This window comes from Ceratotherium simum, chromosome 34 (genome assembly GCF_057802395.1).
Source record: "Ceratotherium simum simum isolate JZ-2026a chromosome 34, ASM5780239v1, whole genome shotgun sequence".
Taxonomy (NCBI): Eukaryota; Metazoa; Chordata; class Mammalia; order Perissodactyla; family Rhinocerotidae; genus Ceratotherium; species Ceratotherium simum.
The window spans coordinates 10,550,253-10,673,181 of record NC_141933.1 but is presented as its reverse complement, the minus strand read 5'-3'; the positions used below and the strand labels follow the sequence as shown (position 1 = coordinate 10,673,181).

The 122,929-nt window shown below is 49.5% G+C and overlaps 2 protein-coding genes and 1 long non-coding RNA gene across 5 annotated transcripts; 1 reads left to right on the top strand and 2 right to left on the bottom strand.

Moving 5' to 3' along the window:
* Window positions 1–20,134: 20,134 nt before the first annotated feature.
* SCGB1A1 (secretoglobin family 1A member 1) lies at window positions 20,135–23,188 on the top strand. Its single transcript, XM_014792893.2, has 3 exons — window positions 20,135–20,216; window positions 22,552–22,739; window positions 23,050–23,188. Exons 1-3 carry the CDS (start codon window positions 20,162–20,164, stop codon window positions 23,080–23,082), a joined length of 276 nt encoding a protein of 91 aa, XP_014648379.2. The 5' UTR covers window positions 20,135–20,161; the 3' UTR covers window positions 23,083–23,188.
* An 8,749-nt stretch (window positions 23,189–31,937) lies between these two features.
* LOC147912556 (uncharacterized) lies at window positions 31,938–83,496 on the bottom strand. The gene is made up of 3 exons (XR_015549721.1): window positions 83,307–83,496; window positions 72,815–72,913; window positions 31,938–32,264 (listed from the first exon to the last, which is right to left on the bottom strand). It is a non-coding gene; the product is annotated as an uncharacterized LOC147912556 (long non-coding RNA).
* Window positions 83,497–90,079: 6,583 nt separating this feature from the next.
* Window positions 90,080–120,873, bottom strand: AHNAK (AHNAK nucleoprotein). Of its 3 annotated transcripts, none has more exons than XM_087422784.1 (5): window positions 120,741–120,873; window positions 110,257–110,356; window positions 109,794–109,950; window positions 109,171–109,358; window positions 90,080–108,209 (listed from the first exon to the last, which is right to left on the bottom strand). In XM_087422784.1, the coding sequence occupies exons 3-5, from the start codon at window positions 109,948–109,950 to the stop codon at window positions 90,879–90,881; spliced, it is 17,676 nt and encodes a 5,891-aa protein (XP_087278910.1). In that variant the 5' UTR covers window positions 110,257–110,356; window positions 120,741–120,873; the 3' UTR covers window positions 90,080–90,878. The 3 variants fall into 3 exon arrangements, with proteins under 3 accessions (XP_087278910.1, XP_087278912.1, XP_087278911.1); XM_087422786.1 differs by lacking the exon at window positions 120,741–120,873 and adding an exon at window positions 120,677–120,693; XM_087422785.1 differs by lacking the exon at window positions 120,741–120,873 and adding an exon at window positions 119,774–119,846.
* Between the last annotated feature and the right edge of the window lie 2,056 nt (window positions 120,874–122,929).

Below are 122,929 nucleotides of genomic sequence, written 5' to 3'. Positions count from 1 at the left end.
CAGTCCTCGTCAGTGTCGCTCTCATCAGAAGTGGATGGTGTGTGGGGAAGCTCATGGGCGACACCGTCCCTCTAGCCTGCACCTTCTCTTCTGTAGTCCCCATGTCAGCCCTCACCTTTGCACAAAACTGTCACTGCATTCAGACTTCGTAGCAACTTTGAGGGAGCAAGGAAGTGTCCCCACAGAGCTTATCCAGCTAAGAAGAATACAGATGTCCTTCTCCTCTGCATGGGTATAGGCGTGACCCAGAAAGGAATGGGTGCTGGGCTGGAGGACAGCGGTGAAACCTGGTTTAGGAATGAGGTTGGGAGGAGGTTTGGGCCTGGAACATAGGTAGGGTTGAGACCGGGAGTGGGTGTGGGTGCCCATTAGTGGTTCCATCCCAAGTGTAAATACCATTGAATGGGCAAGCAGCCTTTCTCCTTTACCCCACCCCACATACATACACACAGAGTCGAGCCATAGTCATCTGTTGTGAACTAGTTCATCTGTTGTAAAAAATCAATAGTGTGCGAGGGGAGGCACAGGGGAGATTCTGCCCCTTTGGAAAATGAGAAAAGGCCCAGAGAAACTGGAGTTTATTCCACTCAGGTTAAACGGAGGTTTGTCTCAGCCTATCTGTTCCTAAATCCTGTGTCCCTGATATGACAGTCCTTGTCATATCTCTCATGGCACCCAGCGCCTACCAAGACCAAGGGGCAGTCTCAAGAGCGCTCCAGGTGAGAAGCAGGAAAGAACAGCATGTTTTGACCACTTTATCCTTCAAATTCTGCTTTTTTTTCCAAGCTTATATAAAAATGAAGTTGGATTTTTCAGACAGTGAGAGGTAGGGGCCAGGCATGGACTGGGTTGATAGAGGAAACCAGCTTCAGATCTTTTTTTTTTAACCACTGATCTCAGGGTTAACTGTATGTTTTGCTATGCAGTTATCAGAACTTTCTGGATCCTATGCAGAACATGGATGGGGTTTGGGTTCTAAGCTCTGGCTAGGAGCAGCGGAGCAAAGAGGTTGGTTCTTCCCATCCCGTAGGACTGAGGCTCCACTGCAAGATGCCCTGGTCCAGGCAGCCCCTGGATCGTTATCTTGCAGGTAGCAATTTTTTACTAAACATTTTTAAGTTAAAAATAACCTTTCAATACAATAAAAGGGGCATATGTGCATTGTAAAAGTTGGAAAAAATAAAAATAGCAAAAATTTTTAAATGTATGAGAAAACAGATCAACAAAAATAAGAAGAAAATAGGGGAAAAGATTTCCTATAGCAGTGAATATCAATGTTACCACTTTATCATGATAAAGTGGTATATTTGATATATTCTTCCAGATCTTTTTCTAAGCATGTGGGTGTGTGGGTGTGTGGGTGTGAGTGTGTACTCCAAAATGAGATCATGCCATACATGCTTTTTCAAACTTTTTTTCAGTTAACAATCCACCTTTCCGTGTCAATAAACTCACCCATGTAATACTCAGTATTCAAATTTCTCCAGTCTCCTCAGCATGGGCCCTGATGGCAGGTTTGTCAAACCCTGCCCCTGCCTGGAGTGTAATTGTGCCCTTGGTTTCTTCTAACAAGTCCTATCTCTTTTTTAACAGCTCTGATTTGTTGGATATTAGGGCCGGGTGGCAGGCCGTGTCACACTTTCCCGGATGGTCAGGCTGCCTCCTGTGGGATCAGGTGAGCATTTGGCCAGAACATATCACTGGGCCAGGTGCCAGGTGACCATTCCAAACAGAAATATCCACATCCCTTCTGCAGCAGCAGCCTGCAGTGCTGGGGTGTGGGAACACGACTGGGCTTAAGGTGTGGAAAGGGAAACCTGTGTTGCTTTGTGCTAGAAGCCCAAGGCCCCACCCAGAAGTTTGGCAAAGAGTGACTTGGAGTCGGAGAGCAGGTGGGGAGTGGGTTCACCCTGTGCAGCCACCAGGAAAGGACTGGCCCACCACCCTTCCTGCTCCGGCCTCCTCTGGCCACCTCTTCCGAGGTCACTTCCTTCCCAGCTGAGCTCACCTTCAGCCTTTCCCAAGGCCTGCCAAGAGCTACCCCAAGTGCATCTTGGGCAAAGGGCAGTTTTCAGAAGTATTTACTAATTAGCGAAGGTAGATACCAGTCTCACCCCAAATCCAGGAATCTTTACTGTGCCATGAGAACAAAGGCTGGAGTTCTCTTGCCTTCGAGAACAACATTCCACTGTCTACCCAGTGCCAGATCCCTGGGGGTTTGAACTCCTGAACTCTCTCTCCCAACGTTCTGTTCAAGCACCAAGTATTTAATCATTTAAAAAGTAAGACAGACCAAAGCAAGCTCTTCCCTTCCTCCCTCCATCTGCTCCCCTCCCTTCCCCCGGGCTCGCTCAGCCTGGCAGCTCACTGTGAGCCGCGTGCTTCCCCAGTGACCTCAGCCCGGATCCCCGTGCCTCCCCGATCTTCCCGGCCATCTCTGTCTGTCTTCTCTCGGGCTCTTGCGCAGCTCTCACGCCCCGCACGCCTCACGCCTCACGACTGAAAACTCTGCAGCTTCCCCCAAGCCCTCCCCACCCTGTCCTTATCCTTAGCAGTTCCAGCAGGTTTCAACTGCTCTCAAGCAGAAGTGGTGGGGACACAGGGCGGGGCACCCTGCAGAGCCGAATCTCCCACACGCTCGGCTTTCCCAGCCCCAAGTCCTGACTTGGATGTGCTGCAGAGGACGGCCGGTTCCTGGGAGTGCGACGCGTCTGCCTTTATTTCATTGGAGTGCCCCGCCGGTCTGTTTGCACCCGACTTTTCAGACTGAAGGCCTCCACCATGGCCAACTCTGCGGTGGTGTCCCGGGGAAGCGGCTTCATTTTATTTGAGAGAAAAGGTGCCAGCCCTGCTTCCTGTCTCTGACCACTGGGGCCACTGCCCTATCGTCCCTCCCCTGGGGAGGCCAGCCCCCTGACCAGGTTCTGCAGGGGGCTCACACCAGGAAGGCATTGTTGTCCTGTAGTGTGGGCAGAATGCTCCAGGCTCCTCTAAAACCCTGCAGGCAGGACTGCCCTGCCTTCCCTGAGGTCGGCTCCCAGGATGGGGTGCAGTCTGGCACATGCAGGACCTGCTCCGTCTACTCGGCTACACCACTAGCCTACCCGGTCTCTGAGACCTCCAGCCCCTGTGCGACACACAGCCCAGCTCCTGAGCCCCTCTTGGCGTCAAGGCTTCCCATGGGTGCCGTTTGGGTGGCAGCTGGGCCCATGCTCAAGTATGAAGACAGAAGAATGAGGAACCTGAACCCCCACCTCATTCCTTGGACTCTGCACCCCCACAGCCAGTCCATCACGGCCCCTCCTCCCAAGAGTCCCATCTAGCCCACCCAAGAGCCTCCAAGGATTCTTGCCCCTGACTGTATCAAACCTAAGCCCCTTGGCTGGCTTCCAAGGCCCCACTAGGCCGACTCCTCCAGGCAGCAGGCAGGGCCTCCCACTGCCCCCAGCATGCAAGAGGCTCCCCAGGCCTCTGCACACCCAATGCCCTCTCCTGAAATACCTTTCTGCACTTAAAGATGTTCAAGGGGAATAGTAGTAACCTCCCTCAGGGGTTGCTATGAGGATCAATTAGTTAATACGTGGAAAATTCTTAGAAGTGTGCCTGGCACATAGGAAACCTCAGTAAGTATGAGCTATTAATATTGTGTTACTTTGTTCCCAAGCCATGCCCACCAGAGTACACCCTTCCTTCAGGTCCCCAGCCAGCAGCTCCTAAAATGGGACTCTGTTCCATGGACCCAAAAGTTGCTTCAACCATTGTGCACGTGTGGGCCAGGTGCTCAGCCAGCAGCAGCCTGGCTGTTCCTGTGTGAGGCAAGGTCCCCGGGCGGAGCCCCACCCACAACGATGCCAACACAAAGGAGAACCCCAGCTTCATACTTTATGGCTTACGAAGCACTTTCACATCTGTTTCTACTTTGTGGAGCAGGCAGGGCAGAAATAATTATTCCCATTTTCCAAATGGGGCCCTCGCTGCCCAGAGGCGATGAGTACCTTACCCAGGTCACCAACTAGCAAGTGGCCCAGCTGGGTTTCAAATCCAGCTCTGCCTGATTCCAAGCCCAGCGCTTTTTCCTCTGCACTGAGCTGGGTCACAACCAGTTAAGTGCATCTTACTCCTTCTGAAAAGCAGCTCAGATGCCAAAGGAATTAGAGACAGCCACACGAAGAAAACCAGACGCCCTGCGCCTTGTCTCTGGACAGCCTCCCAGGAAAGGAGAACAATGGATGTGTGGCCCCTGGGCCCGCTCCGCCCTGTGTACTCAGCTCCTGGCAGAAGGGGCCTCGCTAAGGAAGGCTTGTGAGCCCCCTGGGCCAGGAAAGCCTCTCCCCAGAGCTGGGGCCAGACCGCAGGGCTGCTTAACTGCAGGGTCGGAACAAGGAAGGTCCAAGGCCAGCCGTGTCACCACTAACCCTCTCTAACCACCCTGCCAACCAGGTGCTACGCCCGTTTTTCAGATGGGCAAACCGAGGCTTGGAGAGAGGTGACTTTCCAGGCTAGCAAGTGGGGACACCAGGATGTGAGCCCGTGTCTGTGGGGTTCCAGCTGGGGGAGCTTGTCCTCTGGAACACTCAGAAACCACACCTACCGTACTCATAGCTGGTCCCCCAGGCCTACAGCCGTGCCCAGTAAATATTTGTGAAATGAAAGCATGAATTCCCAGGTGCATCCTTCACTTATCCTGAGGAAGGCTGGATTACAGCCCATGCCTCAGCCCTGGTCACAAAGGTGCCTGGCTGGGGCAAACACACCCTGAAACACAGCCAGCCCTGCCCATTAACCTCTCCTAACCCCCCAGCCCAGAGGCAAGTCCCACTAGGATGTCCCAGTGCCCGTAATCCAGTTCACTGGGTCAGAGGTCACCCTGCTGTTGGCGGAGAGGGTCAGCTCCCCATCATGGTGAAGGCTCTCTGGGCAGAGGCTGAGCAGGTCAGGGCCTGGCGGGGAGAGGAGACAGGGCTCCGTGAGATTTCAAGTGGAGCAGAGTGGAGCAGGGATGGGGTGGTGAGGAGCCGAGGACCAGGCAGGCCGAACAGGAGTCCACGTCTGGGAGCCCCAGGTCGCCAGCCCAGCCGCACAAGATCCCTCCTTGGAGGCCATTTCTCTAGCAGACTCTCCCGCTAGATGACCCAAGGGCTCGTGGGGCTGAGGGAAGAAGCAGCCTCAGGCCGAGCAAGGGAGGCAGGGGCGGGTCCCAGGCCTGTGTGGGTGTGTATGTGCGGGCGGCGTCCCTGTCTGAATCCAAGTTCATGAGCCCAGTCAGGGGGATCGTTCACATTCATTTAACAAACATAACAGCCATGACCTCAAAGTAGAAATAACAATGAAACCAAACTCCACCCCAATCCCAACCCGCCCTCCAGTGTAGTGTTTCTAGAAGACTCAGTGAATTGAACTGTGCGAGTGATACACCTCTGCCATCCAACAAACCCAATTCTCCTCAGTCCACCAGTCATGGGTTGTACTTCCTCCCTTCCCGGCTCACTGCCCAACTCCAGGCTCCCTACACACCTTTTGTAGTGTCCTATGACCAAGTTAAACCCAAACGCCCCATGGGCACTCAGGGCTCTGTGTGGATGGGCCCCTGCCGTGAGTTCCCCAGCCTCATCTAGCACATGGGCTTTGGCCATGCTGGCTTCTCTTGGGTGCTCTGCGCCCTCTGGCCACCAAGCTTCACACACCCTCTTCCTTCCCTCCGCCCAAAGACACTTCCTCCAGAACCCCGACCTGGGATCCCTCCAACATGCCTGAATCTCTCCTTCATGGATGCCGTCATGATAGCAGTTAGCATCTGTCTCCCACACTAGACATGTCGCCAGAACCAGCACCCGGCCCGGAGCGTGGCAGGGCCTTAACAAGTGAGTGCTGAATGAGAGGACAGTGATGGAGGTCCCCACCTCTCCAGCTCTGACCTTGCTTCTTCCCAGCAACCCCCCAGACCCAGCTCAAAGACACCTCCTCCAGGAAGCCTCTGCATCCCCTCAGAAGTCATCTCCCCCTCCTCTGAGCAGCTCCCAGGGGACTGCCCATGAGCTACAGTCGCCTTTGTCCGTCTGCCTCCCCTCATGGTCACGAGACCCAGAGGCAGCAGCTTGGCCCAGCCATCCACAGTCCCTTCCCCACACCGATCCCCTCTCACCACTCAAGCCAAGGCCTCTGGAAAGCCTTGACTTCCTCCTGTTACTAACTGAACTCTGACAGCCCCTCTGAGAGGAAGGCTGGTGGCCTCCACAAGCCCCAGTTTACAGATGAGACCTCTGAGGATAAGAGAAAAAAGCTCCAAGTTCTGCCCTGTGCTAAACATCCACACACTTGCACTGTGTAGTCTCTTGAGAGGACGATGGCCCAAAAGTGCCAGCCTCAGGCCATGGACCTTTTCACCAAAGGTCCAACCCTACAGAGGAAAGAGAGGACTTAATTCCTTCAGCCAGGATTGTATTTTAAAACTTAGTCTTTAGCAGTTTGGACCACAGAGAAGTATGTTATTACCCAAAAACATTAACGTGACATTTCCAGTCATTGCTTTCTATTTACCAAAGTTCTGTCAGTCCCTTCCGAGCTCGGAGTCTGCTTTTCCTTCCAAATTTTCATATCTAATTCTATGGAATCAATTATTATTTTTTTTTTTTTTTGGTGAGGAAGATTCACCCTGAGCTAACATCTGTTGCCAATCTTCCTCTTTTTGCTTGAGGAAGATTGGCCCAGAGCTAACATCTGTGCCCATCCTCCTCTATTTTATATGTGGGATGCCACCACAGCATGGCTGACGAGTGGTGTAGGTCTGCACCCAGGATTCGAACCTGCAAACCCAGGCCACCAAAGCGGAGCGTGCCAAACTTAATCACTAGGCCATGGGGCTGGCTGCTATGGAATCAATTTTTATTGTCAAAAATTATTAATAGACTAAAAGATAAAAAAGAGTACCTCTCCACCACCACCCCAGAAAGGGCAGGGGTTTGGGGTGGGGGGGTAGGGCCAGAATTAGGTTCAATCCCACCCAGCAACAGTTGTGGAGACTCACGGCGTGCCAAGGTTCCAGGAACAGCGAGGAGGACGCAGAGCCTCGAGATAGGGATGTCAGTGGGATCTCGGCTCACGCCAGGCAGACCACAGGGACCAGTGCTGCAGGTGAGGGGAGAGGCGAGGTGGGGCCAGAGAGAGGCAAGCCCAGCAGAGGGCGTGCAGATCGTGGATGGGGGACAGCTTCCCTGGGTTTAGATGCTAACTCCTCTACTTGCTGACTACAAGACCTTGGGAGACTTTCTGAGCCTCAGTTTCCCCATCTTTGAAAGGGGGGCAGGAATAGTGCCTACCTCAGAGGATTGTCGTGAGGGTTAAATGAGAGAACGCATCAGCACGGACCCTGGCAGAGGGTAGATGTGTCATTGCTGCTGTTGTCGCTGTCAATGGCATATCCTCCCTGAAAAGGTGAGGGAAGACTTTGTAGGTTGCCTTTGGCCTGGGTCTTGCAGGTAAGGATTTCAGCAGGTGGAGATGGGGCAAGATAGCTGAGTGCATTTCAGGAAATGGAGACATTACTGAGGCCAGGCCCCAGGGGTGGGCCTGGGTGTTATACACATCCTCCCCACGAATGCTGCAGCACACCTGGAAATGAGGCTGGAGCCGGGGCCTAGGGCCGAAGGGTGAAAAGCTCAGAGCCTCGTTCATTCATGCAACAAATATTTAACAAGCACCGACTGTGTGCTGGGCCCCGGAGAATCAAAGGTGAGCATCGAGCTTACATTCCAGGGGGGAGACAGATAATAAACAAGGAAACACGTCAACAAGACCATTCCAGAAGGTGACAAGGGCTCTGAAGGAGAGAAAGCCAGATCCTAGGACCCAAGTGACTGGGGAGGGGGCACACAGTGATCAGGGAAGGCAGAGGCGATGCATGAGGTGACGCTTCTATGACGATGATAGAAGGTACAATCAGGAAATAATCTGGAGTGGAGCGTCCAGGCAGAGGGCATGCCAGAGCAAAGGCCTGGAGGTGGCCCCGGCTCTGTGTACCCTGCAGGTAAGGAGGCCAGTGTGGCCGCAAAGTACTGAGAGGGGAGTGACACAAGATGGGACCTGAGAGGCAGGTGGGGACAGGTCATACCGGGTTGCATGGACCAGGTGAGATTTTGGATTTTATTCTAAGTGTTGTGGTAAACCAAGGGTTACACAGAGAAGTGACATGATCTGATTCACATTTTTAAAACATCACTCAGGCTGCTCTGGGGAGAATGGACCTCAGGGGAGCACTGTGGACCCTAACTTTGGACATGCATCCCATGCTGAGCCAGAGGCCCAAAGAGGCAGCAGCCACACTTTCTGTCCCCTCAGGCCAGGCCACCTGTCCCACACAGGCCTCTCCTGGGCCACAGTTGTCCCTGCCTGACCAGTGCATCTCCATCTCCAGCCTCTGGGACTGAGGGATGCGTGATCTCTAGTTATCATATTTCCTGGCATTCTGAACCCACCCCGAAAAGACCAGTGACTTTAGAGAAAAGTAAGTTAACAGCCAGCAGTGATTGCTTTTCAGCATTTTTACAAGCCCCAAGGGTCCATGAGGTTCAGAGCATAAATGCATTGAACCGTGTTTGCTCATATGATGTTGGGCGTGTTTAGAGCTGAGCGATAAACAGCAGGGGCCGAGCTGTGCTCTGCAGATCAGAACAGCAGGAAGACTTGTGGGGCAGAGCGTCACAGGGCCGTCTTGAAGTGCTGTCTCTGCCCCTAATGTTCTAGGTAATCTCTGATAGCTTACAGCATCTCTCTGGGCCTGAGACCCCTTCTCCAGAACAGAGAGGGTGGAGCCGATGTTCCTTATGGCCCTTCCAGATGATAGAGGTAGAATTCCCCAGAGTTCAGATTTGGGGCAAGCCAGAGGCAGCCACTGAGAACCACCTGGCAATCTCTGAGGCCCGGGCCTGGGCAGCCTGGCCTCTTTTAAGCTGTCTCGGGCTGAAGAGACAGCAAGGACCTCACCTGAGCCTCGCCACCGTGGCGGGATACAGCCCCCCTGTGCCTGCCCAGCTCCCCAGGGGCACAAGTGGAAGAGATTCCTCCCAGGCCGTCCACTTGCGGTGAGACGTTTTTGAAACATTAAGCTACGTTATTTTTCCTCTTATTTTTCTTTCCTCTCTTGGCTCAGCCTCTGATTCAGGTGGCCCCAGGGAAGGGCTGTGACAGTGGAAGGCAGAGAAAGGGGGAGTTTTTTCCTGCCTTTTGCAGTTCAAAAGCCTAGGCCTTCAGAGGAATGGAAAGACCTCCGGGCACTCATTTTGTGTAAGAGCCAGACTTCCAGATCCCCCACCGCACTCCCAGCTAGAAAAGGATTATCAGAGCGGCCAGAAATGTAAAGAGCAAGAATTAATACGAGTTGGTGGTCCCTGCTGAAACCAGTGGCCTGCCACCCACTCCAGGTACAAGCTGTAACAGGATTTAAAAACAACGATTAAGACTCACTAAAAGTCAGTATGCTTCATATTATCGCCATGTGCCAGCAATTGTAAGCATCAGTGATAAAATACTCCTATCTGAAAAACTCCTGTAAGTTTTTAAGTATTTGTTGTGGTTTCTCTTGAATTTTCATAATATATATGTAAGCTCCAAATTAGCACTTGTTTATTGCTTATCTTTTAATAAACATTATATTCTACATGGAAATTATTTCTAAGAACTCCCAGTTACACAGTTGGTCTCTGACGCGTTCGTGTCAAGGATAAGCTCGTGAAGGTGCAGAATCCTCGGAGCTGGCCTCAGATTTGGGGTCTGTATCCAACTCCTGTGAGCTACATGTTCCCGCATTTAAACCGTACATTCAAAGTAAACTACGAAAGCCCTGTGGTTGTAAAGACCAAGAAATAGAACTCACATTACTTCAGTTCTGTCATCCTATGAAACCACTTGGAGGTTTTATTTGAGTTTAAAACAGTAAAAGAATTGGTGGTTACCAGAGGGGAAGGGGGGAGGGAGGAGGGTGAAAGGGATAATTCGGTACATGTGTGTGGTGATGGGTTGTAATTAGTATTTTGGTGGTGAACATGATGTAGTCCATGCAGAAATAGAAGTACAATGATGTACACCTGAAATTTTTACAATGTTATAAACCAATGTTACTGCAATAAACAAAAAATTAAAAGTTGGAAAAAAAAAAAAAAAAAAACAGTAAAAGAGAATAAGGTGTACTATTTTTTTTGGGAAGTGAAAATTTTAGCTCATACATGAAATATTTTACAGAATTTTAATATCTTTGAAGTTGAAATGTGTTTTTTTCAATTGATTGTTTTAGAACTAAAGGATGAATCAAATAAAATAATACATCAGTGGTACAATTTAGTAGTTGCCTAAATTTTACCTTTGGCAGATATTTCGGTTTTATAAAATTCACTTATTGGTGAATTTAATTGGATAATTATTTACATAAAATATTGATAAATCAGACTATAACCAAAGGATCAAAATTCATTAGGTAAATATACAAACTATTAAAAAAATAGTTGTGTTTTAATGTGAGAATGTGTGTACTCTAATATCTATTTATTTTCACTGGCATGATTTTATATATATACGTGTGTGTGTGTGTGTGTGTGTATTTCAATGAAAGAAAATGATCTTAAATAAATAAATGATCACTGTGTGCATTTCTTTTCTGGCCTTTATTCTTATACATTTCATTTCACAGTTATTATTGAGAATAATTTTTGTTGTCTGGAGTAGGGAGGTGTTAAAAAACTATCTTCTCCAGGTATCAAATCCACTGGGTAAGCCACTGGAGAGACCAAGCCTTAGTGAGGTGGCAGAGGACCCAGATGGGTTTGAAGAATCTGGGAGCAGAGGGCAGAACCCCCTAAAGAAGAAATGTGAGGGGCCAGCCCGGTGGCTTAGCGGTTAAGTGCTCGCGCTCTGCTACTGGCGGCCCGGGGCGCGGATCCCTGGCGCACACCGACGCACCGCTTCTCCGGCCATGCTGAGGCCGCATCCCACATACAGCAACTAGAAGGATGTGCAACTATGACATACAACTGTCTACTGGGGCTTTGGGGAAGAAAAAAAGGAGGAGGATTGGCAATGGATGTTAGCTCAGAGCTGGTCTCCCTCAGCAAAAAGAGGAGGATTAGCACGGATGTTAGCTCAGGGCTGATCTCCCTCACAAAAAAAAAAAAAGAAGAAGAAGAAATGGGAGTGTGATACGTCTAGGCAGGCCTTTGGAGGTGTCACAGCAGAATTTCCAGGCCCCGGCGCAGCGCGGGAGCAGCAGCAGGATTCCTGTGCACCCAAGAGAGGCCCCGAGGTGGCAGGGAACTGCAGGCCTGCGGATGGTGCGGAGGGACCGCTCAGGAGCAGCCCACACAGACTGATGGCCAACAAGGGACAGGCTGGTGACAGGTGACATCAAGCACCAGATGCCCTCACCAACACAGATCCCGCCAACTCCCTGGTTCTGCACAAGCGTGCTGGAAGTTAGGCACAACCCTGGAGAGGGGATCCCCAAGATGACCGAGACTAAGTTTCCATCCCCTTAGCAGAATGAAGGCTTGAGACTGAAATTACATTTTATTTTAGTCATAATATAAATATTACATGTAATATATAATGTATGTTTATATATGTTTATGTGACAAATACACATTACATATAAAATATAACTATTTTAGTTATAAAAATGCATAGAAAAAGATAAATAGCTGATAGATAAACAGATCACAGATAGATACATAGATAGATACATAGATAGATAGAGAGATAGATAGATAAAAGAAAGTTCTATTTCATTTCATAAACACCTGTGTTCAAGGACCCTGAATCACAGTGATAGACCAAAAGTGATGTGGTGTTCAGAGGGGACGGCATAGGCCGCTGGGGGAGGACACAGGGCCAGGGCCTCACCAGACTCCTCTGGGTGAGATATCACTGGGCCTCAGACCAAGAGCCAGAAGGAACCCACAGTCGTCTTCTCTCCCTGCTCCCTCTGCATGTAGACAACTGCAGCCCTGCAGAGCCACTCGGCCGGCCAGCAGCAGAGCAGGGCCGTGACCCACATCTGCTGACCATGTCAGCTCGTGTCCCACATGATGGCTGAGAGCTCCGTACAACTCACCCTGAGGGTGCTGGGGCAGAGGGGCCCCAGTGGTGACCTGCCAAGCCTACAGGTGGGAACAAGCACAGGACAGGGAAGGTGGGAGAGGGCAGATGTAGAGGGCAGGGTATGGGTGACTCACCACAGAACAAAGAACCTGCAGAATTAAGCAATAAAGTGAGTGAGCTTCCTGGGAAAGGTCAAGAAGTGAATCGTGTCATGTGCTGTCAACCCCCAAATCTGCTGCCCAAATCCCCAGAGCTGGCCCGTGAAATGGAGGGGAACCAGTTTCCACCCTGCAGAACAGGGACTTCCATCAACTTGATTGTCCCCACCCCTCGGAGGGAGCTTATCCCTGAGCAAAGAACCTGCTGCCGCACCTCCAGGCCTCCCTGAAACCCTCAAAATAGCGAAAGCCAGCTCACTTCATGCCTGGGTACAACTCACAGCTGGGGGGTGGGTGATGTGCCCCAGGATGCTGCTCAGCAGCCCACGTCAGCATCTCTGCCGACTCGCAGTATGCCGGCTACTGTCTCGTCTGTGGGCTGAGGGCCAACTTGCACTGGGAAAATGACCAAGATCCCTGGGTGAAATCAGCACAGTTGACACCCCTACCCCCACCCCTGACACCTTCTCACATCCCAGCCCTGATATTCACCACCAACAGCCCCTCTGTAGTTGGAACGGATGGGCTTCGGCTTGGGAAAGTCAATACCAATGGCAACATGTCTAAATCCAGGGGTCTCTCCCACGGAAAGCACCCCCAGGGCAGAAGGAGGCATGCAGGTCGCTGTGTGGTTTATAATGGCACAAAAACTAGAAACAATTCAGGTGTCTATCAACAAGGTACTGGTTACATTACATTATATTAAATTATGTTACCTCCTGCAAAGGGATATTCTGTAGCACAAAAAAATCAAGTGCATCTACAAGTGCCAGCGTTGCCAGATATCCAAGACATAGTATTAAGTGGGAAAAGCAGGATCCAAGCTGGATATACAGAATGATATTGTTATGTGCTTGTTATTCTATTTTGGACCCACCCATCCATTCTCCACCTTTCTCTGATCTGCTCTGTGCCCCAGGAGGCCGACCTCTAAGGACCACAAACCCCAGGCCCCCTTGCTAGCTGAATGCCAGTTGGTTAGGCCAATAGAAGGTTCTGGCTATAGATCAGAGGATGGGATGAGAGAAAAGCTGGGATATTTCTTCCCTCTGATCCCCTCCTGCCTGTTCTGATGGTTGCTGTGCTCTGCTGTGACCACAGCTGCAGGTATTGGGTGAGCAGGACATGAGGCCCTCTTACTTCTGACGTTCCCACTCCATATCACATCAAACACATTAAAATACACACACTTCTCAGGGCCAGCCCAGTAGCATAGTGGTTGGGTTTGCGCTCTCCACTTTGGCCACCCGGAGTTCGCAGATTCGAATCCCCGGCGCAGACTGATGCACCGTTCATCAAGCCATGCTGTGGCGGCGTCCCACACACAAAAATAGAGGAAGATGGGCACAGATGTTAGCTCAGGGTCAATCTCCCTCACCAAAAAAAAAAATACATATACTTCTCATAATGAGTATAATTTTGACTATAAACTTTTGAAAGGACTAGAATAAGTTTAATAATTCTGATCCTAGGAATATATTATGTATTTTCTTCCTACAATTTAAACGTCATTTCATCTATGTATAACTACACCCTAGTTGAACCGAGTTGCAGTAATCTACTTGAAATAATGTTACCTAGATAAATATTTATTAATTACTATTTTGAGATTTTCTTTTTATATTTTGGAGCCAATAGATCCATGACATTTTTTTAGGTCGTCTAAAAACTCTTAGGCGCTAGGCATCGTGGCCAGTGGACAAAACAGCTGGGGTCCTGGGTCAATGCAGGGGTCAGCCCCAGGGGCCACCAAGGCAGAAGAGAATGGACCAAACCCACAAGGGAGAATCTGCTCTGCTCAGGGGCTGCTTCCTGAGCAGCACAGAGCTGGAAGCCCAGGGTGGAGGGGGGAGGCTGAACTCTACAGTTTGCCCCATGAGCTGACCCCTTGACTGACCTCATGAGCTGGTGGCCTGACCAGCCCCCCGGCAGTGGCCCAGCAGGATGGAAAGAATCAGAATGGCCTGCCCATGGCCTCCAACCTGTTTTCTGGGCCATGCTGGGACTTGCAAATAGCCAGATGCCAGCACAGGCTGCACCCCAGCTTCCTGCTCCTTAGGAGAGCCAAGCGCTAAGCCCAGGAGGCAAACATCTGGTCTCAGTGGATACTTTTTGGCCGGATGGGCCGGGGGCTGTTGCTGGCCCAGCCCCTCCCACCCACCACTGCTACTGGACCTCTGATGGGGACCTGGGCAGGCTCCCAGAGGGGCATTGAACATGGGTCACAACCTGGCACCCGTGTGTCATACACACACTGCATGCATGGAGGAGAGGCCAGCAGACATTATAATCCAAATCCCCAAGCAGGGCTTCTGGATCCCCTGGGTCCCTCCCACCCTTGGGCTCTGGCTGAGGCTTCCTCCTGTTCCTCTCACAGGCCAGAGCCAGGTACAAGGGGCTGACACTCTCCCAGCTGAAGCCAGGGGAAGGCTGGGCCCAGGGCAGGCTCCCTGGCCACTCCCCCAGCTATGGCCAGGCCCTGCCCCTGAAGCTCCAGCCACTCCAGGTCAGGGTTCACCCAGAGCCAGGCACAGCCAACACAGGGTACAGTTTTAGTTGGGGGGCCCGGCAGGAGCTGTGCCAACTCAATGCCATGCCACGATGCTAATAACCAAGTGGCTTGTCTTCCCGCAGACAGTTGGCCTTTGCACAGTGACCAGGCGACTGCCCACAGGTAGCCAGAAATGGTGGCTCCCAGCCCTCACATGTGCTAAGGCAGGCTTGAGGGCTCTGGCCTGGAACTCACAGCGTGTGGGGCTTAAGGATTTGAAGAGCAGGTGTTAGAGTGTAAGAAGCTCTGAGCTCTGAGCCTTGACTAACACTCTTTGCTTAATTGTCCCACAAAGCAAGTCAGAGAAGCAGTTGCTCTGTACCCTCCGGGGCAGGGGAGAGAAACGCCCCTACCACCATTTAAGGCTCTCCGAAGGGCCGGGATGGAAGTGCCTGTCTTGGGACCCTTGGAACCAGAGAAGGAGCATCCAGAGGGAGATGGCAGGAACAAGAACAGGATGTACACAATTCCTATAACACAACCTTGGAGAACAGCACACAGAGTGCCCTGGAGGGAACAGACGTGTTTAGGGTTCTTGACCTGATGAACTGCCTCAATGACACTTGTTGCGCCATTCTCTGCATGGCCTCTGGGGCTGTGTAACTAAGTGGTCATGTCATGTGTCCGGGAGGCCCTCCCTTTCTAAGAGCTGGTTTAGGGGAGGATACATGGAGATGCCCTTGCTCTACGGCTCAAGGATGGAGATGTAAAAATACTCCTGGGTATTCTAAGCCTTTTTGCATGGCTTACCTACAGGTGGAGCTCGGAAGCACTCTGGCTTCACATAACCTCACTTACCAACCCCTGCCCCGGGGTCAGGTCAGGAACACAGGAGTCAACTAAGCCCACAGGTGTATGTGAGGGACACAGCAGGGTGGCAGGCAGAAAGGGAAAGCTCATCCTAATGGCCCAGGTATGAAAGCAGCACGGCTTACCCAAGATCCTCTGCACCCCACCAGAGTCACGCGTGTATAGACTTGAACAAGGAAACTCAGAATTGAAAGGCTTTCCTCTTGCGCCTTCAATGTGGAAACATGCAAACACAATACTCGATAACATTCACTGAATACGTTCTCCATGCCAGGTGCCACTTAAAGTGCATTACATAGATTTCATCCTTTTGGCCAGATGCAATAGATATCCTTGTACAGACAAGGAAATCGAGACAGACAGGAGTGAAGTACTTTGCCCAAGATAATACAGCTAGTAAGCAATGGGTCTGGGATTCAACTCAGATAGCCTCATTCTAGAGCCTGTTCTCTCTCTTTTTATTATTATTTTTTAATTGCGGTAAAATACATATAACCTAAAATTTACAGTCTAACCATTTTTAAGTGTATAGTTCGGTGGTATTAAGTACATTCACATCGTTGTGCGACCATCCCCACCATCCACCCCCAGGACTTTGTTATCATCCCAAACTAAGACTCTGTCTCCATTAAACAAACATAAACTCTCCGTTCTCCTCCCCCCAGCCCCTGGCAACCACCATTGTTCTTTCCAACTCTATCAATCTGACGACTCTAGATACCTCATACAAATGGAATCATACAGCATTTGTCTTTTTGCGACTGGCTTATTTCACTTAGCTCAACCTCAAGGCTCATCCATGTATAGCACGTGTCAGATCTGTTCGTTCTTTTTAAAAATTAGTTTTGAATCGATAATATATTTGTGTGACTCCAAATTCAAAGGGTACCAAAGTGCTTACAGTGAAGTCTTCTCTCAGTGACCCTCCACATGGGTCTTCTTCCTGGAAACAACCAATGCCACCCATTTTCAGAGATTTTTATACATATACAAGCAACCCCCATGTGGATTCTTTTTGCTCTTTTTTATTCTGTTTTTCACTCTGTTCTGCCTTGGCTTTTTTTTTCCATTTGCGGCCTGCCTTGGAGATCATTTCTCTATCCATTCAGAAGGTCTTCCTGTCCTGATTTTTCAGCTACACATTGTACGGACATACGGTAACTTACTCAACAATTCCTCATGGGTGGCTAGTTTTAGAACCTGTGTTCTGAACCACATGAAAGCGCCTCTGAGCCTCCAAATATCACGTGATGCGAAGGCCTCATTCATCAATTCACGCTACACAGGTTCCTGTTTAGCAACCATTACGTAAAAGAGTTGAACAAGTAAACAATTGCAGAGTCAAAACAGCATATGGTGGGCACATAAGAGAGGGGTGTAGAGGCTCATGGTGAGAGAGAATACTGACGGGAACCACAGATGGCAGAAGGCTTCACTCTGTTCCCATCCCCAATCCCATTCCTCCCAAGTCTTCCTTGGTCAGGGAACACCACCCCATGCAGCCAGCTGTCCCAGTTGGAAACCCACAGGGCTCATTCTACGCCCCCCTCTCCCTGATCAGCCTTGTTCTATCCAGCATCCAGCCTGCCCATGTGTCTCACATCCTCACCCCACTGCCATCGGCTGGTCCGAACCCCACCATCTCTTCTGCTGAGCTGCTCTGCCATCTCCCCCCCACCCCCATCCCTTCTCAGAGTAGGCAGCGCCATCTCATCAAAGGAGAAATCAGACACATCACTCCCGATTAAAATCTTCCAGATTGTATGCCCATGTTCATAGCAGCATTATCCACAATAGCTAAAACAGGGACACAACCCCAGTGTCCATCGAGGGACAAATGGATAAACAAAATGTGTTTATACATACAATGGACTCTTATTCAGCCTTAAAAGGGAAAGAAATTCTGCAATATGCTACATGGATGAACCTTGAGAACATTATGCTTAGTGAAATAAGCCAGTCACAAAAAGACAAATGCTGTATGATTCCACTTATATGAGATACTTAAAGTAGTGTAATCATAGAGACGGAAAGTAGAATGGTGGTTTCCAGGGGCTGGAGGAGGGGAGAACGGGGAGTTAATGTTTAATGGGTACAGAGTTTCAATTTTACAAGATGAAAGAGTTATGGGGATGGATGATGGTGACGGTTGCACAGCAATGTGAATGTATTTAATACCACTGACCTGTACACATAAAAATGGTTAAGATGGTAAATTTTACATTATGTGTATTTTGACACAATAAAAAAAAGCATTAAAAAAAACTTCCAGAGTTTTCCGTGACCTTAGTGGGAGGCCCTGTGAGATCTGGTCCCCAACGGTCCTGTACATCTGGTACACTGTGCAAAGGTAGAAAGGCATGACGAAAAACATGGAACATCTTGACTCCACAAGTTCCAATGGCCCCTCTGTGCTCCTCAGGCCCACCCAGGTCCTTCCCACTTGATGCCTCAGTGCTGGCATCCCCTTCGCACAGACCCCCTCCCTCTGCGGGCCTCAGCATCAATCACCTGCTCACAGAGGAGCACCCTGATTCCCCCACCTAAGTGGGTCTCACTCTCCTTTTTGTCCTAGCGCCCTGCTAAGTCCTCCCCTAGCAGTGAGCACACTTGTAAGTATTTCATTTACATCCCTGTTTTCTTGTCCATCTCCCCCACCAGACTGAAGCTCTGCAGCAGCAGGGACCTGGGCCTGCTTCCTTCATCCCTGCATCCCTGTCGTGTGTTGATGCTATCAAGAAAGCAGATGCCGAGATGGAGTCTGGGGTGTAAGATTATCATTAGGGATCAGTAACTGTGAAGGGAAGGGGGCGGACGCTGGACAGGACAGAAAGAAAAGCCAGCCTGCGATGCAGGTCTGGCAAAGTCTCAGCCAACTGGGCAGGGAGCGTTGGAGTAAGGGAGCCAGCAGAGTTGTCCCACATGGTGCAGAACTGCCCTCCTTGCTCTGTCACCAGATGTGAGCAGTCCCAGGAAGGGCATGACCTTGAGTGAGGCAGCTCTCTACAGCTGGGGCAGACCCCCAAGTTCCTGGCAGCTGGCAGCTCTCTGCTGACTGCACTCCTCGCAGCCAGGTGGCAAGCTCTTCTTGAAGGAGCTCCAGGCAGCGCCTCTCTGTGTCCACCCTAATTCCCAGCACAGTGTCTGCTCCGCAGTAGGTGTCAGCATTTATTGAATGAATAAGTGAACAGACGTTTGATTGAATCTTGAAATACAAATAGGATTTGGAAAAGTAAACAAGGCAGGAGATGTGTATTCCAGGCATGAGGCATAGCTTGTGCAAAGGTAGAAAGGCATGACGAAAAACATGGAACATCTTGAAACCACAAATACCAAGATAGGGTTAAATCACCATGCAGAAGTGGAGGAATGAGGCTCAAATGATACACGAAGGCTAGTGGACAAGGGCCTTGTAAACTGCACTTGAATGTTACCCTGTCCACAAAAGGGAGCTTGAAAAGGGTTTCAAGAAGGAGAATGATATGATCAGTGGGTTTTAGAAAGATCATTCTGATGGCCTTTCCGAGGAGGGCTGAGGAGGGCAAGCCAGGAGGCGGGAAGGCCATTTAGGAGTCAACTTTGGCCAGGCCAGGGCCATGTTCCAAGGCACGGGCGTTGGAGAGGGAAGGGAGTGTCGAAGGGAGGCAAGAAGGGGGCTATGGCCAAGGCCTGGAACCACCAACACGGAAGCACAGTCAGCAAAGAACAAACATCTGAAGAACCAGGACGGTTGGGGAGGAGAGAACTGAACCGTGGGAGTGCAGGAGAGAGAACGGTTCAAGAAGGAAACATCAAGAGGGTCAAGGCTATTAAGAGATCAAGCGCGATAAGGACTGGGGCGCCCATACATTTGGCCATCGGGAGGGCCGGACAAGAGAGCAGTTGAAGTGGGAACAGACTTAGCCCAAGCAGTGCCTTCTCCAGCCTGATTTGGGGCTTGGGTTTCTCACGGGCATTCTGGAGAAGTCCTTCATCTGTCAACATGCTTCTCTCCAGGGTCTTCCCCAAGTCTGACCACAGCGATGCTCTGGACCATGTGACCCTTAAGGCTTGAGGTCCAGCTGCCTTCTTGGGAGAGGAGCAAGGGAAGGAGCCAGTGGAATATCAGTTGTCCTGAATCCTAGTCCTGTTGCCACCACTCCGTTTCTCCTGGGGTGAGGGGTCCAGGCGGCCTCTACAATTGTTCCTGTTGCTCTGAACTGCCCCAGTGCTTGGGTTCAAAGAGAGTGGCACAGGCGGCCAGGTCTCCATGCTCTCTGACTCCAGTCCCCTCACTGCCTCCACATAGGACTCTGGGTTCCGCCCCTCCCAAGTGGCCCATTGTGTGAGCTCATTTCCATGGGGTCAGAAACTGGGTTGGGAAAAGAGAATATTTACTTTTTCCACGGAGCCGATGCCCAAGTAAATAGTGTGGTCCCATAATTTGGATCCCACGCCTTGCCCTCCTCTCTCTGGGTGCAGCCTGGAGCGTATAAGAAGGCATCTCAATAGGCACATCTCACACAAGACCACCGGCTACAGAGACAGGGCCAGAGCCTCACTCGCCAGCCTCCCATCCACCATGAAACTCGCTGTCGCCCTCGCCCTGGTCACCCTGGCTCTCTACTGCAGCCCTGGTGAGTGCCCAGAACCCCTCGCCCCCAAGCCAGGCTCAGGAACTCTCCCTGCCACCCCAGTTCTGCTCAGGGGAGGGGGCGGCCGCTGGGAGGGCCTGGGAATGCTGACTCCCAGCCAGAAAGCTGGGTCTGGCGAACAAGCCCATCTTGGGAACTTGAGGAGAGCCCTGAGGCTTTGAGGAAAACTGAAAAGGATCCCATCTTCAGCAGCCAACGACCTCAGGATTCCAGGGAATGCAATAGACTGGAGGGAGGGATGGAGGAGATCCCACACAGATGCGTGTGTCTGACGACCAACAGAATAGGAATAATGAGTTCCTCAAAGCCCGTCTCGGACAGACCCCAAGAGACTTGGTGTAGCCTCCAAGTTTGGGGTCTCCACACCAGTCTGGCAGCCAAAGGGGCTGGAAGGAGCTGCAGGGCCTCATGTCCCCAAAAGAAACTCAAACCAAGGCAAGATCTCCCATTCTGGGCAGAGAGTAATATTCTAGAAAGGGATCTTTCCTTTGGGAAACTGCCAACCCAGAGTGGAGTTTTCTAAACATTTTTGTCCTCTGCAAAAAGGAGATTACGAGTCTCTGAGTGGTTGCAGCTGTCACTAAGAGGAAAGGAATGGGAAAGAGAGAGAGAGAAGAGTCAATCACAGCTCCTTCCAAGCCCCCTGATCTTTTAGGATTTGGGGCACCTAACTGTTTTTTACTCTGTATCAGCCTCTTCTTTTAATAAACAAAAAGTATTTTTTTAACTAATTCCAATGAACTCACTTTGAAAGTTTCATAATACTCAAGGAAATAAGGTTTTTTGTGTGTGTGTGTGTGTGTGTTTTTTTTTTTTGAGGAAGATTAGCCCTGAGCTAACATCTGTTGCCAATCCTCCTCTTTTTTGCTGAGGAAGATTGGCCCTGGGCTAACATCCGTGCCCACCTTCCTCTACTTTATACGTGGGACGCCGCCAGAGCATGGCTTGATAAGCGGTGTGTCGGTCCGTGCCCAGGATCCAAACTTGTGAACCCCAGGCCGCCGAAGCGGAGCGAGCAAACTTAACCGCTATGCCACCAGGCCGCACCCCCCACGCACCCCCCCCACCCCGCAAATAAATAAGTTTGACCCTGGGGTGAAATGGGATGGGAGAAGAGTTAGAAAACAAAAACCAAGAGACAGTGGGAACAACTGTCATGCAGAGACGCTTGTTTTAAAGGGAAATAACATCATTTTGGACTGAAATGTATGTTAATTAGAAGATCTCGGTGCTTTGTACAGAGGGGGTGGCTCAGCAAGATAGGACTGAAATATGTCCTATCCTATTCCGGGGTGCATCTGGGATGCATTTGTGCATAAGTGTGTGCACACAGATAATAACAGCAGTAATAATATCCCATATTTATTTAGTACTTACATGTGTGAATCACTGTTCTGAGCCCCTTTCACAGGTCTCTTTTCAATCTTACAACAACCCTACGAAGTAGGGATATTATCCCCATTTTACAGATGAGAAAGCAGAGCTACAGAAAGATAAAGTAACTTGCCTGATGACATAGTAAGTTGCAAAGCAGGGATCTAGGTTCTGGAGAGGGTTTTTGACTTGGAGCCACTTTGGGTGGGGTCCTGGAGTCCAGGCAGAGAAGCCGAATGTGCACACGAGGCAGAGAACTCAAGGATGGGATCTGAGACTCAGTGGGAAGAAGGGGCAAGCAGGAGTAGGAAATGGTGACTCTTCTGCATATTTCAGGGGGCGGGGACCTGTTTCTGGTGGGAGCTGAAACCCTCAGTGGCCTCTCCCCAGCCCCCACACTGCATAAAAAATCCCATCAGGGGCCAGCCCCATGGCCTAGTGGTTAAGTTCAGCACCCTCTGCTTGGTGGTCCGGGTTCAGATCCCAGGCACCGATCTACACCACTCGTCAGCAGCCATGCTGTGGCAGCAACCCACGTACAAAATAGAGGAAGACTGACAACAGATGTTAGCTCAGGGCCAATCTCCTTCACCAAAAAAAAAAAAAAAAAGGAAATCAGATCAGCAGCTTCTACTATCAATACACTGCTTAGAACTCTAACAGAAAGAACAAATGGCACATTGCCCCACCCAAACCCAGGAAGTGCAAGGAAGGCTCAGGGAAGCCACAAAAAGCTGGCTGCAACCCAGAAGGTATCCACACAGCGCCCAAAAGCCAACTGCTTGGAGCGCCACCATTTCTCACATTCTACGCCATTGACCAAAAGACAAGCTATCTCTTGCTGACAGGCCCGGCTGTTTGCATCTGGGGCGGGCCCAGCCAGGGGGCTGGCCAGCTTGGAAAGGGGCCTAGATTCACGTGCTTTCTCTTTCCTGTGCTCCAGCTTCTGCAGAGACCTGCCCAAGTTTTCTAGGTGTCATTCAAACCCTCTTCCTGGGGACGCCTGCCAGTTACGAGGTCGCAGTGGAACCCTTCAGCCCTGACGCAGACATGAAAGATGCCGGGATCCAGTTGAAGAAACTGGTGGACACCCTCCCCGAGAAGGCCAAGGAGAACGTCATAAAGCTCATGGTACACGGCTTCCTCCGCTCACGCTGCTCAGCACTGGATTCGCCAAGTCCCTGGCTGCAGCGTCTTTTTGGCCCCTTTTGCAATCCAGAGAGGAGAGTCCCAATGCAAATGTCCCCGGGGGAGCAAGGCACAGTCATCTCACCTTTTGTTAAGAGGCTTCCAAGAACTAATCAAAGCCTTTACAAGCTTAGCTCCTCCCAGAGGGACTGAACCTCTTAGCGGACATTGATGTTTCTGTGTATTGTCATCTTGGTCTAACTTTAAGGTTCGTTCACTATTGTATTGGGTTTTATTTGTTTCTTTGCTTTAGGACAAAATAATAAAGAGCCCACAGTGTGCTTAGGATGTAGAAGCTGAAGACTTCCAGCTGCTGAAGCCGCTGCCACTGCCCGGAGGATGAGTCCCCACCAGCCCTGGCTGGCTCCCTTCAATAAAAGACAAGCATCTCACCTTTGTGCCCCTGCCTCTTTTTTAACTCCTGCTAGTGTGAGAAGATCCGCCGCTTCAAGGGCAAGGTCAGCAGGAGCAGAAAGAGAGGCAACGGCCATGCAACCACACCCCCAAGGGGCCCAGGCCCGTTTCTCACTTCCAGTCCACCTGCCAGGCTAGCCACAGGCAGCAACAGCAGCTGCCAGCACACACTCCCCTCCATGGGCAGAGAGTCAACCTGGAAAAGTACCAGGGCCCTGATGAAACTTGACCTGCAGGGGAAGGCGGGGGGTCTGTAGAGCGTAGTGGCTGACCCCCCACAACCCCCATCCATTTAGTGATGAAATTAACTGTTCTGTTTCTTCTAGTCCCTTTGAGATCCTGCTTTAGGGTGGAAAAGGAAATATTTAAGGTGGTTAAACTACCCAGATACGCCTACAAGCAAAGATGGAGCTTTCCAGAGAGTTCTGTCTCCCAAAGATAAATGGTGGACATTTCAAGCATTTTGACAGAGCAGTAGGGAGCTGTTATAGGCTGGGTGGCCCTGTGTCAGAGTCCCTCATGTCACACACAGCACATGACACTGCCCTCCACCTCTGGAAGGAATCGCATTCCTGTCAGACACTTAGGAAACAAAGGCTGGGGGGAGGAATAGACTCGATTCCTTGATTAGGAACCTTAGGGACCCAGGGTGTTTGGGGGTGACTCTGAGGAGTGACAGACCCTGAGGGGAGTCCCCAGAAATGGCGGGTTAAGTTTTTTTTCACTTCATATTTGCTTAATTTACAGGAAATTATTTGTCAAACTCTTTTTTTAAAGAAGGTGGAAAACAGCAAAAACCCCCTGCTTATGCATGTTCTAGATCCTCTATGTGTCACCAGTGTTAGGACATCCCATTTCCAGGCTTACATCACAGAGGCCCACATGTCAAACTGTCCCTTCATGTCAGTCTTGCTTTAAGGACATCTCTGCCCAGAAGAGGCGTGGGGGGGGTGGGGTCATGACCAACTGGTCAGCCCCCGGTTACTGCTGTCCCCCAGGCGATGCTCTTGTTCTGACCCTGACGTGCCTCTCTAACTGGCCCTCATCCCCCATCCCCTGAGTCCCTGTCCAGTCAACTTTCATGCAAAAATAGAATCAGTCACCCCTTTTTCCTTGTGGCAAAGGAGTCTTCAGACATGAAATTAATCCCTAGGTATTTACTGGCACTTTCGATGTGTTCATAGTGGTGCTGGGCACTCTGATGAACTCAGGAGCAGATTTCACAACCCAGCAAATATGTATAAAGCACTTGCTCTGTTCCAGAACCACACTAAGCCCCAAGCAGAGCAGAGTGAATAAAATAGTGGCCTCTGCTAGCAGGGAGGTGGCCATTCAGTAGGGAAGATCGCCAGCTCCCTCAAAAGAAACAAGTAAACAAATAGAACAGATAGATAAAACTGTGATGAAAGCCAAACAATAAATCAACGGAGCGATGTGAGCAAGAGTAGTTTGGACAGGCCAACGTTAGCTCGGGACTCCCCTGTCTAGGATTTGAGCAGAGACGGGAGGGATGGGGGGTGCCAGCCACTGGGGGAGGAGGACAGAGCATTCCAGACAGAGGGTCAAGCAAAAAGGAAGATGAGGCAGATGCACAGAGAACGCATTGTGGAGGATGGCTGGGGCTCCCTCCCGTGCCCCCGGCCTTCCTTGAGGCCCCACTGTGCCCTGCCCTTGGACCCCAGGAGAAAATTCAGAACACTTTTAAAGAACCTTTCCTCCAGGTTTCTGTTATCCGCCATCAAAAGAGCCCGGACCTCCTTCCCTTAAATCCTACCATCTACTCAACATCTCAAACTCCGCTTGCCCAGGACAACTCCTGATCCCTCTCCCTAGTCTGCTTCCAATCTCAGTAAATTCTATCTCCATCCTCCTGGCTGCTCCAGCCAGAAGCTGGAGGGGCATCCCTGACCATTCCATTCCCCCTCCAGCACCGTCACACCCAGTCAAGCAAGCCTACCTCCAAAGCACCTCTGGGAACTCTCCCCGTGTCCACAGGGCCACCCTCGGCCACACCACCCATCCCACCTGCACAACCCTCCCCCGCCCGCCCCGGGGAGGGAGGCCTCCTAACTGGCTCCCAGCTCACACTGCCATCCTTGCAGTCCCTTCTCCACACAACCACCAGAGTAATTCTTATCAAATGAAAACCTCCTTCCACTGCCACACACGCCCCACCCCACCACCACCACTACCAAGTAAAAGCCTTCCAAGTTTCCCAGCACTCTTACAAAAGTCAAAATGTAGAACATGCCCATCACTGGCTGTCATCTCCCACCCTCCATCCCATTGCTCACTCCCTCTGCTCAGTTCGTGACTCCCACCCTCCACTTCCTGGGCCTCCTCCAGTTGTGTTTTTTAAAGAGCCAAGCCCCTTCCCACCCAGGGCCTTTGCACAGGCCACACAGCATCAGCTGCTGAAAAAGTATTGTTGATTGGTTTTAAAAATCGCCTTAGAGAAAATACACAAAGAATAGCAAAGAATAGAAGTGTCATCAAGATGCGTCCCATGTCTATATAAAAACCCCAAAACACCCCGCGCCCCGTGGCAGTCGGTCGCTGGCCAGGCCACACCATCCCCAGCAGCTGAATGAAAGTGCAGGGCGTGCAGAGGGGAGGCAGGAGTGGAAAAGGCATCGGCAGAGGGCAAGGAAGGAGGCGACTGAAGAGAGAGAGAGAAATCTCTTCAGTCCGTATTTCTCCAAGAAGCAACGTGGTCCGGCGGGCACGCGCCTTCCTCGCCCTCCGCGCCCGGTGCTGCCTTGGCCACTAGGGGGCAGTGTCGACCAAGGTGTCTGGGAGCGGACGCGCCGGTGGGGCCCTGGGGCTTCTGAACCCTGCGCACCACCGCCCGGCTCGCTCTGCGGGACAGGTGACGAAACCCAGTTCCTTTCGAGGGATCTTGTATCATCAATACGATTGCTTTAATTTGATTTTTGAGGTTTTTTTTAATCCGAATCTTGAGGAAAAACAGGGGCGGTCACACAGAGTTGCTGCCGGCTTGAACGCTGCCAGTGATGTGTCAGCCTTTCTGGAATTAGTAATAATTCCATTTCCAGACGATTCCAATGGCGAGTCCAACAGAATCTAGAACCTGAGATGGCCCCGAAGGTAGAGACGACCAAAGGGCGCTGGTGGAGCTGACCCTGAACTCCGTCCTCCCCATTTTCAAGTCTGGAAGCAGAAACCACAGCCTAATAATCTTTATCCATTGCTTACTTATTTTGCAATTTTCCGTTTATTCCTCACACAACCCAGATTCCAGAGCCCAGGCCACAACCCGCCCCCTACAGAGAGTGGGATCCCAGAGGCAGGAATCTCCTGAGCCGATAAATCAAGTGAAACTGATGAGAAATATCCACCCACCCCTAAAACACACAGGTGCACACACAAACTGTGAAGCCCCGGCGCCCTGCCCTTCATTGTCTGCCACAAAGGAGGCTCTTTGTGACTGTAAAAATTCCAGAGCAGGTGAGGGGGATTGGCAATTCCAAAAGAGATTCTTGGCCCCTTAAAGGGGGGTGTCCTACTTCCTCACTTCCTCACTGCAAAGGCCCCCGGTTCTTCAGCATCCAGGTCATCATTAATTCATATACCTTTGCCTATGGGAAGACATCCACCTAGATGAGTATTGTTCAAAAGGATAAGGATCCAGGGCCATAAAAGCTTCAGGATTTTAATTACCTATTCACAGCTAGAAAAATATTTACCTAGGGCAAATACAACACAGGTATCTGAGGATAAAAGGAAGAACAATTATGTTGCAGCGAGCCTCACTTCAAGGGGGCTGGAGAGGTAGGTGATCCACAAGAATGTGAGCTGTCAACACAAGAAAGGCACATTCGGTTTCAAAAGAGCAGAATGCAAGATGAACTGATCACAGCCACAGAAAGAGCATGTATGGGTGTGATGCATGCTTCCAGGAAGCAGAAGGAAATAGAGAAATGGAGGAATGTTCATTGGATTCTTTTCTGGTTCCGTGCACTTAATGGTACAGCGCACCATTAAGTACAGCCCGGGTCCGAAAACTACGGCTGGTGGGCTAAATTCAGGCCATGGCTTATTTTTGAACGGACCTCAAGCTAAGAATGTTTTTTACCTTTGGTGAAGGAAGAGGAGAAGGAGAAAAAGTTTATCCACCCTTGTATCATATAAATATATAATTATATAATCAGCCATTTTCACTACAAATATGCCAAACTCTAAAACACAACGACGCCAATGTATGAATATAAATTTCTTGCGTTTAAGAAACATTAAGCACAAACTAACTATGTAAAGAAGAAACTTAAATGTATCTCAACAAAGCAAAAAAAAGATTAAAAACAAGAAATGTATTTTTAGCACTATATTAGTTTCAGCATTCGTAGCTCTGAGGAGCCCAGGGGAAAGACCACGTTTCTTGATCACATTGTCAACTAAACTATGAATCTGGGTGAAAATTTTCTTTGAAAATTATCTGTTACGCCCACAACTTGCAACCAAAAGAACATTTACTCTTGAAGAAAGCTAGTGAGGGATGATAATTGTCAAACGTCACCGTCATGTTAGAAAATCCAAGGGCTTGCCCTGACTCTATGTCAATGTTTAGCCTGAATTGATTGATCAGTAGGAAAGTTGCAGTTTTACACCTTTAACACGAGCGACGGTGGAGGTTAGCCTGGCAGAAAAATCTATAAATGACTCTCACGAGGCAGGAAGAGGAAGTAAAACCAGCCCTCATCAACTTTATCAAGATAAAATTATGTCTAGTTTATGGCTGATGCAAGCCACGCTGTTTACAGATGCCAAGGGATTTGTGGGTCGTAATTCACCATAGGGTGATTGCAGCTCAAAATGGCTTCAGATAGATGATAAAGAAAACCTTGATTGATGATGATGGGGCCACACAAACAAGGCATTCTGAAACATGTAATTAGGGAACGTTCCTTCCAAGCACTTACGGAACACGCCAACAGGCACATGGGAGCAGTGTGAGGATGAATCATCAGTAGTTAGCCACCCAACAGATTTCCATGAGCAAACTAAAATTATAAAACTATAGAATATGCAAAAAAAAAATCTGAAAATAGATTCAGCTAAGCATGCACGGTCACCAGCGTTGGAATGAATAAATAAACCAGGGGTTTGGAACTCAAGACTTGTTCCTCATCAAGTGAGTGGATTCCTGGCCTATCACAAAAGTCTAGTTAACTCATAAAATATCTGAAGCTATGTGCCTGCAGCACTGGACCATCCTGTAATGTGCAAGGCATGTGACTGCAGAGCATCCTTTAGAATTCCCTCTTATGGCCCTGGTAAGAGAAGTAGATACTCCCTCAGCCCCAGGACAGGATGGAGACTTGGGTTGGGGCTCGCCAGGTGAGGTGAGATGAGGAGCCTGCCTCAGGGCTTTGGGGCAGGAGAAAAGATCTACTGACTCTCTGACCCTAGAAGTCCAATCGGTCTCTGAGTCAATCTCCTTCTCAGTTTACCTTGAACTGGTCTCCTTCTTTCCACGCTTATTGCCAGTAGCAGGCCTGCACCATCTCTGGCCTGGATTATTGCAAATAGCCTCTAAATTATTTTTCTATGGCTGCTGTAACAAAGTACTACAAACTTAATGGCTTAAAAGAAGAAAAAAAAAAACCGACAAATTTATCTTACAGATCTGGAAGTCAGAAATCCAAAATGGTTTCTTTGAGCTAAAAATCAAGGTGTCAGCAGGCTGTGTTCCTTCTGGAGGCTCTAGGGGAGAGTCTGTTTCCTTGTTTTTTCAGTTTCTAGAGGCCACCTTCATTCCTTGGCTGGTGGCCCTTTCCCCTAACTTCAAAAGTCAGCGGTGCAGCCTCTTCAGCTCTCTCTCTGACTCTGGCCTCCTCTTCTGCCTCACTCTTCCACATGTAAGGACCCTTATGATTACATTGGGCCCACCCTGGTAATCCAGGATAATCTCCTCATCTCAATGTCAGCTGATTTTCGATCTTAATTCCATCTGCAGCCTTCACTTCCCTTTGCCGTGTAACCTAATATAGTCGCATGTTCTGGGAATTAGGTTGTGGACATCTTTGGGGGACCATTATTCTGCCTCCTAAATGATCTCTAAGATTTCAGTCTTGCCCCCTTCCCATGTTTGCCAAAAACCAAAGAGTAATTTCATGCTTTTGCTTAAAATCCTTCCCTGCTACCTGTCTCCTATAGGATAAAGTCCAGACTCTTCACCCGGTACCAGAGGCCCTCCTTGGAGACTGGCCTTTCCTGTTGCTCTGGCCTCAAATTCTGCTGCTTCCTCCGCCTACCTTGGGGGTGCAGCAGCGGACAAGGCTTGGAAATAAAGCTACCCTCTGAGTTAGGCTGGTAAATTCACGGACAGTGGATGGAGTGAGCCATCTATGAAGATGAACCAAGAGATTGTCTCTAACTAAGAGAAAAGATTTCAGCCACACCCTACGCTCCACCAAGGTGACCAGAGAGTCATGAGGGGGCAGGACTAGAATGTGGGTGTCATTTAGTAAGTGGGAATCTAACCCAATGGGCTGTGCTCCACTGGATGAACAGAAAGGAGCTTCCTCCGCCTACCTTGGGGGTGCAGCAGCGGACAAGGCTTGGAAATAAAGCTACCCTCTGAGTTAGGCTGGTAAATTCACGGACAGTGGATGGAGTGAGCCATCTATGAAGATGAACCAAGAGATTGTCTCTAACTAAGAGAAAAGATTTCAGCCACACCCTATGCTCCACCAAGGTGACCAGAGAGTCATGAGGGGGCAGGACTAGAATGTGGGTGTCATTTAGTAAGTGGGAATCTAACCCAATGGGCTGTGCTCCACTGGATGAACAGAAAGGGTCGGTGTGCCATACGGGAGGGGATGGAAGTAGCTCAAGGGAGACAAATGGGTCCTGAGCAGGAACCGTGCAGCTTCCATTGACGAGGCATCCTTCCTGGGTGTCCCTTCTACAGCCTTCTTGTTCTAAGTCTGTGCTCGCCCCCCAACCCTCATGACACTGGGCCACAGGGGGAGAATATGCTTGTCTAGTCTACTAGACCTTTGCAGTGTTCACAGCAAATCAGTAAATGTGCTTCTGGTTGCAGCTATCGGTCTGGAGGCTTGGTTAGTGTGCAGCCACCTCTGAGAGATGGAACCCTTCTCATTTGTCCCCTCAAGCAGGTTCTGAGGCCACAAAACCATGAGACCAACCCTGGCAGTGCTGTCTAGGACAACCCAGGTCCCATTTCTCATCTGTTCTCCGGTCAGCTCCAAGTGCATTGTCTATGGAAGAGGGAGTGGTGGGAAGAAGGGAGCCAAGGGGAAATCTGATGCCATCAGCCCAGAACAGAGGATCTTCCTAGCAGGCAGATCTCCTTCCTTAGGTGACACCTGCCTTACCAGGAGGCACATGCATTTATGTTTGAAACAGGCAACAAATCCATGCTATTCACACCTCCACACCTTTGCACAGGCAGTTCCCACTGACCAAAGTCACCTGAAGACCCAGATTCCATCCTTCATGACCTATGCAATATTTAGGACATACCTATACTAAAAAAATGATTCATTATTTATCTAAAACTCAAATTTAACCAAGCATCCTGTATCGTATCTGTCAAATCCAGCAAACTTAAGATTCCTTCACGACTCAGCTCTTGGGCTCTTCCCATCCTGCCCCTGATGCCCCAAGGACCAGGGACTCTCTAGCCCCATCACACCTAATCGAGGCTCCATCATGCACTTATCTCACTGTGGCGTGTTTACTTGTATCTGCTTCCGTCTCTAGAACATGAGCCCCATGAGGGTGTGATCCAAAGTTTCGTTCTCTTGCCACTCATTGAAGAAAAATTTGAAAATCCAAATAAGCAAAAAAAAAATAGATCACTGGAATGTGAATCTGTATCATGAGCTCCCACTTTTGAGCCTCTAGTGGAAAAGTTGAAACGAACGTAGAAACTAAGACAGTACATTTAGTATGTTACAGGACAAAAGAGCCTTTTATTTCCATCTCTCTTCTTCCATCTGAGACCCCATTAATAACCAGGTGGTCCCAGAGAGGTAGCCCTGACTCCCAAAGATCTGCCATCACTCTCTGGCCAACCCATTGGAGGAATGCATGCAGTTCATGGGCAGCAGGTTCTAACCAAAGTCAACGCATTCCACAAAGTTTGAAACTCATTGTTTCCCCTTACTCCCTTCTTTCTTATTTCTAATAAAGATGAGATCAGCTTATGAAACTGGATTCTCTTTAACCCACAAATTCATCTGAATTGTATTCATTTCACGCTTGATAAATTTCAAAACCTGATTATTTCACAATTATATCAAGGTTGACAAATGTTAAATATTAACCAGCTAACCAAAAAATTATCTTTTGATGTCTAACACTGTAGAACAAGAATTTCAGATTGTATGTACCCCAGTAACTGGAAACTTTGGAAAACCATATGCCTAAAGAAATATATTGACTGACATGTTAAAAATAACATTTTTATTTTTGCAGACTAATAAAGAAGAAAGAGAAAGGAGGGATGGGGGAGGGAAGAAAGAGGGAGAGGAAGGAGGGAATGTGCTGAGGTTCTCTCTAGCTCCTCATCATTCGGAGGCAGAAGTCCCACACAGACTCTGAACATTGAAAAAAAGTAACCAGAAAGCCACCTGCCAGTAGGAGGTTGGCAGCCACCTGCCAACTCTCCCAGTGGTTTTTAACAACACCAGGGAACGGAGTCACGAAAACCACCAAGGCTGACCCAACATAGATGCTTGATAGATGTTTATTGAGCGAAGGAGTAGAGGACAATCACCAGAGCCCTAAAGTTGCCAAAGCCCACTCTGGTTACAAACATAAGCCCACACCCAATGCCCTTAGAAGTGAAGAAACGCACCAAATGGAATTTCTCTGGCAGCCCTGCGTCCTGAAGTGGCTGGGGCTCTAAAAGCCACCTCGTGGAAGGTCTTCCTCTAACTGCAGGTGCTTGTTTCCTTTGGCACAGGAACATGTAATTTCCCATTTTTAGAACAATGCTCCAAAGAACAGTCACAAAAACAACCTTCAGAGGGGGAGGTTTTCTTCCTGGCCACTGCTGGAGCCCTGTAAAACAACAATAACAAAGGGATTTTTCTTCAAAACACTGTTTGCATCTCTCCCTAAAACCGGGAGGCTGTTCGTTAACTTTGCGCAGGCTGAATATAGGTCTCCCCTACCCCTTGGTAGGACCTCCAAACAAACTCTTGCCTTTGGGAGGGGTAGATTTGGAAACTATTCTGCTGTCAGGTCTGTTTTGGTCTTGACATGCCTCCCTCTGTGCGGTTCCTACGTGGCAAAGGTGGAAAGGAAGCTTGTAGAAAGCCAATGTCTGTCTTTTGGGTGCCTCGTACACGTCTGAAACAGGAAGAGGACGATGTGTTCTTGAGAACGTCCAAATAGCAGACAAAAGAAGGTGAGAACCAGGAAGGGTGAGATGCACCTCCTCTAGTCTTAGCCATTAAGAAATCCCATTCATCATCATCTCCAAACTGACTGTCTCTGTGCGTCTCTCTCTCTGCTTCATAAACTCAAAAAATTGGCTCCAAGACTTCAGGAGTCCTTCACCTCCTTTCTCCATCTACCTACACCTTCCTTTCCACCCCACCACCTCCACATTGAGTCGCACCCCACTCATCTCTACCTGAACCTGCATGTTTGTCTCCTCCTTGACCTCCTGGCCTAGTGGCTTTCACCTGCCATGTGGGTCTGCTCACTCCTGGCTTCATCTTACACCTCCCCTGCTCAAGAATGCTCAGCAACTCCTTTTCCTATAGAAAAAGTCCAGCTTTCTTAGTAGGACCTCATCTGGAGCCAGTCTTCCTTTCCAACTTTATCTCTACTAGTCCCTACATAAATCTAAGGTGCCAACCAAAATGGCCTACCCACAATTCCCAAACTCCACCTTTGCTCTCTAGGTACCACCTCCTCCCCATCCCCCAACTTAGAATGACCTTCCTGGTCCTTTCCTCTCTCTCTGACTAAATCCTACCCATTCCTGAAGGTCCACACAAATACCTTCTTGCTGATCAATCTAGTTGAAAATGACCTCCCTCCCCACTCCCTTACTGAAGCACCAAGATTCTGTCCCATTCCTTCAGTATCTTCACTTTGTGGAGAAACCACTAGCATAACTGTTTTTTCAAATGTGTGTTGAATGGTTTAGAGGAAAAAGACACTAAGCCTCTTTTAGAGGCTTGGAAAGAATTGGGCATCAATTAAGTGAAAGCTTTGACATTTCTGCACTCCCCTTTATAGAGCACTTGCTATGACCCTGATGCTGGGCTGAGCACTTCTTATGTATGACTTCATTTAACCCTCACGATGAAACTATAAGGTAAGTACCACGATCCCTTTTTATAGACAAGGAAACAAAGCCTTTGAGAAATTAAATAACTTCCCAAGAGCCTCACAGTTTAAGAGGAGAAGAGCTGGAGTCCGAACTTGGCTCACGATATTGACTGCTATAGCCGATACTCAGTGTTTCATTCTCAGAGAATTGACAACACAGAACAGTTAGGACGAACAAGGTGGGCAGGAAATCATAGGTTCTTCTCCCGGTTGGAACAAATTCACGGAAAGGGTGTGTAAAGGGGATGAGTTCCCATTCCATCTGTTTTTTGTTTTTTTTTTTAACCAGGTAGAGGGATTCAAATCCCTGGAATATCAGGATGCATGATGAAGTTCTCTTTAAAAAATGGTATCTAAGGCTTCTGTGCTTGGGGGGAGTAGCAGGCGAAACAGAACGCTTTCATGCTACACCAAGAATCACGCTAAGATCCAAAGTCAAGTGGCAAGAGCGTGGATTGTGCCGTTCAAGTCCCGGCTCCTACACTTACCAGCTGTGAGACTCAAATAAGCTATTTAACCTCGCTCAGCCTCAGTTTCCTCATCTGTAAAATGAGAATAATACCTCACTGACAGAGTGGTTTGGGTGGATTAAGTGAAATAGTCTATGCACAGCACCTGGCACGTAATGAGTGTTCAATAAATTACTATTGCTGTGCTATTAATTCCCTTGGACATTAGAATCTGCATTTCTTTTCTTTTTTTTTTTTAATCGAAGTATAACATATATAAAGCACATAAAATGCACTCATCTTAAATGGACAGCTTGATAATCATTTACATAGACATACACTTACATAACCACCACCCCAGTCCAGATATAGAATATTTCTAGCACCTCAAAAGGTTGACTCATGCACCGTCTCAGTCCATGGCCCCCACCAGATGTAACCGTGATTTGACTCATCATATTTTCACTCTCCTTCTTCTTGAACTTCATATTAATGGAATCAGACAATGTGTAATCTTTCATTGTTGTGTAGTACTCCACTGTATGAATATACCACAATTTATTTCTCCAATCTTCTGTTGATGGAATTTGGGGTGTTTCAAGTTTGGAGACAACTCCTTTGAACATTCTCGTACGTAACTTTTTGTGGGCATCAGCACTCATGTCTCTCGGGTATATATACCTGGAGTGGAACTCCTGGGTTATAGAGTAGGTATATCTTCAGCTCTAATAGAATCTGCCAAACAATTTTCCTAAGTGGTTATACCATTTCTACACTCCCCACAGCAATGTATGATAGTTTCAGTTGCTCCATATCTTCAACGGCACTTGCTATCGTCACTCTTTTCATTTTAGCCATGCCGGTGGGTGTGCAGTGGTATCTCCTTGTGGTTTTAATTTGCATTTCCCTGATGAGTAACGATGTTGAGCATCTTTTCATAGTTTATTTGGCCATCTGGATATGCTCTTTTGTGAGTGTCTGTTAAGTCTTTGGCCCAGGTTTTATTGGGTCATTTGTCTTTTTCATATTGATTTATAACGGTTCTTCATATAGTCTGGAAACAAATACTTTGTCAGGTATACGTATTGCAGATATCTTCTTTCAAGTCTGAGGGCTGCCTTCTCATGTTTTTATTGGTGCCTTTTGATGAAGAGAGGCTTTTAATTGTGATAAAATCAAATTTATCGATTTTTCTTCTATGGTTAGTGCTTGTGCTGTTTTGAGAAATTTGCGCCCAGCCCCTAAGGTCAGGAAGACATTCTCTCCATGTTAATTTCTTTTAATCTTGCTTTTGTGGTATCTCCTTCTAGAGTTGGAGATAACTGCTTGGTTGTTATTTCAATAAGGAACAGAGGTCTCATAGAAAAACTAACCAGGACTGGCTCACATGATAATGACTGCCTAAGTCTTTGGACCATCCAGCCTGTTATCCTAAGGCTACCTTGTGGCATCTACAGGCACCATTGCTGACTGCAATGCTGTCACTCCAGAGGAGGAGCCCCTAACAGGGGGTTGGCATCTTCCAAAGTGAACCACGAAGGAGAGGGGAGGGTAGCAATCCCCCAACACTGGTTTATACTCTCAAGTCAGCAGCTTACTCTAACAACTGAAGCTCTGATCACATTGCAAACACCTCCTTCCCCATCCTAGCAACATTTTCTCTCCCCCTTTATAAATTTTTTTCCGGTGTGTTTTCTTTTCTTCCTGAATTTTCCCTTTCATTATCATTTGTTTAACCCTTTGTCATCTGTAGGGCATTTGTTATGCATTTGCCTTTTAAACCTTTTCTTCCTTCTGTCTCTCCTCCCCTAAAGCTGGGTTTCTCAACCTCAGTACTGCTAACATTTTGGACTGGCTAATTCTGTGTTGTGGGGACCTGTCCTATATACTGTAGGACTCACAGCTCTCCCTATTTCTCTCTTTTCCTTCCTGCCTTTCTTCTCACTGTCAACCAAGAGGCCTGAGGGAAAAGTAAGGAGGCAAATCATAGCTTTCTCAAGCTTCAAGGAGCCTTAGATACGATCTAGTGCAGCCCCCTCATTTTACAGATGAGGAAACGGATCCTGAGGTGGGGGGAAGAGGATGTGTCAGCGCCAAATACATGGGGGAACAAGCGCCAGGCCAAACAGGAAGTCAAAATTCCAGTGCCTGAGGCAGAATTTCCAGTCCACCAGAGAACCTGGGATTGCTTCCCACAGCTCCTTTCTTGCTCCAAGCCATGAGTCCCATTCCAGAAACCACCGGGGCTGCTCAGATGGAGCAGCAGACTCAAATCCAACAAGACCCTAACACGTGCATATGAGTATCTGTCCCTCGGCGCCCATTCCAGAGCCTCTGGTGGACAAAGATGATCACCAATTCCACCGGGGATGCTTCGTGATGACTAACGCCATGACTGCAACTTAGTTTAATCCTATAATTATGAGAGAAATAATGGTCACCTGGCCACATCTGTCCCAACGGAGGAGTTACAGAGCAAGAGATCTGTGTAGAGCAGGAGGGAGCCTGGAGACCATGTCTCTGTCTCCAAGCAGGCACACGAGGGGATCCCTAGGGCAGCCGAGAGCCCTCAGCCAGAATCTCCCAAGTTATGGTGGGTGTCAACGTTCAGTGAATGCTTACTATGCACTAGACACTGTTATAAACACCTTATAAATATATGAGCCCAGTCCACCCTCATCCAGCCTCTGAAGGAGATGCTGTCATTCACCCATGTTGGAGATGCTGATGCAGAGCCCAGGGAAGCCTTGGTCAATCACCAGGGGAGCTCTCCCTGGGGCAGCTTTGATGGGATCACAAATCAGCACAGATCACCCTCCTCCTTACTTCTTGCCAACATCAAGCTCACCCCCAACATCACCATCAGACACGTATGGAGACCCCCTTGTGTTTAAAAGCCCTACACCAAGAACTTACACAAAATCCTGGGTAGGGGGCTGGCTCCGTGGCGTAATGGTTAAGTTCACCGTGCTCCACTTGAGCACGGTGAACTTTGGGATTCGCAGGTTCAGATCCTGGGTGCGCACCTATGCACCACTTATCAAGCCCTGCTGTGGCAGGCGTCTCACATATAAAGCAGAGGAAGATGGGCACAGATGTTAGCCCAGGGCCAGTCTTCCTCAGCAAAAAGAGGAGGATTGGCAACAGATGTTAGTTCAGGGCTAATCTTCCTCACAAAAAAAAAAATCCCTGGGTGGCATTCAAGATTTTAGTGGTACAAAATGAATATTTTTATATTAACAATTATGGACTTGTTTCAGTGCTTATTAGAAAAATATCAGGTTTCACTTATGGTAGTGACATAAAGGTTTCCTTTTAATTAAATGTAAAGTTTTAAAAATAAATTTATCTAAAGAGAACTATTAAACAAATAGTATATGGATGGCTTGTGGATGTGGCAGAATTTGTGATGATGGCACTTGGCTGACCTAAGTATGGGAAACCCTGCTTTGGTCCCGTCACATCTGAGAGATGGCTGATCCCTGCCATAGCCCCTTTCAGGGCTGTGTCACCCCCTCACTGATCTTATTTCCACCTGCCATTCTCATAGCATCTTTCTCAATAAAACCCTATAGACTTGAAGATCATAGTCAAATAGCACGTGGGCCTTCTTCTACCCCTTTACACAAGTGGGTCACTCGCTTTTGGAGTCACTCTGCTTTCTGTTGATGAGAGAGAAACCCAGAAAGGCTGACAAATGTACTGAAATCCACAAATAAGAGGCCAAGTATGAAGACAGAAAGGAATGAGGAAACCCCACCCCATTCCTTGGACACAGTCCTGGGCCTTCTGCCCCTAGCTGGCCTTACAAGGCACAGACTGGGGAGATGTCAGCCCTGGGGACTTTTGCTGAGGATCCCTCCCAGGCGCTGGCCTGTGAGCTGGACATGGTGGGGCCGATGTGCTCAAGGACCCAACACTGTCCCCCTCCTGCTGGGGGCACAGTGGTACGGAATGGCCTCTTAGCTCCAGAATCTAGGTCCTACAGGGAGTCCTGTAGGCTCTACAGCCCCCTCGGCCCACCCAGTCTCAGAAGAACCCTGGTGATGCAAGGATTGTCCTTCCTTGGCAAATAGGGAAAGTTTAAAAATAAAGCTCATAAATGAGACTGGGGGAACTTGCTCAAAGCCCTGGGGATATAATAACAAACAATAGGCTGATATTGGAACCAGCCACCAAACGCCACTCTCCCCAGCAATTCTCAGAGGACGAGGGATCAAAGGCCCTCTGCCCTTGGAGTGCCCAGCCATTGTATTCTCTTGGGTGCCGCCTCCCCTACAGCTGGGCGGGTGCCTGGTCAAGGAAGCCTGAGCCTTGTTGAGGGCATTGTTCTCCCTCCGAAGAGGATCTCGAAAGCAGAAGGAAATTAGAAACAACCACACAATGAATACCAGATTCTCCTTTCTCCCTACTTCGGCTGCCAGGAGATTAAGCAGGGCCGGCTGACAGCGCCCCACCCAGCAGCTGCTCACCCTCCAGGACATCCGCACCGTGGGGAAGGGCTGCTCCCGGAGGCCTCGCTTGTTCTCTATTGATTTCCACAGTGTCCATTTCCTTTCTCCAGCTAGATGCTGATTCCTGGAGGGCAGAGATGCATCTGGGGCTTCCTTCCCACAAGACACAACATGGACAAGTTACAGGCACTCTGTGTTTGTCAACTGAGTAACTGATTCCATCCGGGCATTTTCCTAAACACTTCACAAGTGTAAACTCATTGAATCCCCATAGCCATCCCATGAGGGAGAAACTATCATTTGTCCCGTTTTAGAGATGATGAAGTGGAGTCCATGTGACCCAGCTGATGGGCAGGACTGATCTGATTGGGGGCAGCTTTGATGGGACCGAATGATCCCATTCCTCACTCTTACCAACATCAACCTCTCCCAACAATTCCATAAGACATGCGCGGAGCCCTTCTTAGGTCAAAGTCCTACCTCACATGCCGAATAAAGAGGATGACCTAAGAGAAAACGTGTCCCCTCCAGAACACGAACCCCAAGAGACAGCATGTGATATGGATGGACATTGAGGAGCTTTTGAGGAGGAGACACACAGAGCTAGCGTCAATCCTATCAACTTAGCATCTGAACATTCCCGCTAAGAACTTTTTCTTAAAAATGCACTTTTTTTTTCTGTTGGGGCTATTCTTCATTTTAACATAAGGTTGTGTTTTATGCCTCCTACGCAAGTAGACACCAGCTTTAAATGTTGTGGAATATTGAGCTCATATTTCTAGTCGAATTTCTGTTTGCTTTTTGCTGCATCCATAGCTACGATCTGAATAAATAGAGAAGAAAGGTTTGGCTCCCAATCCTACTAGCTGGGCCCTATGCCATCATTCCCCAAAACAAAGGGGGAAAAAAGGCCAGAAGTGAGGGACCGGGGCTGATGATGAAGGAAAACACCGTCCTATTCCAAGGGGTACTGAGCAGGGTCAAAACTCCCCAGAAAGGGGTGGTGGAGGGGGCAAGAAGACATTCACTTAATTCCCTATGAGGAGCCAGCACATTTTATAACTGTGGGCAGAGGAGGGAGGAGACGGGCTGCCACAACCCCTCTGCAGATGAAGTCACAGGCTTGGAAGGTACCAATGAATGAACCCCAGCTTGTAAGTGGTGGACCAGGACCTAGAACCCAAGTCCTCTCTGCCCAGCTCAGGGCTCTCTCCCTCCACCCTGCTGCCCATCCGGCTGCAGGATCTGGTGGCTCCGTGCTGTCTGTTAAGTGATCTGCACCCTCTGGATTGCATCATATAATAGTCACTCCTCTGACCGAGTACTGGGCGGTGCCGTCCATCTGAACAAGAAAACCAAAGGATCAGGCTTTGTCCTCGGACTTTCCAGTGTACAATCACACAAATATGATCTGTTTTTTAGAGTTTATTATATCAGAATGTGAAAACAAAGTTGATGGAAAGGTCCAGATCATGCATTCAATGTCTAAATGAGCCCATTGTCGTGCAAAGGAAAGTGAGAGGAATCTTCATCCTTGCTGGGCATCTTCCCCATCCTACCCTCCTTCCCTCCTGTCTAGAAGGCAACTGAGGCTCCTCAGAAAAGCCTCCACACTTGTTCCAGTTACAGCCACCACCTCTTGTGCACTTGATCCCATGCCCATGCTTCTTTCAGGGCACAGAAATCAACTCTCCCATCTTCCTTCAAAATATTTACCCTAATGAGATATCACCTCACGCCCGTCAGAATGGCTATAATTAACAAGACAGGAAACAACATGTGTTGGAGAGGTTGTGGAGAGAAGGGAACTCTCATACACTGCTGGTGGGAGTGCAAACTGGTGCAGCCACTATGGAAAACAGTATGGAGATTCCTCAAAAAATCAACGATAGAACTACCATATGATCCAGCTATTCCACTGTTGGGTATTTATCCAAAGAACTTGAAAACACCAATTTGCAAAGGTACATGCACCCCTGTGTTCATTGCAGCCTTATTCACGATAGCCAAGACTTGGAAGCAACCTAAGTGCCCATCAAGGGACGAATGGATAAAAAAGCTGTGGTATATATACACAATGGAATACTACTCAGCCATAAGAAACGATGAAATCCAGGCATTTGTGACAACATGGATGGACATTGAGGGCATGATGCAAAGTGAAATAAGTCAGAGGGAGAAGGTCAAATACCGTATGATTTCCTTCATTAAGTAGTAGATAATAACAACAATAAACAAACACATATGGACAGAGATTGGATTGGTGGTTACCAGAGGGGAAGGGGGGAGGGAGGAGGGTGAAAGGGATAATTGGGTTCATGTGTGTGGTGATGGGTTGTAATTAGTATTTTGGTGGTGAACATGATGTAATCTATGCAGAAGTAGAAGTACAATGATGTACACCTGAAATTTTTACAATGTTATAAACCAATGTTACTGCAATAAACAAAAAATTTAAAAAAAAAAAAAAAAAATATTTACCCTCTCTCTCCCGCTGGCTTCTTTTGCTCAGCTTATAAACACCTTCAAGTCTGCCCCAAACTGAAAATTCAGACCTCCTTGTGTCTGCCTCCTGTGCCCAGAGAGTGTCCCATCTCCTCTTACCTCTAACACCAAACTTCCTGGTGGTCTACCTTCATCTTCTGAGCTTCTCCCAGCAAATTCCTAAGCCCCTTGCAGGGTGCAGCCCAGCCCAGCCACTCTATGGGAATTGTCCTCTCAAGGGCCACAAATAGTCTCTAAGCATCAAATCCAGTGGCCCCCTTCTCAATACCCATCCCATTTGACCTCCTTGCATTAATTAACCCAACAGAAAAAAACTCCTCTTTGTGAAACGTGCTTAGGACAAGCACTCTTCATTGTTTACCATTCCCCTTTTCCTTAGCTGGCAGAAGCCCAACTTTGTTAAAGGACAGGAAAGAGATTCTTTTATTTCAGCAAGATGGGCACAGCCCTGGTCTAAGGGCAAGCATGTGTCCTTTCTGACCAGTGGGATATAGGAGGAGACCGGTTGGGGTCTTCTGGGGACAACCCCTGCACCACCCCACCACGCCACCACCAATAAGAGGGAGACACGTGAGGAGAATGTCTGCCCCACGATGCTCCCTGTTTCCTGTCTTTGAACTCAGCCATGTGAGGATGTGATACTTAAAGCTGAGGGAAGGCCAAGAGGACCTCAGTGACACTGGGCAGAGCTTTGCTACTGAACATCCTGACTATGAGAAAAATAATCCCTCTTGTCTACATCACCACTGGACAGTTTTGCTGTTACCTGAAGCCAAAAGCATCACCAACCAACATGTCACTCCTCTCTCGGTTACTGACTCTACCCCCCTGTCCCTCGTTCTCAGGTCTCCTGACAGCCCCTCTGCCCACCCCTTGAATGTCAATGTTCTCCTGGCCCTCTGTGCTACCTAGGTGCATACCTCCATCACCCACCTGTTCATTAATTCAATAAATACCTATTGGCACCTTCTAGGTGCCAGGCTGCTCTCATGGAGTTGACATCCAGTGGGGGAGACAAACAAAAAACAAGATAACAAATAAAAATGTTCAAGTTGTGATCAGCACAAGCTCTCAATGAAATGATTGGCTAAAGAGGACTTGGAGAAGGATGTGGAACCTCCTTAGGTCATGGGCAGTGATCCAAGAGGGAACATTTAGGCTGAAGTTTGAAGGATGAGAAAAAGCCGGCCATGCAAAGAGGAGGCAGAGCATTCCAGACAGTGGGAACGATGGTGAAGCACAGGTGAGAACTTGAGGAAGGAAAGACTTGCTATGGGGACCACAAGGAAGCCAGTGAGGCAAAAGAAGAGTGAGTGAAGGAGGGAAGTCCGATGAAGCTGAGATCCAATGTAGAGCCGGTAAGCCATGGGATGGTGGTGGTTGTTATGCTAAGTGCAGTTGGAAGTCTTTGGGTAAGAGGATTGCAAAGGGTTCCTGAACCCAATTCCAACCTGTGTGTGTGTGTGTGTGTGTGTGTGTGTGTGGAGGCTTCCCCACACCACTAAGCAGTTCTCGGATGCCAGCTTGTCCAAGAATTTACTCAATTCTGACACTATCCACCCAGAGACAGAATCAGATTCCACAGGTAAAGGTCTCAGTCTCACAAGACTGCCCTCCACTTCAGATGCCAGCTACAAGCCCAGGTTACCTGTGCTTTGGACCAATCAGCTACAAACTGGAGGTTCCAATGACCCCCTCCAACTCAGGATGCCAGTCACCAGCCCAGGTTGTTACCTGTACTTCTGACCAACTGGCTATAAATCACAGATCCCCACACAACCCCCTCCTCGGGTTCAATTAATTTGCTAGAATGGCTCACAGAGCTCAAGAAAACCCATTCACTCACTAGATTACCCATTTATTACAAAGGCTATTAAAGGATATGAGTCAACAGCCAGATGAAGAGATACATAGGGCAAAGTCCCGAACAAAGGATCTCTGTCCTCGTGGAGCTTGGGGCTCAGCACGGTGGCACGTTCTGGTTCCCCAACGTGGAAGCTCTCAGAAGAAAAGGCCACGAGCTGCCCTTTTGGGATTTTTATGGAGGCTTCATCACATAGTCATGATTGACTGTTGGCAATTGAGTCAACCTCAAGCCCCACCTTTCCTCCCCAGAAATGGGGCGGTGGGACTGGAAGTTCCAATCCTCTGACCATGTGGCTGGTCCCCACCCTTGGGTGAGGTCCAAAAGTCACCTCATTAATGTAACAAAAGACACCTTCATCACTCTCAACACTTAGGAAACTCCAAAGGTTTTGGGAGCTGTGAGCCAGGAACTGTGGATGAAGACCGAACATATATATGAGAAATGACCAACTATATATTTCTTACAAATCACAACATTACAGGATTAACAATCAAATTTGTGTTCCTAAAAAATCACTGTGGCTGGAATTTGGAGCCAGGGTAGCAGTGGGGAGGCAGTGTGGACTCACAGTCACCCAGGTGAGAGATGAGGGTGGCTTGGCCTAGGATGGTGACAGTGCAGATGGAGAGAAGTGATGTTATTTCCCTTGTGATATATTCCCAAGGTAGACATGATGGGACTTACTGATGAGTGGGATATGAGGGGTGAGGAAGTGGGATGCTGCTCATATTTTCCAGCTTGAACATGAGGGAGAGTTGTACCATTGATTGAGATGGAGAAGCAGGTTTGGGAGTGAGGAAGGCAAATCATTTGTGAAGTTCCATTTTGAAAATGCTGAATTTGAAACGCTGTAGCGACATCCAAGTGAAGAGGGCACCAGGCAGTTAAGTATTCAAGGCCGGAGCTCAGGGAATTGGGAATTTGGAGATTGTCAGCCTAGAATTGGTATTTAAAGCCCTAGGAATGGATAAGATCCACTGGGAGAAGCATAGCAAGGGAATCCAATAGGACCATCAGGTCATTCAAGTTAGAAGTATCATTTATTCTTCACTTCTTCCTCTCTCTTCTCCTCCTGTGTTAGATGGCCACATTGTATCAATTCTAAATTCAAAATACTTTTTCAAGTTGTCCTCTCTCTGCATTCCCATGGCTGGTGCCCTTCTAGCCTTCATGTTGTCTCCCCAGGAGACTTTAAACAGCCTCCTGCTCTTTGATGCCTCCAGTTCATCCTCCATTCTGCCACCTGTGGGGTCTGCCCCTGCTCAGCTGAAGCAAAACTGAAACCACAGACTCAACAACAAAAAAACAAACCACCCAATCGAAAAATGGGCAGAGGATCCGAACAGACATTTTTCCAAAGAAGACATACAAATGGCCAATAGGCACGTGAAAAGATGTTCAACATCACTAATCATCAGGGAAATGCAAATCAAAACTACAAGGAGATATCACCTTACTCCTGTTAGAATGGCTATAATTTCCAAGACAAAAAATAACAAATGTTGGAGAGGATGAGGAGAAAAGGGAATCCTCATACACTGCTGGTGGGAATGCAAACTGGTGCAGCCACTATGGAAAACAGTATGGAGAGTCTTCAAAAAGTTAAAAATAGAAATACCATGCAACCCAGCTATCCCAATACTGGGTATTTATCCAAAGAACTTAAAATCAACAATCCAAAGAGACTTACGCATCCCTATGTTCATTGCAGCATTATTCACAATAGCCGAGATGTGGAAGCAACCCAAGTGCCCAACAACTGATGAATGGATAAAGAAGATGTGGTGTATATATATACAATGGAATACTCCTCAGCCATAGAGAAAGAGAAAACTGTCCCATTTGCAACAACATAGATGGAACTTGAGGGTATTATGTTAAGTGAAATAAGCCAGACAGAGAAAGACAAAGACCACATGATCTCACTCATATGTGGAAGATAAACAAACACATGGACAAAGAGAACAGATTAGTGGTTACCAGAAGGGAAGGGAGTTGAGGGGTGGGCGAAAGGGGTAAAGGGGCACATATATATGATGACTGATAAATAATAACACACACCTGAAATTTCACAATGTTATAAATTATTATGACCTCAATAAAATAATTTAAAAAAAAAAAACCCTGAAACCAGAGAGTGCAGGAGGCAACCTCAGAGAAGCAGTCATGGAATGATGCCAGGGTGGAACAGCGTCACCCAGACCTGAGCTGGAGAGGCACCAGCAACAGAGAGAGAACCAGGTGCCCAGATGGGTAACCATGGCAACCAGGGAGGCGCAGGCAGATGCTGGCCTTGCACCCTATTCAGCAATCTGCTCTGGCGGGAGTGGCTTTATTAGCCCAGCTTACTTGTGCCAGCCCATGTGGTTTCAAAGGTAAAGGCACCACCCACCCACCCACCCAGTGTTCTCTAAAACGGATGATAGCAACAATAACAAAAACAACAAGGACTAACATTTATTGAGCATTACAATGTGCCAAGCGCTTTACATATATTCTCTCATTTAATAAAACAACCCTATGAGGCAGAAATTGTAGATGAGGACACTGAGGTTCAGGGAGGTTGAGGAGCAGTTAACAGCAAGGACTTTGGAGTTGGACGACACGGGTTTGTCCCAGCTACATTGTTGGGCTTTGTGAACTCTCTCAGCCTCATCTGTAACAGGGGATTAAATGAGATAACTCATGTTAAAGCATTTAGCTAATGCCTATCACAAAGAAAGTGCCCAATGTTGATCTTTTTGATTGCTGTTATTTTTATTATGATAAAAACAAAAGTCAGCTCGTGTCATTTCCCTCTATAAAAACCTCCAGTGAGAACAGATTGGTGGTTACCAGAGGGGAAGGGGGGTGGGGAGCACCAAAGAAGTAAAGGGGCACATGTGTACAGTGACAGATGGCAACTCGACTTTTGGTGGTGAACATGATGCAGTCTATAAAGAAGTCAAAATATAATGATGTACACCTGAAATTTATATAATATAAACCAATGTGACCTCAATTTAAAAAAAAAAGACTTCTGCTAATCCTCAAATCAGGTTGTCACTTTGGAAAAAAGGAAAAACCTCCAGGGGTTCCCACTCCCCAAAGATAAGGACTCCCTGGTCTCAATGCCTGACCCACCCACTGCTCCTCTAACCACACTGTGCCACTCACTTCCTGAATGCACCACACACTGTTACACCTCCGAGCCTCTGCTCCTGCTGTCTCCGTGCCAGGAACGCCCTCCTCGCCCTCCTCCACCAGGGAGGAGACAGGAAGTTGTCAGCGGAGAGGTACCAGAATCACCAGCCCTAGGCTTGTTGGACTTACAGACTGAGACATCTCTCATACTTGCATTCTGGGCACATAGCGCAGCAGCAGACACTCAGTAGATGCTACTGAAGTACATATCAAGCTCGTCACATTTTTAAAAGTAGTCATGGAGGGGCTGGCTTGGTGGCGCAAGCGGTTGGGTGTGCGTGCTCTGCTGCGGTGGCCCGGGGTTCGCCGGTTCAGATCCCGGGCACGCAACAACACACCGTTTGTCAAGCCATGCTGTGGCGGCGTCCCATGTAAAGTGAAGGAAGATGGGCATGGATGTTAGCCCAGGGCCAGTCTTCCTCAGCAAAAAAAAGAAAAAGAGGAGGACTGGCAGATGTTAGCTCAGGGCCAATCTTCCTCACAAAAAAAAAAAAAGTAGTCATGGAGAAGGTTGGTGGAGAGATGAGTTCAAAGTTCCAGGAAGATCCAACATCCGAGCCGGCCTCTCTAGCTGTGGATCAGTGGTACCACCTCCACTTGCCAAGGGTGGGCTTCAACTCATCTCTCCTCCACCAAAACTTCAGAACAATCCTGGGGGTGAGACTTCAGTTTAAAGAAAACCAATACAGTAGGCTTTTGAGGAACGAAAACCCAGGGCAAAATGTCAGGTCAGAGAAAGACTGTCCTCGGCCCTGTTATCTCTTCCAGGGCCCTCCCCATCCCCAGACACTCACCTTATGCCCATCCCAGGTCCTTGCCTGGCCAGCTGCCTGGCAGGATAGTCGCTAGATTGCTTGGAGTGGTTGCTTATTAATAAGACTCTCTAGAAGACCAAAAGCCTTTAGTCTCAACAAAAGTTAATCTCACAGGAGGGATGACACTTCAGGGCCTGTGACAGACAATTAGCAATATATCCTTAAGAAGTCTCCAGGCAGATCACAAATCCCACTCCGAAGACAGCAATAACAATAACAGGTAACACTTACTGGGTACTTCCTGCATGCCCAGCATTTCACATTTATAATCTCATCTTATCCTTACAACAATACTATGATACACACAGCTTAATTATTCCCATGTTTAACAAGAGGGAAACTGAGGCTAAGGAAGAACAGCTTGTAAGTGGGGGAGTCGGAACCAGGTGCAGGCAGCCCCACTGTGGAGGCTGAAGTCCTACCCACTGTGCCCCACGGCCTGTTTCATTACATTGTCTAGAGAGAGGGGCTATGACTCCATGCATCAGTGGATTGGGGTGGGGGGGTGTCTGTTGGATTCCTGTAGTTTCTTACTAGCTGCTGTTATTTGGGGAGCAGGGAAGGTAGGAAGGCATTGTCAGAGCAGTCACCCAGTGGCTGCTGCATTAGAGCCTTCACAATCCCTGTCATATTTTTATTTGGCCTTCATCTAAGACTTCCCATGCTGGGGGGGTGACAGAGATTGATGACAGCAGCTGCACCCTGAGTCTGAGCTCTTCCTATGCTCACACAACGGGACACATGAGGTTTTAATCAGCAAATTTTGGAGGAATAATATGAAAGCTCTATGCCCATCCACTGCCCAAAACAAAGTCAGATGTCCCAGGAGCATCCCACCTCCAAACCCCATCCACATCTACATACTGCATTTCCAGAGGGGTAAACAGCATTATCTTGACATGTCAGAAGGAGTACTTAAGATATTTTAAACCTGTCTTCACTTTATCCCACAATTCAGATTGATCTGTCATCAAGCAATGCCTTAAAATTGGCCATTAATGCCCTTGTTCAATTTGTCATTCATCAGCTCCTCTGATGACCATTGTGACCCCAGAGTAATTTCTTCCACCTTATCCTCATTCCAGGGGAAACCACTATATTCAATATCGTGTGGGCTGAGGAAGTTGAATGAATGAAAATAAGAATAAGAATAAAATTAGCCATAATTTATTGATTTATTTTAATGTGTGTCCAGCACACAACAGCTCAGAAATGAGGAAACTGAGGCTTAGAAACACCCCAGGAGACCCAGTTAGTCAACAGCAAGCCAGGATTTGAACCCAGGACTTGAACTTGGCACTATACCACTGCCTTCCAAGAAGGTTACAACCTGGTGTCCACAGGAGCTGAGAGAGTTCTCAACAGTGTCTCAGTCCCTCCAGAGGAGCGTGTGACTTGAGAAGAGCCTGGAAGCAGGAGGTGTAGTTTGAAATCTAGGTCTGGTTTTAGGGGGCTCTGCCCCAGGAACACATCTCAATAAGAGGACTATGTCTAAATATACTCTGCCACGGGCACAGTCAGAAACTCTAAGTTAATTCTGAGGCTACCAAAGAGTTTGAAAAGATACTATCTACAACCCCCAGCACCCTCAGAATGACCATGAACAGAGAGACTATCAAAAACCAAACTATTTAAATAACAACACGAGATGTGACTAAGAAGCTGAAAATGAGACAGCCTTGAGATGAAGCTGAAGGAACTGGAATGTTTCATGGTGGGAGCTAGAATGGCTGACCCTCACTCCAGCAACAATCCCCAGGATGCCATCCTCAGGACCCCTCCTTCAGCCAAAATCAGAACGGGACGATGGGTAAAAAGATGCTGAGTCTGAGAATCCAGGCTTTCAGGGTCTGCAGGGACAGATCTGCCAGAATAATGAGGAGATCCACAAAGTAGCTCAGGAAGACCCTTGTGGAAAAGAAGAAAATAGTGGGAGAGGGAGGAGGAGTGGAGGGGGTGGAGAAAGGAATGAAGGAGGCTTGACAAGTGACCTTCACAAGCTCCTCTTGGGATAGACAGTGAACTGAATGCCTGCCCCCATGCTGGGCTCTGGCCCTGTCCTAAAAAGCCTCCAAGAAGTTGAGGACCCACACCCTGGCTACCTGGATCTCTGCCAAAGGCTCAGATGTGCATTTCATAAGGAAATGCATCAGATGGATCCACTAGAAGGCCCTAGATGGCCTGAAACCTACGCTGGAACACTTATCATGTCTCCTTAAAAGGGTTTCCTGATCCCTGAAGGGAAACAAGAGTCTTGGGAGCCTTAATGGGCTGGGCCAGGGGTTGGTCCAGTCCTGCCTCCCCAACTTTACCTTTTCTTTTGCTCCCCCAATCCACAGGGATGTGACCCTCATGTTCCTTCTAGAGCCACCGTCCGCTCTTCCCCTTCAGTATCTCCCACACTTACCTCCTCACTCCACCCCTGGAGCTAATCTCAACCACACCTGCCAGGCTGGGGCCAAGGCAAACCCAACCATCTGATTGTGATACTAAACACACTGCCTTTGGCACCATGGCCAGGTCCAATGGGCTGGGCTGCGTGGGCAGCCACAGTATCGCCCACTGCCCCCCTAGACATGCTTGGGCCCCACTTTCACTTCTAGCTTCCCTAAGGTAGCCCTTTTCTGTCTGACACTCAGAGATCCTGGCCCTGAGATTGGCCCTTGTTATGGGCTGAACTGTGTCCCCATCAAAATTCATATGTTGAAGCCCTAACCACCATCACCTCAGAATGTGACTGTATGTGCAGACAGGGCCTTTGAAGAGGTGATTAAGTTAAAATGAGGCTGTTAGGGGGGGCCTTGATCCAATCTGAATGGTGTCCTTATAAGAAGAAGAAATTTGGACCCACAAAGAGACCCAAGGGATGCACGTGCACAGAGGAAAGACCATGTGAGGACACAGAGAGATGGAGGCCTTCTGCAAGCCAAGGAGACAGGCATCAGAAGAAACGAGATCTGCCAACACCTTGATCTTGGACTTCCACCCTCCAGAACTGTGAGGAATAAATTTCTGTTGTTTACAAGCCACCCAGTCTATGGTATTCTGTTATAGCAGCCCAGACAGAGCAAGACAGCCCCCCTCAGCCCAGGCTCTCAGACCAGCTTGAGGAGCCTGATGGATAATCCTGGCCAGTTGTGAAGCACGGCCCCATAGCTCCAGGCTCACCATCAAGGCTTGTCTCCCTGGAACCTCAGTGGTGGCATGTCACCCCAGGAGCCCATCAACCTTGCATCCTGCAGCCCCTGCCCTGCCTTGTCTGAAAGCCTGTGGAGCCATCATTCTGTTCCTCTCCCCTCTGAGGGACACCTCTGCCACCTGGTCCTTTGGCAGCCGAGATGAGCAAGCATCCCTGATCCTAGTGAATAAGCCCTTTACAGGCCACCCGACCTCCAGATCCTTTTCACATCATCCCTACAACTAAGTGCCCTTGAGGACTCTTCATCAATTCACCTTGGAAAAAGACAGCTTATAAGCAACATTAATGACAGCTGCCTACCAAGAACAAGAACGGGACTGCTTCATCACCCTCCCATGCCAGAAGGTCAGAGCTGCAATGGGCCTTAGAGATGGTGCTCCTCGGTCTCCTCACTAGAGGGGTTGCACGGTGCAGGGGTGGTTCTGAGACAGGAGACCCTGACGTAAGCTGCAGGGAATGGTCATTTCTTGCAACTAACACCCTCCCTGCAGGCCCTCTGCTGAAAAATGCTAAGTCAACCCTCATAATGAACAAAAACAAGCTTTGTAAGCACTGAATTACTTTGGAGGGTGGGAGGTGGAAAAAAATTGGCTGGTACTCATGTTACTCATGTTACAGCTCTTATTTCATTCTCCTGCAACTCAGAGTTAGTTAGCTTCCAACCTGGCTTCTCCTGCTTGTGTTATAAGCTCCGTGAGGGCAGGAGCTGGCTCTGTTTCCTCCGTTGCCCCCAGCACAGCGTGTGTCTCTCGAGGTATGGTACCCGAACTACCTGCTCCAGACTCACCAGTGACCTTATTAAATGCAAATTCCTGGTCGCCACTCTAGATCTACTGAATCAGACTCTCCAGGGTGGGACCTAGGAATCTCCATCTCTCAAGCACTCTAGCTGATTCTGAGTTTCACTGCCCTGCTGGCTCCCTTATTTAACTATGGCCCAGCCCACTAAGGAAGTCGACCAGGCCCTGATGTGGAACATTGGTAGGGGAACCAACCATCCTGGTGTGGACTGAAGGATTTCCTGGGACATCAGGAGGATGTCCCATGCTAAAACCAGGACAGCCCAGGGCAAACCAGGACGGTTGGTTATCCTAGTCCCCTCAAAACCCCACACAAGGACAAGGAACAGGGTTCCCCAGCTCAGAGGTGAGAGGGCATCTCCAAATCGCTCATACTTGGTGTTGGAATGGTGTTGGAATGTACCACAAATGTACTCAGAGTTGAAAGCGGGTGTGGGTGATGTTCTAGGATTTCACAACACTTCAATGAAAAAATGAAGTCAGACCACGAGGAACTGATTCAGGGGCTCTGGAAAAGGGTCCAGCTTCCCCAGTCTGTCCCCTGCCCAAAACCTACTATCACCAGTCTGTGCCTACCCTGAGCTGACTGTTCCCTCAGGATCAGAGTGGTCACCCCTGGGTAGGAGGAGGTCATGAGAATCACGAGGTGTCAAAACCAGAAAGTCTCCTTGAGATCAAACGGTCCTGGTCCCTCACTTCTCAGATGAGAAAACCAAGGTCCAGAAAGGCCAAGTGATTGGCAGGGTCACACCGCTAGTCACCCAGAAGGTGACTCCAGCGCTCCTGATCTCCGCACCTCCACACAAGCCCTTCTGCTGGGCAATAAGTGACAAGAGCAGAAAAAGAAACCAGAAATATTAATTCAGGGGGAAGAGGCTAGACACGGAGATGGGTCCTCAAGAGTGCTTGAGGGATCATGGTGTCCTAACCTGCCACTTGTTACAGATGAGGAAACGGAGGCATGCAGAGGTCAAATATAATTCCAAGGCTACATACAGGAAACCTCTCTTGCAGGTCACAGTGGCTATAGAAGTGAGTACTGCCAACAAATCTGAAGACTTGCTGTGTCTAAAATGAGCAACTCTGGTGACAATGTGCTGTAGAAAGGTAATACTGGAGTATCAGGAGCTGGAAGTGGAGACCTGAATCCATAGACATCATTCCGGAGCCTTCAGCCTGGGCGAGCTTTCCCAGAGCAAGTGTATACCAGGCCCAGTGAGGGTTACTCCGGGGGGAGCTATGGGCGTGACTCACTTTTCACTTTAAACAGTTTTGAGTTGCATGAAATAATTGATAAGAATTTGGTTTTTGTGATATCTTTAAAAAGTGATTAGGGGGGAAAAAAACTTTCTTTAGTGGATAGTGAGAGAAGAGCAAGAGGCCAAGCTCTGAGCTTCAGAGAGACATGAGGACAGTGGAATTTTAGGGTAGAGTCAGCTGCTAAGATCAAGGAAACAAGAACACAGGACTCCCCCTCACTGGAGGTAAGGTGGTCATGGATTTCCTGGAGGGAAGGGGTCTGTGTTGTGGCAGAATTGGACTCCAATTTGCCTTTTTAAGTACATTTAGAGTAATTAATCAGGAGAGCATACGTTTCCACTTGTCATAGGCAATTGTAGGAGAAGGACAACACCTAAGGATTTTAGAACTAATTTCTAAAGAGTATTTTGAGTTCTCTATAATTGAGAATTCAAAAATATTACTTCCAAGTTATAGTCCAGACAAAATGGGAACAATCTTCCAGGAATTGATGTCTCTGCGGTTGGCCCAGTAAAACCCTGGCTATGCGGAACCCTTAGGGAATGAATGAGTCACTTTATAGAGTAGAATTTCCTGAATCGCTGAAGGTGAAACCTTTAAGTGATGGACGCTTAAATTTTTAAATAGAAGTCTTTCTAAAATGACCTCTTTGCCCTCTGCATTCTAAAACAGAGTGCCCAGGACATTATTTCAGCAATTCCATTTTAAGGCGGCACCTAGGGCTTGCCAACGCCTGGAACTACTCCACTTTCGGTACACCTTCAGAATTCGCCATGTCTTACACAGTTCCCCTGCCCGGCCATCCTCCTGTGCCTCACTCCCACCACCCCTGCCCCCCCATCTCACTTCATCTCTGGTCTCTAGTCCAGCACCTCATCCTCCCTTATTAGTGACGTTATTCAAAGCTCAGTGGCCATGCCCAGTGGATCAGCAGTTTTCTCTGTTCCTATTTATCAAAGCCACAGAACTGGAAACTACTGAAGAGAGTCCCAGAACAACACTGCAAATAATCAGAGCAACAGCCCACATTCGTCTGACACAACACCTTCATTTACAGATTTTATGAAGTGCTTACACCCCCTGAAGCAGCCAGCACAAGTAGTTTTGGCCACATTTTTATGACAAAACTAAATTTTGTAAGTTCGATGAGCTTCATAAGGTCACCTGATCAATATACGGTAGGTGGATAACTTGAATCCAGGTCTTCTAACTCCAAATCCATATACTTTGCTACTTCTCGAATCACCTACTCTGATTAAATATCTGTTATCTAAAATCTGCCAAGAGAGTGGGCTGAATACATGAAAATCGGCCGTCCAGCTGAACTCTTTTAACATGAAGATCAGTGGAATCAAGCCTGGCAATGACTTCTTATTTCCATTCGTGTTAAATTGTTGCTTGTGCAAATTACTGTAATTGCTAATTGCAAAGAAGTGTTCGGCATAAGCAAGCCACTGCAGTGCTTCTGCAGGAGATGAAAGGAAGAGTGACGTGGTTACAAAGCGTTTGGACAACGTGACCAGGTTGCACTATAATTGTGAACAGCCCCTAATGGAAGAAATCAAAGGCAAAGGTGAAGGTGTTCATAATTTACTCTCAGAGAGCTGGCTTCTGTTCTGTTTTCATCTCCAAGTCCTACAGACCAGGAATGTGTTTCTAATGATGTATCCATTTTCACAGTATTCCAGGACAACACAATAGTGTCTTATGTTCCAACAAGTTAATTATAACAGAATGTTAGCCATTTGGATTTTTGCAGAGTATACACCCCACAATCACCCTGACTGATATCACTTTAGATTTATGACCACAGATCTCAAGTTGCCACCCAGCACTGTTGGGAAATGCTAATCCATTTCTTAGCAAGTTTCCTTTCCCCCTCTCCAAGATAGCTATTCCACACCTTCTCCTCTCTCCTCCAGCCCGAATCCTCCCTCCCTGTCTTTGCTCTTAGTTCATGATCTCACCCCTTATGTCACCAAGAAAATAGATACCACCCTCAAAGGCTATTTCATCTTCACTCCATCAAGCCCTCGGCCTCCCTGCATCTGGCTCTCCCTTCCAGCCTGTTGTGTTGGGAGCGTGACCAACTGTCCTGGTTTGCCCAGGACTGGGGGGATTCCTGGGACATGGAACTTTCTGTTTCAAAACTGGGCTTTCCCTGGACATGGAACTTTCAGTGCTAAAACTGGGGACGTCACTTTAAATAAGGATGAGCTCTCCTTGCTCCTTCCCATCTGAGGCCCACCCTCCAGGGTGCACGGGCTCGCAACCCTCTCACCAACTTGAGGGCTCTAGTCCTGTGCATCCTGTCTTCCGAGTCATTTACCCTTCCATCTCCACTGACTCTTCCCTGAGCTTGCAGACAAGGTCTCCTAGCCCCCATCTCAGAGAATAGGAAATATCTCCCTTGGCCTCATTTTTCTCTCCTCTTCCCAACACATTTCTCTGTCCTTCTCAGCAAAGCTCTACCTGTATTCGCTGAATCCTCTCCTCATCTGCCATTCTTGGGCAACAACTTCCACTCAGGCCTCCATCCCTTCATTCCAATAAAAGCTCCGTTGTCAAGACCACTAACATTGCCAAGTCCAAGGTGAATTTCTGAGTCCCCAACTTACTCAACCTGTGGGGAGGGATCAGGATTTTTGAATTTTTATTTCCCATTGATTACAGATCTATACTATTGAGAAAGAGAATGCAGATGACTAGCTAGAAGAATGAGCACATGCTTGGATGATATGGCAATGTCAGATTGCTAGGAAAGTTGCTAAATGCCTACTCTTAATTTCTAGAACGTGTCTCCCCATGGACCAGTAACAGTCTGTGGACAGGTATGTTTAGGGAACCTCTCTTTGAAGAGCACTGCTCTACATCCCACACCATCCTGGTTTTCCTTCTACCACATTCACTTCTCCTTCTCTGTCTCCTTTGCTGCATCCTCTTTTTTTTCCTGGCTCGCAAATGTTGGCATGTCCCAGGTCTCAATCCTTGGTTCTCCTCTTTTCTCCAACTCCATGTTCTTCTTGGTTGATGCCAACCAGTCTCATGGCTGTAAATACCATTTACGTGCTGATGGCCCCTGCAGTGGATAGAATTATGTCCCCCAAAAAGATTTGTTCAAGTCCTAATCCCCAGCACCTGTGAACGTGACCTTATTTGGAAATAGGGCCTTTGCAGATGTAATCAAGTTAAGATGAGGTCATACTGGATAAGAGTGGGCTGTAATCCAATGATTGATGCCCTTATAAGAGGGAAATTTGGACACAAAGACACAGACACGTACAGAGAGAAGACAGCCATGTGAAGAGGCAGAATTTGGAGCAATACAGCTATAAACCAAGGAATGCCAAGGATTGCCAGCAACCACCAGAAGCCAGGAAGAGGCAAGGAAGGATTCTTCCCTAGAACCTTCAGAGGGAACACGGCCCTGGTAAACACCTTGATTTTGGACTTCTAACCTCCAGAACTGTGAGACAATAAATTTCTGTTGTGTAAGCCACGTGAAGAAATCAATAACCTCTAACTTATATCTCCAGCCTGGACTGCTACCCTGAACACCAGATTACTATACACCCAGCTACATACTTGGCATCTCCCCTTGGCTGTCTATTAAGTATCTCAAATTTAGCATATCCAAAACTGAATTTTTGGTTTTTCTTTCCAGACCCTTTTCTCCTCGTTCCTCCCAATTCAGTAAATAGCAAGGCCACTTAGCCAGTTATTCAGGCCAAAAACATGGGAGTCATCCTTGATTTCTCTCTCACTCCCACCCCCACATTTCTGATCCATCAGCGGTTTCCATTGGCTCTACATTCAAGATATTTCCTCCTCTTCTGCCAACCATTATCATGCCTCGTCTCTCTAGAATGCCCCAGGAAGGCAAGGACTTGGTCTTGTTCATTGCTATCCCCAGGGCCTAGAACATAATAGGCATTCCATAAATACTTGTCAGATTGATGAATAAAATAAAACCTTATTAATTCAAACACTCCCCTGATGAGTATTTGCAATCATTGAAACAAAAGCTACTAAGCAAATTAACAGCATAACTAAGATAAAGAAGCACTCTATGTGAGATAATAAATTGTTTACAAACGACATGCCCGTCAATTATGAATTATTTGTATACTCATTACCGTCTTCTAGTTTCTCTTTTAAAAGACCTGGTTTACTTGGTGGTAATGCGAAGCCTAGGTCCTTCCTCTCAGCCTAATTCATTATATTTAAAGTATACACTTGAAAATAATATAATCATGTTTCTTGACAAGAAAATAGATATTCTACAATTCAAACTTTGCAGTGATCTCGTTAGAAAGCATACGTTATAAACACCTTAAATTCTCGATACTTCTAGTCTCCACCACAGCTCGCCCAGCATTCCAAAAATGTATCTTGAAACACTCAAGACTTTTGGCACTGAGGAAAGCATGTTATAAGCTGGAATTGTTTGAAAAAGAGAGATGGATGCACGCTCAAGCAGTTCCCAACATACTCTGCTAAAACTTGAAGCAGAGCCTGTCTTCCATATATATTTGGTGACCCAAATTTGCCATTTGCCCCATCAAATTGTTGGCTAGAGTTCACTCCTTTGAAGTTCAGTTCAGCTCAGCAAACACTTCCTGAAGCCTGATCTCGGGTCAACACAGCGCAGGTGCTAAGAGCTCAAAGAATAGTAAACAACACATGGTCTCCACCCTCCAGAATCTTCTCCCATTGGGGGATAATTATGTGAGTTGTATTAATTACACTGGGACTATATTCATATAACCAGACTATAGTAACAACTGTGGTTGAGGGGTGCATAGGGTGCTGTGTGGGCACAGGTGAAGGAACAGGTAATTCCAGAGGGGGAGAGATGTGAGGGACAGAGAAGGTGACACATGAAACCTTCACAAAGTGGACAACATGGGGAAAGCAGAAAGCACAGTTCATCCAGGTATGAGTGCTGGATCATAAACCAAAAATTACATGGAAAAACCTCATAGAGTTTAAGAGAATAATTCCCATACAGGAGCTCTGGTTTCTAGCCACAAAAACCATGAAAGTTGAGAAGTAAAATTCAGCTAACCAAACGCTTTGTCACACAGCCACAGAGGGAGGCCTGAGTGCCGGTCCAAGGGTCCGATGGGTGGTCATCCCGGATGGACAAGGTCAATAATTTTGTGAATGCCCATTTACATCAGCTCCCGCCAACCTTCATCTCTCATCTCTTTATTCTTTCGGGGATAAACAAAGCTCCTGAACAGCCAAATTGTTCACAGTGATCCCAGGCTTACCCAGCTGGTGAAATCCAATAGAATAAATAGATAACACAAAATTCTGAGTCTGCTGCAATCCCTCCGGACCTAGCCCTCCCTACCAGACAATCTCCTCCAGCTGTGGTCAGCCACTGCAAGTTAAAAGAAGTTCCAATTTTATTTACACCAACACACGAGAAGGATCTGGGAGGAACTTTTGTTGGGCAAGAGCTTCAGCCTCCTGCAGCCGCAGGGATGAGGACAGAGGTGTCGGTACCCTTGCCATGGGGATGCTGGTAGTCCTGAGGGAGTGCTTTCTGACTGCAAACACAGTTCAAGCAAGCCTAGAGTGGAGTTTCTCAACAGCAACACTTTAAATACTTTGCACTGGATAATTCTTTGTTGTGGGAGGCTGTTTTGTGCACTGTAGGACGTTTAGCAGCATCCGTGGTGTCTTAATCAGTTTGGGCTGCTATGACAAAAATACTGGAGACTGGGTTGCTCAAACTGTGGAAAGTTCTGGAAACTGGAAGTCTGAGATCAGAGTGCCAACATGGTGGGGCCCTGGTGACAGCTCTCTTCCTGGTTTGCAGACGGCCACTTTCTGGCTATATCCTCACATGATGGAGAGAGAGAAAGAGGACGCAAGCTCTCTGTGTCTCTTCTTCTAAGGGCACTAAGCCCACCAGGAGGGCTCCACCCTCATGACCTAATTACCTCTCAAAGGCCCCCATATCCAAATAACATCACATTGGGGATTAGGGTTTCAACACATCAGTTTAGGGTGGGACACAAACATTGAGTCCTTAACATCTATTTCTACCCACTAGATGCCAATAGGAAACCACGCCCCCGCCCCAGTTGTGACAACCAAAAGTGTATCCAAACATTGTCAAATGTCCCCGGGGAGGGATATCGCCCCCGATTGAGAACCACTGCCCTTGAGGACAAGGTGGGGACAAAGGTGGGGAGAACCCCAGTGTGAACTGGACACAGGGGTGGGCACAGTGGGGATGGAGGAGCGGGGCCAGGGTGCCTGTGGTCCCACAGAGGCTGGTGGTTACATCATTCAGGGTGCTGGAAAGCTCTGTGATGACCCTGAGGTGGGGGGGGGCTCCTCCAAGCCTCTCCTTTGAGAGAGGGTAAGGGCTTTAATTTAGGTGAGAAGAAACATTAGTAAAATCTAGATATCTAGATGCAGCTCCACACCCACAGGGAAAAAATCAAGGACTTCGTAAAGTTAAAAAGCAGTTTATATCTCACTTTTTGGCAGAGAGAGAAAACTTTTAATTTTCAGTAAGAAAGGGTAACATCTTTTATCAATAAATGCGTAACTTGCGTTTGCCTGGGCCACCCTAGTCTGGGCTTAAGGTTGGGGCCATTTTGACAGTAACAACATGGATGTCATTGACTCTTGCCTCTGACAGCTATGGTGGGGTCCTAACATCCTCCAAAACCTACCCCCTTACACACACACACACACACACACACCATTACTTCCGGAAGATCTCAGATAGCTGCTAGCATGTCCTCCTAAGCAGACCCAATCTGCCCCCATGCAGGGTCTGCCATGATTTCCGCCACAGCATCTCCCTCCGCTGATGGCCACCATCCTCACCCCAGCTGCCAGAAGACCTCACTGCTGCCCCCAGGGCCCCCACACCAGCCACCTTCCTCGGGTGCTGGATCGCTGCCACCAGGCAGGGCCGCACCTGCACTGTCTGTGAGGGCACCACCATTTTGCTGAGCACCGCAGTGTCACCCCAGGAACTGTGCTGCTGTGACCACGCATGAAGGGCCAAAGCCATGCCATATTTCCTGGGTCCTCAGTGCACCAAAGATGCCCCACCCTCCATCTCTTTCTCTGCCTCTGGCAACAAATACAAGAGTATGGTTTCTCGGTCCCATCGTCTTACAAAGACTGTGGTAAAGCCACCCTTCCATACTATGACTCACAGCCCCCTCATCTCCACAGGACTCAAGCGTGAAACACAGGAAGACGTATCTGAGGGTCCCATATCAGACTGCACATAGAACCATCCTCCCCCTGCAATGGCTGAGCCCTGAATCTGTCTTCCCTTAAAGGGACTTATCTACCAGAAAACTCCTCCATCCCTCAAGCAACTAGACTTTCAGTGGCTGCCCCACTCCCCCACAAAACAAGCCTGAAATCCAGCAGAGGGTGCAACGTGGGCTCAAGCTGGCAGGCAACCACCCACCCAGGTGCCCACTCACGCTACCAATGCTGTCTGTACCCGCGGCTGGAAGTCCTCGCCTCCTTTACCGGTCTCATTACTATGAGAAAACAAAGAAGTCGGGGCAAATCACACCTCCTGCAGAAACTTCTGAGTTATAATGGATATTTATTGGCTGCTTTCTCTGTGCCAAGCCCTATTCTCAGCCCTTGACACGAATTCCCTCATTTAATCCTTACAACAGACTTATGTGTTGGGTACCATTACTATAAATGGGGGAAATGAGGTGCAGAGACGGGTGGAGACCTGCGCAGGGCCAGGCAGCCAACGGGAGGCAGAGCGGACGAGTACCGAGGCCCGCTGGGGGGGGGGGGCGGGAGACTGGGGGTGACCGAGTGTGATGTGTGTGCACAGGCCCCATCCACGTGTACCTCAGCTCCATTCAGTGGCAGTTAGGGAAAAGAGAAATTAAGAGGAAAGGGGAGCAGAGAAAAGAAAGAAAAGCATAAATAAAGAGAGAGAGAGATGAGACAGATGAAGGAAGGGTGGAAAGGTAGAGAAGGTCCATCTGATGATGTTCCCTGGGGGGAAAGGGGCTGCCCCTCATGTCACTCCCAGGCCCCATGAAGGCCCTGGACAGCTCCTTCAGAGCCCCACTGCCCATAAACGGGCGCCTCCTCCAGAGGAAGTACACGCAATCTCCTGGTGGAGGCAAAGGGTTGGCTCCATATCCACTCCTGTGCCCACACGTCCGCTTTCCCACATCTGACCCTACTCGCCTGCTCCGACTTCCCAGGCCATCGATACCACTTGCCTCTAGACCAAGAGCGGGATCTGGTCCCTGCTTCTCATGGGTGCCTCCGCTTGGGTTGACACATGTGGCTCTCACCCACCACCCGCTCTGATTTTTCTCACCGTCTATGGCCCCGACATACCCCATCCCACCCCGGGCTCCTTCCCTGCTCTGGCCTTCCCTTGTTGGCTCCTCACCCTGGCCTTTGACCCACAGCTCTCAGACCCTCTCTGAACTAACCAGTCCACACTACTGTCCCTCTCTGTCCTTCCACCCTGAGCTCTTAGGCCTTGGTCAACACTCCGCCCTAAGCAATACCTGCCAGGAACCAGATACGGTCCACCCCAGGGCCTCTCTGTCACCATCACCCTCTCCTCCCGCTTCCTGCCTCTCAGCCCACGCTCCCTGACTCAGGCCAGCCCTCAGCGCCTGTGCCAGGCATTTCCCCTAACCCTCCTCCCAGCCTCTACCAGAACGTCTCAAAGAGTGGTCCAGAGACCTACGTGAGGACTACCAGGGGCCCTCGTTTAAAACGCTATGACAGTGAAATAAGCCAGACACAAGAGGACACATACTATATGAGCCCACTCATACAGGTCCCTAGAGCAGTCAAAATCAGGGACAGAAAATAGAATAGTGGTTGCCGGGGGCTGGGAAGAGGGGGAATGGAGAGTTGTTGTTTAATGGGGACACAGTTTCAGTTTGGGACGATGAGAAAGTTCTAGAGATGGATGGTGGTGCTGTTGGCACAGCAATGTGAATGTACTTAACGCCACTGAACTGTACACCTAACAATGGTTAAAATGGTAAATTTTATATTCTGTGTATTTTACCACAATAAAAAAATTCAATGCAAAATCACAATCTGGGAGCCAGGCAAGGAAACCTACGTTTCTCACCAGCTTCCCAGAGGTTCTTATGCACCTTAAATGTGAAAATCGGGAACTGCTGCCGCTTCTTAGCTGTGGCACCTCGGGCAAGTCGTGGAACCTGCCCAGCCTCAATGTCCTTATCTGGAAATGAACATAATACCTTCCTCACAAGGTTCTTGTGCAGGTTATATGAGATGAGGAATATAAAGTGCCCGGTTGTGTGGTAGCTGCTCAACAAAAGTGAGTCCACGGGCCGGCCCGGTGGCGCAAGCAGTTAAGTGCGCGCGCTCCGCTCTGGCGTCCCGGGGTTCGCCGGTTCGGATCCCAGTCGTGCACCGACACACTGCTTGTCAAGCCATGCTGTGGCAGCGTCCCATATAAAGTGGAGGAAGATGGGCACGGATGTTAGCCCAGGGCCAGTCTTCCTCAGCAAAAAGAGGAGGATTGGCAGATGTTAGCTCAGGGCTGATCTTCCTCACCAAAAAAAAAAAAAGTGAGTCCAACATTCAGTCCGTCCGCAGACATTTACTGAGCAGCCCCAGGGCATCAGGCCCAAGCTGGGTCCTGGGGATACGAGGGTCAGCAAAGAGAGTCCCTCAAGTCCCAGTGCTTGCAGATAGCAGGAGTCTCCCTTCTCCCACTCTCAGGCCTCCGAAGAGCTACCTGCCAGGAACTAACACCTGGCAACATGTAAGGAGGTTCCTGATTTTTTAGAGGCTGGGGTTATAACCTGGTGAAGGAGAGGAAGAGTTCCAGAGGGGACCCTGGCCCAGCCTAGGATCAAGGCTTTCCTGAGGGGGTGAAGGGCTGCACCAAATCCTGAGGGGTAATTGGCTTAGAGGGTGGCCGGGCATTCCTGGGCAAAAAATTAACACGTGCAAAGGCCCTGAGGCGGCTAGTACATTTGAGGAAGACGGGCTGGTGAGGGCTAGGGAATGTCTACCAAGCAGAAAAGAGAATCCTGGTCAGAAGGTTTGGTTTTACTCAAAGGCCTCCGGATCCCAGAGGTTCTCAGAAATCAGCAGCCCTGGTGGGAACCAGCTTGGAATCTCTTTCGGTCCCCTTTGCTCCAGGGAATTCCCCTCTACAGGAGACAGTGTTATCTTAAGAGCACAAAGCATTTGGCCTTCTTATCTCCTCACCCACTATGCCCTGTGGTTTTTTGGGATGGCCTCTGCCTCCCACAGCCTCAGCCCAGCAGGTCTAGTCAGCACACACATTCCATTCTTCTCAGCCAGAGCCCAGGGGCTGGGAAAGGTGGGGCTTGGCCTCGAGGCCTCTTCACACTAAAACTGGACCCCTCCAGCTCCATCCAGCCAGTGCTCCCCCCAGGTCTCCCCCACAGTCCCAGGGCACATAGTTATCAGCTCTCACTCGGCCTTTTTAACCACTTTCTAGACCTCAGGAGAGCTCTTCTTTTCTTTTTTTCTCCTTTTTTACTTTTCCCAAATTGACCACGTTTAGAAAAGAGGAAAGCATCCATCAGTACAAAAATTGTTTTAAAATAATACCTCCTAGGCCTTTTGGCACACCAGTGTTTCACTAATGTCGACAGTTAAGATTACAAAGTGTGCCTACTTCAGCACTGACTGTAATAAGATAGTTGGAGAAATTTTTTAATAGCTTTCTTTTTTTTTAAAGAGATCCATTTACTCGGGTGGTTTGGGGTCTGTAAAGTGGTAAATGTGCTAAGAAATCTTCTAAACAGTTTTGTCAGGCCAACATTTTTGCCTGGGGTACAAGGAGGGTTGGAAGGTTGCCAGACTGCTCATGACTCTTTTATTAAGATGTTTCCCTAAGAGCCTGTCGCCGTGCAGAGGGGGACATCCTGGATGAGGACCAGGCCTCCATCCCTCCAGTCCAGTGTCCCCCACTCCCTTCTTCCACCGTGCATGAGGCCAGAGGGTGAAATCAAATTTCTCTTTCTAGAACCAGCTTTCCAAGTGGGTGACCCAGCCCTCATGTCATCTTGTCCTTTTCTCTGTTTTTGCTGTGAAATGATTCTTGAAAGTCCTCCAAAGTGACGTTAGGGAATATTCAAATCTCGACTGTTTTTCACTTCAATAAAAAGTGACAGCAAATTTGGCCATTCCAGGGAGCCAGAATCCGGGGTGGGGGGGGTGGAGATGCCAGGTGCCCCTTATGGCTTGATTCTGCTAGATTTCTAGGAGGGTGTCACATCCTCTCTCCCCATTTCCAGCAGGAGGGCAGTAGGCAGGGCTTGGGGAGCCCTCTGTCCCCACTTGTGCCCACTGGGAGAGCAGGCTGGACCCAGTGGCCAGCTGGCCCCGATAGTGAGAGCCACAGAACCCTCTCTCTTGCCAACTTTGCCTCTCTGCTCCTTTCTAAATCCCCTGATACTGTAGAAATGGGAGAAAATACAGCTCAAGGGTTAAATTAAATTATTGGTTGCGACAAAGGTTATTCTAAGTACATCAATTCAGAGGCTAATCAAACAAACTTGAGATTAGCAGAGGAAGGCCTAACCCTTTCTCGGGAGCCCTGAACTCTGAAGCCCTGACCTCTGTCCCCAAACAGGGCCTTCCTTCCCAAGCTCTCTGCTATGCAAGGAATTCTGCATGGGGTAAAAAAAAAAAAAAGAAACTCCCTGGATTTGCTGCTTTCTGATCTGACCAAGTGGGAATGCATGGCGTGGAGGAACGCTGCTTGCCCAGGCAAGGACAGCCACGCACAGGAAAACAGACCTCAGTAAATAACGTCAGAGACCTTTCCAGAAAAGCCAAGAGGCTGCCTTCCATGGTAACCGTATGTAAGAACCACACAGCTGGTATGGTTGCTGGGCTGGCCCTTCACCATGAGGTAACTTGAATGAGAAAGAAGGTGTTATGGGCTGAATTGTGCCCCCCAAACTGGAGAACTCCTACCCTCTAGTATCTCAGAATGTGACTGTATTTGAAGATACGGTCTTTAAAGAAGTAATTAAGTTAAAATAAGGTCATTTGAGTGGGCCTTAATCCAATACTCCTGGTATCCTTCTAACAGCAGGAAAGAAGGACACAGACAGTCACAAAGGGAAGGCCATATGAAGACACAGAGAAAAGACCATCATCTATAAGCCAAGGAGAAAGTCTTCATGAAACCAACTGCCAACACCTTGATCTAGGACTTCTAGTCTCCAGAACCGTGAGAACATAAATTTCTGTTGTTTAGCCACCTGGTCTGTAGTACTTTGTTATGGCGGCCCAAGCAAAGTGATACAGAAGATTGTAGCTGCAGAAAACCTGCTTCCACCTATGTGGGCGTTGCCCAGAATCAGCTTTGCCTGGAGCAGTGAGCTCATCTTCACATACGATGTTCCATCACCTCTTAAAATCCAAGAATGCATCCCAAGGCTGGAAGTTACCTGCCCCCTTCCCTCTACCTTCAGAAACAAATTAAACTCAGAATAGAGATGAGAGTTATTAAGAACTTGGTGGGAGGATGGGGACAGACTCAGATATAATGGTTGGCTACAACTGATTCACTAAGGAGATTTATGTTATACGATCCAGCTATTCCACTGCTGGGTGCTTATCCAAAGAACATGAAAACATCAATTCGTAAAGATACATGCACCCCTGTGTTCATTGCAGCATTATTCACAATAGCCAAGACTTGGAAGCAACCTAAGTGCCCATCAAGGGATGAATGGATAAAGAAGATGTGGTATTTATACACAATGGAATACTACTCAGCCATAAGAAATGATGAAATCCAGCCATTTGTGACAACATGGACGGACACTGAGGGTATTATGCTAAGTGAAATAAGTCAGAGGGAGAAGCTCAAATATCGTATGATCTCACTCAAAAGTAGAAGATAAAAACAACAACAAACAAACACATAGAGACAGAGATTGGATTTGTGGTTACCAGAGGGGAAGGGGGAGGGAGGAGGGCGAAAGGGATGACTAGGCACATGTGTGTGGTGATGGATTGTAATTAGTATTTGGGTGGTGAACATGATGTAATCTATGCAGAAATGGAAGTATAATGATGTACACCTGAAATTTAGACAATGTTATAAACCAATGTTACTGCAATAAAAAATAAAAATAAAAAGAAGGTTTATGTTACATCTATGGAAGCCCGTTAAATCAAATCACTGAAGAGGAAAAGAGGAGAATTAAAGAAAAGCTACTCTGCTACGTATGTGGACAGTGGTGGTGTTTTGGTATTCGGTCTACATAGCTACCTTTCCCAGAATTACCCTCCCTATAGGGTCCTGGGTGAGGGCTGGCCACGAGAGAAACGTGTGCAAGATTTGGAAGGCGCAAGTGAGGCGCAGCCATTCTGTTATGCTCTGAAGGTCGTGTAGGGCACACGCAGGTGCAACTCATGCACACTCGCTGTTCTGCTGGCCCACCTTGTTGGGATGGGGCAGCCACTGGGCCTGCAGCTCCTCCAGCCCCTGGCCAGGTGGGTATGGCTCTGGGGTGAGGGACTCCAGCTTGTCCCATGGGTCATCCGCATCGTGGAGATCGCAGGTGGTGACAGCAGACATGGTTCCAGTTTGTCTCTCGTCTTCCCGACTCCATGTTCATCTTCCCTCCCCAGCTGGCCCAGCTGAGACATGGGGACAACACCTTACACAGACTGCAGAATCAGGTCCCCCAGCACGGGAGCTCTGACCCCTCTGATAAACCCCTTATTCTCTGTAGCTCACGGAGGTTCTGCTTCTCTGATAGAACCACAACTGATACGACAATCAATAGAAAAAAATCTATTTTAGTAAGCTACCCAAACAGGTGAGAGTTTAAGACAAATAACCTGAATGTGTCATAAATGTTTAATTCTTTGTGGACTCACTCCCTTGTGATACCAACTTAAGCCAGCCAGCAGTGAGATCTCAGCCCATGGAGTCAACATTGTCCCTCTCACCAGACTCTGAATCTCAAAGCCAACTGGATGCTGAGCTCCCTCTCTCCACTGCTGATCCCTCTGTGACTCTCTCACACCACTCTCTTTCCTTCCATTCCTCTTACACCACCCTGGGCTAGACCTTCAGTGCTTTATTCCTGCCTCCACACCTCCTATCCTCAGACCTGCTATCGCCCCCCAAAACCTACCCAAACCTCTGCTCTAGCAAGTCAGCCTTCAACACTCATCAAAGACTATGTCCTTCCAGATCAAGTCTAAACCCTCTGCCTAGATGTTAAGACCTTTTATAATCTGTCCCCACCCTACTGCCCTACCTTCTTCCCCACTGGTCCCCAATATGTGCCCTTTTCCCAGTGAGGTCAGTCTCATCTTCCCTGTTGGGGTCTGCCAGGCCCATTCCATCCCTGGGCCATCACTCGGATTTGTCCCCATGCTGTGGGACCTTTCCTTCTTCAAGTCCCAGCTCAAGTCTCATCTTCCGAAAGCCTTCATCAAGGCCATCGGATGTAGTATTTAAGAAAGAAGACTCTGGAGCCAGCCAGTCTGGATTCAAATCCTGGCTTTGCCCTTATCAGCTCTCTATGACTTTAGGCAAATCACATTATCTTTCTGTGCCTCAGATTCCTATAACTGCACCTACCTCATAGGGTTATTCTGAGGATTTAGGGAGTTAAATCACATAAAGCATTTGTATCACTCCTGACACATAGCAAGTGCTTGATAGGGGTTAGTTCTTATTTTATTTTTATTTTTATTATTACCTGACCATTCCAACCCTCTCCAATATTCTTTTACCCCCAATTTCTACACCTGGGATAGTAGAGACCACATCACTCAAGCACTTAATCATAGTCCATCCTGTACTGTTTGCTGTGATTTCACGTGCAATAAAGAGGAGCAAGAACATTTTATCTGTAATCGGAACATCAATAAACAATAGCTTACTCATGAACATAAAATATGCCTCATTCTTAATGTGCAGAATAAGCAGGAGAACTCGCCCTGCTTCTTGCTGGCAGCATTTAACCCCTAAGAGACCTCGCAGGAAAAAGATGCGGACAAACTGTCAGGAACATGAAGACATGAAAATGCCCACAAGGGGCCAACCTGGTGGCATAGTAGTTAAGTTCACATGCTCTGCTTCGGTGGCCCAGGAATCATGGGTTTGGGTGCCAGGCATGGACCTACACACGCCTCATCACAGCGTCCCGTGTGCAAAATGGAGGGAGATTGGCACAGATGTTAGCTCAGGGACAATCTTCCTCAAGCAAAAAGAGGAAGATTGGCAATAGATGTTAGCTCAGGGCCAATCTTGCTCACCAAAAAAAAAAAAGAAGAAGAAGAAAATGCTCACAAAATGGTGCTGAGACTCATCCTCCTGGTGCATTTGAAAACCCAAAAGATGACATTTTGAAAGACATGGTTTTCACATCAAGAAGAGCTTCCTGGAGGGTGGCCTGATCAGAGGCAGGGACCTCGGCCATCAGCTGCTCCTCCTGAAACTGAACAGCACCCAAGTTACAGGAGACCCCAAAGGTCCAGGGCCCAGGGGGCCACTAGATGGCGATAGTACCTGGGTGGGGTGGGTCCCTGATGCTGCGCAGGCTCCCGGCACTCCCCCCATGGGCCGTCTGGTTTACCACCCAGACCGCTGAAGGCTCATGAGTTAGTTTGCAGTTCAAGACAATACGGAAGTCTGTGACACTCAACTTTTTTGGGTCTCTGTTTCTTCGGCTTTAAAACAAAGGGATTGGTGGAACCGGAGGGCAGCTAACAAACTACCCAGTTCTGGAATTGTACCGCATAGGGAATATCGCCCATAATATTGTCATATCTTTGCATGGTGACAGATGGTAACCGAACTTATCATGGTGATCATTTCGTAATGTATATAGATACTGAATCTCTATGATGTACACCTGAAACTAACAGGATATTGTATGTCAATTATACTTCAATAAAAAAGAAGAAGAGCAGTGAGAGCCAACAGACCTTTGCAAGCACTTGAGCTTTGCCCCGAGTGAGCTAGAAAGCAACGGAAGGTCATGAGTGAGGAACGACATTAATTGACTCATGTTTTAAAAGAGTCGAACCTGTTGCTGTGCTAAGAAGAGATGAGAGGGTGACGGAGGCAGAAGCAGGGAGACCAGTTAGGAAACAACTGCCATCATCCAGACGAGAGATGTGGTGGCCGAGATCAGGGCAGTAACAGTAGAGATGGGGAGAAGTGACTAGATTCTGGATACGGAAGATGGAGCTGAGGGGAACTGCTAAGGGTCTCACCAGCAGATGTAAAACAATTAGAGGAGTCCAGGATGGCACCAAAGTTTGAGCCTAAAAAACCTGCAGGCAGAGTTGACATTTATGGAGATAAAGTCTGTGGGAGGTACGAAGGTGGGGGTGGGGAGAACGGAGGTAAAGAGAGAATTTTCCCGTCAGGTGTTCAAGCTCTGTTCTTGATTTATAAAGTCAACCTTGTATAACAGATGGAGCATATGATCCAGCAATTCCACTATTAAATATATCCCCAAAAAAATTGAAAGTAGGGACTCATACAAATATTTGTACACTCATGTTCATAGCAGCATTATTCACAATAGCCAAAAGGTAGAACCAACCCAACCCAAATGTCCATCGATGGATGAATGGATAAACAAAATGTGGTATACACATACAATGGAATATTATTCAGCCTGAAAAAGGAAGGAAATTCTCACATGCTACAATATGGATGAACCTTGAAGACATTATGCTAAGTGAAGTAAGCCAGACACCGAAGGACAAATATTGTATAATTCCACTGATATGAGGGACCAAAAGTAGTTAAATTCATAGATACAGAAAATATAATTGTGGTTGCCAGGGAATGGAGGGAGCGGGGAAGGAGAAGTTATTGTTTGATGGGTACAGAGTTTCTGTTTGGGAAGATGAAAATGTTCTGGAGATAGATAGTGGGTGATGGTTGCGCAACAATGTGAATGTACTTAATGCCACTGAACTGTTCACCTAAAAATGGCTAAAATGGTAAACTTTATGTTATGCACATTTAAAAATTTTTTAAAAGTAAATAGTGATCCCACAGGTTAGTCCTGTGGCAAGGGCTCTATAAGGCTTTAGAGACTTATACATACAAACTCCAATGAAAAATTACTCTAAAGTTTTCCCATGGTTAGCTGTGGGTGCAGGAGTATCTGCATCCATTCCACCAACAGCGCTTCAGAATAGGGAAAGGGAGGTCATGAGGGTGGGCAGGGGTGACATAGAAGCCTATTCAAGGCAGAAAGAACAATATGAAAGAAGATAGGACTGGAATAAGATGGTCAGAGAAGCAAAGTGAGCAAAGCGGATTGAAACAACAGGGACATTGTGGACCACAAATGGTGGGAGATCTGATGACAGCTTTGGTGACCAAGAGAAAGTCATCGTGGTTAACCGTCCCGTGTAAAGCTGATGAAGGGGCATAATTACAACAGCTCACATTTATGGAGCATTTTCTGTGTGTCTGAGCACTGTACGCGGACCGCCTGGCTCAATCCTCACAACCACCACGTGAGAGAAGTCCTCTAATCATCCTAATTTCACAAATGAGGAAACTAGAACTTGCCCGAGGTCAGAGGAGCAGAAATAGCATTTAAACCCAGGCAGTCCAGCTCCAGAGCAGGGCTCTTAACCACTAGGCTACACAGCTCACCATGCCACACAGCGTGACATCGGACACTGTGACTTTATGGGTTGACATCCATAGATTCATTTTACAGTATTTCACCCTCCAAAACCCACTTGAGCCTTCAGGACATCGTGTGACCAGGGAGATGTTTTTATTCAAAAGCCCCGCTGGTCTGAACTTCACAGCCTTATCTCAAAGTCCAGCAGTGGGTCGCTGATCAGACCTATCGATCTTCCACTTATTGACCAAAATGACTCTTTATGACAACAGCTTACAGCAGTATGGCCAAGAGAAAGCCAACACAAGTTCTGTTTCTGTTCAAACTTGTTCTTAACAATTAAGGGAAATGGCAGAATTCTCTTGAGAAGTTGACTTAGAGAAAGCTGGAAGCTAATGGCAGAGGCAGGAAAGTTCATTTCTGGCACTCTCATGAAGTAATGTTTACACGACACTCTGCTTTAGAGTCCATAAAAGTGAGGGACATGCAAGCTAGTGTCTAAAGGAACATCCATGACCAGGAAAAAGCCCGTGACATGGTCTGTTGATGAGACCCCAACAAAGATAACCGTACTCTTTCACCTATAGTTTAAACCAAGGCACGTGAAGGTGAAAAGCCACAGCAAGTGCCTCTAAGCTCTGCACACTTTGCCTGAATCCCTGTTCCTGGCAGCTTTAATTCTGCCTCCTTCACTGCTGTCTCTCAATAAGTGCTCATTGAATGAATAGATATTATACATACAGTGTATAACAAGTCCTCTGAGAACAGGAGGCAAATCCCAGTCGCCTTTAATCTTAATAAATGTCGATGAAATCCATCACACAAGAAAAAAGTGCTGCATTGGGAAGGCAAACACTGTGGAAGCTAGAATCTGCTCCCAAAAGGGCAAAAGAGAAAGATCCAGCCATGTGAGTGCTGGGAAGGCAGCCAGAAGCTCTCACCATCATCTCTCTATTTTACATGCCAGGAATACTGTGCTGGGGACCTTCCTGGGTCTCCACTCAACGTGAAGTCTTGTAGAAGCCCAGTACTGTGGGATCTGAAACAGGGATGACCAGGCACCATGGGAGAGCACAGAGAAGGGGCACTGAGCCCAGACTTGGAGGCTCAAGTAGGCCTGAGGTGGTGACTCAAAGGCCCAGAAAAACAGGGGACAGAAGGCGTGTGGAAGGGCATTATGAAGACAGAAGCAGGGACCAGCATCATGAATTTGGGCACCTGCCAGCACTTTCATATGGCTGGAATGAAATGTCCACATGGGAAGCTGTGGGTGCTGAGATGGAAGCCGGGTCACGGCGGCCTGTGTGCTAAGCCAAGGATGTGAACTTCACCCCGAAAGCTAAGAGGAGCCACTGAAGAATTTTAAGCAGGACAGTACCATGATCTGATTTTTATTTTAGACTGGCCTCTACTTAAAGCTCACTCCATCAGCAGAGGAAAGATCTAAGACAGGCAGACCAGTTAGAGGCGATTGCAGTAAATAATGAAACCTAAGATGTCAGAGATGTTGAGGAGGTGGGTGACTGGTGTGGCGAACAGATGGTTAGCAGAGCTGATCAGAGGCAGAGAAAACAAGAGGCAGGTTGAGTTGGCAGGGAGAGGGGAGGTGGAGGTGAGCCCAGTGCTGGGGATCCCAGACACGCAGGCCTGGAGCTCAGAAGAGAGGGCTGGCTGGAGAGCAGGCTGGAGAATCAGCGGGCCCCAAGAGGTTGCCCAGAGAGCATCGAGAATGAGAAAAATAAAGACCCCAGCACAGGTCTTTGGGAAATTCTGCCATTTGTGAGCTTGTGGGAAGAGAGGAGCCCAGAAAAGGTCTGGGAAGGGAGGGCAAAGTCATCCACACCATGCAGACGTCAAGACAAAAGAGATGTCACTAAGCTGAGGGAGGAGACGGCTTCCAGAAGGGAGAGGGTACAGCACCGAGTGTCCAGAGACTGCACTGGGCAGAATAAAAGATAAACAAGAACAATTTTGGGTGGAGATGGGGGAAGCCTGGTGGCAGAAAGCAGGGCGCTGGAGTGAGTGGAAAATGAGGAAGAGGCCACCCTTTCAAGCAGGTTGGTTTTATAGGGACAACACCACAGCCAGAAGGGGGAGGGGTTGAGGGAGGGTTTCTTTAAAGGGGGAGGGGCATGTGCATATTTATTTGCCCAAAGGAGATACCAAGATAGAGATGGGTTGTTGGGGAGAGGCGGGGTGACTGATGGAGGTGAGGGAAAGGGGATGCACAGAACCCCTGGAGGGATTAGCCCCAGGAGTCAAGACACCACGTGGTGCTGGGATGGAGGAGGTGGGGAGTTGGGGGTCCACAGGGCAGAGGGAGAGGAAGCTGATAGCTCCAACTCCCCAGGGACAGGGCAGTCACTCCGCTCCAGCCGAAGACGTCAACATTTCCAAAAAGCCATATATTCCCTATTTTCTGTGAAATCTCTTGATTTTTAAATGTTTGCAACTACCTCAAAAAAAGTTTTAATTGTTGTGCAGGCCCGAAACATGGCTCTGGCCCAGACTGAGCCAACGACCCCCCCAGCGAGCTCCCCAGGCTCCAGGATCTCCACACCCACAGCTGCTTCTTCCTCTCTTCTCACCCTTCACGTGGGCGTCTCCCCTCTGCGAGGCCTGAGAAAGCATTTCCTTTAGAGGATCGAAAATACTTTTTCCCAAACTCTGGTAGATCTTCAATTAGACGTAAATACTAACGCTTGAATTCTGTCTGCTCTCTGCCCCACCCTGAACTCTGAATTTAATAGACACTGTCCTATAAGCATGTAAATGTTCCACAAAACACCCTCCAGACAAAGAAACCCTTGAGAAGCCTTCTGAAGGAGTCAATAATTCTTCTGTAGTAAGTGCATTTTCTACAAGCTTTTCAAAGAGCTGAAAGGAGAGAAGGAGAACTTGAGTTTCTAGGCCCTGGAGAGGGAGAGGCGGGGCCCCTGGTGTCCTGAGCCAGCTCTTTCTAGAGTGTGACTTCCATGGCCCAGGAAGGCACGGTCACCTGCGGATGCTCCCGGGAGCCTTATCTCTCGATGGAGGGTATCATTACTACAATTAAGGTTATCATTCTTTCAGTCCCCACCACCTTCTCTCACCTGCGTATGAGGTGCAGCCTGAAACTGCCCGGGCTTGGTGGTGGCTTCCACAGGTTTATTCTGGTGTTTGCATTCCAGTGCTGATGGCTGTGGTGTGGTCTAACAACAAGGACAAGGATTACTGCTGGGTCACTCATCAAACCATCCAATCAATTAACATTTCTCAAATGCCTACTGTGGGTATATAGAAAAACCAGAGGCCCCACCTTTACCCCCACCCCACATCGCACCCAGCCCACTCCACCCTCGCTTGGAAGTTCTGCCCGTGGAAGAGATAACAGAATCTTAAGAAAGGAGCTGGTATATGCTGAAAGAATCCTTCTGTGAAAGTCCAGGGAACCTCATACAAAGGGGACAATGCCATCTCAGGTTCATCAGTTCAGCAGATCCAGTCCCTATCCTCAAGGATTTTGCAGTAGCAGAAGAAAGGAGATAAGGCGCAATTTAACACTGAGGAACAAGGTGCTGTCAAGTTAAGAAGGTGTAGAAAGGAGGGTTGTGAGTCACTGTCCACGGAGCATCTTCTCTCTGCTCAGCACTAAGCTGGATGTCATGGGGCAGGAGTTCCAATGGGTAGATTGAACCCCACTAGGAGTCCCTGAAGCCTTATGTGGTAGATCGCCAATCCAGGGGTCACCAGCATCTCGGAATAGGGGGCCCATCAAGAAGGAAAGCCCACCTGTGCACAAGATTCCCTGGCCAATGCCAGGATTCTGTCTGCCAGCAACATGGAAACCATGGTTGTTATCAATACCTACAATGGGCTGTTCTTTTCATGTGCTTGTTCAAGTTGACCATCATCCCAAGAAATTACTCTTCCTCAGGAGAAAGTAACTTGGAAGATGATGAATGGAATGAGTCTAGATCTTCACTTTCAAACTGGTGAATTTTCTTATTCAGGCTTCCTTCTTACAGATGATCTATCTTCCCTGTCCTGAGCTTTCAGAGGGATGGTGGGGCCACTTAATTTTTCCTCACCATAAGTAATAATCAAATCCCTCATTAGATTTTCCCTAGGGCTGGGACCATGGATTATTTGTCTTTGTATCCTAGCACAGTGTCCCAGGCATTCTGGAAATGTTTGTAGCTTGAATAGATGACTGACGAGGAAAGGAAGGAAGGAAGGAAGGAGGGAAGGGAGGGAGGGAGGGAGGGAAGGAGGGAGGGAGGATGGAAGGAAGGAAGAAATACTTTTTTCAACTGAATGATCTTCATTTCTTTAACAACCAATGCCGTGAAAACTTTCAAGGCTCTTAAAAACTGCACATAGATTAACCCCATCCCACTGATTCTTCTCAGTCCACAAATTTTCAAAAATCCTAATAGATTAATCAGGTGTGAATTATTTTACAGAAACAATCTTGCTCTTCCAGAAAGGCTTTGGTTGAGTAATTAAGCACTCAGTGACTCTTTCTTCTATTTTAATTTGTTCAGTTTTCAATGACACAATGAAACTCAGCATAAGTCCAAAAAACCACAGAAGAAAGGAATGTTTTTTTCTTTCAGAAAGGATGGCAAACACGTTAGCACTTACCATGTGCCAAACGCTGTTTAAACTTGTGTGTTAACTCCTTATAGCAACTCCGGAGATGGTTGCTACTATTACTTCGTTTTACACAAGAGAAAACTGAGGCACAGAGAGCTTAAGTAACTTGCCCAAGATCACACAGCTAAGAAGTGGAAGAGCTGGGATTTGAACCCAGGCCTTCCAGTTTATGAACCCACACTCAAAACCGTTAAACCATCCACTCATGTTTTGCAGCATATATCAGAAAATGTGAGAGAAAAAAAAAAAAGTCCAAGGCAAAGTCACCGGAATATCCAAAATAAGAAGTTATCCAGGGCCGGCCCTGTGGCTTGGTGGTTAAGTGCGCGCACTGCGATGCTGGTGGCCCGGGTTCGGATCCCGGGTGCGCATCGAGGCACCACTTCTCCGTTCATCCTGAGGCCGAGTCCCACATACAGCAACTAGAAGGATGTGCAACTACGACACACAACTATCCACTGGGGCTTTGGGGGGAAAAATAAAATAAATAAAATCTTTAAAAAAAAAAAAAAAAAGAAGTTATCCAAAAGAAAGTATGATTCTTAGCTAAATATATAGATTGCCTCACAGTATCTTGTTGGTATAACTTGTGGCCAAAACTAGAGTGCCTTAGAAATCCCAGAGTAATATTACCAAAACCAGCAAAGCAAAGATTCTGTAGTAGCTAGACTGAATAAAGGGGTAGGACATGAATTTGGTTTTCAATTCACTTTAGAAAATGAAACAATCAAATCAACAAGCAAATGGTTTCCTGATACAAATATGAAATTAATCTGCTACAAATACAAAATTAATCTGAAACCACCAAAACAAGTCACACTGCCTTAAAATCCTAGGCTCCCTCTAAAAAAGTAATCCTTAGGAGGAGGCCATTATTAAATCCAGCCATACTGGGTGGTGATTCCAATTCAATCACCAGAGATTAATATTAAGGCACTAAGGCGCTGGCCCAGTGGCCTAGTGGTTAAGTTCACACGCCCACTTTGGCAGCCCAGGTTTGCAGGTTCAGATCCCGGGCACAGACCCACACACTGCTTATCAAGCCATGCTGTGGCAGCGTCCCGTATACAAAATAGAGTGAGATTGGCACAGATGTTAGCTCAGCAACAATCTTCCTCAAGCAAAAAGAGGAAGACTGGCAACAGATGTTAGCTCAGGGCCAATCTTCCTCACCAAAAAAAATATATATATATTAAGGCACTAAATGATTCTAAGCTATATCTTGTTAGTAACAGAGAACCATGCCTAGAGACAACTTTCAGGGAGAAAAATCCTTTCACAACCACCATTTTGATGTTAGCCTTAATACAGAGGTTGAGAAAAATGGAAGAACACATGACCTCGATGTGGATGTGGGGAAGGGAACTAGCCATAAAATTAAACAGTGTAAAATTTTAAATGCTCTTCAAGCTTTTCCTTTTAAAATGTACTTCTCTCTGGAAAACATTGTACTAGGTGATATGTGAGCTTAGAAAAGATTAAGGAAGGACACAGCCCAGGGTATGGCTTCTGATGTACCAGAAGATGGGCCTGATATCATCAAAGCCAAGCAAAGGACGGAACCAACAACTTCTGCTGACGTGTTCTGAGCTGATCAAAGAAGAAACCCAGAGGCCGGAGAGCAGAGAATGCACTGCTGCATTGGATTGGACAACTTGGCATCGTCATTCCAGGACACGGCCACTGTGTGGCAGGAAAGGACATGGAGGAAGGGCAGGCTGTGGCACCAAAGAAGTTGGAGCCACTCCAGAGAAGCGAGGACAAGCAGGGGAAAAGAGAGGTCATTCTCTTGCCGTCCTCCAAGACCCCAGACTCTAGCGTTTTACATCTAAAGGTCACAGTAAAATATGTGGAGAAAATTGATACATAACTACTACTATCCAAAAGGGTAGAGACCTGATTACTTATTCATTCCATGTAAAATAGTTACTAAATAACAGAACACATAACAGTTAAATAGCATTATTACTATACATGTGATTATGTTACTAATACGAATCACAATTTCCTGGCCAAGAAGATAGAACTGAAATTTGTATTCTAACAATGAGATGATGTTTTCTGACCAACAGACTGGTGAAAAATAAAGGAGATCAACAAAAACCAATAAGGGTATGGAGAAAGCAGAGGCTTTCACGCCCAAATGTGGGAATATATATGGATACAGCCTCTTGGGAGGGCGATTTGGACTAGCTATTAAAATGTTAAGTGCATGTGCTCCTTCACCCAGCAAGTCCATCTGTAGGTATCCCAGTGAAATACCTGTACATGTGCTCAAAGTGGTTGTGCAAGGATGTTCGCAGACACTGGAAATGACTCAAAGGTCTGTCGGTAGAGGAATCATTAGACAAACAACACTTCATCTATGCTATGCGATATTTCACAACAGTGAAAAAGAATGAAGTGGATCTGTAGTTACCTACACAGACCATCTCCAAAACATATTATTAAGTGGAAAAAAGCAAATTGCAAAACAATACGGTGTGATCTTACTTATGGTTTCTTTTAACCTGCCAAGCTACAGTCTGTGTTCACATAGAGATATGTCCAAATGCATAGAGCAAAATCTGCAGGACGTATGCCAAGATGGTAGCTGTGGTTAGCGCTAAGGAGGAGCGTGCAACTGGGTTTGGGACAAGGAGACCTTCCCTTATTGTTTGAATTTTTTATAAACATGAATTGCTGTGTGGTATAATTAAAATTAAATCTTTGGAAATGTGAGTTTTAAAAACATCTACCTGCCCAAAAGAGTGTTCAGCAGGGTTGAAAGTATTTAGTAGCTGTGATTACTTCAACCAGAGGAGGTGCATTCAATATTTATTTAGCTAAATATTTATTTAGCACCTACTAGGGGCCAGGCACTGTTCTAGACTCTGAGGATAGATTAAAAATCCCTGCCTTCTTAGAGTTTATATTCCAGTGGAGTTTACGGCATCACCTCCTTTGGGATGGAAGGCTCCAGGAGAGAGGTATGAGGAGATAAAATATACCCCGAGGCAGGGGCATGACAGAGATGGGCTCTGGTCATGCCTTCTAAGCCAGGGAAAGAAGAAAAGGCAGAAATAGTTTAAGGCTTTAGTGCAGCCCACAGCATCTAGCTGGCCCCTCACTAAACACTCTCCGTGTCTGCTCCAACCAGCTGTGCAAGTTTGGATGCCTGCAGCGGGGCAGCTCCTGTGCCACACCCCAGGCCTCATGGAGGGATTGAGAACCAAGCGGAAGGGGGAAAGGGTGCAGCCAAACTCTGGTCTGCCTTAGGAGCTCCTGGCTCCTTGGGGCTACCAATCGAGAGTTCCTTTCCTGCATGGGGCCACTTAGAACCATGATGGCTGAGAGCAAACAGGAAGGACAGAAGGACAGACAGTAAGAAGAGGAAAGTGAGTGAATGGAAGGAAGTGGGAGGAGAGGGGAAAGGAGCCTGTGTAGGAGCTGACAGTGCTCCACTCTGGCCAAAAAGGGGAGAACAGCTCCCTTCATGCACCATCTGGCACCAGAGCAAGGCCGGCAGCCCTTACTGTGCTGGGCAGCCATGCGAGAGCCTGCTGGTCCTCCACGTCCTCCCTTCCCCTTCCTCGGCTCCTCTGTCCCCCACACTGGGCCACCTGGCTTCCAGCTGTGCTTCTTGTCTAAGCTGAACAGAAGAGGGAACAGGGCAGGTGAAGAGACTGAAGGGGACCTAACACGAAAAAGTGGAACTGAGACTAAACTTACCGCGGTGATCATTTCCCAGTATATACATATGTCAACTCATTATGTGGTACACCAACAACGAATACAATACTCTATGCCAATTATATTTCAATAAAACCGGAAAAAGAAAAAGAGAAACTGAGTTTGGGGCTCACCCAAGAGATGAAACACACCATTTAAGGTGAGAAGGTTAAGGGAATCCTGTATCACAGACCAATCTGCATTTACAGAAGGACGGCACAGAGAGGGCCCATGGAAGCAAAGGAATGACTCACTAATAGTGAAACTGCAGACATCCTTGACAAGCCAGTAGAGGAAAGATTTCAGGCTAGGGCAGCCTTTCCTGAGGCCCTCAAATCACACCTTATAGGCAACGGGCTGCCCTACCTGAGCCAGGCCCAGCCAGCTTCCCTGCTATGCCCGTTCACACGGGTGCTAGAAGGCTGAGGTAATCTGATTGGCCTGGAGATTCACATCTGCTAGGGAAGCCTGGCTTTGTTAACAATCAGGCTCAGGTTGGAACCTGTTCCTCCCACACCTACGTGCTGTCTCTCAGAGAGTCCCTGATGAGACACACAGGGCGTGGTCAGCAGCTTTGCATTGCTCCAATGATTAATAAAATCCAGTGGGCTTTCAACTACCAAGCCCGGTTGACCATACGGGATATCAAGCTAAAGAACCACCCACTTCATTTCTTTTCCACTTTGAACTAAGAGAATCAACTGGGAGTTTGATGAACTGAGAGAATCAAATGACCCCCCACTTCACGTAGTAAATAATCCTTTCATCTCGCCGACCTCAGGAGCTTGCTCTCTGTGGACAAGGAACCAGCACAAGCCACCTGGGTCAGTGGTCATTTGAACAAGTCCGCGTTGGGCTGGGAATGGTGTTTCTTTCTTGACGATGGAATGTGGGTATTGCTCAAACACACTGCATCACATTAAAACACACAATTCCATACCCACTTCCCCAGGAGTTTTTTGATCTCAGTGCCTCAAAATCTACTTTCTAGGGGCCAGCCCCGTGGCATAGCGGTTAAGTGCACGCACTCCGCTGCTGGCGGCCCAGATTCGGATCCCGGGGTGCACACCAACGCCCCGCTCATCAAGCCATGCTGTGGTGGCGTCCCATATAAAGTGGAGGAAGATGGGCACGGATGTTAACCTAGGGCCAGTCTTCCTCAGCAAAAAGAGGAGGATTGGCATGGATGTTAGCTCAAGGCTGATCTTCCTCACACACACACACACAAAGAAAAATCTACTTTCTAGGAGGACTTTGCCCAAACTTGGGAAAGATAAACACATCTACCAAACCCCAGCCTTGATGTCCTTGAAGGAGGCTTAGAAACGCTCTGAAAAGCATAGAATCGAGTGCTGTATGCTCGGACACCACAAATGCTCTCCTACGCTCACATGTCAGGATTTCACAGCCAAGTGCTGCCCAGCAAAATACACAAGGGCTTTGTCTCATTCTGCAACCGTCTGCGCTGGCAACGGGGCCACTGTTGCTGTGTCTGTCCAGCTCAAAAAGGAGAACAGCGGGGGACGGGGGTGGGGGCAGTTAGCTGCAACAAAGAGAAGGCCAGCCCCACCTTGCTTCAGGTGGAAAACACAACTCTCCACATCCTGGCTGGGGTTTCTAGCCAAAAATTTCACTAGGAAGGGAGGGAGGGAGAAGAAGGAGGGAGAATAAATGAAGATGCTTTCTTTGTACCACCTTCTTAATAAAACAAAGCCTGCCAGGGCACTCAGAATTTCATCAGAAAGATGTATTTTTATTTATTTATTTATTTATTTATTTATTTTGGTGAGGAAGATCAGCCCTAAGTAACATCCAATGCCAATTCTCCTCTTTTTGCTGAGGAAGATTGGCCCTGAGCTAATATCCGTGCCCGTCTTCCTCCACTTTATGTGGGATGCCACCACAGCACGGCTGCACAAGTGGTGCGTCAGTGCGTGCCCGGGATCCGAACAAGCAAACCACGGGCCCCTGCAGCGGAATGCACCCACTTAACCACTTGCGCCACGTGGCCGGCCCCAAATGCATTTTTTTAAATTAATAAAAACAAAAATAACCTATTGGGAACAGAATCATCAAAAGTCACACTTCCCAGATTTAAGCAATGAGTGACATTTCAGACGCCAGCCACTGGTTTTGGACCCAACTGATCAGATCTGGGGACCCCACGCCTCCTCCATGCCCCAGCTTTCTTCCTCTCTTCCTTCCTCCACTTCAATTCGTGGCCATCATATCTCTGCTGCAATTCTGGCGGGGGGCATCTCGAACCCACTCCTGTGCCACCTTCTTCTCCCACCAAACCCCTGCAGGTCTCTTCCCCACTCAGCACGCCCTCTGCGGCCACCACCTTTCTTGGACTTCAGCTCCTCACCTTCTGAGTCACCAAGCTTTTGCTTTACCTCCTTTTCACCCCAACAAGGCAGTCCTGCCTGCCAGAAACATGTGGATTTTGAAGAGTTTGCTGACTGACAGGCTGCACACTTTCCATCCCTTGCTGAAATTAAATCAGACTCATCAACAACTGAAGGAGAGCAGCTGATATGCAAAACTTTAGCCATGACTTATTCCGGAACCAGTTCTGGTGTTTGGTTGGTTGGTTTGGTTTGGAATTGTCCATATGTTTTTACCCCACGTAGAGGCTAACGCCTCTTGGCAATCAGGAAAATACACAGTAATGGACAGAAGGAAAACTGGAGCACGTGTTGCTGAGGGGAAGTGTGTCAAGTGATAAGACAGTGATAGGAGGGCGTATTGAGTTTGTGTCGTGTGCCGTGTGCCCTGTGCCTGGCACTGTGCTGCCGATATGATGGTGAACAAGCAGACTGCATCCCCCCTCACAGAGCTGACAGTCTGATCCAGGAGGCAGACAGCCAGGCAACTGATCACAGATAATTTAATATGAACAGTGCTGAGAACAGGAAAGTACAGAGCAACTGGAAAGCCCGAGCGCTGGCAAGAGCGGGGTATGTTAAGAGTGCTAGAAAGAGCTGAGTGTGGCTGGAGAGGCCAGTCTGAGGCTGCAGGAGTTGACAATGGCCGGAGTCAAAAGCAGGAGTGCTCAGGAGACTGGAGGCGAGCACTCCTGGGGCGTTGGCTGGAACACGGAAAGGCTGAGACATACAGTGCTCAGAGCCACCTCCAAGACCTTTTCTGCCCTGCGTGAGCCTAGATGCGGTTCAAGCTGTCTCAGTAAAGCATTCCTATCCAACTTTCCACCCTCTTGTTTAGTGAGAGTTAACCAAACGCCCACGAATACAGAGCAACCCAGAGTCGGAGCAGAGTCGGCAGGAGGCTCGTTCCACTCCCCATGTTTTTTCCTGTCCTTATTTCTGACATCAGAAAAGCACTATCAAAGGTTCTCCATGATTATGTAACAAGAACGTGGCCAGCAAGCTTCAACCGACACACAGGATCCAACCATTTCCCTTTAGCAATCCTTAAACACCAAAGGTGAGTGTTTGCACAACTTGCTGTGCCGGCTTTTTAACCGTGGGTTGCTGGCAAGCTCTGGAATCACTTTCCAGCAGCAAGAATCTTATTAATCCAAGGTATTTATTTCCTTTTGATAAACAATAATGTGTAATTTCCCATTCTGAGGGACAGTAATTACTTCAAACAAAGGGCAGTCACCAAAAACAGTATTTACAGGGAGTGGTTTTCCTCCATATGAGGACTGTAGCTCAGTTAAAAAAAATTATAATTTTGTTAAAAATCCCTTGGCTAAAAGCATTAATTTGTTTCTCAGATATCATTCAAGAGACAATTAATTTTTGGAAAAACAAAGTGTTCAAACAGAGAGAGGAGAGCAAAAATCCACCCCTCCCCACCAGGCACCCTGGACCACCAGCTCTAATCCCAGCTACGCATGGTGCTGAGTGTGCCCACCTGGCTCCTCTCTCCCACAGCTAAATTCCTAGAATTTATTTTCTAGGAATTTAGACAATCCACACCGGCTGCCTCCACTCTTTCACTTGACCTCCCTAATCTGCCTGAAGGGCCCACTTGAAATTCAAGTTGTGAGCCGGACTTGGACTCTTACAAGTAGAAACTGCCCTGTCATTCTTCTCTCCTGCCTGCTCACATTCCAGCCCTCCCCACTGCCTGGCCATTGGACACAGGGGATGGAGGCCGGATGGGCACTGGCTGGAAAGCTGGAAAGGCCAGAGGTTGTCAAAAGCCTTTCCCCTCACCTGCGCGGGAGTGGGGACCTTAAGGCAGGCAGGGGTCGGTGCCCCTGCTACAGACCAGGGTTCTGCAGCTCAGCATCCGGGGCTGTGTCAGGCCCCCAGAGGGGAAAGCCAGGCGGGCACACACCCCCGCTGTTTGCGAGGCTTTGCTAAAAGGCTCTCCTGTCCCAAAATACCCGAGCTGCCTGCCCACGGGCCTGAAATAACCACCATGAGAGACCCATCCATCAGGGCCCAAAAGCTCTCTTTTTAAATGTAAATATCCCAAAGTATCAACGTATAAGGCGCTGGCACTCTCCAGCACAGCAGTTCCTCAGAGTACAAAGCTGTCGATTGAGGCAAGTCGGGCCTAAGGGAAAAGCATGCGTCCCTCCACCGTTTGGCGCTTAGGTACCTCCCAGAGTATGGGGGCTAACTCCCGCGGCCACGCAGTAGGAGGTGTGAACCTGGCCCCCAGCAACCTCCCCACGGCCCCCCAGGGTCTTCCTTCCCGGCTTTGCGCGGAGCTGAGCTCGGCGCCCGGCTCCCAGCCCCACCCGGCCGCCGCAGGGGACGTGCCTCGCAGCAGCCTTTGGGTGGATAAAAATCTGCCTGGCAACAGGTCACGAGACCCGGATGCGGCCTAGCGATTGGTAGTCCGGCCGAACGGGGCGGGGCGTGGCGGCAGATGCTCCCTGGAGAGTGTCCTCCTCTCCGGAGCCCTGTTGCTTCTCTCCCTCCTACTCCTCCGGCACTGGGGGTCTCTGTGGGAGCCTCTCTTACTCCCTGGACGCTGGCGGCCCCAGGGTTACAGTATGGGGGGCTTAAGGGAGTCATCTGTTTTCTGGCTGGAGCGGGGAACTTGTGCAAGCGCGCTGCTTTACTTAGGTTGTACGTTCATTTGGGGCGCAGGAGGGACTTATTTAGATGGGGAACGGTGCTAAAGTCCCCCTAAATCCCTTTACACTGTCCCTGCTCCCTGGGGGTCCTCTCTTCTTTCCTTCTCTCTCCACGCCCTTGCACTTTCCCGGCCGCTCTTACCCAAACCTCCCCCTTCCCTCTCTCCTCTTACCAGGGCTTTGCTCCTCCCCTGCTGCCTTCTCCGTCCCGACCCCTGGCCACGCCGCCTCCGTCTCTGCCCCATCCGGGGCTCGCTCTTCTGTTTTCCCCCTAGATTTCTATTTGCTTCCTTCTTCCCTCGCGCCCGCATAATTTTCAGGAATGGAGAGCCAGTTGTCAGAGCTCGTGGAGGCTCCTTTCCCTTGAGCAGGGCATCAGGGTGGGTGGGTGGGGGGGTGGGCTTGCTCCGTCCCACCCAGGAGGCGGGGAGGTCCTCCTGCTCCCACTGCTGAGTGTCAGCACGTTCTCAAGGCGGCTCCAGTCGGCCTCAGCCCTGGAGCCAAGCAGGGCCAGCAGGCAGAAGCATAGGAGGGGGGACTCTGTCCACAGCTGGGAACAACTCAGTTCTGCCCAAAACATCTCTCTGGAGCCCTATCACATTCGCAGGCCCTCCCTGAGAGAAGGGGCTCAGCCCCACAGGACCCCGGCTGGCCAGAGGGATGTATACAGGCCTGGCATGCATGCCCACAGCTGCGGGGCAGTGAGTCCACTCGCCAGGCCAGCTCAAGGCCTTCCAGACTGCCTGGATGGTGGCCCTGGACAATGGCTGGGGCTAATTATAATGCAAATATTTTAACTGCAGTTTCTCCCTTGTTTATCATCCTCCTCTGGAAGAGTGAAGATGCAGGAGGGGAAAGACCCAGGGTAACACTGGGCAGGAGGGGCTGGCAGCAGCTGAGGAGGCTGAACCTGGGCCAGGGGTTCACTTTGCTTGAGGCCTGGAGCCTACCCTCACCCCCGAAATGGGCAAATTGGTAAGAGCCTTTTCCTTTCTGGACTGGAACAGAAACCTGCCGGGGTCTCGAGTTTCATTCTAAGATCCCCAAACTTCTCTTGCTCCTGCCAACCCTGCCTTGCTGAGCCTCCCCACACACTGCACTTCCACACTTTCACTCCTGCTGTTCCCTCTCTCTGGAACGCCCTCCCCACACTTGTCTCCAAACCTTGAAACAGTTATAGACTGTTATTAACACCATCTTCCCGGTATCACAGCAATCAGAATGCTATGACAAGTTAAAGCATGGGCTTCTCCGTCAGACCAGACCTAGTTTGAATCAGAACTCTGCTATTTACTAGCTGTGTGACCCTGAACATATTGCTTAACCTCTCTGAGCCTCGGTTTATTTGTGAGAAAAATCATACCCACCTCAGAGGGCTGTTGCAGAAATCAAGAGATAAAGCATGTACAATACATATACAATGCCTAACACAGTAAGTATTCCATGGCAATAGCTAACATTTATAATATTTACTATATGCTAAGCACATTATGTGTGTTAATTTACATCATCCTCACAACGCTATGAGAGAGATACCATATCACCCCTATTTTATAGTTAAGGAAACTGAGGCACAGAGAGATTCAGTAACTTGCCCAAGATCACACAGCTAGGAAGTGGCAGAACTGATAGCTATTATTATTATTATTCCCCTACTAGACTATAGGCTCGTTGAGGAAAAAGGCTTTGCACATAAGTGTTTAATAACTACTTCGGGGATATTGTTAAAAGGTCAAGGCCCTACAAATTGCAAAAGACATCTTCCACTTCCTAAAACCTCCCCAGAAAAAAATTCCCAACTTCCTCAAGGAAGCAGCATTAGCATCATGGGAAAAAAAAAAGTTTTTAATCAGAAAGGTTGGATGGACCTAGGCAGAGTCACCTCTTCCCAGCTGTGTGAGTTGAGACCATCACTTCACCTCTGTGAACCTCACCTTTCTGTATGCCTTCTTGCTGGGATGGAGTGCAGAACCCCCTGGGAGATCTCAAGAGATAAAGCAATTTGTGGACTAGAATGCCCTGTCCAAAGAGAAGGTCTTTACATCCTTAACCCTTCCTGATCCTTGGCTCTACTGCTGGGAAGTTTTTCTGTTAAGGCCAGGCCTCAAGCTTGTAATAGAAATAACAGAGGTTTTTAAAAGGAACTGAAACCACCCTGCTCAGCAGAATGTTCCCCACACATTTGCTGTGGCCCCTGGCAGCACCTCTGCTGGGGGCGTTCAGCCTTAGGAAGCACTTGTGGCCACCAGACGCCACGGGGTGACTCGGAGGCTGGTAAACAGCATACGGCATTCTCGGCCTATGGTGAGCATTCATGCCCTGAATTCTTGGTCCTCGTGAGGAGAGACAGAGAGCTGTTCTGTGTGCAAAGCCCAAAGCCAGAAGATTTCAAAACCCCCATCTGGAGAGCTCTCCACTGCTGAAGTGTGCACACCACTAGCCTTTAAAGTGTGCTTGTGAAATAAACTTGCCCAAACTTGGACTTCTTTCTTGAAAACTTGGGTTTCCTTGTTAATTCCAAAGGGAAAACATGACGCTGTTACAATGGAGAAACTTGGCAATCTCCTCCTTAATCAAGGAATCGAAATCATACAGGTCCTGAGAAGGGACCCCACACCACTTCTGTGGTGTTCCTGCCCCAAGAAGCATAACCTGAATCTAACCACGAGGAAACATCATCAGACAAACCCAAATTGAAGGACATTTCTACAAAACAACTGGCCTCCGTACATGTCAAAAATATCGATGTCACTAATGACAACAAAAAGCTGAGCAATGTTCCAGATTGAAGCAACTGAAGAGACCATGACAACTACATGCCACGTGGGATCGTGGATGACTGAAGCCTAAATTGGGGGAAAAAAGTACTGTAAGAAAATTATTGGGGCAATTGGTAAAATTTAAATATGGACTCAATGTCAGATAATAATATTGTATCAATGTTAAGTTTCCTGAAGTTGATTATTGTATTGTGTTTATATAAGAGAATGTCTATACATGCTGAAGTATTTCAGAGTAAAGGGTCATGGTGTCTGCATTTTATTCTCATATGATTCAGCAAAAATAATGATAATTATAACATCTATATAGAGAGAGTTTGATAAGTCTAAGGGCCGGCCTGGTGGCGTAGTGCTTAAGTTCACGCACCCCACTTCTGCGGCCCCACAGGTTCAAAGGTTCGAGTCCTGGGCGTGGACCGACCCACCACTCATCAAGCCACACTATGGCAGTGTCCCACATACAAAATAGAGGAAGATGGGCCTGGATGTTAGCTCAGAGCCACTCTTCCTCAGCAAAAAGAGGAAGATTGGCAACAGATGTTAGCTAAGAGCCAATCCTCCTCACCGAAAAAAAAAAAAAATGGTAAGTCTAAGTGAAAGGTATATGAATATTCATTGTATTATTCTTGCGACTACTCAGTCGGTTTGAATTCAAAATAAATACACTTTAAAAAAAGAAAAAAAGGAACATCAGTTACATGCCTTGCTGCATCTCCCAAATGCTACTCATGTCCCAGCTGATGCACAACACCAGAGAGCTAAGGTTGGACTAGGAAGAAGTGAGACGTGTACTAGCAACATGCGAAGTTCTGGTGGGTGCTGGGCTTTGCTTTGGGACACTGGAGATACAGTAGTATTTCAACAACACCACCGTTGCTCAAAACATTTGAGTCAGTTTACCAAGTACACAGGAATATTAGGTGCACTACGTTATAATCACACCTTGCTTATCACCCAGTTCAGCCCCATCCACCTAATTAACCAGCCTTGCTCCTGAAAGGATCAGAGACTATTGGAACTGGCCAAGGCCTTAGAGAATGCATGCCTTATCCATGTTACAAACGCGGAAACCGAGGCTCAGAGAGGGACCTTAATTTGCCCAAGGTGATGGCTAATGCCTCTGACTCCCAGACCACTGCTCTTTTCAGGGCTCTGTCCTGGGAACCCTGGAGTATCTTCCAGGCCCTTTGGCTATTTACAAAAAGCAAGAGAGGAGTATTCGTGTTTTCGCAATGAAACTTCCATATACAGAAATTCAAACTTGCCAAACCAAAAACTGAGAGGATTAGGACATTGTCCTGGTTGCTGTCTATCTGCCCCTCCACCCTCAGAGCCCTTCTCCCTGCTTCTCTACCCTGCTCTGTGCCTCCAGGACACTGACCCCTTCACCCGCAACACCTGGGCTCGCTTGCCCTCCAGGGGGAGGCACCAGCGGCAGGAAAGTTCAGGGTATTTCTTCCTGCTTCGCGTGGCGGGCAGTTCCGGCAAATGCTGTGGTCCTTCCTTCATGGCTACAGCTCCTGCTGGCGGTCCGTCCTCCGCCTCCAGCTCATGCTAGATTCCAGGAACACCATTTCTTCCCCAGGCCCCTGTCCCTGGGGGTCTTACCACCCCTTGTGGGAGTCTTTGCCCCTGCCCACTACTCTGTGAACAGTCCCTTTTAAAGTCTCTGTGGTTGAACTATCTTCAAGTGGAATTTGGTTTCCTGCAGAGACCCCAACAGATATAAAAATGAGTCTGAGTTGATGAAAAATATTTACTGCCATTTGTGAGCCTGTGCATTTCAATCTTCCAAATGTCCCCTTATCCACACCACTTCCTCTACACGGACACATTGCCTGAAGCAAAGTGCCCTGTGAGGATGCAGGCCTAGCCCGGGCCCTTCCTGGTCTCCTGAGGGTATTCCCACCCTCGAATGCAGGAACCAGGACCTCAGAGTGTGAGACCTCGTGAATCTGCACCCTGCAGGACTTTAGGGAATAACTTGGACCATCCCTGTCAGGGACTGAGAGGGGACCAGGGTAAGTGGTGATGGAGGAGTCGGGAAGAAGAGAGGGAGTGGGAAATGCGAGTGGGCAGGCAGGACAGGCAAAGGGAAGCCAGGTAGGATGGGCCCTCACACGCCTCTCCAGCCCCTGGCGCCTCCTCCATGCTGCCCCTTCTATGGTAACGGTCACTGCAGGAGGGAGGGCTCCTGTTCTGTGGTCACTGCCTGCAGCCTGGGCCTGATGTGGAAAGAGGGCAGCTGAGAAGTTTCTCACGCTTGAATGGCCCATTGCTGTTTCTTCTCCATCTTACCCACTACCCTCTGACAGCCCCAGCCTGAGAGCCCAGGAACCATGACCATCCTCATCATCCTCGGTAGAAGTATCATTTACACGTGTATATTTCCAGTGTTCAAAGCATTCCAGTTTCCCACATCCATCATGTCATTTGGTCATTTGGTCTGTGAAGGTTAGCAGAAGAGGGTTCTGAGACCAGTGGGTCTAAGACAGCATCTAACCACATGGCACTCAAAAAAATACGTATTGAGTGAATGGACACTGAGGGCCACCACTAGCCTACATCACCCCTTCCTCAAACTAAAAAAATTTTTAATTGATACATTATTGGATAATCTGGGTCGTTCTGCCCAGGGGATCTTTCCAGCCTCGTAATGGGCACCCCTCCTGGCTGTGTACACAAGTGTTCCCCACTGTCACTCACTCACCCCACCCTCCAGACACAAGGGCCATACATCTCGGGTAGCAGGTACACTGTCCCACCCTACACTCTTGTCAGTTTCAGAATGGAGGGAGGATTGGGAAGTGGGCTTTGGGCTGTGTGTGAGTGAAAGAAGCACCCTTGGATGCCTCCAAGAGTGGGTGCTCGGACCCAGTTAGGACAGGAGACAGCCGTGTGCAGGTGTGTGTGCCAGTGGGCATGTGCGTGGTCTCACTCTTGAGTGTGTGTGGAGGGGCTCCCACTCGCCTCTCTAGGACTCCATACACACCCTCATGTTCTCCATAAATAAACATATGGCCTGACACTTAAATATGGTGCCCTTGCACAGTAGACAACCTAAGCACCTGAACGGACTCTTTGGTCCTATGGATACTGTCCCCCTTTTCTGGGTGAGAAACTGAGGCTCAAAGATTAAGTGTCTTGCCCAGTTCACAAAAGCAGCTGGAGGTCAGTCATCTTAAGTAAAACAGCAGGGGATCAAGCACCTCCCTTGTTACCTACCTCCTTCCAAAACCAACAGCCACCTTTGAGCTCCAAACCCCCCAGGGTCACAGGCTCTGGCTAAGGTGGGAATGGATGGAGCTGGCAAATGCATGTCTGAAATCCATTCTGAGTTCATGCTGGGCAGGATATCCCACTGTTATGTGCAGAAACCAACTGACAAGCTGGTACTAGAGAGGGCAGGATGGGGTGGGAGCTGTTATCTCTGGTCTGGGGGTGATAGGAGAGGTACAAAGCTGCCTCCACTGGCAGAAAGGTGGCAGCTCTGGGTGGTGGCAAGGGGGACGAGCTTGGTCCGATTGCTTTGGTACAAAATTGCCCTCTGCCCAACAGTGACCAACTTTAAGAGCGTTTCTAGAAGGTTCCCCCACCATGTATTCTCTGCAGAGCTGGAAATCAAAAGGGGACTTTGGTCAGAAGAGATTTTTCATAAACTTTAGCCCTAAAATGGACTAGAAGGAACCATAAAGACATCTAATACGAGATCGGCACCCTTATTTCAAAGAAGAGGAAACTGAGGCCCAGACAGGGTAGGTAAGTTGAGGTCACCCAGCAAACCTGCAGCCAAGTCAGGAATAGATGGCAGGCCTGTGACTCACAGCCAGACCCCTTTCTCCCACTCCAATAGGGCTTTTTTTCCATTCACATCTGTATCCTTTTACCCATTTAGAACCATTTCTGAGTCGTGTATTCACACCTGAGGATGCAAAGTTGGTGGGTGGGTCCTGGGGCTTGGCCTGCCAGCGTGCCAAGCCTCTCCTGATTTCTCAGCAATGGTGCCGCCAGCCTCACCCTGAGAATTGAGAAGCAAAGAATTCCTCCCATCATCCACTAATGAAACTGGCAATGCCACTGGGTGGGTCCAGTCCGAACTGTCAGGGCTCGGGGTGCAGCTCCCCCAGGCTTTGTCCCCTCAACACAGAACGCAAAGGCACAAGACATCAGGGTTAATGAACAGCTTTATTTGCCTTTGACAGCATCCATTTTTCTTACATTCTTAATTAATTTGCCATTAAAGTGCTGGAAAATTTCTTAATCACGATAACATTTGTTAAAAGAAATCAGAATATCAGGAGCATGGCAGTCAAGAAGAAAACATTTCTCTTACAGTTCACAAAACGGAAGCCCCTCGTGGTGAGCTGGTGGGTTGGCCAATTTACAAAGATATTCTAATTCCCTCTCACCAAACTGGCTGTGACCGCCACCCCTGGAGAAAAGGCGATGCTAAAGAGTTCTAAAAACACCCACACGCCCTGCCTGCCAGCTCCTCTCGGCCGTCTTTGGGTGTTTGCTGTTTGAGTAGATCCAATCTTAGGAGAAATGGAGGTCTGGCCCCCTCTACTGCCTTCTACCCCACCCCACCCTTACTAACAAAAGCCCCAAAAGTCATTACAATGAAAAAGTGGGTTTCCATTATCCCGACACTAACAATGTTCAGTAAAAATGAAGATAATAAACACAAAAGCTTGCTTAGTAAACAGGAGCTCTCAGCATTCAATGCAAAAAACTGAAATCTTAAGGCAAATACTGTTGATTTTGCACATGGGCTGGACGAACTTGGAACTCTTTACCTATCTGGAAAGCTCCGGGAGCCTAAAGGCGGTCTGCGCCTGCCACTGGCCGAGGCCAGATCTTTGCATTACTGCTGAGGCTGTTGGCGTGTTTCTCTTTGGAGTTTATATACAAACACACCCAAGGCTGATGTCTTTTTATACATATATGTACACACACAAAGGCCGGCTACTCTTTCTTAGTGGAAACGGCCAGTTCCACCTCGGGAAGCTGGATGCCAACCTTAGTCCCACTGTCATTGCTAGAAGAAGATGACAGTCGGGACTTCTTAGAGGCCAGGGACACTCCACTCCCCTGTAACTTGCCTGTCTCATCATCACTCCCAGTCACCTCATAATGACCTTTGCTCTTTGACCCCAATCCACCAAAGGTACCAAATTTCAGCTTCCCCTGTTTCCCTTTGACTTTCCCGCCTTCCAGAGACACTTCTCCACCTTCAAACTCCAAAGTCCCAGGCGGGGTGGAAGGTGCAGAGAGCTCCCTCTCGTCACTGAAGGAATTCGAGCGGTGCCGTGGCTTCTTGCTTTTAAATAAGGAGAATTTGCCTTTGGGCGAAGATGTTTCGGCCTCTGCCTCTCCTTCCAGAGAACCTAGGCTGGCCTTGGAGCTCTTCAGGTCACCTTTGGACCCTGAAATGGATGCTTCTGGTGAGCCAGTGACACCACCTTTCCCTTTAGGTTTGGAAAAATTGAACTTGGGCATTTTGATTTTGGACTTTTTAAGTTTTACGTCGGACTCTTCCCACTCGCCCTCTCCGGCACCAGACTGGACACTGGCCTCTGCTTTAGGAAAGCTGATATCCACCCCCACTTCTCTGCCAACCAGCTCACGGCCAGAGAAGGTGAATTTGGGGATCTTCATCTTGGGGAATGTTACTTTTCCAGATCCGCTTCCCAAGGGACCTTGAGGCCCAGAGACGCTCAGCCCAGGACCCTGGAGTCCAATCTGGCCTCCTTTCACACCTCCTTCTCCCTTTGGTCCTGAGAAATGAAGTCCCCCAGCGAACTTAGGTGCATCCAGGTTGAGAGCGGAGGAGACCTGGGGTCCTTTCCACTCACCCCCGGAACCTTTGACACTCACATGCCCTTCGCCCAGGCTGATATCTGGGGCACTGACACCCCCTGAAACATCCACACCTCCTTTGATTTTGGGGCCCTTCAAGCTGACACCGAAATCAGACTCAGGAGATGCCACATTAAATGAAGGCCCCTTCACGCTAATGTCAGGAGCAGCCCCATGGAAACCTTTCAGATCGCCTTTGATTTCAGGACCAGAAATTTGCCCGGTTGGGAGTTTCACATTCACACCTGGCAGCTCCACACCACATCCAGAGGACTTAATTCCAGGCATTTGAAGGTCTCCTTCTAGGCCCTGAACACTGATGCCTGGAAGACCTCCTCCAACAGTGGGGCCTTTCAACTCACCAGTGACCCCAAGGCTCCCTTTTACTTTTGGTCCTTCCAAGTTCAAGTCCACATCCGGTGCTGAGATTTGAGGGCCAGAGATCTGAGGCCCCTTCAGGTTCAGGCCTCCCAGGTTCACATCCATGCCTGGCCCCTTTAGTTCTCCAGAAACCTGTGGCCCCTTGACGTTAACGTCCAAGTCAGACCCTGGAGTGGAGATGCCAAACTGGGGCAGCTTCATTTGGGGAAGTTTAATACCACCTTCAGATGCCTCCAAGCTTAGATCAGGAGCACCTACTGATACTTTAGGGCCCTTGATGTCACCAGAGACAGCCAGGTCTCCCTGCAGGCTTGGTCCCTTCAGGGTCACATCTGGTACTCCAACGTTAAACGCTGTCGTGGCATCAATCCCCGGCACTTTCACACCGTCTCCTTCCATCTTCACCTTTCCACCGACACCTCTGAGGTCAAGCCCTGGAGCGTGCACCTTCATGCTGGGAACAGATGCATCCAGGTCTCCTTTCAAACTTGGTCCTTTCAAGTTCAGGTCAAGGTCAGGTCCAGAGACTTTTGGCATAGACAGGTTCACTGAAGGCAAGTCTACTTTCGGCCCCTTCAGAGACACGTCAGGGCCTTCAAGCTTAACATCTGGTGCGCTCAAGCCTCCTTCAAGAGAGGGCAGCTGGGCATGGACCTCAGCTCCCCCACCCTCCATTTTCACACCAGGGACGCCGATCTTGGGCATTGAAAACTTGGGGAACTTGATTTTCGATTCTGGACCTTGCAGATCTACATCTGGTCCTTCCAGGTCCACACTGGGGACATCACCCTTTATCTTTGGTCCTTTCAAGCTAACATTCACATCAGGGATGGAGACTTGAGGGGCAGAAATGCCGAATGCTTTGACTTTAGCATCTGGGCCTTCAATGTTGATGTCAGGTGCGTCCAAGTTTGCCTGCACCCTGGGGCCTTTCAAGTCACCCTCTATTTTTGGCCCTGAAACATCCACACCTGGCACTTTGAACTTAGGAGCCTTCAGCTTCACGTCAGGACCTCCCACATTAATCCCTGGTGAAGAAATATCCACATGAGGTGCCTGGATTTCACCCTCCATTTTGGGGGTAGGGAGGGGGGCTTCAGCTTTAAATTTAGGTGATTTAATGTCAAATTCCACATCTGGGAAGTACATTTTTCCAAACATAGGTTTCTTGGTTTTGGGAGATTTCACATCAGCTTTAAGTGTGGCATCCGGCCCTGCAACATTGACATCTATATCAGGAGTCTTGAGACTGGCATCAATTTCGCCCCCAGGAACATTCAAATCAAATCCCTGTTTTTTGGCCTTAATTTTAGGACCACTCATGTGAATTTTAGGCATTTTAAACTTACTTTTCTTGCCCTTGGCACCAACACTAATTTCAGGAGTCTCAACATTCAGCTCAGCCTCAGGGACAGTCACATCGAGTGAAGGTGACTTCAAGTCAGCTTTAGGGCTTTTTGCCCCAAATCCAAACTTGGGTTTCTTAAATTTGGGAATTTTAACATCGGGTCCCTCGATGTTAATATCTGGGCTTTCCATGTGTACATCTAAGCTTGGAGCTTCTAAATCAACCTTGGGCCCCTTGAGGTCCAGTTCACCACCTTCTAACTTGGGACCAGAAACTCCAATTTTGGGTGTCTTGAGGTGCAAATCAATATCAGGAGCAGTTACTTTAGGAGCAGATATATCCAGTGATGGCATCTTCAAATTTGGGCCACTGAGTTTGGCATCAGGGCCTTCAAAATCCAGACCTGGACCTTTAAGGTCTACTTCTGGGCCTTTGAAAGCACCTTCAATCTTAGGGACAGACACATCAAAACCTCCTTTGATTTTGGGTCCTTTCAAATCTAGGTCAACATCAGGCTTGGAGATTTTGGGGGCTTTGATGTTCATCTCAGGCATCTTAAACTTGGGGCCCTTCAGTTTTGCATCTGGACCTTCGATATTCACATCTGGAACATCAATGTCCACCTTGGGCCCTGAGACATCAATGTCAGCCTTGGGCAGGTTCACATCCACTTCTGGGCCCTCTCCTTTGAAGCCAGGCATGCTGAACTTGGGCATTTTCACCTTGGGCATCTTCAAGTGCCAGTCTGGGCCATGAACGTCCACGTCTGGGACATCAATGTCCACTTTGGGCCCTTTGATGTCAACTTCAGGGCCCTTGAGGTCACCTTCCACCTTCGGCAGAGAAACATCCACATCGCCCTTTACTTTGGGACCTTTCAGGTTTAAGTCAATGTCGGGCATGGAGATCTTAGGAGCTTTGATGTTCATCTCTGGCATCTTGAACTTAGGGCCCTTCAGTTTCGCATCTGGACCTTCGATATTCACATCTGGAACATCAATGTCTACCTTGGGTCCTGAAACATCAATGTCGGCCTTGGGCAGGTTCACATCCACTTCTGGGCCCTCTCCTTTGAAGCCAGGCATGCTGAACTTGGGCATTTTCACCTTGGGCATCTTCAAGTGCCAGTCTGGGCCATGAATGTCCACATCGGGGGCATCAAGGTCCACTTTGGGCCCTTTGATGTCAACTTCAGGGCCCTTGAGGTCACCTTCCACCTTCGGCAGGGAAACATCCACGTCGCCCTTTACCTTGGGACCCTTGAGATTCAGGTCGACTTCCGGCATGGAGATCTTGGGTGCCTTGAGGTGCAGGTCAGGCATTTTAAACTTGGGGCCCTTCAGTTTCCCTTCTGGACCATGAATGTCAATATCAGGAGTGTCTATGTCCAGCTTAGGGCCTTTAACATCCACTTTGGGGCCTTTCAGATCTCCTTCCAGTTTAGGAATGGAAACATCCAAATCTCCTTTTACTTTAGGTCCTTTCAAGTTCAAATCAATGTCACTCATGGAGATTTGTGGGGTTTTGAAATGGACATCAGGCATCTTAAATTTGGGACCTTTGAGTTTCCCTTCAGGACCTTCAATGTCCACCTCTGGCCCTTTCAGATCACCCTGCACCTTAGGTAGCGAAAGGTCCACATCCCCCTTTACCTTTGGCCCTTTCAGATTTAAGTCAAAGTCAGGCATGGAGATCTTGGGGGCTTTAATGTGCATCTCTGGCATTTTAAATTTGGGTCCCTTCAATTTTCCTTCTGGACCTTCAACATTGATATCAGGAGTGTCAATGTCCAATTTAGGGCCCTTGATGTCTACCTCAGGGCCCTTGAGGTCACCTTCCACTTTAGGCAAAGAGACATCCACATCACCCTTCATTTTGGGGCCCTTCAGGTTAAAGTCAAGGTCAGGCATGGAGATTTTGGGGGCTTTGATGTTCATATCCGGCATCTTGAACTTAGGGCCCTTCAGTTTTGCATCTGGACCTTCGATATTCACATCTGGAACATCAATGTCCACCTTGGGCCCTGAAACATCAATGTCAGCCTTGGGTAGGTTCACATCCACTTCTGGGCCCTCTCCTTTGAAGCCAGGCATGCTGAACTTGGGCATTTTCACCTTGGGCATCTTCAAGTGCCAGTCTGGGCCATGAACGTCCACGTCTGGGACATCAATGTCCACTTTGGGCCCTTTGATGTCAACTTCAGGGCCCTTGAGGTCACCTTCCACCTTCGGCAGAGAAACATCCACATCACCCTTTACTTTGGGACCTTTCAGGTTTAAGTCAATGTCGGGCATGGAGATCTTAGGAGCTCTGATGTTCATCTCTGGCATCTTGAACTTGGGGCCCTTCAGTTTTGCATCTGGACCTTCTATGTTCACATCTGGAACATCAATGTCCACCTTGGGCCCTGAGACATCAATGTCGGCCTTGGGCAGGTTCACATCCACTTCTGGGCCCTCTCCTTTGAAGCCAGGCATGCTGAACTTGGGCATTTTCACCTTGGGCATCTTCAAGTGCCAGTCTGGGCCATGAACGTCCACATCTGGGACATCAATGTCCACTTTGGGCCCTCTGATGTCAACTTCAGGACCCTTGAGGTCACCTTCAACTTTGGGCAGAGAAACGTCCACATCACCCTTTACCTTGGGACCCTTAAGATTCAGGTCGACTTCAGGCATGGAGATCTTGGGTGCCTTGAGGTGCAGGTCAGGCATTTTAAACTTGGGGCCCTTCAGTTTCCCTTCTGGACCATGAATGTCAATGTCAGGAGTGTCTATGTCCACCTTGGGTCCTGAGACATCAATGTCAGCTTTGGGCAGTTTCACATCCACTTCTGGGCCCTCTCCTTTAAAGCCAGGCATGCTGAACTTCGGCATTTTCACCTTGGGCATCTTCAGGTGCCAGTCTGGGCCATGAACATCCACATCTGGGGCATCAAGGTCCACTTTGGGCCCTTTGTTGTCAATTTCAGGAGGCTTTAGGTCTCCTTCCACCTTAGGCAGGGAAACATCCATATCTCCTTTCACCTTAGGACCTTTCAGGTGCAAATCAATGTCAGGCATGGAGATCTTGGGGGCTTTGATGTTCATCTCTGGCATCTTGAACTTGGGGCCCTTCAGTTTCGCATCTGGACCTTCGATATTCACATCTGGAACTTCAACATCCACCTTGGGTGCTGAGACATCAATGTCAGCCTTGGGGAGGTTCACATCCACATCAGGGCCCTCTCCTTTGAAGCCTGGCATGCTGATCTTGGGCATTTTTATCTTGGGCATCTTCAGGTGCCAGTCTGGGCCATGAACATCCACATCTGGGGCATCAATGTCCACTTTGGGGCCTTTGATGTCAACTTCAGGGACTTTTACGTCCCCTTCCACCTTAGGCAGGCAAACATCCATATCTCCTTTCACCTTAGGACCTTTCAGGTGCAAATCAAAGTCAGGCATGGAGATCTTGGGGGCTTTGATGTTCATCTCAGGCATCTTGAACTTAGGACCTTTCAACTTTCCTTCTGGTCCTTCAATATTAACGTCGGGGCCTTCAATGTCCACCTTGGGTCCAGTGACATCAATGTCAGCCTTGGGCAGGTTCACATCCACATCAGGGCCCTCTCCTTTGAAGCCTGGCATGCTGATCTTGGGCATTTTTATCTTGGGCATCTTCAGGTGCCAGTCTGGGCCATGGACATCCACATCTGGGGCATCAATGTCCGCTTTGGGACCTTTGATGTCAACTTCAGGGCCTTTCAGATCCCCTTCAATCTTGGGAAGGGAAACATCAACATCACCCTTCACCGTGGGGCCCTTCAGGTTTAAATCAATGTCAGGCATGGAGATCTTTGGAGCCTTTAGGTGCATCTCTGGCATCTTGAATTTGGGCCCCTTCAATTTCCCCTCTGGGCCTTCAATGTTAATATCAGGAGTGTCAATGTCCACTTTGGGGCCCTTGATGTCCACCTCTGGGCCCTTGAGGTCACCTTCCATTTTCGGCAAAGAGATGTCCACATCGCCTTTCATTTTGGGGCCCTTCAGGTTCAGATCAAAGTCCGGCATGGAGATCTTAGGGGCTTTGATGTTCATCTCTGGCATCTTGAACTTGGGACCTTTCAACTTTCCCTCTGGTCCTTCAATGTTAACATCAGGGCCTTCAATGTCCACTTTGGGTGCTGAGATATCAATGTCAGCCTTGGGCAGGTTCACATCCACTTCTGGGCCCTCTCCTTTGAAGCCAGGCATGCTGAACTTGGGCAGTTTCACCTTGGGCATCTTCAGGTGCCAGTCTGGGCCATGGACATCCACATCAGGGGCATCAATGTCCACTTTGGGGCCTTTGATATCAACCTCTGGCCCTTTCAGATCCCCTTCAACTTTGGGCAGAGAAACATCCACATCTCCTTTCACCTTGGGGCCCTTGAGGTTTAAATCAATGTCAGGCATAGAGATCTTGGGAGCTTTGATATTCATGTCGGGCATCTTGAGTTTGGGACCTTTGAAGCCTCCTTCTGGACCTTCCACATTGATTTCTGGGCCCCCAATGTCCATTCTGGGACCCTCTATGTTGACATCTCCTTTTGGAAGACCCACAGCCATATCGGGCCCTTCTGCTTTTAAGCCAGGCACGCTGAACTTGGGCATTTTCATTTTGGGCATTTTCAAATTCCAGTCTGGACCATGAACATCCACATCAGGTGCATCAAGATGAACTTCTGGCGCCTTAATGTCCACTTTGGGTCCTTTAAAGTCACCTTCTAGATTAGGCACTGCAACATCTAAGTCTCCTTTGACTTTAGGACTTTTCAGATTTAACTCCACATCAGGCATAGAAACTTTAGGAGATGAAATACTCAGGAAAGGCATTTTGAACTTGGATCCTTTCACTTTTCCTTGGACCTCAACATCAGGAGCATTAATATCAACTTTTGGACCTGTTACATCAATATCTGGCTTTTTAACTTTGACATCCACCTCAGGTGTCTGAACTTTGGAGCCCGAAAAATTGAATTTGGGAAGCTTAAAACGAGATTTCTTTGCCTTGCCTTCAACATTGAGCTTAGGACCAGAAATGTCCACTTCTGGGCCCTTTACATCCAACTTGGGAGCTTTAATGTCACCTTCCAATTTGGGCCCACAAACTTCAACATCTCCCTTAAGCTTTGAGCCTTTTAAATTCAGGTCAATTTCTGGCATGGAGATCTTGGGCACGTTTACATGCATGTCAGGCATCTTCAGTTTGGGACCTTTTAATTTGCCTTCTGGGCCATGAATGTCAATATCTGGAGCATCTACATCTATCTTTGGGCCCTTGATGTCAAGAGTAGGGCCTTTCAAATCACCTTCTACATTTGGAAGTGAAACATCCACCTCTCCTTTCACTTTAGGGCCTTTAAAGTCCAAATCAGGCATCGATATTTTAGGAGCTTTGATGTTCATCTCTGGCATTTTGAACTTAGGGCCCTTCAGTTTTGCATCTGGTCCTTCAATATTCACATCTGGAACATCAATGTCCACCTTGGGCCCTGAGACATCAATATCAGCCTTGGGAAGACTCACATCCACTTCTGGGCCCTCTCCTTTGAAGCCAGGCATGCTGAACTTGGGCATTTTCACCTTGGGCATCTTCAAGTGCCAGTCTGGGCCATGAACGTCCACATCAGGGGCATCAAGGTCCACTTTGGGCCCTTTAATGTCAACTTCAGGGCCCTTGAGGTCACCTTCCACCTTCGGCAGAGAAACATCCACATCGCCCTTTACTTTGGGACCTTTCAGGTTTAAGTCAATGTCGGGCATGGAGATCTTAGGAGCTTTGATGTTCATCTCTGGCATCTTGAACTTAGGGCCCTTCAGTTTCGCATCTGGACCTTCGATATTCACGTCTGGAACATCAATGTCCACCTTGGGTCCTGAGACATCAATGTCGGCCTTGGGCAGGTTCACATCCACTTCTGGGCCCTCTCCTTTGAAGCCAGGCATGCTGAACTTGGGCATTTTCACCTTGGGCATCTTCAGGTGCCAGTCCGGGCCATGAACATCAGTGTCCACTTTGGGCCCTTTGATGTCAACTTCAGGGCCCTTGAGGTCACCTTCCACCTTCGGCAGGGAAACATCCACGTCGCCCTTTACCTTGGGACCTTTCAGATGCAAATCGAAGTCAGGCATGGAGATCTTGGGGGCTTTGATGTTCATCTCAGGCATCTTGAACTTAGGACCTTTCAACTTTCCTTCTGGTCCTTCAATATTAACATCGGGGCCTTCAATGTCCACCTTGGGTCCAGTGACATCAATGTCAGCCTTGGGCAGGTTCACATCCACATCAGGGCCCTCTCCTTTGAAGCCTGGCATGCTGATCTTGGGCATTTTTATCTTGGGCATCTTCAGGTGCCAGTCTGGGCCATGGACATCCACATCTGGGGCATCAATGTCCACCTTGGGGCTTTTGATGTCAACTTCAGGAGCCTTTACATCCCCTTCCACCCTAGGCAGGCAAACATCCATATCTCCTTTCACCTTAGGACCTTTCAGGTGCAAATCAATGTCAGGCATGGAGATCTTGGGGGCTTTGATGTTCATCTCAGGCATCTTGAACTTGGGACCTTTCAACTTTCCCTCTGGTCCTTCAATGTTAACATCAGGGCCTTCAATGTCCACTTTGGGTGCTGAGACATCAACGTCAGCCTTGGGCAGCTTCACATCCACATCTGGGCCCTCTCCTTTAAAGCCTGGCATGCTGAACTTGGGCATTTTCATCTTGGGCATCTTCAGGTGCCAGTCTGGGCCTTGAACATCTACATCTGGGGCATCAATGTCCACTTTGGGGCCTTTTAGGTCACCTTCCACCTTAGGCAGGGAAACATCCACATCTCCTTTGACCTTAGGACCTTTCAAGTGCAAATCTACATCAGGCATGGAGATCTTGGGGGCTTTGATGTTCATCTCAGGCATCTTGAACTTGGGTCCTTTTAATTTGCCCTCTGGTCCTTCAATGTCGATATCCGGCCCACTGATGTCACCCTTGAGGTCTGGCCCTTTGAGGCCACCTTCCAATTTTGGAACATCTACATCCACCTCTCCCTTTATCTTGGGGCTTTTTAAGTGTAGATCAATGTCTGGCATGGAGATTTTGGGAGCTTTAAAGTGCATGTCTGGCATCTTAAATTTAGGACTTTTCCATTTGCCATCTGGGCCTTCCACAGTTACATCTGGCATATCAACATCCAATTTGGGGCCTTTGACACCCAATTCTGGACTCTTTAACTCTCCTTCCATCTTTGGGGCAGAAACATCAAAGTCTCCTTTGACTTTAGGTCCCTTTAAGTTGAAATCAACATCAGGCATAGAGATCTTGGGGGCATGAAAGTGCATTTCAGGCATCTTGAACTTAGGGCCTTTCAGTTTTCCTTCTGGACCCTCAATGTTCACATCTGGGGCTTCAATGTCAACCTTGGGTGCAGAGATGTCAATGTCAGCCTTGGGCAGGTTCACATCCACTTCTGGGCCTTCTGCTTTGAAGCCAGGCATGCTGAACTTGGGCATTTTCATCTTGGGCATCTTCAGGTGCCAGTCCGGGCCATGAACATCCACATCTGGGGCATCGATGTCAACTTTGGGCCCTTTAATGCCCACATCTGGCACTTTCATTTCACCTTCTATCTTGGGAACAGACACGTCCATATCCCCTTTGACTTTGGGGCCTTTCAAGTGTAAGTCTACATCAGGCATGGAGATCTTGGGGGCCTTGAAGTGCATCTCAGGCATCTTAAACTTGGGACCCTTCAGCTTCCCTTCTGGTCCCTCAAGGCTCACATCTGGGGCTTCAACGTCAACCTTGGGTCCAGTGACGTCAATGTCAGCCTTGGGCAGGTTCACATCCACTTCTGGGCCTTCTGCTTTGAAGCCAGGCATGCTGAACTTGGGCATTTTCATCTTGGGCATCTTCAGGTGCCAGTCCGGGCCATGAACATCCACATCTGGGGCATCGATGTCAACTTTGGGCCCTTTAATGCCCACATCTGGCACTTTCATTTCACCTTCTATCTTGGGAACAGACACATCCATATCCCCTTTGACTTTGGGGCCTTTCAAGTGTAAGTCCACATCAGGCATGGAGATCTTGGGGGCCTTGAAGTGCATGTCTGGCATCTTAAACTTGGGGCCTTTCAACTTTGCATCAGGACATTCCAGATCAACATCAGGCACCTCCACATCCACAGTGGGGCCTTTCAAATCTCCTTCCAATTTTGGCACAGACACATCCATATCCCCTTTGACTTTGGGGCCTTTCAAGTGTAAGTCTACATCAGGCATGGAGATCTTGGGGGCCTTGAAGTGCATCTCAGGCATCTTAAACTTGGGACCCTTCAGCTTCCCTTCTGGTCCCTCAAGGCTCACATCTGGGGCTTCAACGTCAACCTTGGGTCCAGAGATGTCAATGTCAGCCTTGGGCAGGTTCACATCCACTTCTGGGCCCTCTGCTTTGAAGCCAGGCATGCTGAACTTGGGCATTTTCATCTTGGGCATTTTCAAGTGCCAGTCCGGGCCATGAACATCCACATCTGGGGCATCGATGTCAACTTTGGGCCCTTTAATGCCCACATCTGGCACTTTCATTTCACCTTCTACCTTGGGAACAGACACGTCCATATCCCCTTTGACTTTGGGGCCTTTCAAGTGTAAGTCCACATCAGGCATGGAGATCTTGGGGGCCTTGAAATGCATGTCTGGCATCTTAAACTTGGGGCCTTTCAACTTTGCATCAGGACATTCCAGATCAACATCAGGCACCTCCACATCCACAGTGGGGCCTTTCAAATCTCCTTCCAATTTTGGCACAGACACATCCATATCCCCTTTGACTTTGGGGCCTTTCAAGTGTAAGTCTACATCAGGCATGGAGATCTTGGGGGCCTTGAAGTGCATCTCAGGCATCTTAAACTTGGGACCCTTCAGCTTCCCTTCTGGTCCCTCAAGGCTCACATCTGGGGCTTCAACGTCAACCTTGGGTCCAGTGATGTCAATGTCAGCCTTGGGCAGATTCACATCCACTTCTGGGCCTTCTGCTTTGAAGCCAGGCATGCTGAACTTGGGCATTTTCATCTTGGGCATTTTCAAGTGCCAGTCCGGGCCATGAACATCCACATCTGGGGCATCGATGTCAACTTTGGGCCCTTTAATGCCCACATCTGGCACTTTCATTTCACCTTCTATCTTGGGAACAGACACATCCATATCCCCTTTGACTTTGGGGCCTTTCAAGTGTAAGTCCACATCAGGCATGGAGATCTTAGGGGCCTTGAAATGCATGTCTGGCATCTTAAACTTGGGGCCTTTCAACTTTGCATCAGGACATTCCAGATCAACATCAGGCACCTCCATATCCACACTGGGGCCTTTCAAATCTCCCTCCAATTTTGGCACCGACACATCGACATTCCCTTTCACTTTGGGGCCCTTCAAGTGTACATCAGGCATGGAGATCTTGGGGGTCTTGAAGTGCATGTCTGGCATCTTAAACTTGGGGCCTTTCAACTTTGCATCCGGACATTCCAGATCAACGTCAGGCACCTCCACATCCACACTGGGGCCTTTGATATCAACTTGCGGACCTCTGAGATCACCTTCTAGTTCTGGCATGGAAGCATCTATCTCTCCTTTCAGTTTGGGTCCCTTCAAATTCAAGTCCACATCTGGCATAGATATTTTGGAAGTTTTGATATTCAACTTAGGCATCTTAAATTTAGAGCCTTTTAATTTTCCTTCTGGTCCCTCAACATCCAAATCAGGAGCATCAATGTCCATTTTGGGGCCAGAAACATTAATGTCAGCCTTTGGTAAGTTCACATCCACTTCTGGGCCCTCTCCTTTGAAGCCTGGCATGCTGAACTTGGGCATTTTCACCTTGGGCATCTTCAGGTGCCAGTCTGGGCCATGAACGTCCACATCCGGGACATCAATGTCCACTTTGGGTCCTTTAACGTTAACATCTGGCACTTTCATTTCACTTTCTACCTTGGGAACAGACACATCCACATCCCCTTTGACTTTGGGGCCTTTCAAATGTAAGTCCACATCAGGCATGGAGATCTTGGGGGCCTTGAAGTGCATGTCTGGCATCTTAAATTTGGGGCCTTTCATCTTTCCTTCTGGACATTCAATGTCAATATCACCAACATCCACATCCATCTTAGGGGCTTTCACATCAATTTCAGGACCTTTCAAGTCTCCTTCCACTTTGGGAAGAGAAACATCTGCATCAGTTTTTAGTTTAGGGGCTTTCAGATTTAGTCCAACATCAGGCATAGAGATTTTGTGTGTCTGTATACTCATGCTTGGCATCTTGAACTTGGGACCCTTTAGTTTCCCCTCTGGACCTTCGATGCTCACATCTGGAGCATCAATGTCCACCTTGGGCCCTGAAACATCAATGTCAGCCTTGGGCAGATTCACATCCACTTCTGGGCCCTCTCCTTTGAAGCCAGGCATGCTGAACTTGGGCATTTTCACTTTGGGCATCTTCAGGTGCCAGTCTGGGCCATGAACTCCCACATCTGGGGCATTAATGTCCACTTTAGGACTTTTGATGTCAACATCAGGAGGTTTTATCTCTCCTTCTACTTTTGGAACTGTAACATCATAATCTCCTTTCATTTTAGGACCTTTCAAATGCAAATCAACATCTGGCATGGATATCTTTTGAGGCTTTATATTCATTTCTGGCATCTTAAATTTAGGACCTTTTAGTTTTGCATCTGGACCTTCAATGTTCACATCTGGAATATCAATGTCCACCTTGGGTCCTGAGACATCAATGTCAGCCTTGGGCAGGTTCACATCCACTTCTGGGCCCTCTCCTTTGAAACCAGGCATGCTGAACTTGGGCATTTTCACCTTGGGCATCTTCAGGTGCCAGTCTGGGCCATGAGCATCAACATCTGGAGCACTGATGTCAACTTTGGGCCCTTTAATGTCAACATCTGGCACTTTTATGTCACCTTCTACATCAGGCAAAGACACATCTGCATCTCCCTTTAGTCTTGGCCCCTTAAGATTCAGGTTCACATCAGGCATGGAGATCTTGGGAGCCTTGAAGTGCATCTCAGGCATCTTAAACTTGGGACCCTTCAGCTTCCCTTCTGGTCCCTCAAGGCTCACATCTGGGGCTTCAATATCAACCTTGGGTCCAGAGACGTCAATATCAGCCTTGGGCAGGTTCACATCCACTTCTGGACCCTCTGCTTTGAAGCCAGGCATGCTGAACTTGGGCATTTTCATCTTGGGCATTTTCAAGTGCCAGTCCGGGCCATGAACGTCCACATCTGGGACATCAACGTCCACTTTGGGCCCTTTGATGTCAACATCTGGCACTTTCATTTCACCTTCTATCTTGGGAACAGACACATCCATATCCCCTTTGACTTTGGGGCCTTTCAAGTGTAAGTCTACATCAGGCATGGAGATCTTGGGGGCCTTGAAGTTCATCTCAGGCATCTTAAACTTGGGACCCTTCAGCATCCCTTCTGGTCCCTCAAGGCTCACATCTGGGGCTTCAATGTCAACCTTGGGTCCAGTGATGTCAATGTCAGCTTTGGGCAGGTTCACATCCACATCTGGGCCCTGACCTTTGAAGCTGGGCATGCTGAATTTAGGCATTTTCATCTTGGGCATTTTTAGGCTCCAGTCTGTACCTTGAACTTCCACATCTGGTACCTTAATATCTACCTTAGGGCCTTTCATGTCCACATCTGGAACTTTCATCTCACCTTCTATCTTTGGTGCAGACACATCCAGATTTCCTTTCATTTTGGGTCCTTTAAGATCCAGGTCAACATCTGGCAGACTCATCTTAGGAGCTTTGAAGTGCATCTCAGGCATCTTAAACTTGGGACCCTTCAACTTCCCTTCTGGTCCTTCAAGACTCAGATCTGGGGCACTAATATCTACCTTGGGTGCAGAAATGTCCACATCGGCCTTGGGCAAGTTCACATCTAATTCTGGGCCCTCTCCTTTGAGGCTGGGCATGGTAAATTTGGGCATTTTCATCTTGGGCATCTTTAGGTTCCAATCAGGACCATGAACTTCAACATCTGGGGCACTGACGTCTACTTGCGGCCCTTTCAGATCCCCTTCCAGCTTTGGCACTGTAACATCATATTCTCCCTTTACCTTGGGACCTTTCATATGCAAATCCATATCAGGCATGGAGATCTTCGGGGCCTTGATATTCATCTCAGGCATCTTCAACTTGGGACCCTTCAGTTTTCCTTCAAGTCCTTCAATATTTACATCTGGAACTTCAACGTCCACCTGGGGTCCTGAGACGTCAATGTCAGCTTTCGGCAGGTTCACATCCACTCCTGGGCCCTCTCCTTTGAAGCCAGGCATGCTGAACTTGGGCATTTTCACTTTGGGCATCTTCAGGTGCCAGTCTGGGCCATGAACATCCACATCTGGAGCATCAATGTCCATTTTGGCACTTTTAAGTTCAACATCAGAAACTTTAATCTCACCTTCAACCTTTGGCACTGTGACGTCATATTCTCCTCTTGCTCCAGGGCCTTTCAAATGTAAGTCCACATCTGGCATGGAGATCTTGGGGGTTTTGATATTCATCTCAGGCATCTTAAACTTGGGTCCTTTCAATTTCCCTTCTGGTCCCTCAATGCTCACATCCGGAGCACTAACATCTACCCTGGGCCCAGAAATGTCCACATCAGGCTTGGGCAGGTTCACGTCCACTTCTGGGCCTTCTGCTTTGAACCCCGGAACACTGAATTTGGGCATTTTCATTTTGGGCATTTTCAGATGCCAGTCTGGACCGTGAACATCCACATCTGGTGCATCAATGTCCAGCTGGGGGCCTTTCAGTTCTCCTTCAAGTTTTGGTACTGTTACATCACACTCTCCTTTTACTTTTGTGCCTTTAACATGCAAATCTACATCAGGCATGGAGATCTTTGGTGTCTTCACACTCACTTCAGGCAGCTTAATGTCAGGGCCTTTAAGTTTGCCCCCCAGGTCCCCTATGTTGACATTTGGGGCTTCCACATTGACCTTGGGCCCTGAAATACTGATATCTCCTTTGGGTAGATTCACGTCTACATCTGGGCCTTCTCCTTTGATTCCTGGAGTGCTGAACTTGGGCATTTTCATCTTGGGCATTTTCAGGTTCCATTCTGGGCCGTGAACATCCACATCTGGGGCACTGACATCCACTTTGGGGCCTCTGACATCAACTTCAGGGACTCTGACTTTCCCTTCTACTTTTGGGACTGCGACATCTACACCCCCTTTCACTTTAGGTGCAGCCACATTTAAGTCTACTTCTGCCATAGAAATCCTGCAGGTTCCTGTTTGCCCAGAAGGACCACTAAGCTTGGGTCCTGTCAGGGTCCCCTCTAGGCTGGGTGTCTTGATGTCTACTTTGGAGCCTTTAACTGCCACTTGAGGGCCTTTAACATCACCTTGCACCCCAGGAGCAGAAATGTGAATATCTCCTTTCAGTTTAGGGGACCCAAGGCTCAGATCCACATCCTGCATGGAGATTTTAGGTTTCTGAACAATCATTTCAGGACTCTTGACTTTAGGACCCTTTATCTTCCCTTCCAGCCCCCCAGGAACAACCTCAGGCAGGCTGATGTCCCCAGAGACCCCCGGAAGAGTCACTTCACCTGTGGGCAGTGTCACATCAATGCCAGCTCCCTCTCCCTCAGAACCTGATGCAGAGAATTTGGGGACTTTTATCTTGGGCATATTCAGTTTGCCTCCAGGCCCATGAATATCAACGTCGGGGGCTCGAACTTCCACACTGGGGCAAGGGATGCCGCCCTCGATTTTGGGAGCAGAGATGTCCACCCCTATGCTCCCCTGTGGCTTGGCACCTTTCAGGCCCAGGTTACCCTCAAGTGATGGCCCAGTGATTTGGGGGCCCTTCAGCTTCCCCTCAAGCCCCTCAACATTGAGAGAGGGAGCACTGACTTCTAGCTGAGGAGCCTGGATGTTCCCGTCGATGGTCAAGCCTGGCTTGCTGCCCTTGTGCCCCACAGAGAATTCAGGTGCAGAAACACTCAACCCTGCCTCTGGTGCCTGGCCCTCAACAGGTCCTGCTGAGACACCAAATTTTGGCATCTTCATGGTGGGAATTTTAATTTTCCCATTACTACCACTCTCAAGGGATAAGCCCTGCACCTCTACTGCCCCACCCCCAAGAGAAGATGAAATGTCCACTCCTGGAACTTGGACCCCTCCTTTGCCACCCAAATCAAAGCCCTTTGCACTGACACTGACACCTGGGCTTCCCACCTTTATCCCAGGCACGGTGACCTGGAGCTTCGAGTGGCCAGCACCTTGGAACTCTGGTCCCGAAGCAGAAATGGACCCTGCTCGGATGTCCACAGCAGAGCCTGCGGTTGGTGACACTGCCCCCGAGCCCGAGGGCAATCTGATCACTGTCTTCCCAGGCTGGGTCTCCACGCCCACGGTGGAGATTTCCGTCAGTTCATGCCGTGGAATCTTGATCTTGAACTCAGGGCTGCTGATGTCGATGTCCTTGGCTCCTTCCCGACCCGTCACATCCACAGTGTAGGCTGTGACCCTTCTAGTCACCGTGATGGTCCGGCTCTGGGTCTCCCCAGGATCCCCTTCCACTCCATCCTCCGACTTCAGCCGAGGCTTGATCTTCGTGGTGTAGATGCGCTGGTACTCCTCATCATCCCCGCTCTGCAGAAAGACACGCCCGGCAGAGGTTGCAGCAGAGTCTGCCCAGGTCACAGACGCCCAGCCACAGCCCAGCCAACAACATGGTTGCCTATTTCCCATGGAAGCCGGGACCATAACGGAGGTCCACAGAGCCTCCTGGGGCAGAGCACAGGGGCTGAAGAAAGGGACTGACAGCCACATCACAGGAGGAAAACAGAAATTATTGGGGAAAACTCCAAGAACAAAGCAAAGCCATGGGGAGAGGAAAGGTGTAGACTCCTGGACTATGTGGTCTGGGAGAAGGATTTACAATCAACCCTAGATTCAGACTAGCCTCTCCAGTCTCAGGGACACCTCCAGGTGACCAGCTCTGTGCTGACTTGACCCTTCGGCTCTCAACTCTCAACTCACTGGCTTGTTTGTCTAATCAGAGGGGGAATCCTCCCAGGGACCCTTCGGAAAGCATTGTTTAGTGTAAGCATTTGTCGAGACTGGTGGCGCTTGGATTAACACTTTCACTTGGACGACCCGATATTTGTGAAATACACAAGCCATCAGAAGGAGCAGAGAAACGTCTCTCAGGCAACTTTGCTGCCCAGTCTCTGACTCACAGATGAGTCCAGGCCTCTGGAAGTAGAAAAACGGTATCTGTGAGGCAGAGCTGGGCACCTGTGAAACCATTTCAAAGATTCTTACAAATCAGCCGACCTTCCTCCTGGCATCTAGGACAAGACAGCATGAGTCGGTCCCCACGCTGGGCACTCTGAAGAGACTGAGGGGAGACTTTTAGGGGCGGTATCAGCCACATGCCACACGTGAATAGGAACAAACAGACTGGCTCCACAGAGGATGCAGAGGGGTGACAGTTGGAGAAGGAGTAACAACAGAGATCCAGCAGGCAGACAGAGGCTCAGGCAGCAGGGCCAGCAGGTCGGTGCGGCCAGGGGGAGCTCAGGGCACAGATGGGCCATGGGGCACTCACCAGAACCACTTCGGAGGTGCGGGAGGTGAAGACTTCATGGGTCCAGGTCTGGCCAGGCTCAGGGGAGCGGTCCCCCTTGCGGTGCAGCTTCAGGCCCACGGTGTGGTGCCCCATGGTGTTCAGCAGCTGGGTCACCTCGCCTGACTGCAGGTTGTCAAAGTAGATGGTGGCACCCACAATCTGGTCCCCTGAGCAGGGAGGATCAAGAAGCGGGTAAGACCCCCAGGGTCTCAGGAAAACAACACACAACTGCTTGGTGCTGACTTGTATCCAGTGCATGTCATGACCACCCTGCGAGGCAGGTTGGGTAATACCCATTGTATAGATGAGGAAACTGAGGCTGAGAGAGGCCAACTAATTTGCCCAAAGCAGCAGAGCTCGTGAGTGGTGGCGTCAGAACTGAGGACTATGTCTCCACCATCCCCCATGGCCATCTCTCCCAAGGACCCTGAGCGAGGGACACAGAGCAGGCAGGGGAGGGCAGGGTGTGTCCTGACCATCCTGACACTGCGGGACTGGGCCCTCCACAGCCACTTGCCCACTGCTGCCTGCCCCCTGCCCTTCCCTCCCGCCACCCGCACCCACCACAACTCAGCACCCAGCCCGCACCCTGAGTGACTCACCCTCCTTGACCACCCCAGTGCGGGCCGCAGGGGAGTTCTGCATCACCTCCTGCACAAAGACGCCGTCGTCCCTCTGGGCGATGGTCAGCCCGTGGGAGCCGCTGCCCTGCCAGTTGGGCAGCAGCAGCTCCCGGGTCGTCTCCTCCTCCTTTTCCATCTGGGATGAGGGAAGGAAATGGAGCTCAGGACCGTGGGGGCGCGAGGGCACAAGGGGATGAGAAAGCCAGGGATCTTTGGTGCCATGAACTCTCGGGGAGTGGAGCATTGTCTCTAAGCTGTCCACTTGCTCTCAAGGCACAGCGGAGAATATGGAAAGTGGACAGTGGATGCAACCAGCCTTGGAGGAAACCAGCCCTTCATCCCTTCCACCCAGGGCCCTGCCTCCTGATGCCACAGGGGGTCTCCACCGTCCCCATCCCATCACCTCCACCTCTCTCCTCCCCCACCCCACCCCCCGACTGACCTTCTGCAGGACTCAATTCAGGAGCCAATGCCTTGCCAGGAGCCCGCCCCTCCTTCCTCTCTTCTCCTCAGTCTTTCTCCTCGGGAATCTGTCACACAGCCTAGGGGAAAGTTCACAATGATGCTCGCTCTCAACAATCGGCTTGCTCAGAACCCCGACCGGCTGCCACACCAGGGATGGCTGGATGTCCTGTTCCCCAGGCCAGATCCAAACCTCGACCCCTACTACTGTTATCAATTCCATCCACACATGACTCTCCAGCATGGGGTGGCAGAAAGGGGGTTTAGAGGAGGCCAGACTCATACTCAAATCCTGGTTCCACATCCTCCCAGCTGGGTGACCCTGGCTAAGTCACTTAACGTCTCTGAACCTCCATTTCCTCATCGTGAAAATGGAGATGATAAAGGATTTCCGTGAGGACTGAAGAAGAGAGACAGAGCATGTGTGGAAAGCTCTGGCGCACAGGAGCCTCACAACACACACATTCTCATCAGGTTCTTTATAACAGCTTCAAGATGGAGAGGTTACTGTCCCCATTTTACAGATGGAGAGACTGAGATTCAGAGAAGCCAATTTGCCTGGGGTCCACAATAAGGGAGCAACTATGCTCGGGCTCTGAGCCTGTAACTCTTTCCCCTACACCGTATCAGAGGACGGACACTGCTCAGAGTGTCTCCCACACTGGGGGTAACTGGCAGGCCTGAGAGCAGGGATAGTGGTGCCCTCCCTTCCCCAGTGACAAGCAGTGACTCTGGGTCACCCTGTCTAACCCAGTCCTCAGGACCGGGGGACCCTCGCCAGCTAGGAGCTCCAGGAGCCCTGCCACAGGCAGCAGCTAAACAAAGGAGGCACAGCCCCTCCAGGCACCAGCCCAAGCCCGAGAGGCAGGAGTACAGCTGAGCTGCCTGAGGGACGTGATGAGTCAGGGCCCATCTGGCTGCCCACGCTGGGCCCTGAGCCAGGCCCCCATAGGTGCGGGCGCTTGGGAGCAAAGATGCCCTCCAGCCACAGGATGAGCTGTCAGCTGCAGAGGCGCCCCGGGAAGACATCAAGGCAGGACTCTGGACACAGCCACAGCCTACAGCCACCCACACAAAATGGCGGCAGCAGCGTCATCCAGGAGCACGTCTGTGAAACCGTGCGGGGGAGGCCATAAATCATGGAGAACTTCGCCCAAAGCCCCACCCTACAGCTGTTTACATCCACAAATAAGTCAACCAATCAATAAACACACGCATCCCGAGCACCTCCCGTACATCCAGCATTGTACTGGACCCTTCAGAGCAAACCAGCAAGGGACAGTCGCAGCTCAGCCCAGCCCTGAATTCTACGTTGCATTCAATTGTCACCTAACTGCTTCATGCACCCGCTAAACATTTATTGAATGCACTCTATGTGCCAGATGTGGAGATTTAAAGGACTTTGTTCCTGTCCCGGATATAAATTACGAGCAAGGTGCTCTGGGCGTGACCAATTTAGCCTCAGAATGTTCCAGAAGGCTAAATGGGGTCTTTTTTTTTTTTTTTTTAAAGATTTTATTTATTCATTTTTTTCCCCCCAAAGCCCCAGTAGATAGTTGTATGTCATAGGTTCACATCCTTCTAGTTGCTGTACGTGGGACTCGGCCTCGCGTTGGACGGAGAAGTGGTGCCTCGGGGCGCTCCCGGGATCCGAACCCGGGCCGCCAGCATCAGAGCGCGCGCACTTAACCGCTAAGCCACGGAGCCGGCCCTAAATGGGGGTCTTGAAAGTGCTAGAGTTTGCCTCTGAGGATGGGACTGTGTCTCTTGGAAATTCATGGGCATTTAGCAGTTCCAATGTCAGGCAGCTAACAACACAAGTAAAGACAGCCACATAGACCCCCAGTCCGCCCACCACCTGAACTCACACATTTGGTATTTACATTGTGCCTCCTCCACAGGTGCTGTTAGGAGGCAGCAGAGCCGCTGATGGGTGAGCGCCCTGTTGGCACAGGTGTGTGCCAGGGAAAACGCCTCCTCCCTTCCCGGCAGGCAGGGGAGCCGCTACAGGAAGTCACAGTGACCCTTCCCAACGTGAAACAGCAAAGCTGGAACTTAAATGGGACCTTCCCCCAGCGCCCAGCACCGAGAAGCCAGCCCTGCAGACAAGGAGCCAGGCAAGGCAGAGAAGGAAAAAGGCTTCCAGCCCAATGGCTTCTCTGATCTCTGAAACCACCGGTTGCCCTGGCACCCTCTTCCTCCTTGAGCAGGGCCCCATTTCTCAGCCCCGCATCCTGGTGCTGAGCCAGCTCACCCTCGCCCACATCTCGGCCCCACCCTCCCTCCTTCCCCAATGAGTCACCGAAGCTGCAACAGCTCCAGACATGCAAAGGGTCACGCCTAAAACTGATCCACAAAGTGCTTCATGGGCCAGATCCCCGGGGGCCAGAGGGGCTGGGGCTCCAGTGGGGACAGGCAGTCGGCTTCCCTGCCAGCTCCTCAGGGCGAAGCCCCAGGCCAGGAGTCCCCGGAAGCACAGTGTGGAGGATCAGGAGGGACCTGTTGCATGCCTCGACCCAGGCACCTAACGAGGAGGGGAGAAGACCATGCTGAGAGGAGAAGCATCCACAGTCCACGAGAAGAGGAGCCGTTGGACCCGAGGCTGCAGGTTGGTCCTAGCAGGGCACCCGCTGGCTTCCCGGCCAGGTGGGGCTGCCAACCACCCAGCCTGCTCTGGCTCGGGCCTCCCCGCCTGGCACAGCCAGAAAAGACTCCCCTCCTCTCTGACCTGATCTGGGCCATTCAGGTGGCTGACATGGGGGTGCTGATGGGGGAATTTGAGGCCACAGTGGCAAAGGCCTGTTTTCTGCATTTGGATCCCAGCTCTCAGTCTCTCCCATCCCTGGAGCCTGTACCAAGCCCACATGGTCCGTCTTCTCCTCCCACACAAGTCAGGTGAAGCCAGGCTTCCCAGGGCCTGAAGGCTCTGCCCCGCTGCTACCCAAAGCAGGGTCTTTGGAGCTTTGGGGAACTCTCCCCATTCAGCCAAGGGTCATAAGCCTTTGGAGCTAGAAGAAACCTTAGAGCCATGCCGTCCAACATGGTAGCCACATATGGCCATTTACATTTAAATTAATTAAATTAAAATTTTAGTTCACTGGTTGCAGTAACCACGTGTCAAGAGCTTAACAGGAGCCGGCTCCGTGGCTTAGCAGTTAAAGTGCGCGCGCTCCGCTGCTGGCGGCCTGGGGTTTGGATCCCGGGCGCGTACCGACGCACTGCTTCTCCGGCCATGCTGAGGCTGCGTCCCACACACAGCAACTAGAAGGATGTGCAGCTATGACATACAACTATCTACTGGGGCTTGGGGGGGAAAAATAAATAAATAAAGTTAAAAAAAAAAAAAAAAAAAGAGCTTAACAGCCACACACGGCTCCTCTATTACGCAGCCCAGATATAGAACATTTCCACCATTGCAGAAAGTTCTATGGGAAGCACTGCCTGTTATTTACAGATGGGGAAAGTGAGGTCCAGAGAGGTGAGAGTGGGAGGGTGTTGGGGACCCCGACCCAGGTATGCTAGCTACCCGCCCCATGGTCCACCTGACCCTGGTTCACAGTATCCTTCATAATGGGAAGGGCTAGAGTGGAGACCCTCGAAGGCAGAAGGCTTCTTAGAGGGCAGAAAAGGAGTGAGACGGGTGAGGCCACTCCAGCTGCAAGGCTGAGAGGATGCACATCTGAGTCTGCAGGGACAGAGTGTAAGTCAAGCCAGAAGCAGCAAGAGAAGAACGAGCCTGTCCTGTCAATTCAAAACCACAAGAGGATGCGCCCTCCAACCACAAAGAGGAGGCACCCATGCCGCTTGTGTGGACTGGGGGCAACACCCAGACAGATCCAAGAAGCCAACTCCCTGCCCTGGGCAGACGCTCTCTGCCAGGTGTGACCTCCAGAGGAGCATCCTTCCACCCACTTCCCCCAGGGAATACAGCCCCTTCCTCCCAAGAGCCAGTATGAAGTCAGCCGGGGAGGGGGTTCAGCCTAATTGCTGCAGCAGCCAGACAGCCTTGCGGCCAGCATCAGTGTCAAGATGACAGGAACTGATACACACACCCTGAGCCTCACTGCCTCCAGGCACCAAACCTGAAGACAAGATATGTCAGAGGGGCACAAGTTTGAGCACACATCCAGCAGAGGTGGGACACAGGAGGTGACACTCCGAGAGAAGCATTTCCACCCATGGTAGGGAAGACACCGACAGCAAAGAACCTTCCACGCAGCACAGCGGCACATGCACGAGCGCACCAACCCACCATATACCCAGGCCAGGGAGAAGCAGCTCCCATGTCCAGAAGAATGAAATGACTCACCCCCACAGCTAGGGAGCTCTAGACATGCATGAGGGAAGCCCCAGACATGCATAACCAGGATGAGGGGTTGGGATATTCAAAGAAAAGAAAGACACACCCAGAAGGGCGATCTACTCGTATAAACACTCGCCAGGCAGCAAAGAGGAAGAGAAAGTTCCACGTTGAAAGAAAAGCCTCAACAGGTTGAGAGAAAGAACTTTGCAGATCTCCTATTGTGTGTCAGGTTCTGCGCTGTGGTTCCATGCCTGGGGTCTCATTCGATCCCCAAACAACCCTACGTGATTAAGAATTAATATCCTTATTTTAGAGATGCAAAAACAGGCCCCCACAGGTAAGATGACTTGCCCAAGTTTGACTCCAAGGCCAACAGTCTTTACCCAGGTAGAGGGACAAGGGCACAAATAAATACACACAGGATGAGAAACCACAGAGAAAGATGCACAAGAGAGATACACAGAAGAGAGAGACCTATACTGGAGGGCGGTGGAGTGAGAGCCAGAGAGACACACCCACAGGAAGATGGAGAGGCCTCCAAGCACATCTAGAAGGAGACCAACATGGCGGGAGAAGGACGCTTCGGAGAGAGGGACATAAACACATAGAAAGGGCGGCGCTGAGATTCAGATAGGGACCTGGAGACCCAGGGAGCCGAAGGAGGCTCACTCAGGGAGCAATGATACCCACCAAGGGCCACAAGCACAGAAGGGAGGGAAAGTGGCCACCAGCCTCCCTTGCCGATACACCAGCCTCGTCCTGGCCCAGATTGGGGACAGCAAACCCAGAATGGGCAGAGTCCCAGGCATCCCAGAGCCCAGGATCTGAGCAGCCTTTTGGTTCTGGGGCTCATCAACGATGTATCCCCAGGAGTCAGAACTCCTGAGCTGCACAATGGGCCGGCCCTGTGGCTTGGTGGTTAAGTGCGCGCGCTGCGATGCTGGTGGCCCGGGTTTGGATCCCGGGTGCGCATCGAGGCACCACTTCTCCGTTCATCCTGAGGCCGAGTCCCACATACAGCAACTAGAAGGATGTGCAGCTACGACACACAACTATCCACTGGGGCTTTGGGGGGAAAAATAAAATAAATAAAATCTTTAAAAAAAAAAAAAAAAAAAAAAGAAATCCTGAGCTGCACAGATCCTGGCTCACCTATAGACTCTGTTGGGCCCCAGCAGGGGAAGGCCAAGAGAATCAACCCCTTCTGGGGCTTGGGGGGCACCAGACCCACTCTAGAGACAGGCACCAGCAGGGCAAGGCAAATATTTCCACTCATTGGGGAATGGGGACAGCCATGCAGGCAGACCCTCGTCTCAGAGGAACAAGGAGAAACACAGGGGCGGCATCTCTTCCGGGGCCAAAGCCCAAATGGACCTTCACGTATGCAGCTGCCAGCCCCCTACCTGGAAAACAACACGCCCTATTCTAACTGGAGTAGAACTTGGAAGCAATCTTAAGAATCTAAGCTGGCATCAAGAACTTTATACTCAGCTGATTCTGGGCAGTACACCCCAAGGGGACACTTTCAGCTTAAATGCGACGTGTGTTGGGTGTGGAATTAACAGGGAGAATTAAATATACGTGTTGCAAGACACAGGTGACATGAGCACTGGAGAGACATTCAGAGAAAGACACACAAGGAAGCACACACCGAATGCACACGGAGACGCTCGTCAGCCCCACTGCCCACTTCACAGCCCAGAGCAGGCCCACAGCCCCTGCCTTCACTAACTCACAACCCATGCCTGTCAGAGCAGCCCCAGGCCCTGCCCATCATGGAGGAGAGTCTGCCTCCCTCTACCTGCGTGCACCTGCCTAGCTTACTCCCTTGCTACTGAACCGCTGGCCTAGCCCACAACCTCCAGCAGGAGGAAGTTTTTCCAGCCTCATCACTCCAGCCCTCTCCTCCCCGTCAGCCCCTTCTCCCAGCCCCCACCATCATGCTGTAGTTTTCTGCACCTCAACTTTCAGGGCAGCCCCACCAGCACCCCAGCCAGCCAGCTGCTTTCTAGGCTCCTCCCTGACACCTTTCTCCACCCCTCTTGCCTGGCCATGCACGGCTTCCTCCCACTTCTCCAGCGAGCTCGGAAGCCCCAGAGCTTCAAGCTCTCACTTCCAGCGGGGAGGGAGAGTCCCTCTTCCTCCCCTGACCAAGAGCGACTCTCCCTTCCCCTGATCACAGGGGACTGGGGGCAGCACTACATTCTGCAGTAGGAAGTCCCACACCTGCCCCTTACCTACGACCGCTGGGATTAACACACCAACTCTGAGGGTGGCACCCTCCACGGGGAGCGGGGTGAAGAAGGACACTGTCTCACCCTGGGGGTAGATTACAGCTTGGGAGCCGCCCGCCGCTGACCACGGCCGAGCTCTCCGCCCAGCGGTCAGGCCACGCTAGTGCAGGGGCGCGGGGCCAGGCGCTCGGCGGGGCTGCCAAAGAGCCGCCCCCCAGGCCAGCCAGGACACGAAGCTGGGATCAGCTCCAGGCACTTCCCCTTCCCCTAGAACCTCCGCTCCGGTCCCCGGGGACAGGGCAGGATGCCCCTCCCTGACCGCCGTGCGCAGCGCCTCCTCGGGCCATGCTCAGTGGGGCCTCGCTCCCAGGGCTGTCCTCACCCTCCCGCAGGCCTCTAAACACAAACTCCAGGGCCCGGAACCTGTCCAGAATGGAGAAACTTACTTCAGTCCTTACCTACAGCCCCTGCAGCCCCCATGAAACCTTCACCACCAGGACAGGGTCCCACTGCTGTCCCCTGCACTATAAGCCCCACACACAAGCAGAAGTAACACATCCTGGCCCACTGCAATGCCAGGACCACCATGCACAGCCAGAGGGACCCCCTCTCACAGGTAATAACACACACCTGGCTGCTGGGACACTAGCGGTCACAGGGACTCAACGCCACAGTGAAACGGGGACCCCTGGACCCAAGACCTCCAGCCACAATAGCCCAGCCTGGTGGGAACTGAGGCCAGCAGGGAGGAAGGGGGCATCATCAAAATTTGTGCACACACATTCCTGCTGAGCCCCGCTGCGGCCCCCCACACTTCCTCGGCATGCCCAGGGTTGCTCAGGAAGGCCTGGGAGCCCAGCAGGACAATCAGAGCCCAGAGAAATGCCAGCTTCCAGGAGCCTGGATGAAACCCATGGGGGACAAAGAGCAGAAGGTCCTAGACACTCGCCACCGCCACCACCGCCCAACTCAAACAGCACATTCTAAACCCTCTTGAGCCGCCACCTCCCTTCCTCATGTGCACATGCACGCGGTCAGCCCAGCTCCAGGGACAGAAACTTGGGGGCATCTGGGAGTGGTAGCAGGGGGAGAGCCAGCAGGGGGAGAGTTCCCACCAGGAGTCAGACTAGCTCTCCTGGTCTGCCTCTCTGTCCCCAGGCGGTTCCCAAGTTGGAAGGTGATGACCACATCCCAGAGCCCCACACACCCCTCCACCCCCACAGCTTTGCCCCAACCCCTCCAACCAGCTCCTCAGGCTCTGGGTGGTGTGCTCTGCTAGGGCCAGGCAGCCAACTCCAAGCTGAGCCAAAGAATCCAGCCTGGCAGTGTCCGGACACCTCCACCGAGGGCCTCCCTGAGACTGAGGTGACCCCAGGGACCCCCAGCCCATTCCCTGCCCTTGACCGAAGCTGGCCTTCTTCCTCCACAAGTCTCTCACAGTTCACGCTCTCGCGTCCCCCCCATGAGCCCTGGACCTGTAGCCTCACCCCCTGAACCAAGTCCTCAGCTCTGTGGGGTCAGCTCTTCAAGGAGCTGCCCAGAGGAGGACCCCTGAATCGCTGCTGTGGGCCTCCTTATCAGCAGCACTAAGTCCCGCATGACTTCTGTAGCTGCCTGTGTGGCCTTGTTCCCTGAGCAATGTACCTGCGTATAACCTCTTAAAGACAAGGCTTTACAGAGGGGCTCAGACACCCTCCAATCCCCGTCTCCAACCCCCCTAGACCCTGCATCCTCTCTAGCCCAGCTCTTACAGTCTCTGATCCTCTCCCACCTCATCCCACAGCTCACAGCACAGAGCAAGGAGGTACCCCTAAGCCTGGGGTTCCCTTCTACTCCCCACTCAGCAGGCTCTGCCTACCATGTGCTAGCCCAGCCCATCATCCCTGCAGGCCGAGGAGGAAGCTTCCCCATTCAGCATCAGAAAGGAAGTGAGTGCCACTCCCTGCCTCAGGGATTTCCCTCTTGGGGGACAGGGGGAGAGAGAGGGAATCAAAGCAGAATCTGCACCCCTAATTTAGACCCAGCACAGCTGTGGAGGCCCTGAAACGCCTTCCATGGCACCTTCAATCTCTCCCTCCTTCCCCCCCCCTCCCCCGCCTTCACCAATCACTATAGCCCCCACGGATCACCGTGGCCCACAAAAATCAACCCCACCCCAGTCATGTGCTAGGCTGTGTGAGGAAGGGCATGAGGTCCCTGCGATCAGAGGCTGGATTCTAGCAGAGGGAACTGTTTCAGAACCAATTATTGGGAGCCCAGTGCTGTGCTGGGGACACAGAGGTAAATATCTGGGTCCCTTTTCCTCCGGAGACTCCAGGTCACTCTCTTAAGGACCCTACTGCCATGGGAGGATTCCATCCTGCCTTCCCACAAATCCACTCCACAGAGCAGGGCACTCAAGAGCGACTGCAGGCTCCCTGGGGGCATTTCATCACCACCTCTCAGCAGCCACACCCTGTGAAAGGCGTGAGCACACACTAGCACACAATTCTCGGTGGCCACATTGTGCAGAGGTGCCAGAGCAGTCTCCCACCTGGTGCTTGGACCGGCTAAAGCTGTGAGATACCCCATCTGTACACTCCGTTCCCCTCCCATGCAAGGGGCACAGCCAGCCCCGCTCAGACCCCACATGTCCCCTCGAGGTCGGCTGCGCCTCCACATCCCCGGCCCTGGCAATGCAGGGGGCGCCCAGCCAAGCCAGGGGCGAGCCAGGCTCTCACACACTGCACACCCTCTCCCTGCATGGGAAAGCCTTACATAACACAGTTCTCTGAACACACCCTAAGCACACTGCCTTTCCAATTCCTCGGCAGGACCTCGCCCCCCGGCCCTCTCTCCGGGAGCGCACAGCTTTGGAGGGTCCCAGAGAGGACAGCTAAGCCCTCCTCCTACGCCGAGCACTGCTCCAGCCCCCACCTCCCACACGCAGCCCCTTCCCCCACCTCCCTTTTGCCCCTCACCACTCCTCCCCGAGTTCTGGTTTGAATTAGTCACCGGCTCCAACCACCACATTCCTCAGGCTGCTGGCGCCAAGCCAGGCGCTGGGGCGGGGCCCTCCCACCCGGACGGGTTTGGGAGTGGGGTAGGGGAGAGAGCGCCGCCTCTAAAGGGGAAGGGGCGGTCCCGAGGGCTGGGCCGCTGCACAGCCCCCTCCCCGCCCACCCCAGTGCAGGAATCTCCCTAATTATGTCCCCCACCCCCAATCCCACCCGCCCCGCAGAGAGGCGCGCTGCAAACTTCCAGGCTCCGCAGACCTAGAGGAAGAAGGGAGTTTTCTGGAGCAGGGAACACGGAGGGGCAAGACTAGGGCGGGGCAGCTGGAGGGGGGCCGAGGGGGGCCGCCAGGAACCAGAAAGGGAGAGGCTGGTAGTACAGAACTGGGTGGGGCCGGGAGGACTTGGGACGCGAAGTTCGGGGCGGAGGTTTCGGCAGTGGGGAGGGACAGCGGAGGGGGCGCGAGGCGCGGGGGTGCAGGGGCACCGGGAGGGGCCGAGGGGCCGCGGCCGCGATCTCGGAAACTTCTCCAGTAAACATGGAATAGGAACAGAGCAGTGCGCTGAGCCACCGCCCCATGGAGAAGGAGGGGGTGGGACAGGGGCCGCCAGGCCAGGAACGGGGCGCCCCGCCGTGCAGTAGGGCCAACAATCAGCCCTCGAGAGAAATATGGACTGGAGCAAAGCACGCTTCGGAGCGATTTTCCAACTTTGCCCAACTTGCGCCCCAACTCCGGAGGCACAGCTCTGCTCCCAGGGCTCGACGTGTCGCCACCCCGCGCGGCCCCGAGCTGCCTAGCTTGCTCCAAACTGTTCAAATCCTCACAGTGACACCCACCCAAAGCGCCTCGTCCAAGCCCTGCAACCCACCTCCCCTCTCCTGTGCTCGGCGTCCTGTTCCCCGATCGCGCCACGGTGCGCCCGGAGCCCCTACCTGCGCGCTCAGCCCCAGGGCACAGCCATAGCCCGCACGGGGCCCGAGGTCGCGGTGCTGCGGCTGCTGCAAGCGGCGAGCCCCGCTCGGGGCGGGTCCGGCAGGGCGGGCGGTGCAGTCCCTGCGGCGGAGCTGCTCCGAGTGGCCGGGCCCCCGCGCGCGGAGGCGGCTCTTGTAACTCCGGCTCGGGCGGGCGGGTCTGCCCCGAGCTGTGGGGAGAGGGCGGGGCCGGGCGGGGCCGGAGGAGGGCTGGGACGAGCGAGCAAGGCCGACCCTGGAGGGCCCCGGGAGCGGGCTGCTGGGGGGGGAGGGCCCAGGGGGGCGCGGGGACCAGGAGACCGCCGCACGGGCCAAGTGCTGCCTTCCCCTGCCCCCTTCCACTGCCCCCTGCCCTAGCCCGGGTCCGGATCTATCCCCTACGTATGCAGTGTGTAGTTTCGTCGGCAAGAAACTCCTCGAAGCTCCCCGAGGCTCATCGTCACGACTGAAACCGAGAATCAGCCCATTTTGCAGGAAGGACCAAGTGGTTCTGAAAGCGGCTGGGGGGCTTGGGTGATTCAGCCGCGACCTCCAGCCTGACGCAGACCTTTGAGTTTTTCTCTCAACACGGGCAACTACACTTCAAATCCTAGGCCCAGTCTCCTCACTTGGTTCCCAAGCTCCTTGCAGCCGAGCCCATTTCTCGCCTTCCCTCCTTCTGGGGCCCCCTTGGCCCCTTGCTCCACGGAACCAGCCTGGAGACGCTCGCCCCACCTCCCAGAGTCAGGGTCTCCAGCGCCCCAAGAACCATGGTGCTGCTCCGGCTGCTGCAGCAACACAGCAGCCAGGCCTGCAACCCTTGGGGGAGCAGACCGGGCTGCTCGCCTCCCTCACCAGACTCCCTGAGGGAAGCCGGGGCTCCCGGTTTTCCGATACCTCCCCATTTCTTCTCAGATCCCCTGTCCGAGCCGCTCCCTCACCTCCCCACTTGCAGGACGCTGTTTCCAAATTTATAGCCATTTCCCACAGCTAGTTCTAACTACTTGGAGATTTTATTAAATGCTTAATGATGGGGTTCGGGGACCTTCTGGCTGCACACCCCCATTCTCTTCTGCCTCATGAATCGTCTTATCCTCCCTCCTTGGTGGCCACCCACTGCCCACATCAAGCCAGTTTTCCTTCCCTCCCAAATGCTGGGGAAGGGAGACCCTCAGCCCCAGGGAAGTGAGAAGACCCAGCTCCAGGCAGGAGGGCCCCCCTCGCTGCAAGATCATGAGTGGGCTGGGGCTGAGACCAGCAGCCCTGTCCTCTGAAATGGCAAACATGTTTACAGGCTAAAAATACCCAGCAGCCAACTCTGCTGCCAGCCCTGGGGGCTGTGTCCCAGGTCCAGTTACGCTGCGAACAGGGTACAGGCCGTGGGGGAGGGAAGAGATAGCAAAAGGAGCCACAGACATGCAGACACTCATACAAGGGACACAGAAAGGTGGAGACACATGTGTAGACATTCAGACAGGCATAGACATGCAAAGACACAGAGACAAAGCAGAGACTTGGGCACCAGCATTCTCTCTCTCTCTCACACGTGCATACACACACACATACATACACACACACACACACACACACAAGTACCCAGATAGGGACTCAAACCCCCAGCAGAGGCCGTGCCACCACACATATCACAAGCAGACAGTCACAGACCCAGGCTTTCTGAAGAATTCCCCCCTGCTTCCAATTTGTTCTGCATCTCTTTCCTAGCACCTACCTTATTTTTAAAGGAAAAAAATCGGAACTCTTCAACTTTGAGATGCATTTAAAAAATAAAAACCAAGAGCTAATTATTTCCTTTACCAACAGCTTTTTAAATTTTATTTCCTTTTAAATCACATTTATTCAGCTTTTTAAACATGGACCAAGAATACAGATCAACGAAATGGCCTGTAATCCTACAAGTCAGATAATCCCTGTTGACATTCTTTAAGTAAAATCAATACCTCGAAATGGTGAAGAATGTAAACAATACAGAAAGGCAGAAAAATAAACAGTATATGTCTTCTCTTCCCCTGCCCAGTCCCTCTCCCCAAAATTACCTCTATTAACAGTTTACCAAAGGATTTTTAACGTTGTGAAATGAATTATTTGATTCCTTGAAAGTGCAAGTTTTCCTTGTGCATATTAAAATGGGAGTTGATTTACATCTAGGTTTT

Bases quoted from the DNA above. Each gene is read 5' to 3' on its own strand.
- AHNAK (XM_087422784.1), bottom strand. From the start codon at position 109,950: ATGGAAAAGGAGGAGGAGACGACCCGGGAGCTGCTGCTGCCCAACTGG. The intron at 109,359-109,793 runs GTGAGTCACTCA...CTCCCTGCTCAG, and splicing joins CACTGGGGTGGTCAAGGAGG to GGGACCAGATTGTGGGTGCC. The intron at 108,210-109,170 runs GTGAGTGCCCCA...GTCTTTCTGCAG, and splicing joins GCACCTCCGAAGTGGTTCTG to AGCGGGGATGATGAGGAGTA.
- SCGB1A1 (XM_014792893.2), top strand. From the start codon at position 20,162: ATGAAACTCGCTGTCGCCCTCGCCCTGGTCACCCTGGCTCTCTACTGC. The intron at 20,217-22,551 runs GTGAGTGCCCAG...CCTGTGCTCCAG, and splicing joins GGCTCTCTACTGCAGCCCTG to CTTCTGCAGAGACCTGCCCA. The intron at 22,740-23,049 runs GTACACGGCTTC...TCTTTGCTTTAG, and splicing joins AGAACGTCATAAAGCTCATG to GACAAAATAATAAAGAGCCC.